Source organism: Spodoptera frugiperda, chromosome 23 (genome assembly GCF_023101765.2).
Source record: "Spodoptera frugiperda isolate SF20-4 chromosome 23, AGI-APGP_CSIRO_Sfru_2.0, whole genome shotgun sequence".
NCBI classification, from domain to species: domain Eukaryota; kingdom Metazoa; phylum Arthropoda; class Insecta; order Lepidoptera; family Noctuidae; genus Spodoptera; species Spodoptera frugiperda.
Window position 1 is genome coordinate 6,738,151 of NC_064234.1, and position 144,179 is coordinate 6,882,329.

Below are 144,179 nucleotides of genomic sequence, written 5' to 3' on the forward strand. Positions count from 1 at the left end.
ATGTGAAGGTCGAATATTGGCATTCAAGCCAATAACGTCGCTTGATTTTAGTCTAATTCCCAATATTTCACGGACACTGAGCTAGACTGATAACACTATCAAGGCACGTTTTTGTGATGACTTATCTGTGCAGATATTTCACAGAACCATGTGTTCTCATCAGTGTGAGCAACTAAGTAAATTAGCAGAACCTTATGTAACCCACGCTGTAATCTATTTACCAGACACCAGCTATACGGATGCAATTTCGGAGGTCATGGCGACGAGTGACGTGGCGCCGTTCATTTATTTTTAAAAACTATATAGTAGGTTAGAGTAAATTAGTTTAAAGGTAGTTGTGAACCTTATAACGTATGTGTTATAATTCATTTTCTATTGAAGTGACATGCAGTAATTAGGCCTTTAGACAATTTCTTACTAGAGTTATTTCGTAAGAAATAAGTCTGTCATGGTTTTTCAATGATAATATAATATCTATTAATAAAAAATATATTGTTTAAATAAGTCTTTATATTAATAAATACTTAGTATGTAACATAAAGTACTTCCATGTTTATTCCATGTCGGTCTAGCCTTACGAGGAATTGTACGTGGTGTTTTTCCCCGCAGTACTGTAATGGTTCACTGTGTAAGATAATATTAACATTATGAAAAACTTAAACAATGATCACAGTTATGTTACTTTGTAAGTATGTATATGTCTGTATTTGAGATAATATCAATCATTAGTACAGCTACAAATGTAGGCAGAAGTTAAAGAAAATTGAATAAATTGTCATGAATGCCAACCCTAACCTAGTCGGGATTGGACAAAGGTCAAAAGAAAGACTTAAAAAAAAAGATTTTCTTAAGAAAAGACTCACACTTTGACCTTAAATTAATCATTAAAAATATTCAATGCGTTTCTAATCTAGTTACAAGTTTTAACAAGGTTTGTTGCATACCTAATTTTTTTTTGGCTGTACATAACCTAATTTTTATTCAAAAATTTCATATTTGAATAAATCATACGATGAATTTCCTAATGAACTTGGAGTGGATGAAAATTTTTAGATAAGAAAACAAACACAAATATACATAAATGTTTAAATATGTTTAATGTAACTTTCTTTCTTTTCAAATTTGTCTTTCTTAACGAAAAAAGTGTTCTGATTTGCGACTGTTGTTTACAAAGCGTATTGTCATGTGGTGGGAAACGATTTTCTTAAAATAGAGTACAATGAGAGTGAAAACAAAAATAGACCGCAGAAACACGTCACACAAATTCTATTGTGTTCGATCGATACAGCTGTAGTTTATTTTAGATTTGCATTCTAGTTATTTTATCTGATAAACGAGATATCATTTGAATGTGCTTATAATCGCCAGAATATACCGTCAGACGTTCATGACATTTCAGATAAGTTACTGAGATAACTGTGCTTACATCGTAACAACAAAACCATACAAGGAAAAACCTTCGCTGGTTATTCGGTGATTTATGATGGGGTTAGAATGTTTTATTCGATGCAGTACATAATACCTATTTCTCGAGTGGATCTCATGATTGCAACGATCACGTTGCGGCGACATGGCGGTCGCACGCAGTTCGCCACGTGTCTAGGCGATAACCGTTTCTGCGTCGCAATCAATCCACTGCGTTTATACAAACCATGTCTTTGCCCTCTGTTATAAATGCTGAATTGCATCGCGAATATCAATTACAAGCGAAAACATTGTAGTGCATATTTCCACCGAATCAACAACAACAGCAAACTTAATAAGTATAAACAAAATGCACAAATAGCGTCACAGTGTGAATAAAATTCTGTTTGACGACATTCTTACTTTACTTACTCGGTTTTATTGTACAGATATAAACAAAATGTCTATAAAACACCAAGCACAACACGAGTAAGAGCGTTGGTTTCGTTATCCTTAAATAAAATACGTTTGTTTTCTCAACATGTTGAGCTCTTGAGATGTCAACGTGAAAGACGACATGGCTTACACTTTCAGGAAAATGTTTAATTTTTTACGGAGTGGTTGTACTACATAAATTATCTGTTGAAATATAATCTCGAATTCTTAATCGTTCTGTTTAAAAACTTAATTTTATCGTTTCTAATTCCGTCAGTTTTGCGTAAATGCGGTCGTTGCGCCCATGTTTGTTCCATTTTTTTACGTTTAGGTATAATTTGTTAAAACGAAAGAAAATAAAAAGTCGATGAGTAAAGTAAGGCAATAAATTGGAAAGATGTTAGGTATAAGCGTGAAATGCGGGTCAGCGACCGCGAAAAAACACCTCACCGAGTTTCGTATTGCGCTGAAACGTTACAAAATGTAGTTTTGATACTAGATTTCTAGAAATAAGGTCGAGAAATTATTTTAAAGGCTATTATTATTACAAACAGAAACTTGTAATGGTTTCATTAGTTTCTACTCGAATATACTTTGATAGTACGAAACATAGACCTATATTTATCTGGAGCACGGTGGCTTAGAACAACGGTGAATACCCCCAACAGGTATAGAGTTTGTCTGAGTTCGTAAATATCTGGAGGCAAGTAGAAGTAATTTAATATTATAAATATTGTTAGACAGACATAGTTCAGTATCTTTTATTTTCAGTGTAAAAAGTCAACGATAAAATAAACGACATTTTTTTAAATGTCACGAATTTTTCAGACACTCGCAGAAAGAAAATTTCAATGAAACGGCAGTTAAGAAGCGACGGAGTGCGAGCAGCGATGCGTGGCCGCGCGGCCCATTGGCCTGCTCCACATCTGTGATGATTGTATGTAGATTTTGTAAGTCATAAGTCAAGCCGCGAGAGTATGATGACAGCATCCATCCGTTTTCTCCGCCCATTGTACGCGACTGTGTCTCCGCGGAGCGCGGGCGCACGCGGACTTGCCGCGCCCTGCCACGCGCCGCACTCAGAGAAATTGAGGCGATATCACTTATAATACGACCACATGTACTTTCTGTCCTAGTGGCCAACAAAGATGGCTACTATAAACTTGTTTCCTGACTCTCTGTCGGTTATTTACTGCTTTATCTCAAATTAACCTTTTTTGGTTGTTCGTTTCCTGATAACATTACAACGCGGAAGGATGAATAGCGACGTTGTTGCAAGGATTTATGTCATTTGAATACGAACGGCTTTGAGTTGGACCTTATAGATCAAAATCTTATACGCTGTGGTAATAAATCTTGCGGTTTGTAATAAACGCTTTGTTCAGTGTTCCTATATAATAATAACAATAGGTTTGCTTATAGTGCTTCAAAATGTTCGTTACCTTAAACGTTCTTGATGGAAATCAGGGCATACATATTAAAAAGGAAGAGGTCCTTTCTCTTGATATCTGTTCGCCCACAACGTGAGACTCGGCCGTCTCTGGCTGCTCGTAGCTTAAGAAAGATTTCTCTCGCGTGCCCGTATTTGGATTCAGGTCATGTTCAACTCACCCAAACACATTCTAGTTTATATTTATGATACAACAAGAAACCTGTTAGAAAAATGTTGGAAAATGTGTTTGAGAAAACAATTTCCACGATTAATTAGTAACAAAACTTTGTGAGGTTGTTAACATTAAATGGTGGAAGGAATGTTGGTTATGTCGCCAATTAGGTCGTAACATTATCAGGTTGAACAGAAAGCTAATATTTTCTTTGTAATGTGTTTTTTTGTTCGTAGCAATTGTTGGCGTATGTACATTGTACATATAAGAGTGGTATATATTTTTTACTTTTACTACGAGAGCACGTGTACGGGCATGAAGTGCGCACGCAGGTTAGTTTTGTTATCAAATAAACGTTAGGTACTGCTTCAAGGTACGTACTTTCTACCGAAGAAAATTTATGTATGTAACCACGTAGTTATATACGTATGCACTTGGTTACTTAAAAATTAAATACATGCAGTGATATAAGGTCACTTATTCCTGAATTTTAATAAAAGGAAAATAAAAAAAATCATAATTTTTCTTTGTTTTTTAGGTAATGATATCACATTATATAATGTAAACATTACAGAAAATTACAAACGGGTATCAACTTATATTTATTTCAACAGCTGAAATTATTTTGTGCGTAAATTGTGGGCAATGTGTTACGAATAAGTCATATCCATATCGTGGTCTATTTTTACTTGTGGCTGGCAAACATGGTGTTTACACAGTACCTGACTTAGTTTTAGCATATTACTGGGCATGTATAACGTATATAGATGTATAAAATTAGCGCTTGACCTCGGGACGTGAGGCGTGGTTAATGTTAACCACTGCTTCCTGGTTAGCAACTCAATGATCGGGAAATCGTTAGAATGTCAAGTTGATATTTTTGCACGACCATGAACACACAAGGTCGCTACAATATTTTGCGGACGGTAACGATAACCGCGTAGAAAGTGATTCCGATCGACCGACGCTGTTTTGGCTTTATTCCAAACTATAATAGATCGTGAGCCGAAAAAATCTTTTGTCGACTCTACCATTGCTAAGGAGAGTATTTTCTCTCATGACTTTTAATGTTGCTGAACATTTATTTCCATCTGAATACCTGTTACTAGGTAAATCTCTCTGATATCGACGATACTTTCACAGTTCGCACGTGACCGTATTAACTATGAAAATGAAAGAATATATAGAAGCATTGCTTTTGTATCTAATGCTTACCTTAAGAATCTTATTCTTACAATATACCCTACATACATTGTAAGAACATATTCAGATAACCTGTCCACGTGGCCTGAACAACACTTTGATCTTAGGAATTTCCATTTGTATATCTCTATACATTATATACATGACTGCATTTACAAGAAAATCTTTTCAAGATTGTTCTGTGTAGAAAATAATTTAGTTCAGTCGTTCATATTGATGAGGATAATATATACGGTGTACTTATTAGACCATCCTGCGAGAGTTATTAATTTCGTAATATAACACCAAAGACCTAATATTACTGTCTATCCTAAGGAAAGACAAATACTGGCTTGTTTTGTTATTTTCTTAGGGCCAAGCGTCAAATCAACCATATACTATATCGTAATGAAGATGTAACTAGGGTGATTTTTTATTATATGTACCTAATTAGTAAAGCAGAGCCAACGAACATTTAATTTCTTTTTGTGTGAATGTTTTCATAAATCAGGATACGTTCCATGAAGTTAGAGTAGTAGAAGCGTGTAGTGGCGATGCGTACGCGGAAGTGTGCGGGCAGCATCGCGCGTCGCGGCGGCGGCGGCGAGTGCGCCCGCGACTCGCCACTATCGGTCGCTACCGGTATCTGGCCGCGTTATCTCGCGGGCACCTCCGTGGAGGTCACACGCTAACGTCATGCTGATAACGATTTGCGCGGTGACCTTGTCGCGCGCGCCGAATCTCAAGGTCGCTGCTATTTGTACAGTCAGATAGACGAGCGACCGCCCGCGCCCGCGCCGCTCCACCGTCGCCGCTCGACCATCTGCGTCACCCGGACTTGCCACTTTATTGACTATTATTTGCGGATTGCGGAGGCCACCCGGTTGACTCTTCGGTCTTCGACTACATTCGTTACTTTTGACATTTTCGTAATGTCTGTTTAACGCCATTAGGTAAAAAAGTGACTGCCTAAACAAACAGTCTGCTTCAATTAACTAATATTGATTAATGGACTTGCTCTTGACACTAATATTTTAATAGTCAATGTCGCTCCCACCTTGACCACTTTGTCGAATTATTTGCTCGAATTTTGAGACGATGTGGACTTTATTTATGTACTTAGGTATCTAATTATATGTGGCTCGTAATGTTGTGAGAGTTATTTTTATTGTTTATTGTTAATCACGGAAACATCGGCACACAGTTGTGGACCAGTAATAAATATTATTAATACAATACAGAAGGGTGACCTCACGACACGTCGCGGAAGCGTCCACTTGCAAATTAGTATTTACTCAAGGACAACACGGACATCAATGAGATCCAATTAACGATTGTTATTTGTGACACGTCACATAAGTAAACATGTATTATTATTTTTTGTTCTGTAACAGGAAATTGAAATTGTAATTACTTAATTGATAATTAGAATTATCACAAAATAAATATGGGTACTTACCTAAATCTAATACGTATGCGGTAATACCTAAGTGATCTCGAAGGTTTATTTAATTAGTAGTTTTGATAATTGCCACAAATTTGCATATCAAGGAGGAGACAGAAGGACTAGTACTGCGGCTACGTAGCAGTCGTAGCACTAGGCTTTATTAATTTAGTATGTGTATATAAGAGAAAAACTGAAATAATTAATCACCAAAAAGTTCATTAATATCCGGTTTTGTGCTACATATACATGCTTAAATTTCCCGCTGCACGGGCGAGCGGCCGGTCGCGAGCGCGATCACTCGCCGGAGCCCTGGCGCGGCCAATGTCAATGTCACTGACGAAATCACGCCACGTGCTGCGGCTTGTCAACAACACCGAAAAATAACTTTATTACATAATTAAGAAACATAATGGGCTGATAAATAAAGAAATACACGTTTGTCTGATATACGATTAAAAATGCGGAATATATCAATCTTTTTCGGTTACTTTATTATTATAAACGTTCCGAATACATCGTGGCAAATAACGTGTCCGACAGATCGGTATCCACATTACATATTTTTAGTTTTTAACCTTGTGTGAAAGCGCGCATGGATCTCGTGTGTGTAATTATTGCGTAATATTTAAATATATCTAGGAAAGATAAAGTATATTGGTTGATTCGCGTCGGTCGGTTGAAGTGAACTCGTCGCTCGAAGTTGCGGTGTAGCGCGGTTACGCAACTCGTGCGCTGCCGCGTGAAGTGTGAAGTTCAATGTCACAGGCGCACACTAGCACACCACTCGTGTATGATACACGAACTAGATATATACGTGAGGTGGTGTGTGTGCGGTAATATGTGAATAACAACAGCCAACCCGTTACTCGCCTCTATCAGCACTTCCCGGAATAATTCGCGAAAATACAATTTTCCTTAGCGCTGTATGCAACATTGATACCGATAAATATAGTTTTGTGCAAGGTCATGGTAAAGTCATGGCACTATTTTCGGAACGTTGTTCCTTGACAATTCGCTCTACATTCTTTACATTCCTTGAAAATACCAACATGCCTCTGGGAATTTCTGTATAATCTAAAAAATCATTGTGCACCTGTCGGGAAACACTTATGTTCGCACGAATATATTTATTCGTCTGTATTTCCTTATATAAACTTTTTATCTTGTAACTAACTGGATGAACTCGAACTCGACCTAGATCTGAAGTTGTAAAAAAGTAGATATAAACACAACGGAATGATAGACACAAAACAAAGGAAAAACAGAAGGAAAACAATCACCAAGTCACCCTATCGATAAAATAATCTGTTTTGGTTTAGGGTAGGTTAGTATAATTTTCAAATTGCTAAACTTATCAAGTTTGGTTAGATATTTGACGTAGATTGTGCATAATTAAATAATTTTGGTTTGTTACTCGTCGGCGTCACACTTTTTTATGGAATAAGCCGATAAACGAGCAGACAGATCACCTGATGGTAAGCAATCACCGCCACCCATGGACACCTGAAACACCAGAGGCGTACACATATGGGTTGCCGGCCTTTTGGGGGTTAGGAATTTAAAGGTTGTTGGGGAATCGGGGATTGGGAAAATTGGGGAGAGGGGAATTGAGCCTCCAGTAACCTCACTCGCACAACGAAACACACCACAAGTTTTGTTTCACATCGGTTTTCTGGGAGGCCGTGGTATCAGTCCCGTCGACCCGGTCCAAAGTCGTTGGTAATTTGTATTTAATTATCACCAGCTTCACACATATTATATTGGAGCGGTCTGGAACGGAATTTCCATTCGAAAATAATTCCTTCGCAAAACAATAAAAATTAGATTAACAGTTGTTTCATGTAGCTGTGTGATAAATTTCAGCATACTTATATCCAGGCTTCCTAATGATATTATTTATTCTCGTATTCAGATTACGTTGAATTTGCAATTAGTGAGCAAGATGTTTTGGGTCGGATCCTATCCCTACGGAAATTAAAAGTGATACATTTGTGTATATAATTTATATTAATGTACCTAAAAAGTATGACTTAGAATTAAAAAGTTCTTCTCGTATATCCAGGTTTCAAAACTTATATAAATATCGTGACGAAAAAAAGCAATACGTGATCTGGATCATGTCGACAACAATGGGTTCAACATACCACTCCTACTAACTAAATTAAATGGAAAGGAAATTCACAAATTATATTGCAGCATTTTTATACTATCTAACCATATAATGCCACAAAACTGATGCAAAATGTAATTAATTACAATGAATACACATTTTTCCTTTTTCTACACCGGTATTTCTTGTTACCATTATGAACGGTTACAATACTAGTAATGTTAATATTGGCCATGTTCAACTTCGAGGGCTTCTTAGGTCAATGATATTCTAACAAAACCAATAATAAGTTACTGAAGTAAGTCCTATTTCAACGGACAAAATCAAAATGAGGGCTAACGGTTTTGTGCCCACCTTGTAACGTAAGGTCCTGTTTGTTCAATTATAATAAAGAATTTACTTGTGTGCCATTGGGCAGTGAATTTTGGTCAGCTACAATGATTAGACAAATAGGACGTCATTATAAATCATCGCCACCTGGTAAGCACAAAAGCTTTGGCCCACACTTGAACTGACTACAAAGAATGAATTCCCCCGGGAATGAGCAAACCCGGATCTTCAGCGCACAAGGTCACGTGGTAGCTAATTATTTCCACCTAACAACAGAACAACAAGTCATCCAAACTCCCGAAGGTTACTGGCTCTATTCCCCAGAGAATACACAACGCCCAAAGGAAAAACTAAAAGGAAATATTGTAAAACGCAATAAACTATAATTATCAAAAGCTAACAAAATATTATTATTTTTGGAAAACCCCATATTTGATAAACATATTATTATGCCATCAAGGACGTAGGAAACTGAGGCGTTAAGTTTTCGATACCGATTTTCCGCTTTTAGGTCAACCATAATATAAACCACAATGGAAAAACAGACAATGTTTTGTATTACGCAGCAAGGAAAGTACATATTACCATGCTTGATACGCCCTTGTCGAACGAAATTTGGCAGAGCGTCGCAGAGGGCGGCACGAAGGGCACCCGCCCTAGATCAAGGGCGATGGGTCTCACTGACCTACATCCTCGCTAATACGCCCTTACAAGGTCACATCGCCCAACAGGCCTACATGCCTACTGAACCGATTTAATTTGACTACTTTCAACACAAAGAGCTCCACTAGTATAATGCAGACCTGCTTTATAAACCTATATATGATAAACAAAGTGCACTCAAGTTGATAACATTAATAATTTCTCTTTGATTTCTATTAATAAAGTGCATTTTAATAAGATTTAAGCGTTTAGTAAAGTTCCTTCTATCCAGACTAGGTGCGGGAAAATACGCGTAACAATGTTTATTTATGTGTTATATTAATATATGTATAAACTAGCGGACCCGACAGACGTTGTCCTGTCTACACGTCTTTAATTTGAAAATTTTAAACTTTTTTAAGCTAAAACATTCTGGACCATTTTGATGAAAATTATTATTCAAATGTTATGACAATATCTAACGTCATTAATATTTGACACTGCGATGGTAGCGCCGTCTGTCCGATCCAATGTAAAACATTCCAAAATCAACAACTATAAATTAAAAATTATTTAAAAAAACATTGTCCAGCGGACAAAATTGTGAATCTAAACCATTCTCAGATCCCCTTGAACACACACAAAAAATTTCATCATAATCGGTCCAGTCGTTTAAAAGGAGTTCAGTGACATACACACTTAACAAGAATTATATATATAAAGATTATATACATTCCTCTAATATAAAATGTGAATATTTTATTACACGCTAGAAATTAAAATGGAAAAAATTAACGTAAATACGTATAAATAGATAACTTTATTTACATTCCATCTCATAAGTTTTACTTTCCAGCCGGTGCAAACATTTCTCTGTCAGTAGTGGCCACGTGTAGATTTATTACAACCTGTTTAATGGAAACTATTCAGTGGATTCTGTTCACCGCGGCTTTACTTCGATACTGCATCCTTTATTGTTAACGTAGCAAGCAATGTAGAGTTCTCTTATAATTTAATGTGACGTTGAATGTTTACAAACAAACCATAAATCATCCATTTGACATGTGTTCTCAACAGTGTCGTGCCATCAACGTGGATGACTCTCTAAATATAGATGCTCCACTTACTTTATGTAGCTATTGTAATATTGTATTGTTGTTGCCAAACCACACGCCCATATTTTTGTTTATCAATTTCATTACAAATAAGGACTTTGTTGTGTTTAATTATAGATTTAATTTTTAAAAGTATTAATATCTTCTCGTCTATCTTCATTAGTAAGTTCTTAGTCTAATTATTTATTAAATAAAAAGAAAGTAATGCACTTAAAGAATCCTTTGAAGCAAAGATTTTCTTCAAAGTGTTCCGAATACGCTGAATTCCTTTATGCTTTTAAGTTAATAAGTTCAATCCTCTGAATCTTCGAAGAGGTAGGTAGAGACACACATTTCAATGTGACACCTTTTTTAATAATCATGTTATGAGAAGTTAATTATAAACAGGTGTGAGCCTTTTACATATATGTAGGTACTTTCTGGACACAAACACTTTAAAATTTTTGAAAAACTATAAAAAGGTCGAAAGGTACTGTTCGATCGGAGAAGTAAGCGGGTTGGTGGTCAAACGCACACTTATCAACGCTAAAAAAGGACAACGAGGCAACTCATATTATTATTTCCTTAAGAATAGAATAAGAATAATAAACCGCCTGTAAGAGAGACAACAAATCACAAGCTACAATTTTATTTGCGCAGCAAACTTGGTCAACATTACCTTTATTGGTCGACAAAAATCACGAAAGTTCTACTAAGTATACAATAACAATAGTTAATATTAGGAATGACGTCACCATCTCCGCGACATCACACACTATCAACTGCGTGCCAAATCACCTGTGACTAGGAAACGAGTCTTACTTTGATAACGTTACGTAGAAAACGAACGTATGATGCATGATGCACCGGTGACCGAATTCATTACGACATAATGTACGTCATTGTAGGGTGCCTTGTCTAATGTTATAATAATTTATTGCTGTTACAGACGTAAGTATATTTTTAAAATAACTATCTTGAGACGTAATAACTAGTTCTACTAATATCGATGTCGCCGCGTCTGCGCACGCTGCTCATGATGAAGAGTCCCTCTGTGACTCGAAACTAGTAGAGCTTTTCTCTATTAATGTACGTGAGTAAACCGTGATTTTTTTGTTAACTTAGCCATCAGCACATTTTTCAAGATGTTAAAACCATTTAATTAATTATTTCACTATTATCTTGACGTCTTCAGGGAGAATCTCCTGAAAACGATGACGTATGAAAGTATAAAAAAATATTCTTTACTATTTGTCTTTTAGTCGAATTTTTTTTGTAAATAATCCTACAAATCAACAAACAGGATTAGGTTGGGTTGCTTGCCTGCTGTCTATAAATAACCAAGATCATAAGTTTGGAATATTCACTTATGTCCAATTATGCTGTTAGTCTCACGTGAACCTATTATTGAATTAGGTTTGCAGCCATAATTCCCGACTTCGTCCTACTGAGAATAACAAAATCGTTAGATAATCTGGTAATATAACAGACTCATTACAGGAAACTCTACTGGAAAATTATGTTTAATTATATTATTATAAAAATGAGGCAGAAAAACGAGAAGAGGCCTTTGGTCAGCAATGGGCACTCATATGCCATCATCAACAGATGATAAATCTTTTAAAATATGGATCCTCCATAGTGTAGGATATTTATTAATCTCATTAAATCAATCCTGTTGATCACCAACAGCTTAATACGGGGCAACAATATAATTAATACCTACGGAGTTTAACAAAGCATTTAACAAGCGCATCGTAGACTAGATGCAAATGCAAAAATTGACATTCATTATATATTGACACGGACGACATATATACACACGTTTACATAACGTGTCACCTTCACATGTTTTGCATTTTTAAATGAAATTACTTGAGCGAGTCGCTGGCAATTGAATTGAATTTAAAATTATTTTTGCAAGTAAATAATCGTTCTGAGTTACAAGTACCTACTGTTTGTTACTGAATGCTGAAAACTTATATGAACAGAGAAAGTTTTATTACAAGAAAATAAACCAATAGCTCAGTATAAGGGATGCCATAGAAATTATAAAATGTTTACCTTTGACTACAAGCACTGAGATGATTATGTAAAAAAAGGCACAAGCTACCATAACGCACAACCAGCCAACAAATATACCATATTCAAAAAAATATAAAACAAGCATTTTCTTAATCGAACCCAAATTCTGACGTTTGCAACTATTAAACAGACGGGTCTGGTTCTGGTCGGGCGGCGAAGTGCAGTTTTAAGGATTATCTCTCATTAAAGTACTAACTACACAAATTAACTAAATATAAGTTACAACTTACCACAGCAACAGGAGTGTGTCGTCGGTGAACAAATCTAGTGTTTAGATTATTTTACGATGGAACGAAAACCACATCGTGACGATATTGGTGCTCGATGTTTAATCAATATGAACGCGATCTCTTAGGTATTGCGTAATGCCTAACATTTGGGTCGCGTAGGCAGTTTTTATTACAATATTATGTTTGCAGACAATGCTGGTCGGAGCGACCCCGCGGTGACCTTGTCGCAACCTTACCCCCAGTGTCCCCGCTCCCCGCGCCTCCCACCACGGCCCTCCCAGGACACCGTGTTAGCTAAGCAACCTTGGGACAATCAGGGAAGCTTCTTGAATAGATTTAATTTCAAATTCGCGGCTCAGTTTACATTTCGCACTTTGGTCGGAGTTAAGAAATTTTGCCAGAAATATCTCTTTCATTTTCACTCGGGTGTCGGGATTTATTCATAAATCCATGTTTTCATTCACGCTTTACTGACAAATTGTTTTATTTTATTGTTTTAAACATACAATATTTTTAATGGTAAGCAATTCCAATGACTATACGTATAACCAGACGTATAATGAACATATATTATATCCAATTTTTTGAACTGGTACTTATAACCATTGAACCAATAAACATATTTTAACGATTATAACAAAACCAAAATCACACTTGTAAATCATCGGGACATAAAAATATTATACATCAGTCTGTACATATTACACATTACACACATTAATACTCATAATACAGCACATGTAAGTCATAAATGACAGCGTCGCCTTCAGCTCGTCCTCAATTCATTGCCTCCATACGACCTAAATTCCCGACAGAATCATCTAAACATCAAGGCCGCGGGGGTCGGATAGGCTTTTAAGGACTCAGACAAAGGATCGATTATTTCATACGAGGTCACCTCGATATTAGTGGATTTGGTTCACTACAAGACAGCCGTGCTCGCTACTTCGACCTCATATGACACTATTGTCCTAAAAATCTATTTGTTGAAGCAAGATTATCGAAGGAAAATTTTCCGTTAAGTAGGCAAACTGGGTCCTTCTAGGTGCTTACTAGTTTGTATTGTATATTGTATATGAAACTATTCTCCCTAGTTTTTCTCACGTTTAGTGTGCAATAAAGTAAAGAAGAGTGCAATTAAGTTAAACTGGAAGAGCCCAGTTTTTATCATCATTGCGGTTAGCGAGGAGGTCGAGCCTGTAAGACAATAATCATTTCCTCGTGTAATTTTTCCAATCCCTATCGAACTGGAAATACTAGTTTATAATTGATTTTGTTCTACGCATCACATCTTGACAGAGAATTGTAGAAAAGTTACTATGAACAAATCTGAGCGAGAGTGACTACGCGTCTACGTACGCGCTACGAAGTGCTACGTACGAGTACAGTAAGTGCGTAGCCTAGAGCTACGTACGTAGGTTAATTTTCGAAAATATTTTTGTTTACTAATTTTTATCTAATAAAACCATGTATATTGTTTCAATAAATACTAAAATCTATCTCTTTCATAAAATACCTGCTTAATTAATACCTAAGTAATATGAAGTGTGACATTTGGTAGACATAGAGTTGTGTATACCACTCTTAACTTAGAAAAGTTAAGGTCAAGTAAAATAAGATGCCTTAAAAAAGAAAATGTCAGAAAAGGGCCGAGTTAAAATTACCAACAGCCTGCGGCCCTGTATGAAAAGATTGATGAATGAGGATGAGGTGCAAGAAGTATGACAAAATCGTGGCATTTGATATTCCATGGTCACTCTCATTTTTGGAAATAGTCAAACCAAAATAGTAAATTATGATTATTAAAAGACAGTACTTTTATATTTTTTGTACAATTTAATTTTAAGTGTAAGCTTTACTACGCATGAATATTTTTAAAATTACTTTGCTAATTTATTTTAATGACAACATTACATGATGTTATGGTGTTATTATTTCAAATTGAAAATATTTTTTTTTTCGCTCTAAAAATATCCGGAGACTCGTGTTCTCTACTTCCAGTCCTAAATTCTACATTCGTCGAGTGGTTTTTACAAGTTGGATAGCTGATCAACTTCATCTGATAAACAAATTGACTTACAACTAAGAATTCGATGGAACAAAAACAGCAATTGACAAAAGTGACCGGTTATACTATAAGTACCTTTTTAAAACCACGAGTCGTAAATTAAACCATGATTAATATTTTCTTCTATTACTGACAGATAATGCAGAACTGAAATAAAGACCCCCTACTGCAGAGTGTAAAGTTTTTCTGAATTTGTATCGATAACAGAATAATATAATGTTTAAGCTTATGCAACCATAGACGCAAACTCCAGTAATGAATAAAGTGAATTAATCTCGCCCACTCGCCCACATCCTGTACTGAAGCTTGCACGTGGCAGGTATCGCAATTTTCATTATAAAACTATCTGTTTGACATTTGCCCTTTGCTCACTCTCCAACCGCCCACCAGGAGTCTATAAATGGCATGAAGCTTATGTTCTCGAGAGTTATGATGGAACCCGCAGACCTTTAGAATACCTAACTAAATAAAATACATACATGGTAGGTACAGGGTGTCCGGTGGCAGAATTAGGATTTAAATTTCAAACTATTTTCGAACCGTTAGCGGAGGGGTGGTCGGGGTGGTCTCGTTCGATTCGTCATTCATGCGGATTCCTTAGCCACGATGTCGCAGTGGACAGGTGAAGAACGTGCATTCGCAATCGAAGCTAATTTTAAAGCAAACGATTTCTGTGCTATTGCTCGTCGAAGATTTTGTTCGCGGTACAATATCCGACGGTTACGTGATGCGTCAAGCGAAGATTTGATTCGATTGTGGGTGCGGAGGTTCAGAGCAACCAGTTCAGCAGCAAATAATCCGCGGCCGGGACCTAGTCGAAGGTCGAGGACTGATGACAACAGCACTTGTCGCAAACAGTTTTCGTGATAACCCGCGACAGTCCGTGCGTAAGAGAGCGGCTGCTCTAGGGCTCCCAAAAACGATTGTGCACGAAATATTGAAAAAGAACCTTAAACTTCATCCCTTTAAAATTCAAATTGTGCTAGCGCTTAAGCCTAATGATTACAATTTGCGCAAAAGTTTCTGCGAAACAATGTTGCAGCGATTTCGTACGGTGAACACAATCTTTCGAAGTAATGAAGCCCATTTTCATTTAAATGGAAGTGTAAATAAACGGAACTGTCATTTTTGGTCACCTATAGGACAGAACCCACGATTGAAACATCAACAGCCACTTCACAGTCCCAAAGTGACGGTTTGGTGTGCATTGTCAAGCAGAGGAATAATCGGTCCCTATTTTTTTGAAAATCGTCAAGGACAAGTCATTACTGTGACCACCGTTTCTTATCGGCGAATGCTTACCGATTTTTTCTGCCAAAATTAAGAGAACATCCTGCCTACAGTTCACAGACATGGTTCCATCAAGATGGCGCCACGCCTCACACTGCTAGAGAGACCATAGCGCTTCTTCGTGATTTGTTCCCTAACAAATTAATAAGTCGTTTTGCTGACATCCCCTGACCACCCAGGTCGCCGGATCTTACCCCCATGGACTTTTTTCTGTGGGGGTACCTCAAAAGTAAAGTTTATGAAACCGCCCCATCGACCATCTCAGCATTAAAAGAAAATATCGTTCGCGAGGTTAATGGTATCCCGACGTCCCTTCTCCAGCGAGTGGCGCGGAATACTGAAGCCAGATTCCAAGAGTGTGTCCGACGTGATGGTCAACATTTAGACAAAAAAAAATTAACAAATAAAATCCGCAATTCCCTTCTTTGTTATAGTCATTGAAATAAAAAAAAATATTCTGCCGTTTTTTTATTATTTAATTTTAAAATCCTAATTCTGCCACCGGACACCCTGTATATAGGCATTTCTCTGAATTTATTAATGAGACACATACATTTTAGCACCACTCTAGAAGGAATGAATCTTACTAATGTTAGCAATGCAATTGCTTGTGAGTTTGTGTGTATGTTTGTTATTCAATCACGTCAAAATCACTGAAGGAATCGGAATGAAATTTTCAATAGGGTTTATGGTCTAGAATAATAAAAAGTATCCCTTATACTTTTTATCCCATAATACTTATTTTAGACATACATTTTACTATTTATATTATTTACTTGAGATTTATTTTTTTATTAATAGGACCTTTTGTACAGAACCCTCCTGCAATTAAGATTATAGCTTGTATTGCATCTTAGAACGTAAACTGTAAGTGTATGTAGTACCCAGGGCTGTGAGTGATAATTCAGTCATATAGCCCTTTATACCTCCTACCTACAGTTACGTCACACAATCTGCGACCACCGCTAGCCAGCTTAACGTGACCCGAACCCCCTTTCACGAGGGTGGACCGAGATCAACAGTTGACATTTAGTTGTTACTTGTTATGTTTTGACATGTTCCTTGCCACTTACCTTTTGAAAAATCATTTCCCACATACGACGTAGGTATTGCGTACCTATATACATAACCAAAAAAAAACATTAAGTATTTATACAATTATTTCTCCGGAACGTGGATAAAGGTCACGTCCCACGCAAATCTAGGGAGTTATCGGGTGTGAGGGGAGAGGTGCGGGGCGGTCGGGCACGCGCGGGCACGCCGACCTTGCCCGGCTGTGACTCTGCGACCTTGGAGCCGACCGCCCGCGCCCCCCGCGCCCCTCGCGCCCCGCAGGGGGTGGCAGCCACCCGCGCGCCCACGCGCGCCCCTCGCCCCTATCTCCTGGCCGCCCACGCTCTACACCTCGTGCAAAATTTAATACCTACCTATATATCAGTGCAAGGGCTCATGTAACGAGCAAGGAAATAATATGTAATATTACAATTCCTAATTAAATTCTCAAAGTCGAACACTCAATCAACAAGTTCTTCGGTAAAAACACTGAATGTAAAAAATACATTTATTGTAATTCTGTACTTGCTTCAGAGTTTCCACCATGTATTATAGTTATTTACAGTAGATATGCGAGTGGCGCGGCAATATGGCCAAAAATCTAGACAGTATTAACAATATAATGAACGTAAATACATGTAAATATGTAAGTGTCCTGTTTCCGCGTGAATCGAGGCCCAGCCCGGGCTCGACCTTGTCGGCACAAGGTCGCGGGTAGCCTTATTCGGGGTTTCCGTATACCTACCGCCTGAAGGTCTCTGACATTGACTATTTACAGTACAACAAATACCTACTCTATGTATAACAATGTTCAAGGAACAACGAGCTCGTTTATTTGTGTCACTCAATGTAACAGTGATATAATGGTAACACATACAAACATTATTGCATTCCTAATTATAGCATTGGTAGAGGACGTAGAGCTTTGTGAAATATTCTACAAAGACACTTCCCTTTAGGTCTGATAACTGTTGTCTGAAATCACAAGTACATAATGTGTCATTGATTAATCATTTAAGTCTGTAACCGATAATAATTATAAATGTGTTTGTTGTAACTGATAGCTGAAGTAGTAAAATAATCAGACATTTTAAAAGAGTTTCCTAGAATTAAAACTGATTATATTCATCAGTTTTTGATCATCACAACAGGAACTGAAGGAATGCTGCCTAACACGTGGTTGTGAATGTAAATGCATAAATATTTTTAAATGTTTGAACGTACTTATGTTTAAATGTATACATGTTCTGTATAAAAGCAAAACTTAACTGACATTCTCATCTGCGCCTCTATAAATCATCCCAGTGCAAAATCGATACGCAGGTAGAAGCTTACATGGAAATTTCTGGTGCAATAATTTCCAGGAACAAGATGGCGGTAAAAGGATTATATAGATAGCTGTTGATGTGGAGCCTGCGATGCTGGGAGGTGCGGTTGGGGCGGCTGGGGTGTGAGGCAGGGCCGGGGTTACGCGTGGCAGCGCTCGGGCGGACGTTGCATCCTACCCGCGCGAGTCAAGTGCACGGCCGCGCACTGCGCCGGTGCACCCGCGCCAAATGTCATGCGCCTGGCGACCACCGACCGGTCAATAACATCGGTTACCTCGGATGTCCTGCTACATTTCATGTCGTAAAAGGAAATTGCGGACCCACCCGATGACATCCATCTCATAACTACGCACTTATCATTATACACAATAACTTTACGTAGGTACTAAGCAGTCGTATCACAACATATGAGTAATGTGAATAAATATGCTTATCAACTCACAAAAAGAGGCTAGGACGGTATGATTCTTTGTTATCAAAAATGAAAATCATTATCACTACTGAGGAAAGTCGTTCGTCTAGCCAAAGATTGAGGACGCCTTGATTATGATTTCTGGGCTACTTATATCTGGGTAAAACAAATATATTTATGCAAGTATACTTCAAAATTAATTTTCCCTTACGTAAATGTTGGTTCACGTAAATATATTTTTTTAATTCAAGGATTTAGTTTAGTAAATACGACTTTATACTAATTATATGAATTGAATATTATGTTTAATGGCTTACTCATGAAGATTAAGCCGTAATGACTAAAAAAATATATTGTGGGATTGAGGGTCGTCAGTTTCCCATACTAAAAAGTTTTCTGCCATCGCTATGGCTTGTGTTGATTTTACTCATTTAAAAACCTAGAAGTTTGTATGTAGTTTATGAAATACGAGTACATAGTTTACAGGTAAAGGTGACTTTTTATGCTATGTTGCAGTGATATTTACTATTTTATAGTAGAACGGAACTATATACTAGGCCATTTATAGTTCCGCGTGTTTGAAGGAAGTCAGCAAAAGCACGTTATCATCAACTTCATCTTGATTCTCGACTAACCTGAAGAACCGGAATGGTTTTGTGCGGAATATTTTCCCATTCGTTTATTTATATGAAAAGATTAATTTTGTACGATATTAATGTTTAGTGCCTTGAATATGCGGACGTTGTTCCGCAACCTTAACAGTGGAAGCGGTAGTCTAATACGGAAACGATCCGCATTGGGTCGACAACCGCCACATCCTCCTTTGTATAATTGGCATTTTGAGTAATGCACGCAAATGTGTATCAATGTTTCTGTTCAATTCAGCTCATCCTATATGCACACAGGGAAACCGCATGTGTGCTTTTTATACTTAGTTCAGCAGGGTTGACTCGGCTGGTTTAGCGAAGATTTTCCTAGTGTTTTGCCTATTTTTGATACAAACAAACTCTTTACGCTTAATGTTTCGAAGTTCCATTGAATCCTAGTATATATTTTCATGTTGATTGAAATGTTTATTATTTCTGTGTGTTTTGATAACTTTGTCTGGTAGCCCATTATAGAGCGTTATGTGTTTAATGTTTTCTGAGGTTCATATAATAATAATTGTTATTGTTGGCACTCTGAGTTAAAAAGTTGATAGCAAAGAGAAAGATTTGTAATTAGTACTGGGCCATGTACGAGTATAGAGTAAGTAAGTAAAGAGTTTCAAGAGAATGACTATATTTAATATCTAATCTTTGTGTATAGTGTTTCATCTAGGTTTTAAGTTTATGGCTTTTTAAATTGTGTGTCACAGAACTTTCTACTTCTTGCTGATTCTTTGCGTTGAAATGAAATACATAGGTAATTTTTACAAGATTCTTTTATTTTAGTTCGACAACCTGTCATTATATTAACAAACAAATGACTGAGCACGCTCACATACGCACATACATTACACACAACAAACACACCGCGACCGGCGCTGCATTGCATTTATAAATTACACTTATATAGTCTTAAATTATTTGTCAGTCTATTGCGTGTCCTCTCCTCGACCGGCGCCGGCCACGCACTCACGCTTCCTAATCAAATTATCACATATAATATATTAAAACGATCTGCGAACGATTACTATTAACTAGATTATTTAATTTAAAGTAGGTCGGGGTGGGGTGGCGGAGACAATTGGCTCCGCGGGCCGGTCTCACGCCTCCAACATCTGTGGCATGAAGGAGCGCGGCGGCGAGGGCGACTTCTTGGACAGGTTCAGCGGCGCATCGGCGTCCGATACATCGACTTGTAGAGCCATCACGGGCTGGGGAGCAGGCGACGCGCCGCGGTAGCATGTTAGCAGGCCACCGGTGCGCATCGGGCAGCTTTCTGCGACCGCCTCACCGCGTCGCATGTACTGCTGGATGATATCAGTGCGTTTCAGCTGCTCGGGGGTCATGCGTGGCCCCTCCATCAGGCTTTTGGCCAACACTGAATGTGTGGAGGACAGCGAGGCTCGCAGGGGACGAGGTGAGTGCGCTGGGTGCGCTGGGCTGGCTGGGTGCGGGTGCTGTGGGGGCTGCGCGGATGGCGCTGGCCGCACCACGCGGGCCTCAGCCTCTCCTGTGTCACGGCGCATCGCACGGAACTTCTTGTGTGGCTTGTACGCCTCGTCCATTAGCGACGTCGTGTGGTACAGCGGTGGAGCTTCCAACACACGTTTGAGCACAGGCATGTCGTCGGCAGATGGAGGCGGCCGCCTGTCATCTGAGTGTTCTTCTAGAGAAGATCTCGGGCTTGAGCAGCCGGATCCAGGGCCAACTATCCTTTCGTGCTTTTCATTTCCTGATTCAATACCAGAATCTGTTGGTGAATCTAATTTGCGGTAGCGAGGTGGCGGGCGAACTGCCGTTACGGTGAGACCGTTGTGAGCGAGATGTGCCACGCCGAGTGCCTCCTCGTCTACGGATCCTCGGGAGTCAAGTCGCCTGCGGCCAGCCAATGTGGCGGCCAGCAGAGGCGTACCGCAGTCGCCGATGGCTTCACCGGACTCACTGCTTGACACTGAGCCAATGGGGCTACGAGCCGACTCATCGGCAGTAGCGTCACCCCAAGACATCATACCTTCTTCATCTGTCATCATCTGCTGCCGCAGTAATTCCTTGTGTTCAGTTCGGAAAACTACTAGTTTTTCCGTGTGTAGTGTGCTAAGAGTGCGGAGATCAGGAAGGGTGTCCATTAATTCTCTAAGGAAGCCAGGTCGGTCTGGCCTGTTTTGGGCGATCACCGTTTGCAGGCATGCCTTGAGTCTCGCATGCATCCTTTCCACAAGTTCTACGTTACGTAGTCCGGGTCTGTCCGGAGTGATAAGCACTATAGCACAGAAGAGGCCGATTTCTGCGTCAGTTAAGTTCATTGAGTTCATACGCTCGGCAAATTTGAAAGTGGAATCCACGAGGAACCTTGCATTGGCGCCGTTTTGAATAGTGTCCCGCTTCATGACTTGACCATTTAGACAAATTATACTATCAAGTGGCGCATCGAACATACAGATAAGCCGCACAAATAACGCATCAAATAGTCCACTTTTGAGCAGCGTAAACTTGTCGTCCTGGGTGAGCAGCTGGAAGCCGGGAATCAGTCCAGCGAAGTCTATTACACCACGAATTACGTGTGCAAATCTCTGAGAGAATTCCTTCTCAGACTGTAGCTCTGGCGCCGGATTTAAGGGGCAGGCCTAAAACAATGGAAACATATGTTAGGTATTTCTTATGTTCAAATAATTTCAGCGTTTAAAAGGAATAGTTTTTTTTGTTATCATCGTGTTAAGAGATAGAGGTACTCACCATAGTGGGTAGCGAGTAGGTGGGACAATCGCGAGCGCGTGCACGCATTGTGGCAACGCGTTCCCGCGTGAACTCGCAGGTGTCTAGGTGAGCACGCACCACGCGCGCTAGTAACCGAGGGGCATCGTCTAGCTCTGCAGCCGCTGCCTGCTCGTTTGCTCGCGACGTTGAAGACTGTTGCATCGCTGCAAGGATGCGTGCTTTCTCCCGTTTGGGAACACGTCCGAATCGCACGGCTGTAACAAAGAAAACAAAGTTTAATTTATGCAAAAACCGTCAGTGACCTCAATAGCTCGAATTAAAAAGCGGGCTTGCAATGAACTGGTAACTAACAACGGGAATGTTGCGCAAGGTCGTGACTAAACATACGCTGGGCTGCAGCTGTCGTTAAGTGCGCGCGTGTGCGGGTGCATGGCGGGCCATGTGCACGCGCAGCTGACGCCGCGAGGGTAGAGTTCATCGGCCGTCGCATCGTGCGGCCCACCCTTGTCTGGCGCGGTAAGCTTTTGTAAAATCCGAGGGGAACCCTGAATGCGTCTCGGTTAAGTGAACTAGTTCGAATGACGAGTGACAAAGCGCGAAATGCGAGGTCACGCTAAAAAGTGTTACGACTTTCTCGCGCTAGGCACGCTTGAACCAAAATGTAGTATCCGCCAGGGGCGCGAGCGGCGCTTGCGGCATTCATGCGCGCACGTCGGTGAAAGTGTTTGCGTGCACACCGCACGGTTGAAAACGAAAGCGGAGAGCGCCCTCTCGCCATTTCTCCTGACTTTCGCTGCGCGATGTGGGCCGCACCAGATGCACGATCCCATTGTTCACGACCAACAACATTCATTTTGTTTTTATTCTATGTTGGCGTTTGTAGATGATATCGTTATATGTTGATGTCGTTATATGAAATCTATTTCATTCAGATCTAAAAGTTTCGGGACTATTTGCATAACGTCAGTAATGATTTATGTTAAATTTTGTTTTATTTTTCATTCATGTCGAATTATTTTTATTTTCCGCGGTAGAACATTAGATTTAATTTAAATCAACGCTGTAAGTTTTATTAAGTTATGTTAAATCTGAGTTTCATATGCTAAAGAAATTATTTACAAGATCAATTAGCATAATATAAAGTTCGACATTTATTTATTGCATGTAGAAAATATTTAATTTATAGTTGATAAATGATTATAAAATAATCACCCTAATTTAAATCACATATACTACAGTAAACGTAAAAGGCAACGTTAAAACTCAATCTTAAATGTTTGCTACGCAAAGCGTAGCACGCGTAGTCAAATGCTACGAGATTTTCTATAACTGCCAAATATGGAGAAATATTGTATTTATAAATAAACTAATACTTTCGATAAATTATTAGTTGCATGAACAATATCTGTATATAAAAGATACCTACGTGCATTGTGATATTTCACAACCCCGTTGAGGATCCCTTTGAGAATTGGTAAATCTTCTCCCATGTCGGAAACCATTATAGTTTTTCACTATTACTAGTTCACAGCCAATGGCCACTGATAACTTAGATGAATTGGTAACTTTACGTTAGTTTATGACTAATTTATATTTATGCACGAATATTTAGTGTCACATATCACTTGTAAATTATTATAATATTTAATAATTTGCACATTCACTGTAATCCAATGTGTAGCAGTTATAATCCAAAGTTGTAGTTCGGGGCACCGCGATGTAGTCAGCGGGGTATACTGGAGCAGCCACCGTGAGCAAGTATCGCGTTCTCGTACCGAACTGCGGAGCGACTTAATAACATAGCGATAGCAATGAGGGCTGACGACCGGTGCGCGGGCCGGACTCCCTCGCACTGCGCCGCGGCGCGCGCCGAGCCAACCTTGAACTTGACGAGAGGGGAGCGCGGCGCGCGGGAGGGGGGCGCCGTCAATAAACTCCGCGCAGGCCCCTGCCCCCGCGCCACCCGGCCCCTCTCTCCATCACTTGCGCCACCTACCGTTTGAGCCTTGCCGATTTGACGTGACATGGGAATATTACGGTCGCTTTCCAAATTCAAACTCTTGGCTAATAAAAGTCGAATTCATAGAACATATTGCGCACGTGTTTATTTTTTATTATATTGCACATCTTATGGTAATATTTTGTGACACACTTTAAAGTGACTTTTGCTGTTTTGGAATTAGAGTAGAAGTAACCATTACATCTTTTTGTATTGTAGTCAATTCCAGATCTGCCGAATAAGCATGACCTACGCCATAAAAACAATTTCTAACCACAATTTCTGTTGTCTTTTTGAAAAATCGGCACTGATATAGATTAAAGCCTAATAATTATTTCCGGTATTAATTACTTATTAATTGTACAAATAAAAGTAGTATTTAGGTAACAAGTAATATTTTTTCCTAAAGTAGTATTTCATTATAATTCGGTTAATTTAGTTCCTACACAAATCTCATTTTCGAAATAAAAACTAATCCACAATTTCAATGATTGTTAGTTCTTGCAAAAATATATTGGCGCTACTGTAGTTAACCTCACGCGCGCCATCTGTTATCGAGTAGCTGAACTGTTGTTACTAATGTACTACGCAAAGAAATTGAAAATCAACTTTTCTTATTTGTTTCTTATTAATTTGTAATTAAAATAATATTTTGCTGTATTCACAAGGAATATATATTTAATCGATTTGAAAATATTTGTATGATCTCCTGTTGGATTATTTTTTTATTGTTTGGTTGTTTATTTACTAGTATGGTATTTTGTTTACATGAAATATAGAACGTTACTATTTTCCTGTAAGATATAATGTGTTATCAATTATGTTACCAATGATAGTTACGTTGAATTGTTATGCGTTTGGTTATAACCTGTATGGGACAACTAAGTGAGGTCATCGAACTTCATAACGAAAGTGAAAATATAAATTTCACTCTCGCTCTTACGAAATGTGCCTTTCTCTGCTTTCACCGGCAAAGCAGGCGGCGCTCAGCGTCGCCGATGTGAGCGAGTGTCGCAACGAGTGGAGCGGGGCGGCAATGTATAGCGCGGGCGTCGACCCGCTTAGCGTGCGCTCACCCGCGCTTGCATAACCGACCTCCCACACTGCGAGTTGTGCCCCACGCCCCGCGTCCCCGCGCCGCTCGCGAAATAGGATCTGTCCGCAGAACAGCACGCGCGCGCTGCACGTCGCCGTGCTCGTGCGGCATACTTGGCGACTACAAGGCGTGCGCGCGCCCGACCTTCCCGTTGCCAATTTCGTATACATATTGCAACCCAGCGTATGTTGACCGATATGTCACAACCATGTCATCTGGTCATCATTCAAGATATTAATTTTTAAGTAATATGAATGAATAATTTGACATAAAATCTGTTTCTTAATTTTTAAGTTTGACAAATTGCGAATTTAGGACACAAAAATCAGCAAGTTTTGATGAAAATATTGCAATAGTTTTAAATATTCTAAAGAATTAAGTATATTATGAACTTTGAAGTTTAATGTTTTTAAACATTTATTGTTTGTTTATTGCAATATTTACATTCAAATAATAAAAACAAATATTTCAACTTACCATCTCTGCTCATGCCCACTGCGATGCATTTTTTCAATCGGCAATATTGACACCGATTTCTGTTGATCCTAAGTATGGAGCACTGTTGGTTTTTTGTACAGGGCCTGTATTGAATCTTCTGTTGGATGGACCGCCTGAAGAAGCCCTGGGAATCACAGCGGCAGTTAGAGTCTCGCTCGTTGTCGGAGCCGTCGTCACTGGAGCATCCCGAGTCACTGGACTCGCGGCGCCCTTCCAGCATGCTTACTAGCACCGAGTGCCGCTCGCGCAATTCAGCGCCCGCGCCACACGACATGTTACGCACCATTCACTACCACTGACTGCCCACTAACACCACCACTCTCTTCGCTAACAGTGACGCGATGTGTACGTGCAATAAAGCTTTCGCGCACTGCACCGACACGGATGGCGGTCGACAGCGGACTGTGCGGGCGCTGCGTGGCGCGGCGCACAGTTACCCGCGCGACCTACTTGCCGGCCGCCGACCCACCCGAGAAAGTGAGAGTGCCCCCGGCCCCCGCGCGCGCTCCTAACGGTCCACGTCGCTCTAGAATGCGTCGCCGCCGCTGCACCGGTGCGCCGGATATAGGCCGGGCGCATCCCGGTGGCGTCGCGGCGCGCGGCCGTTCACCCCGGGTCGTCGACCGCTCGATTGCACAACCGCGGAGTCTTCCCCGCATGCCCCTCGCGCCCGGGAGCCGGGCTGCAGCCCGATTAGGTCGACGACCGGCTCTACGCCCGGTGACGTCAAGTATGCGTCACGGCCTACCTCAATGCGCGCGCGCTTCCCTAGGGGCTGCACTGATCCAATTTAATTAATGGACCATTACACCACAATGCACTAGTGCATGTTATCATAACAGTTACGTCCCAATGTTAATGTATCAGACTCTATCATTGCTCATATTATAGGTTTATGTAAATGTTTATTATTTATTTTTACTACTATACCCGATATTGACAAATATTGTTTATTAATTAGTATCTGAAATATCTGTGTATTTTAAAGCATGGTTGCATTGTTATAATTGTGTAAAATGTACATATTGTATTACTTTAAGGGGCATTTTCAAACTTGAGATCAAATTTTTTCAGTATTAAGGCAATTTAAAAGTTACCTATGACTAGCTTCAATCTGTACTTAGGAATGTTTTTATAGCTATTTTATAATGTCTCGTAATAATGGTAGTACTAGCGAGCGCAGAGGCTGGTGCGGGCACGGAATTGGCATAAGCGGGCCGCGCGGTGTTCGGGTCGGTGGCCTAATTTCGCGCTGCCATCGATCCATTGTGCGCTGTGCGAGTGGCCCATAATTGGTCGCAGCGCGGGCAGTGACCGGCCGTGCGGTCATTGACCTCCTGCCGCGAAAACAAAACCTTCTCCACCCGATTCACTGAACCATACTTTGCGATTGCATACTCACGTTCATCTTAAACTTTGAAAAACTTGAGTCGGAACGATCTACCATGAAGTATTTTTAATTAAGTTTGTAAACAATACACGTATAGAGCGAAATAACCGAGAGCAGCAATCATCAATTATATTATTAGATCTTGTAACGAATTGTTTTCAGTTGTATTGTTATCTAAGTAGAACGTATTTCTTTTAAATTGAATAATCTTAGTGCCAACGACCGCTAAGTAATTAACACGGTGACTCCCTTTCGAGTCCTAAAAAATATTCGTTCAATATGTGTCCGGTACTCACTAAATTACATTGAACGCGTAAGTAGTCCGATTATTTTAGGTCATTTTGATAACGCAATGATTCAAATTTATTTGTCAGCGTTGCTATTTATTGAAACGTGTACGTTTATAAATGAATCGGTGTTGTAAATTGTGAATTACTTAACCTTTTTTGGTTGTAAAATCTCAGAATTATGTGCTGAATTTATGAGTTGATTGCTGTATATTGTGATAGAATTTTGGTTGGTGCTGATTTAATGCATTTATTTACTATAAGTGTAGAGTATTTTTTCATTTGTTGACAAGAGGATTCTCGTTTTTTACTATTTGGTGAGTCATAAAATGAGGGATTTAACCATGTATAGTTATAAATAGGTGTTGTATTGGTATGATTTGAGCTGCGCTTTGGATTTGGATTTAATGTGTGCAGTGGAAATTGTGTATTTTGCAACATACAGGCAATGACAAATTCTGCGACTTATGCGAGACGCCGTGGTGTTGCCGCGCACTGTGACGCCAGCTAACGGTGCAGCGGACAACGACTCCGTTAACACCAGCTTAAGCTCAAAACATGCTGACGCATTTCATCGCTATATTTCCGAGGAAGCGACCGCTGACCGCCTGCTAAAAGTCCGCTTTACGTGCCTGGCGGGTCGCAGATGTTTACTTGATAACATACGTGTGACTCACGTCATTGTGATTCATTTCCCGTTCACGTATCGCAGTTTTATTCTTAGTAACTAACGTAACTCTTATAAGTGGCTTGCTGTCCCAATTGCAACATGGCCATAGTAACTTCTAGATGTTAAAGATACTAAAATGTTGGCGAGTTGCAAAGCTGGTGATTCAACTACGGGTACTGTAAAAACTGTACAATAAATGCAGATACGTATTTTATGATCTAAAATCTGTATATTTTATGATCTAAAATCTGTATTAATAGTTTCAATTATACAATTTATTTGAACTAAATAGTTTGAGTAATTATTTGTGTATTTAATGTTTACTAATAACTAGAATGTAGCTCATAAACTAAATTGTTGGGTAATACCTATTTCAAATTGAAACATGAAAACAAGTTGTTATTGTAGCTATTGACCATGTTGATAATATAATATAAATAATACAATAGTTCGACGGTGTTGTTTAGCTACGATACGTATTTAAGTTCGGCTTAAGAATTAATTCTTCACTAGTTCCAATATTTGATGCTATATGAACAGGAAATCATAAACGTAAACGCAACAGTCACCGCGCGATGTTCTTAATAAATAATATGACTTGGGATCAACGAACTTATAAGCTGACAGTTCAAAAATAATGTAGGTCACGTTCACGTAGCGCGTACATTCGATGCCCGTAAAAGTTGTTTACGACGAGAAGAGGCGGCGCGAATGTACGCAGCTTCGGGCGCGCAATGCTAGCTTGCGAGGTCGACGGCCGCTCGCCCTACACCGCAGAATTGGTGCCGAAAAAATAAGCGACCCACAACGCACGGAAATTATGTCGGCCAACAACGAGAACAAAGAAGTCGGTGAGCTCTTCCGACGTAGCAACTCAACGCTCCAAATTTTACAATTTGTTTCATGACTCAATTTTATAAAAATAATCATTAATGGAATGTTGTATTTAATTGACATAATATGATTATTATACGTACAATAGTTTGATGTAATCGCACAAAAAAAAACGATTGTGTTACAATGTAGTTTTTTAAATTCCTCGTAAATAAACAAATGCATGTTATGGATACAGTGCAGCCACGGATCATCAATAATAAATAATTGATATTATGTTGATTTGAAAAAGTGAATAGTAACATTGAGTTCGTTGACTTTAGTGCGTACGGTCGTACACCCGCACCTCATATCGTTATAAAAATTACACGCTCACTCGTCGTCATTCATTCATTTAGTTTCCGTTCGTAGCCACAACACAAACTGGTGGCAGCACTGTTGCGCGCCGAGCGCCACGACATCTAGCGGCGAGTAGCCGAACCTTTTATATCAGTTGCGCAATCACGCCGCTAGCTAGCGCTTTTGGTGGAGATTGTGGAACTAAAAGTTTTACGTAAAACTGTTTATGTATTGCAAAAATACTTATGATGAATGACATGTTTTACTGACTTTATTGAAAATTGGGATACTACAAAAAATATTTTGAGAGTTATTTATTTAGGCATTGACCGCATTTTTTAAGATTTAAAAATATTTCAACATAAAGTCCTCATTAAATATCTATAAGTTATTAGATTTTTAGGGACTGTATAAATATGACCCTATGATAGTACATTTTGAAAGTGCGCTGCATGGTACTCAATTTCGTAGCCCTGAAGGACATGTTTTGTTCCGATCCTATCCCAACTGAACTAAACCAGTTTACTACACTTGCACTTCTATCATAATCTACTTTCTCGCTTTCACATTCATAAATAAAATCGACTTAAACTTCTAATATATAGAAAATCCTTCAGATTTATGGAAATTATATTCTTAACGAAGGCTGTACGATATGTTTGAGGAAGTGATTATGTTGCTCTTGAACGCTCACCGGTCACGTAATTAATTGTCTGCTTTCACTAACAATAACCTTTAGAGTTAGTACGTGATAATTACGTTTCTCTTAATTTCTCAATTTAATAACAATTTACAATTATTATGCGTGAGTGCGTGAGTTATTGATATTCTAATTTCCTTACTTTTTACGTCGAATGTCGATCGTACTATTTACTGGTACTATATTATAAGTATTAAAACAATAGTGAAACCTGCCGCAACATATGGTATGAAATGAATAGACAACAAAGTAAAAAATCATAATAGCTCGTCCACTTTAAAAGGATGTTTCTATGCGTCTCGAGTACTCCCTCAAGTGTTTACAATCAAGGGTCGTCAGCCAGTGGAAGGAATGGGGAGTCATGTGCTGCATACATAAAGTCTACAGCCTACAGTGCGGATGTACGACGGATATTACTTTATATTTACTGCTTTACATATTATGATTGACGTAAATTGGTATTACTTTAACCTTATTACTGATTGTACCACCAGTCGGCCACCTATTATTTATTAATACACATTATTTGACTTTTTATCTATAGTTTAAAGGCGACAGCCGGTTCCCGTGTGATTGTCCCGACGCGACGCAGGTATTGAAAATAAAATGTTTAGAATTGGGGCGCAGGGGTCTGACCGTCCGCGTCGCCCGACCGAGGCCAGCAGGTACGTACCCGTTGACCCAAAAACCATTCCTAATACAAGTTCACACGATACTTCTTTTTTTGATTAGTTCATAAACAATGTTCGGGCGCCGTGGAAGTGAATTACATTAACATTTAGTAAGTAAATAAGGTCATCTGGTTGGAGTTAGTGTAGTGAGTGTTCAGAGATTGTGTTCCGCGTGTCGCGACCTTGGTGCTGAATGCTGCTGCTAACTCGCACCTGCTGCAGAGACAACTCGAGCGGGGGGAGGGCGCTCTCCTCGCCGTGTCACCCGTACGTACTTCCTACTTCAGATGCCCAGACTACCCGCATACCACACTCAATTTACCATACTAATTTCATAATAACGGCGAGTTTCTGATATCTTCTGTTACTTTATTTATGACGTATTAGTGGTGGCAGTCAGTGTACACAATTAAATCGACAATGGTGCTAGTGAGCATGTTGACAACGACAACATAAATTGATATTCATTACAGTAAAAATAATTTTGAGATATTTACCTTGCAACCTTCACAGGAATGAACGCCATAATGAAATCCACTAGCTTTATCGCCGCATACGCGGCACAGCACCGTAGTACCGTCAAATTCTGCAACAAAACATAGAGAACTGTTATAGAGACCTGTATACGTAATGTGCGATAAATTTTATAGACGTTTCAAAGATTACAGCGTTAGTTAGCTCGTGCCAAACATCCTGAGTTGTGTTACAAGACGGGCGTGTGTAACAAACATCGCCGCGAGTGCACGTGACCTTGTGCTCTGTGCCACATTAGTACGTGTGTGAATAATGACTCGCTGACTGCTGGTCAACGGATATTTTGGTCAATATCTGTGTTGGAACACGTAATTTTCTTATTGTCTTATTCGTCATGATTGCTTATCTATTGATCAATCAACTGGCCTATAAAAGTCCAACTCCAATATCTCAAAATAATTTAGCGTAGGATCAAACAGAAGAAAATATGCACAGAATAGTTGCATTGTGTGGAGAGATGCAGCGCAGTGTTGATTTTATCAGTTGCAGTACACGTGAGGCGTGATCGCGTGATTACTAGCTTGGCTTTCGTTTCAACTCATAACATTACCTCACGATAACAGATTTTGCAAGCATTTTACTGCCTTCTGATTTGTGTGAAAAATTCATAATACTGTTTTAGAACAGTAAAAAACCAAACGCGTGTATGCTTTGTGTCGTCTTTAAGGCATTGAATAATACAATACCAAGTATAAAAACTGCATTGATTGTCTGAATACTCATACTACGAAGTATGATGTATCGTATTGCAATTTGCAACTCACAGTATTGCGTGCCTCAAGGTGACAGACACTTATAATAGACATTTTAGAAAGTCTCTACAGAGTCGATGACCCCATCTTCGTAATAAACAATGTTAACAAAAACAACTAACTTTAGATAGTGCCCACTTATCTAAACTATGTAATATTTAGTTAAATAGGTCAAACGTAACATGTTCCTACAACATCATTATCCAATAAGTTAATGGTATCAACAATTAATACAGAATTGTTATCGTCGTGTAAATATGAATCCGAGACTGCTTAACGATGTTAGTAATAATGGTTAATAGGTCACAGATAGACAGCCCTCGGCAACAACAGGTGTGCGGGAGCCGGGCGGAGCGGGCGCGGGCGCTCGGTAGCCCCGCAGCCCGACCAGGAACTGGTTCAGGCGGCGCCCCGGACTGCTCTCACTTTCCTCTTCCAGCCGTTTGTTTATTTGTTAAGGGAGCGAGCTCGCCTTTTGGAAGGAACTTTCTATTTCTGGCGCACACCACTCGACGCGGGTCGATGTTCGACGCCGTCGCTTTCTATAGTTGTTACTTTCTTTTTCTAGAGGCGGTATAGTCGCCCTCGCCGCAATAATTTCGGTCTCATCTCTCGTTACAGTGTCAGCAATGCATGGTGGCGACGGCGCCGCTGAGTGGGGAGCACAATAGAACAGGGAAAGCAACGTGAGACGTAACTGGTGCAGTTGCAACAGAGGCAGTAGCGTGCAGCCATTTCTCCTCGTATGATGCAACGCGCGCGTTTTTCTGGGTGGCGTGTGTGAGAGTCGGTCGTTCGTTACGTCAATTAAAAGGCGAGGAAAGTGTGCGAGAAAGTCTCTCGTCCACGTAACGCGAATGCCGGCCGAGCGTGCAAAATACTGACGCGGCGATCCGACCGCTGCGTGGATCTGTGTCACGGCGATGTTTGTTTGTAAATAATTACTGCTTGACGACGACCAAAATCACGTTTCATGCTTTATTTCCTCGTTATTTAACACGTTTGTTTTATCTTCGTAACAGTGGTTTCAATGTTATTGCTAGTTCATGTTTGAAAACGCATCCAAAGATATATGTCAATATAGTTGGCAATGTGGTATTACGTGCTGCAGCGACTAGTTTATCATAAATTATGTGCGAGTAATATTGTGCTACACGCATTCAGAGAAAAGTAAAAGTGGCGTGGTGAGGCAGTTGTTGTCTCCAGCCGCGTAGAACCTGCTCACGCGCACCTATTACTTGATATTACTAGGTTCTTACAGCATGAGAAAAGTGGAAAAAGTTTAGAATCATTAATTTAATCATTGAAAGGGTTGGCATTGAAGCCTGAGGCATGAGTAACGGTTGCTTCATTGTTATTAAGTTTGATTTTACATGGGAAAAAATCACAAAAGCGATCGATAAAGAGCGATAAGATCATTAGGAATCGATTGCAAATATTGGAGAGTTCCCCGCAGTCACTTGAGTTGCTACCCCACCGTTTATACTTAGAAAACTATTGACATTGTTGTACAGTGCGTATTGCACAAAGCAAATTTAATTGTTTTTCTCCAGCCCTTCCTGGTACAAATGTTCAACAATTCATCCATCAAATATTCGTTCTGCAAACGATTTGACGTTACATTAAAAATAATTCAGTATTTTGCTAGCTTTGTACCCTTTCATCGTTACAAAATATATCATTAATCAGAATTTGAGAAATCGTAATTAATCTAGCATGAAATACTATTGTGTCTTACTATTTTTACGAAAAAAAACGTGTACTTATTTTTTTTTAATATTTCTAACATTTTATTCTCAACAAAGAATAAAATACCTAACTAATTAAAATGTTGTTTTTTCATAACTAAATTATTATTTTATATTTTATCAAAACTTTCTTACATGTTGAATGTTGATGTTACATTTCATTTCAGATGGATGTTATGCGAAACTTGAACTTGAGTCAATATAGATACATACTTTAATCAAGTACTTAAATAAGTATCAACAATTAATTAACGTATGCGGTAACAACTTGTTGGCAATTATAGTATCAATATAATATAATAGTTAATGACATAAAACATATTGGAATATCAATAATCAACCTACTTCAATCAAAAGACCTAGTAAAGTAAAACTAAGCTGACACTAATCAATAACTGAATGAACGTGTTGATAAACAATAACAAAATTATTTACAACAAAGATTAACAAGTATTATAAGTATTACAACACAGTTACGACAGAACTATGTTATAATGTAAATAAACAAGCAAAATGTTTGTATCAAATGCACTACCTATATGCAACTCTGGCTCCCGTTCCTTGTGCACCGGACTCATCAAATTATGTTCAGCCGGCGTAGGCGCATCGTAGCGCCCGTAGCTGCTGTCAGGAGACATCACTAAAGTCATTTATATTGTTTGTACTTAAAACTAATTATTTGGTCCTCCCCCGCACTGCACTACACGTTAACCACATGGAGCCCGCTGGCTTGAGACATTAAAACGTCCTGCGCGCTGTAACACTGAATATAGGACAGGAGTGCATGGGCCGAGGCGCGCGGCCGGCACGTCGAGGGATGAAGGTCGCTCGTCCCGCGATATAGCCGCTGCACGCGCCGCGTGCGTCTCACTCGAGCTCGATCGACGAACTGAGCGAGTGCCGCGCGCGCTCCTGCTCGAAGCCGTGCGAGTCTCCCCTTAAGAGTGAAAGTCTGCAAAAAGATCAGCGCTTCGTGCGATACAATCGCTTCGACGACGAAGCGTACTCGGCTAAGCGAAATTCACCTCTATAGGTCGGCTAAGCCTGTAGTTCTACGCTTCGGAGCGAGGATCGGCGCGCTTCGAACTCCGGTCTCCGAGGTCATTGCCGCGCCAACGGAGGACCAATCACGAGCACGTTCAGACGTGCGCGGCGAGCGATTGGAGGGCTGACGGCTCCGCTCCCCGCGGCCCGCGCTCCAGCGCGAGTTCGAAGACCCGAACCTTGCGGCTCACCGCGGCCAAGGTCGCGCGAGAGCGGCACCGACAGAGAGACTAGCGAGCGTTCGAGTGGGACGTAGCCGCTGCCGGTTGCGTCACACTACGAAAATATTTTTGGTGATGGAACGCGAGTGAACTTGAACACGAAATCGAGCTAATGGATGTCGAGCGCGGTGTAGGTCGCCGCGTGACGGACTGACCCGCTGCCGCACCGCCCTGCTTGCCTGCTTCCCTTTGACCATACACTTCCGGGGTTTTATCGCTATCATTACAACAATGCTTTTGGGATGACCTGTTACAGTCTGATTGTTCTGTAACATGTACCTGACTACTTAGTACTTGCTTAGGAATATTATTAATACCTACGTATAAATATTAATTACGAGTGTCTGTACACTTTAGGCGTTAAAAAATAATTAATATTAATGTAAGAATAGTTTGGAATCAGTAGTTCGCACACTGCTTTATTGTTGCAAAATAATATTGAAATGGCCTCGAGTATGCATGTCGGAGGCACGTGACATGTCATCGAACAGAAATGTAAAATAAAAGCACTAACTTAAAGCTTGGGCGACAGAGTACTAACGTGAGGATGATTAATGAGAACTAGGTAGATACCTACATAATAACAAGGAACTTTGTGTAACTCTACATAATACGTATAACCCACCTTCTTGTAATTGATAAACAAGTTTCTTTTAACAATAGGTACATAAACACGACTTTATATAACACTGACGTTATAATTGTTGCGATAGTGGAATAAGCGTCCTTATGTGAAGGTTCATTAGGTGTTTATTCGGTTGCGCGAGTAGTTATTTACGCGAGATAAAACGAGTGGCGGTGGGCGTCGCGGCGGGTGAACGACCTGGAAATTTTGGCGCAGGCCGGTCAAGGCCAGTGGCACGCGGCGCGCAGGCGCTCCTCCACACAGCCTACTGACACTGGACTACTACACTCTTTCTCTCGAAATTTCTTCTAGCGAAATTTATGTCAATCCCAGTCGACGTCTATCGCTGTAACAAAATAAATCTAGATTCCGTTCGTTTTCAGTTTTATAAAACACAGTATGAGACTAAAAAATTGGCACACCGACATTCTACATATCGATATAAATACTTGTACAATGAATAGGTGGCTTGTTTTTTTTTATATTTATACTTTCATGTTCTAGGTTAAGTATTTCAGGAATCAAAACATTGTGTGATCTAAATATCACTATAACACAGGCACACTGTCCATTTTCATGTACTTGTGATAACGTTATATAAGAGAGAAAGAGAGATTAGATATTTATCTATTCGAGATGTTTTGTAACTTTTCCTTATAACTCTTAACATTACTAGTCTTGGTGTTAAATATAAATGTTCGTTATCTTATAGAAACCAGTCTGTATAGCTTTGAGAACATTGTCTATCAAACAGAGGGGTTCATATGTTTGCCATCAATATCAGCAAAAGGTGTTCATATTTTTTACATGTTTTAGTTTTGCTTGTAAACTTTCCCTTTTGCACATTGTACACCTTTGAAAGGGTTTCGCAAATATCCTCCTTCTTAATATTTAATTGTTAGATGGATAGTATAAAACGTAAATAGTATTACATTACATCTTCTGTCCAATCGTACACATTAAGATGCGCTTATAATATTCTTATTAAAGAACCAGGAAAGTAATATGAACAGGTATTAATTAGTATTTAAATCATTGTACATTATATTTATGAACAATAAGTTTGGGTCATCAAAGTTATTTGTTTTAATGACAAATCAACTTCTCTGTCCCCTGATCCCCTTAACACAAAAGGTAAATATTAAAAAAAACAGCGACATGTGTGTCGATTAAAACGTGAAAGTGAATAGGAACCCAGTTTTTTACTTCCTTCCGCTGCCCTCACTTTTAATATCGGGGTGCGAATATCAAATTTCGTAGCCGACTTTACAAAAAACTGTTCAACACGATAACAACTTTAACTTATTTAAAATATGGCTTATAGTCGTTTGTCACTTAATATGAAAAAAACTCGAAGCCGATATCGTCAGTCGGTAGCCACATGTATAGTTTTGTATTGTTCATTGTGACCGCAGTCGATGAGGCCTGATGATCGCGATTGATCGGCCATTTTTTAACGAAATAATAAAAAGTAGGCCGCATACCATATTGTTTGCTATTAAGGGTTTCTCTTTTTTTGTTTTTCCGGATTACTCTTTTATGATTGCAAATATTGTAAAAAATAACTTATTAAATAATAAAGGTGGTGTAAGTAAATACCGCATGAACATTAATGTTTTGCATGGCAATAACATCATACTCCATAAAACATGTATATGATTATGAGCTTACCTGTAGAAGACGTCGTTTAACAAAATAAAAGGCAACAATAACCGAGGGGCCAGCCGGTCGGCCTTCCCTCGCTGACCGAAGGACACAGGGACAAAAGCGAGCGTGCCTGCCCAGCCTCCTAACAAACGGGACTTAGCACCTTATTTACACCGCATCCATTATCCCACTCATAAATTAGTTTAACAACTTTTCAAAGAATGTGATCAGTGATCCTTTTGACAACTGACAACAGCTAGGGCAAACCGTGAAATATGATCCATCAACGTAAATGCATTTGAATAAGTCATGATAAGTTAAATTGTCAATTCACGCGTCTCAACTCGCAAGTGACACTTGCAAGATACAGGAATAAAGTGAACAATGATGTTTATATCTGAATACGGTATTTATCTGAATATTGTGTTATAATGGATGCTTAATTTATATTCCGTATTCCCATATTAAATTTTGAAAACAAAGTGGAAAAGTTGAGGCGCAGTATTATTATTGTAATCGGATGCTGGCGGCCTGGATTCGTTTAAAAGTTCTGCGAAGTCACGAGGAGCATCGTTGGCGATTCGGTCGAATCGGAGTGGTCCGAATGTTTGCAGCGAACAGTACGCGGTCAAGGCCTCGCTGAGACGGCGATTACACCCGATGCGCGACGGAAACACGATCCCACCGCCAGACTGATTGTTATTGTAAACCCACCAGTATTTGATTGCCGAGTGTGCTTCTTTATAAAAATGTTTTGATGATAATGTACTGGAGTACTACCTATGTTTTATTGTTACGTATTTAAGACTAGTAGTTCTATTTATGTCTGCTAATTACTTAATGAATTATAAATAGTGGTTATTATATATTCTTATCATGATAATTTCATAATAATAACGTTTTTTGACCATACATAAAAAATAATTGGAAGGATTTCTGGTGACAGTGTTAAGATAGTTGTTTGTTTAATGTAAGTTAATTAACAGATTATACATAAACATAACATCACAAATGTGAAAAATAACAGGATATATTTGCAGTTTAAAATTAATAAAATTTTCAGGCGAGAAATTTTCGGTTTCATGTCCGAAACAATAAAAATAGTTTATAAATTGAAATGATGGTAATAGCGGTGTTGATTGGCGAAGAGTTCCGAGCTGTGGCGAGTTTTTCCGAAGCAGTGCGAGGTCAGTATGAGTCAATTACCCCGGGCTGGCTGTGGCGTCGTCGTTGTCGACGACACTGCGCCCGCGCCGCTACCATCATCACCCCATCATTGTTCCATTATGTATGACCAAATAATACTTCATTATTGTATTCTTTATTACATGTGACTTCTTTATTTGCATTTGATTTAATACCAGTGATAATAAAAAAAAAATTAATGTATCATTGGAACAGGTATTTTCAAATATAAATTGTATTTATACTTTCCTATGCAAATAATGTATTTTTATCCTACGACTACATTCCTATTTGGTTTTGCAAAATATTATTAAGATTATAGTTGCTACTAAAGGTCAGAAGCTAATTGCGAACAGTTTATTACTTTATTTATAAGTATTCTATAGAAATATCAGTGCAATTGTGTGGCAGAGTATTATTACCACGAATAAGCAAGCATGACATACAGGCCGTGTGATCCGGACGCTCTCAATCGTGGGTGACCTCGGCTGATTCGGCAACCCGTGCCAAGGCCAAGGTCAATTTGTCGGGTGTGTTCAATTAATAGTTCAATGCGGCGACGCCTGAGCCCCACACAGCGCACTCCACACATACATCACTCTGTGGGGATTGTCAGCGACAATTAGTCCAGCACAGACTACAGGACATTACTGATACAGTGGAAACACAACATATACATTAGCTATATCCACAGTACAATGTTTAAGCTATTTATAGTTTTACATATTTTCGTCCTCTAAAGTTGAATATTAATACGTAAACGGCAACCCGTATGACGCAATCTCAGCGACCTTCGGAACATGGCAAAAAATATAATAAAACACGCAAATGAGAAGCTACAACGACCCCGGCGTGATTCAATACTTAGAGCTCATAAAAATAATGTGTGGTCTAGTCATCAATATTCTTACACCAATTGTATGGATATCCAGTATTTTTGTATTCTGCTGGTGTGACATTATAATTTGAACAATACCGACAGTTGTCTGTGTAGGTTGTCTAATAATGCGAACCTCCAAACATGTGAACGGCCCCGCCGAATAAACTAGGAGCACTTCCTCGTTCGAATATCGGAACATGTCAATGTCAAACTGTGCTGATTTAGCCGCAATGTCAACCTCAAGGTAACACCGACATCAATATGAGGAAAAACGGTTCACTAAAATCTAATTGTATTAAACGAATTCGCACTGTACTTATAAACATAATTAATAACAGTTAATATTACAATTAATTATTATGACTACGAGATCTTTTCAGAATATTAAATTAATGGTTTGTTGAATTTATTTAACCGCAAACATACTTATTTTTAGATTGAAACCGAAAGCCTACCCTTCCCTACGTTTACCTAGTCGTGTAAACACAGAAAAAGTAAACGAATCGGAGTCGTTAATACATACTGCTTGCATACATGGACTGTGACTGATGAAGGAGCCTTTCTCCTTTGGGTCACCTCACCTTGATATTTACATCAAGTCGAGACTTCCTGCTCTGTCTGAGGACATCTGAGTGTATTTACACATCCTACTAAACAACTCTCAATGATTACATTGCAGATTGCTACTTTAGTTCTAACGTGGTACCATGCACGTCATGAAATGGGACAAAGCATGTTTTCCATTGTAGCATGGCGAACGAAATGCGAACGCGCCAACTGGAGCATTTAAATCGGCAAGTGGTCCAAGACACTAGTGAAGCTTTGAGATTGTTTAATGTTCGATGTAGGAGAGGTATTGCGCAGTGGATGTTTGCGTAATCAGAGCATCGCGGCGTACCCCGCGCGGTGATGCACCTCGTTGTATAATATTAGTTAGTCGGTCTCACGTGCGCCCGCGCCGCTGTGCCGCTGCTCCAGTGCGAGCGCTGCAATGCATTGCACTACTCACCTACACTAACTGTGCGCAACTATGAGGAAGTGTATGCCGAACATTTCCTAGTGTTACATTTACTCGCTCTCATTAATGCCATATAGCGCCACTAGCGCCATCCACGCACACTGATCATTTTCAATGTATATTATAAACGAATGATACGGAATTATTACTGTTTTCTCGACAAAAGCTCTTTTTATATTCCAAGATTTGGGTTATGTAAGCATTGAGGACACATAATATAAGTTTCGTGTTAATAATTGATGAAAAAAGTCAACATGTTGTTCTGGATCACTCTGAATGTTCTACATATTCGATGACTTGAACTCGAACTAAATACGTGAAATTTACATTTTGATGAGTTCAAGTTAAATCATCGGCTACCAAAATGTAAACAGATTTTATTTTCAGGAAAATTCAGGTACCTAAATATGCATCAAGTTGAAATGTTCAACGTTGTTATCTTTTTGTTTTAAATTGAATGAAATTGAACATGTGACCACTGACGAATTGATCATGATTCATGAGAAAATTCCGAAATTGAACATTTGCAACGTAATATGAAAGCTGTATGAGGACGTGCCACGCGTCACGGAGCTCCGCGCTGGGGCCGGGGCTCCGGCCACTGCCGCCGCCGAGCCGGGGCTAAGACGCGAAATATTGCGCAGCATTAACTCCTGAAAACGTGTCCGAAGAAAGTTCACGGCCGCGCGTTGACGTTACCACCTGCCGCGCCCCGCGCCCGCGCCCGCACCCGCTCTGACGCTTCCGCCACCCGTCCAGCCTCCCACCGCTCTCTGCTTCGCGCCTACATTGATGCCAATGCCTACCCGATCCATGTTTATTGCTTCCTAGATAAATAACCTCCATTACTGTTACACTCAGGCTCATACGGAACACAATCGGACTGGTCTCTTTTTATAATGATTTAAAACGTGCAATAATTTAAACAAATTATGGTGCAACGTGTTATTATCGATATGAGTCGCTAAATCGAAATCGCTGACGTTTTATCAGTTCGGTATCGCGGTTCAAGGCCTCGTGTCGACCGATAGGCGAGGGTAATATTTATATGTATGAAGGGTGATCGATTCGCTTGTTGTGTTATACCTAGGCTGTCAGCAGGAGCTAGGTGGGCGGCGGGCAGGGGCCGGGGAGGTACCGTGGCCTTGGCTCGTTCGTTGGCCGCGGCTGGCGCGCGGCGCGTGTACCGGTCGCGATAATTTCGGCAGTTGCGCGCACGAGTCTACTGACCCCGTCGTCGTTGTTTGCGACGCAAATGATCCCCTTGACTTTATTTAAATCACCCACTCTGTCAACCGTTCAAATAGATAGTAAATAAATATTTAAATGGCACCAAAAGTCTCTAAATAATCAAATTACAGGTTAAAGTAGCCCATGTATAAACTTCAAATATCACCTTATGAATTAAAGAACCGATGAACCACTTAAAATAAAGTTAGGTACGATTATGCAAATTATTATTGAGCGGTAAAGGCAGAAAATTCTCACGGTTGCTCCCGGAAGACCGTTTTGTATAACCTGAAATACCTACTTGTGAAACCGTCAAGTGTCCAGAACAAATAACAACACTCACAAACTTAGTTTTATTGCTTTTAAATGTAGGGAAGTAATGCTATTGAAGTACCAACGTAGTTCGCGGAGAAAGTGCTGCCCATTACCTATAACCAACTTTCATTTTATAAGAGACCGGTTCCAATAACTTTTTTCTTTGTAGCCCCTCTCTCCGCGTGGTATACTAGCGCTAAGTGCATGTGTCTGCTCATACTGTGTATTGTTAGGGCTTGTGTTGTAGTGATGGTATTGGTGGGATATTACATTATTGAACCTTTAAGCCTTACATCAAATCAAACGAATGTGTCTTTTTTTGAGGGGGGAAAATCATCCAATGACTTTTCCCACCTTGAATGAGGAAAGAGGTAGTATCAGGCTCTTACTGACTAAAAACTACACCGTTCCTACTCCTTCTTTTCGAGCCCGGTAACCGCTAGACAGTCCGCAGCTGCGGGTAAACGATTATGTATAGATTTGAAACATGTGAACTTAAACTGGTGCCCTCCTCATTATGCAAGTACTGTAAGGTTCAGACGCAGTCCATTACAGCGATTAGCATCATTTACTACGGACCACTTTGCGTAGGATGCCATAACCATTATTGGAATTGCTATAATTACACCACAGCAGAGAATAATCTGCTGTCTATACATAATGCCTTCTAATTTAGTCTTTGGTAGCGGGATCCAAGTGTAATATCACGCACAGTGACCTCCTTGTCAACAAAAAATAACAATAAAGCAGTCATTCAACTTGGTGTAAGTATTATTATACGTACTTGGACGCGATGCAAAGTTTTCCATTATTTAACAAAAAGAATGACAATGGTTATTATTGGAGCAGTTTCGATTTTTCGGCAATCAATAATTTGCGTGGTTGGTATTGTGAACACACTTCCTCGTCTCCCAGCTGGCGGAGAAACGTGGCAGCGGCTTGCACCTTGTTATTAGTAAAAAGTGGATCCGTTCAAACATCGATATTTAAATATTTTGGGTCTTTTGTGGTGAATTTTTTTGAAGATGTTATATTATTATGGAGTACACTGGGTTCGCATGCCGTACACAAGCCTGCCGCGTGCCACTCGAGACACTCGACACATGTTTGTTGCTTGTGTTCTGGCAGAGTGACGTAATCGTATGAGTTAACAAATTTATTTAACTGCTAAGAATTGATTGTAAGTATAGGGCTTATGGGACGCATATAATAGTCGCCTGGAAGAGCACTAGGGAGGTGGGACTGGTGAAGTCGGCGACCGCGCGCGCGTGCACTCAACTCCACAAGTGCGTGTAACGGTGCACCACGTTCTTGGTGTGCCACTCCACTACCACTACCACATTACTAGGAGTCTAGGCGACGACCCTTCTAGAAAAACTGCTATTACGAATGCACTGTGCCATAAAAATAAACATGAAAACTATGAAGAAATATCATCTACTTACGAAACTTAAAAAATACTGTTGTCCAAAAGCACATAATTATGTTATTGATTGCATGAAAGTCTTCGACCACAATAACAGGAGACCAAAATGTTTATGACTCAGACAACTTTGTAAAGATTTACAAGCCAAATTACCCACTGATGACCATTTCGTTGAAATCTTTACGGAGCATTTAGTTTTTATACTATTATGTTTCTTACATTTCTATTGTCTTGTAGGTCTTTTCTCTCAAAAGAAAGATGGTTATTGTTTCGATGTCACTAGTATTTTGAATGGGCTGAGACAGATTTAGGTTAAGGGATATTATTACCAGTTGGACGTAATATCGTGACCCACATTGTCAATGGATCAAGGAGCAACGAGCAAATCTAATACCATCTGCTGAGTAAACAATAGATCAATAGAAATCTGCTAACCCTTACTCACAACTTCCTTTCAACTTCGATTTCAAAGGTTGAAAATTTTTACAATCCGCGTAAAAAATGCAAGCAGAATGGTGTTCTCCTATTGTCAAAAAAATCACGATGCGATTCGACCTACCCTTTCTTTTCATCTCGGATTTCACGAACAGGTAAGGTCCTAGTTTTTGCTGGGTTTACGTTATTGTGCAAGTTTCGCGATATTTAACTCTTCTCAGATGGTGAAAAAATTAAAAATGATTGTTTAATCGAAACCTTTTCGACGACAAAAAACGAAGATTGAATCTTTTACAAAAGTTTTTTAACTTCCTTTTGTCAGAGCGGCTCGTAACCGACGTTCCCAGATCGTCGATGTATTGTGTCGACGCTAAATGATATCGCGGCCGAGGGATGCCCTTACAAATATTCGTCTTAATGATAAAATATCAGCGGGATACCGTGCAATATTTTCACAATATTGTATTCTCATAATTTAGGTTTTATTTTGCGTTTCTTTAAAAAAGAGATATTTACACGTTTGATGTATCGCTTGTAATAATTTTGTCAAAATAGCGTTATTTTAATACTACATTTAGCCGTTATTTTTTAAAGTACGTCTGGTGCAAAAAATAAAGAAAAGTCACAGGGGACATAATTCAACAATGGTCCAGTCAAGTCCGAAGAAATTTCGTACCTTTTTAGTTACATTTCGGTTAAATTATTATATCGTTCACTGCGCACCATAATCAGAACAATAATAATTACTTTTGTGATGTATTGTGGTTATTTACGGTCAAAAGCTCGACGGGACCACTGGACAATTGCACAACCAATGGCATTGTAATTGTGGATGACTTATTCTAAAGAGAGAATTCTTTCCTCAACGTGCAGTGCGAATAGGCGTGGTGCTGGGGCGATGCGAATGTCCATAATATTATGTATGCGTATGGAGTCCAGTTGGCATTAGTAAGCACGATTGCACGACAATCGCGGCGTGATGACGGCAGCTCGCGAGCCGCGAGCCGCGAGCGGGCATAGGGCGAGCCCCGTTAGGACGGGGTGACTGACTCCACCACTGCAACCTGGTGCATTGTGCTCTAACGAGAACACACCATTATGTGCAATCATATCAAGCGAGCTAACTTTACCTCCTTACGGACCAACTTGAGGACGGTTTGTCGCCGAGTGACGATCGGTGCACTTACCTGTAACAAGGAAAAACAAATAGTTAGTCATCTTGCATTCTATTGCTAACTGACAAGTGTAGATCAAAACTCACAGTGACTTATAAAGATGGCCAGGAAAAACACAATGAATTAAACAGTGGTCGTTATTTTTACGGTCTGTGTCGAGGCAAACAACGAGGCCATTCACACTCTACATATCACTTTATATGCTAATATAGGTATTGTTTCTAAGTCAAAGTCGATTAAATGGTTCGCATATATTACTATTAAATAGAAATTTTAAGTGATAAATTTAGTATTTTCCTCGGTTGGCACAGGAAGCGGTAGGGTCAACGCACGAAATGATGTCGTTCACTGCCGAAGGTGGCTACTGAACCTGAAGCGGGCGTCCTTGAGTCCGCCTCCGAATTCGCCAATAACCAACACAGCCATGGTTACTTCACCTCTCGTCGTGCTGTAACGAGCACACACCGCCGCTATATAGCACAAGAATGTTCACCCACACCGACGCGAGCCCGAACGCACACTTTCGGCAACCAACACATGCAAACTCAAGTCAATGAACCGAAATGTGAAAAATAAATCGTAGGTATACGTACTTACGTACATATATGTAAAAATATCGAGTCACATCATTATCAACAATTGCTGGCAAAAATAATTAACTCACATATTACCAGACTTATATCAAAGTTAAGGCATATGACACAGTCCCCTCCGAGTCACGTTTTTAGCGTTACGCAAACATGTGGCTCTGATCTAATTTATTGCATGATGTCTATTCATGACAGCTCAACACATTAATTATCATGTACGTCGAAGGTTGTGATGTAGGGAGTCGTCATAAAATCTCTCTACATCACGTAAATAAACTATAAACAAGGAAGCAGAAATATCAATGTTTGTGCTAAGAATGTTCATTTCACAGAACACAGACCTTCGCAGTCTGACTCATATTTTTGCCAATTAGCACAAGAATCGCTACAAATATAACTCACATACAATACAATACGTTCCTAGTTTCCATTGAATTACGGTTCGACATTGAATTCTTACAATTTGTTTATTATTGTAACGTAATTATTCGGTTATACCATCAAAGATTTCATGGTTTCAAGTTACTTGTTAGTATTTTAGCCTTCAAAAATGTTTATATATAGACACAAATCATATATTTGAGCAGGCAAATCTCAACTCAAAAGCAGGAATGACTAATTTCCGGATAAATTTCTGCGATTAGTAATAGAACAGCCGGTGAGGAACCGAGCCGAGGTCGGCGGGTAATAATAAGATTTATATTTTGTATGCGAGGCCTCGGGCCACTGACCGCTGCCGAATCTCAAGGTCTGCGAGCATCGCGCGGTAAACAAGTGCCGACGTATATACCTCGCCACCGCCACCTATCTACACTCTATAGCACAACACGTACCATTTAGCCTGACTTATTTATCAATTTTACCTACTACACGTGATCTAATGACTGCGTTACCAATTCCAAATTCGACACATTTTTACTGATAAACAACTGTCTTTGAACTATAATCTTAGTATCCGCCTACATCGTACCTACTCTTACGTCAAACATGTTTATTGTTTTCCAGGAATGTACTTATGAAAGAGTCGAGAAATTAGTTTCAATAGTTTCCCTGAAAACACTGTAAAGACGCAATACATGGAAATTTTATATATCCTTGAATTCTAAAATAGACGTAGACTGCCAAAAGTTCAATATCGCTTGTAAATCCAGTTTAATCTTTATACATAAGGGACACGTAGTGAGTAATGTACACCGTACAAAATGTTATAAGTAAGTAGGTATATTGAATTATGTACATGTAGTTCAAACCATTAGTGATTGCTCGAAGCCCCTTTAAGAATAAAATCAGAATAGATTTTTACACTGTATAGGAAGTTGTTGTTGTATATGTAAAACGACCTCACATAAGTTTATTTAACGTACGTTGTTGTTCAACTGTACTATAAAATGATATCATACAGAATTTTCAGTAAACCTATACTGAAAATTCTGGTATGAAACCATACCATGACGTTATCCGTTGCTACGAGGTTGCTACGAAAGTGCTACGCCTCCGTAGCGGCGCGGAATGAAGTGGGGCGGGAGAGAGTGGTCACTGAGCCAGTAATATGAACGAGGCCCAGCCATTTTCGAGTCGAGGTCTCTGGGAAAAGCGACCACAGCTACAATTTGGGGAAATGGTCCATCGGTTACGGGGCCGTACACGCGGCCCACGACACCATTATCAAGCCCCTGTTTCACGAGTCGACAATATATTGCTTTGCTTTTTAAATAATCTAAGTATAACGTCGGCAATTGAATGATAATGATTCTGACTTCACGATTTCATGATTTTATCGTCTATTGTTCCAAAAAAATATATTAATAATGCAATATGAACTTTCTAACAAACAAGTACAACGTACGTGTAGAATTAAATTATTATTTTTATCAAGTTCAATGACATTTTATCATTTCTCCTTGAATTTATCGCTATTGTCTGCTGGCAAATAACTGACATGCCAAAAATGTTGTAGGTACATTTTGCATAAAATAAAATAAAGAAATCTGTTTCTCATCCCACTGGGAAATGTATTAATTGAATACCATTTTTGTTCTTCTTTGTCCTCATCCACCAGATTGTGCTTTAGAGTTGAGTACATATTTGTTCTTTCTCATCGTGGCATGTGAGTTCACGCGAGCATGACGTAATAGGTGTGTGTAATACATGCTAGTAGAAAATAAGAAGTGGCTACTGGCGGCGGTGGCGGCGTGCACATGTCGCAGTCAATGCCCGGGAACTTGATCTTCGGCTATTTGTTCCTGGTTCACGGGTACGTCACCTGCGAGCCGCGGTATCATGCGATCGAGTGTCATACAAATTAGCGCGATTTTCAGGCGATTGCACGACAAAGCGCCGACACTGTCGCATGATGTCGATGCCCTCTTTGAACTTTCCACTCGTTAAACTTGATTATCGACACACGATCAGCGTATTCTCAGCTTATACCGATTATTATGTAACAGGTGGCTAGAGTTTCTAAACGTTATAACATCGGATGCTATTATTTTAAACGAGTTCTTTAAATATAGTAAATATTTTAAGTGTTGTTGTGATTCAAATACCATTTTTCCAGCAACGTCTTACTCTATAAGACGTCGATACATTTCTGTTATTGGCTGTTATTACTTTTAATCCAGACAGATGTTTACACAGATTGCACATGATTTGATCCAAACATTTTCCCACTCCGAGTTCCCTGCATTGTCTTGTAAATTCAATTTGAAGTTATTTTCCTGTCACGTGCAGCTGCTCGTGCACCAAAGCTCGCCAGTATATAGTATTCATTTTCCTATGTGGACTGGCGTATGTAGCCAGCACATAGGTAACGTCCATATACCGGTTTACGTGTACCATAGTTACTCGTAGATAATGTCATTCGCATGCGTGTCGCGTAATCAGACAGGATTCGCACGGTGGCGAGTGCAAGCGATGCATCGCGGGGTGCAACGTGGGAGCGGGACGGAGCGAGTTCAATGGTATTTGATATAGTGCAATGGAGTTCTTTAACCCCTTAGCCTACCTGCGATTCTTGCGAATGAGGCAGTCCGGCCGTTGTCCCTGACTGCACCACTATCAAGCACGTATCTTTATAGGTCGCTGCTAGGCGCTGTACCGACAGCAGATTACTACTACTACTCGTGTACACATTTTGTTCTGTACAATCGCGTTGTTCATCGTATTGTATTTATTCACTACAAATTAATACGAAGTGATTATGGCAATCAGGTACATTTGATTTTAAATTACTGAATCAGTTCTAAAAATACGTTCATGTTGCTTTGTCGAAAGCTTCATCTCTAGATGTAATACACAAATTTCTTAGAATTATATAAAATATCTCATTAAAATTTTAGCGTTATAATAATACGAAAATATAATAAGAGCGCGGAATTTGCGGACTGCAGCGGGTAGTGATGTAACCAACTGAGCATGCCAATCACGTCGGTTAGGAGCTAGTCGCATGTCAACTATAATCTAGGATTTTAAAAATTCGCAGCAGGTGTGTAGGAGGGGATCGCGACGTGAGGGGAAGGGGGGAGGGGGACACTGGACTGGTTTCCGTTGTTTCGCAATAACGCGGGTTCAATGACGCCTCCGTACTTATAATTGCTGGCGTGTCATGAACGTGCACTCGACCCCTTCACTCGAGTTGTGTGCCGGCCCTGAAATCTCTCAACACACTAATGATCACGTAAACTGTTACGCTCTACATACGGTACGGGATAAAAAAGGAGTGAAGCGAACCAGTTCAGTCGATTGTACCAAACCAAGTGTAACCACTCAGCCAGGCACCGATACAACTAAATAGTAATTCATTGATAACGTTCTCGAAAAGACAATTGTTTGTTACATTGCTTCGCTACAATTTAGGACATCGGTGTATTTATTATTAGTTCCTACTGTATGTTTAACACAAATCAACAACTCGCTGTAGATATCGTTGTGTGTAAAATTAGATGTTTTTGGTTCACACACGTTAGGTAAAGTAAATGTTATTTAATTAATATTTAATTTTATTATATATGACACATGACGTCAATTACTTTGGAATTGTTCAGTGGTTTAAAATGAATATACTAAATGTTTCGATGGAACTCTCATACTGCCGAGTCGTTGAACATAAAGCGTGATAGGGAAGGGCACACAAACGCCCAAATAATGATATGCTTACACATACTGACCTACAAAGCCGATAACGAAGAAAGTAAACTGAATCGATAAATAATTCATATCCAGAATAAATAGTGATACTGTTTTGGTATTGACCTCTATATCTATGTTGCTTTACAAATCTAATTCATTTGACTGTTCGAATATATGAAATGCTTTAGTAAAATGTTCTATTCTCTCACCTCGTCCGATAGCTAAGACGCAGAACAAACAGTGAGTAAGTAAAATGTCTTCAAATAGTTAGTCGTGAAAGCTGTAAGTTGAGCGGGTGGCGGCGCCGCGGCGTTGACCTCGCGCCGCGAACGACGACCCACCACAGCTCGCGCTAACTACACACGATACAACCAATTTATACTTCAAATAGTCTAGCTAATAGTCGCACCTGATATAGAACATATTAATAACCGCGCAGGTCCAGAGCTCCGCAGACCGCCACAAAGTAATATCCATAACGAGGAGCAGTAAGTTGCATGTAATTACAATTACACACGCCGATACTATTTATATCTTGCTAATAATTAACATTTTTATTTTATTTGCATACTAAAACTACCGATGTTATTAACGAAGTTATAAGGTAAAAATCGCTAACGTATTCAGTGGATTCACGAAATGATGCATGTGGTAGTGCATAGCTACAGGCACGTTAATGGAGAGTTCAATATTATTAGTTGCAGTGTGGTGTGCAGCGCAATGTGTTTCGTAACATGCGCCCGTGGTCGATGACTCCGAACGTTCTAGTGCTCACATCTCTCCGCGTTACGTAACCGCGAGAAAGTTGACATCCGCTCGTGGAACGTTCCGGCCAACATTTTCAGCCCAGAGTCAACGCACCGCGATGCACCCCAATTAGCACCAGCCGGCGTTGACGCAACGTGCAACTCCCTCAAATAAACAGTAGCGCTGAAGTGCGCAAAACACATACACATGCTGTGACACGCGACATGTCTCCACTACTATCATTTGCGATTACACTCTAAGCTTTTAGCCATTGAAATGTGATATAATCAATTACTTTGATATTTATATTTATTAGATATTATTATCCATTTGTCATCAAGCCTGAAGAAAGTTTCTAGTCTACAAGAAATTATGTCCATAACAACGTTCAGTGAAAACTAAAAGAACTAAGAACATACATATTTCCTGTTATTTTAATTATGATTTTTAATTATGACAAAAGCGATATGATGTGTTGACATTGGTTGTAACATACTCCACTCCTGATATAATAAGCAATAATAATAATAGCTCGAGGCCACAATAAAATGTCATTGTCACAGCGTTATCAAAATCGAGGACATTTTTATATAATTCTGGGTCATTGTACCGAAGCGATGTTTTGTTCAGCTTATCGCAGCTATGCTATCGAGCTAGCAATGTATGTCACTGATAATACAGTGAAGCTTGTTCCTTTGTTTGTTTCAACCAAACTACTTCTACAACATTGATATGCTGTCGCTCGTATCACGAAAGGTAAAGGTTATTTAATTCTTTCTTTTCTTTTTCAAGGAAACAAAGACTTGTAAATTATACACTTTGAGACTAATTTCCCCACATATTATAATAATGAATTATTAATTCATTTACGAACAAATAGCTGGTCGGTCGTTGATTTCGTTACAGCGTAAGAGAATGCCTGTAACCGAAGTGTACGGGATTTATTTAGTCAACGTCTCTAACACATTTATATTTCAAAAGGTCCGTGTCAATGGACTTCTTAGTGAACTGTCATGAGTCAGTGCTTGACGTGTACCAGCACTGTGTAGCAGTGTAGCGGAATCTGCTGTGACAACGACGTTTATAAACTCGGACACAGAACTAAAAATAATTAATCGTGTCCAGTACTAGTTGGAGTGTCTTAGCGAGTAATGCATGAGTATTTAAATGGCAGTGTAAGAGTGACGACATGGCTACTCCGGTGAAACGGAACTGTGTTTGTGAATGACGGAAAACAGTCGAATGCAACATGCAGGCACGTCGGTACGAACACTCGTACATATGCAACTACGCTCGTCGCCAACGAATACCTTAACAAATACTGTAAGGTTGTATAAAATGTTTACCGTAGGCCAACTTTTTGCAATCAACCTCTAGTAAGAAAACAACTCATTGTTGCTAAATTACTAACACCGTTAATAGCAAATTGTATAGCTGACACATTGTTTTTATGAGTTATTTTTGTCATTAATTTTGTTGTCACCTACGCTATACTAGGAATGATACGCTTACAGGCTAAAGAAATAAGAGCTATTGTTGTTCAATAGGTCTTGATACGGCACATATACATTGGTGTATGGTATACATACATATTATAATTATTATACGGTGTTGGAGTGATGTATCGCGATCACGATAAAGCCACGGCGGCGTCGACGTCGAGGGTGACTGACCCACTCATGGTAGATATTTGTACAATTGTGTTTGTAGATTCGCTCCAAGGACGCCGTTTACGTCACCCGAAGTAATCGACTATCATGATAGAGATCATATCATACGAATTTCATCTTTATTATGTTGCAGCAGAGTTTCTTATGCAAATGCCTGGTGATAACTAGCGCTGGATAAAAATATGGATTTGTTAATTCGGAGAGTTGATATTCTAGAGGTCAATAGTACCGGATGAAATCAATAACCATTATTGCGCAGTTCTATAAATACGTATGATAGACCATGGATTAGCTTCAAAATGTTAACAATCTAGTTAGTTATATGGGGATAAACTTGTTATAGATATTGTAGATAAGATCGCGTGCAGTGCTCGTAGCTGAAGTGGAGTCACAGAGTGTCGTACGGCGCGGCGGGTGCGGCGGGCGCAACACCCGCGCGACAATGCGACGACCAGTCGGTCATTAACCCTTCGCACCCGCCGTCGCGGGCGTGCACCCTAACGCACAACCCTCTACCTCACTGTCATAACAAATTCTTCTTTCCTAGGCATCTAAGAGACTCGCCGTCTTTGATTTGAATTCATTACAAGAATGCTCCTCTTGCTGTATAGAGATGTGGGTGTAAAAATGCATTACGTTAGGCTTAAGTAATTAAAGCCTATGATATTACGTGTAAGTACATGCAAAGTCTGATAAAAAGCGTTGCGCAATACACCAGATATCGATAGCGTAACATAAATAGAAGATGCACGATGAACGTGGAACACCTGCATTCATCTTCACGTCACATGGGCTCCCTGTAACCGGATTAAGCCTGATAAATGGGTTAATACCCCGGCTTATTGGAATTATTATGTCTTCAGAAGTATATTGTAATAAAATTCACAGTTAGTTGAATGGACGGTCGAAATATGGCGGAATCGAAGGCTGATCATCAATTCAGGACATGTCATTGGAACCTATAGGCATGCCTGCACAGGATTATTCTAGACTAGACTCATACAGTTACCTAGCTAACGGCATTGCCGTTTCCGTGTTCACACAATCCTATCAACCATGTTGGTTATTAATAATATATTTTTCATTTGTACAAATTATATATAGATTTTAAATTAGCACAACTATACTTATTATAAAAAAAAAAACTTTGTATTGAATTTGTTATTAAGTATTATTTCATAATCAAGAACTTTTTCTGAGACTAAAAATAATGTTATTAAAATAAAACTCGTCTTTTGAGTACCTACATTATTAAAGTTTTTTTTTATTTTATTTTTTGCGAACCCCAACCTCTTTGATTATACCTATAGTTTCTCTAGTAGATACCTCTACAAAAATTATAAAAGAAAAGTAAAAATGAACCACTGAAAATATTTAAAAACGCGTGTAATATACATGTAACGAGCGAGTAATGTAAGGTATGGTGCACATAATATGTGTCGCAGCGCACGCTTTTAGTTTTCGCGCCACAGTTAGCCGATATAGGGGAGTCGTGCACGCATCGGTCGGGCAACGACCGCGGGAACTTGTAACTACATCCGGGGGCTCAGAATCGTATGGACGTAACTGCGCCTTCCAACGAACGCCGGTTACGACGTTCTCTACTCGCGCGCCGTCAACGAGCGCTTTGAACCCACACTCGACAAGGCACAGGCGTTCTTCGCAATACTGATAGACCTTCCGCATTATAACGTGCCTAATATAAATTGACAGCTCACTGCACCCATTACTGTCCCAGTTTGCAGTTTACAACACTATTTCTATAACCGAATACTGCCACGTCATCATTATGCAATGCGCTAATATTGACATCTTCTATTCGATAAATTGAATCACCTCCATTACGAAATTTTTGCCCTTGAATATTTTGTATTGTAAACAATATTACACATCAACAACTGGTGTTATTCTGGCTTCGACCGATCGAGTCCGGAAATGATTTGCACCGCTGTTCCGTTTTGTTTGTATTCGACTATTTTAATATAAATGTATTTAGGAAAGTAGGTTACAATTCGGAAATGTTTTTAAACGCAAATAATATGATGTTTATTTTCAGTTTGAAGTATTTAGGTTGCGGATAGGTAGAAGTAAGTTGTTGTTTTATAAGCTGCTATGTTATGTAATAAAATGAGATTATTAATGTCAAACTTGTAAGCTGTGAATGCCCTTTACCGGAAGACGTCATTGCTATGAACCACGAAGTTATGTTCGGAGAAAGGTCTGAGAAATTTCCCCGAGTTACGACATCGCGGCGAGTCAACCGCTGGAATTAGCGAACGGGCAATACGATGGAAATGGAAAATCGCGAAGTGCAGCGGGGAGTTGGGGCGGCGACGGCTCAGGGGGGGGGAGTCCGGGCATTCGCGTGCACTGGCCTATATGCAGTGCGACGACACCGGCGCCCGGGAGCGATGCACTCTCTAAGTACATACTCGTAGTGCCGCGTACTCGACGCACACTAAGGCACACACCTATTTTTTCTAGGTGCATTTGTGCAGGGCGCCGTCGAGTCTCTCTTTACATAAAAAGTTTACATGAAAGAGGAGACTTTCAAAGCTGAAGAAGATTGAAATGCTGGTACACGCAAAACAAACACGTACGTATTGTATATACTACTGAAGCAGTGTGCAGACTGTCTAGTCAAAGGGTTTTACATGACGAGGGAAGGATCCTTACGGAGTAAAATGATCCTTTGAGTTCTGAAATGATTTTCTTTGCTGCGTAGCTACTTAAAGCTACGTACCTACGATGTCATACTCCGTACTAGTCACATTGGAAACCATGTTTTGCACAGTTCGACAGTATGCAAGATTGCTAATTCTGTTTGAATGTCAAGGTAATGATTAGGTCAACTTTAAACGCCTTGAAACAAAGTAAGGTAATCCAAAATCAGCGTTTCACAGTCACCGGAAATCCCGCCAAGAATCGCCGTCGGTAAGTATGAAAAGCTTTACCTATACAAGTGACTCTGCACTTTACGCATGCAAGTGACGACAGATAACCGTAAAAGTGGAACGGATATTGGTGCATTACAATGGAATATGCATACGTGCAATGAAGCGGGGTGACCGTGCAGTGCCCGGCGCAGGGTGCGCTGACGTGCGCTGTTCCGGTCTGGATGCGGCTGACTCATGCACGCACCACCTAGTGCACGCACCGAGCTGCTCATTAGCTGGCTAAGTACTTACTGGCGCAGCTGGTCATGACATTTTCAATTTTAACGATAATGCCAAGTCAAATTGCTTCACTAAAAGATGGTGCGAATCACCAAAACGGCTGCGAGTGAGAACAAATGGTATCCTGTCTAAAACATCCTCTAGACCAATTCAACAGCAAATAGACGTTTATGACCATGACGCGCTAACTACACACATTCTAGGCCACTCGCTATATTTAACAAATCTCGGAAAGCTTCCTCAAACCTTGGAATTTAATACTGCCAATGTGTTTTAAAATCTTTTAGATACTTCACAGGCAGATGTCTAGGTCGCGTTCACGAATAATATTACAATCTATATTTAATTTAATAAAAATATGGTTTAGGTACATTACTGTTGAAAATTTTTAATTTTATGTCATATGTTGTGGAAAGTGTCATAGGTTATACATTTATAAACCATGTATTTTTATATAACTTAGTTTAAGACCTTATTGTGTAACTGTTTGTTTTCCCAAATAAAGAAAAATAAAATATACCTAATTATGAATATTTTTAATAAACTAGCTGTAGGTATTCCGAAATCATAATTAAGATTATAAAACATGTATAATTATCACGTACCGAAGTATAACGTTAAAGTTACATAACTCCGGATCATAATAAATAAAGATAACACGCATTTAAAGAGCAAAGTTCAATGACCGGTTGCCTTAATTTCAAGTTCAAAAGGTCACAAAAATATTTAATAATAAGTGTTAACAGCTCACCTGCAGTGTGTTGTTGCAGCTGTTTGTTATCACACAACTCCATGATGATACATTGGGAAATAGTTTAAAGTTTGAAATGAAATATTTCAACGAAGTTAGTGTATGTTGTTAGGTTATAACCGGCGCGAGATCCAACAACGGTTTGGCGCGAAAGCAGGCAGCGAACGTGGGGTGAACGCGTGGGTGAGTTACGCGCATGCGCCCCCGTGACGTCAATGGACGACCCCCTTTACACCCACACGACCATAATTTAAAGTTCACTATATTATTAAATTGTCAAATACGATTGTTAAAACAACACTTTCTAGAATTTAATTTAGTTTGAGATAATTGTTGTTGTCAATGACTGAATCTCGTATTTATCAGATAACAATTGCAGAGGTCGTTGACCTGGTATTGCAGGTTTTGATGTGACTATTATTAAGTATACATGTATATTTCAATAAGACAATTTATCGTGGAAAATTTATATCATTTTTGTGAGTGAGTTTAATAATGAGATTCCTAGAATTTGACTTCAGTTTAAAAGTGTTAGATTTATGAGCACTAATCCGATCTAAAACCACTTGAAGTAGGTAATTTACATGGCAGCAGGTAATGTTTGCGGACTGAGAGGAAACGAAGTAACGTGGGCGCGAGGGGTCGGCGCAGTTCACGGCCAAGCGGCGTACCACCCACTGCCACCCTGCCACCCTCCGCCTCGGTCCACGTTGCCTAACCAGAGCCTCGCTATTTTTAGGTCGAAGCTTATATTTGAGTTTAAAAGATAAACTTAGGAATGTAGTTTAAATTATGTAGGCAGCCTTCTCAAAACTCAGAGATACAATTGTTTTGTTAAATCGTTTATCAATTCGGATGTTTGTGTTTTTTTACAATAGCAAAATTATAAATCATATATTTGATTATCTAAGAATATTGCATAAATAAAATATTTAGTCAATTTCGATACTTTTAGTTGTATTCAGTGTAGACGTGATGGATATAAGCCAAAATTGCTGAAGAGAGTGCCTAAATATTTGAAACCATTTTAAACAGCACAATCTTTATTTTTATGTCAATCTTGAAAACATCAAAAAGATAAACGATATAGCAATTTTGTTAGTAGGACTGCTACGCGCTACGGCGATGTAGCCAAGATGTTTTCGTTCGCGCAAGAAGCTAGCGACATCTGTCTAAACTGTTTCAAACGATCTACTCGACGCTAGATGGCGTTGTAGACAATTTGTTTTCCTTGTTTTATTTTTGATTTTAGTCTTCAATATGAGTATAATACACGCTATATAAATGAATTATTATAAATAAAATATAATAACAAAATATTTTTATACTTTTAAAATGAACTTCTGAATTTCAACAATTTTTCTTCCAAGACTTGACTTTACCTACTCATTAGCACAATCTACGTATTGAGAAGCTTAAATAATCTGCAAAATAAATATTTGCAAAAAATACGCCAATTAAATAGTTACAACAAAGCAAGCTCTGGTCATTGGCATTGGACTGGCATTGTGTGCTTCTAACGGTTCTTTTTCATTTAATAGATTATTTCTACACAATTGTACATACACACTTACACAGCTGTATTTTTATACAACTAGCAGATTTGTCTATATTTAGATACTTAAACACGTTTTTGCATTTTTTACATAATTGAAAGGGACGTCCATTTAGCCAAACGGGCTCACTCCCGTAGCGTATTTTATGCAAATGAGCGGTTTCTAATTTTATATAGGTAAATGGATACAGTTCCACTTAAAAACATTGTATTAAAGTAATTTGTCTGGATAAACATCGAGGTCTCGGGCCGATTCTGATACAGTAGGGCACACAATTCGGATGGCCCGGAAAGTTCGGCGGGTAGGTAGGGCTGAGTTCATTGACCTCGCTCCCTAACCTACTCCGGCAGTATTTAGAGCACGTAGGCCGCACTCCCGCTCACCGTCGACACAGCCTGCCGCATCTAGGTCACCACTGACTCATGGTATGACCCACAATACTTAATCATCAGCGGCCAGAGTAAGCGTAACTATTGCTAACGCGCTTTAAACTGACCGTTCCATGTTCGCGAATTTGTTTTCTCAAATTACTCATTGCTCCCTATGAATTCAACAGCATTTTTTTTCACATAAACGATAACATACCGTTCAACTTAGATGCAACCTCTTCTAAGAAGTTATCTATCCGTAAGTACGTTTGTGGCAATGACCGTTTCAGATAAACCTTCACTTAATTCTCACGTAACAAAGTACAAATAGTTGTGTACTTTATCTTCATAGGTAATAGGGTTCATAATGTCTTTCTATTTCATGCCACTGGGCAAGTACCGGGAGGTTTTAAAACTAATGAAATTTAACGACAGTAAAGGTATCAGTAATATCCAATGTTAGAAGCAATAATGTTTTTCTAGGTCAAAATGTTGAACGACGAATTGAAAATAAAAATACACAGAAATTACGATGACGTGTAGCATTGATGTAAAGTCAATGAGTGGGAGATTCAAGGTGCGCTCATATTTTCAAGGCGAAATAATTCAATTGATAGATGGCACACATTCAAATAAAGGTCTCTAGTTTCAATAATATTATTGTACACGGTTGTATTCTTGTAAAATATCACCCTGTGTATCCAACGCCTAGTACCTACCTATATACATAAATAAATCGTGTACATGCGTAACTGTTGCTAGTTTATTGTAAACGCGCGTCAATTGTTATATAATAGTTACAAACTCTTGGCCAAGTCCTTCGTTCGCGGTAATTACAATGTGCTAAGAAGTGAAACAACTGATCGGAGGGTTGTCCCTAATTATTGCAAAATGAATATTACATAACAAAGACATACGGTACCTATTTGTTTATACTATACAATACGTGTGTATCATATTCTCTCTAGGACATGTCTATAGTATTTTACCTTGAGGTGATGACTCCGCCAAAATATTTTTTCTTGATTTTTAATGTGACTGAACTCTAGTTTTCGAAAAACTTGCTCAAAGAAGTGGGCTGTCAAAGTTAGTGCAGTAGATACCAGAAAATCATAAAACTGACTGTGTCACCTTCATTCTATGCCATATAATATAAAGAATAAAAAGTTACATCGAATAAAGTCATGACCCACTATTTAATATATAAAAAATCATTTAGTTAAAATTACGGACAACGTCGAAGTACATGAACGGGTCGCGTATAAAAAATGAGGTAATGAACACAATGTTCGGCACTCTTCTCCGAGTTTAGGTTCGGCGGCGGGTTAGCGGGTTACCAGATAAATGTAACGCGAATTATTAGAACATGGGCTTCTAGGAACATAGACACTCGCGACCTTTAGTACATGCATTACAGTTGCTACTTTGTTTAAAGTAGTTTACGCAGCAGAAGGTTACGATGCGACCTTCTAAAAATATCAAACCAAACGACAATGTCTGTCATCTACTTAAGCGCGAGGCTTGCCTTCAGTGTTTGGTATATATGTATAGTTGTATACGTTATGTAATATTCATCCTGCAGGCAGTAGGTTACAAAGCACCGTTTTTGGTTAGTCATTTCATAAAGCAGTTCTGTTGAAACGATGGGTATTTTCCGCTGAGTGTGCCTGGACGATAGGTCCGCGCGATATGACGCGAGCGCAGATCAAATTGGGGTCAGGGCGGCGCGGGCGTCGACCCGCAGCCTCTCGCGGCTGCCCCCCGCTGCACCCGCGCCCCACCTAGCCCCACCCTGCTTCGCAGCCTTCTACCACTACACCACCCCTACATATTCTCAACCCATTAACTAATTTTCCCTGCCACCTTTGTTTAAGTTTATCATAGAACGTATTAATTGTCTCACTTGGGTACATTTGCCTTGCTTTTTATATTTTTTATCTACTTAAAAATCTGTTTTTAATGCCCAATTAAAGAGCTAAAACCTAATAATATATCGATTATTTTAATAAAGGAGTTCATGTGCCATGTTGTTTCAGCATGTTCTTATTTGGTTAGCGCTTAGTTACACAGATGTTTAATGCAATGTGTATCAGGTTGCATGCAATACAATAATTATTTACGAACTGCCTATTAAACAGATTACCTAATTATTGAAGTACATGCACAAAGCTATTTATTTAATTGTTACGTGTTCGCTCGCACAACTGAATGAAGATGACGTATTAATTAATGATACGAAATGTTATGTATACGATATGCAAAGCTGCGGATACTAGGAACTTTCTTTATACATACATATATGTATTATAAAATATTGCTAATCGATATGAGTTAGAAAACGCGTTCCTATAAACATTCGGTGATTACTTTCAACAGTTAATTTAGCGTTAATTCTGATACGTTTTATTAAGAAACGATTTATTTCTATAATATTCTAATCACGTATCCACTACTAATTGATATATTAATTACTTAGATTTGATTTTGTATTTTTAGTAAGAATGATCAGGTCGTCAGGTGATTGCGAGACATTTGTTGTGTTTAATATTTGAAATGATACAATTAAGGTTACCTACATACTTAGTGTGACGTTACAGGTACGGATTTAGTGTGATTTAAACAGTTATTTGTGTGTGGGGAGCGCGGCGCGGGGCGGCGAGCGTGACCCAATTGCAGCCGGGTGAACGAACTCGAGGCCTTGATCGCAATACCGAGTCCGCGCCGCCCGCACACCCCGCGCCCCGCGCGCCGCCGCGCCGCGTGCTGCCTACGTCACACCGCACGCCACACGCAACACTTTGTTTCATTTATTTGTTTAAAATTCATGCCTCATAAAAATATTAGATTTTTACGGTCACTTGTATGTTTGTAACTACGTGTTACAAACTATGTAGACAATTAATATTGTTTTGATTTATTCAAATTACACATGCTATTGTTCAATGGAATTAACATTAATTGCGAATTTTAATTTTCCCGCCTAAAATAGAGTTGTCAAATGACGTTTCAAAACTGCAATGTATTTTAGACTTTATTTTGGCATTGTGTGTATTTTACAAAATTGTATATGTAAGTGTATGTCAGGTGTTATATAAACGTATACCCATGAAATGAATCGAAGTCTAGAAACTACTATGCCTCTAGCTTATTCTGTCTAGATTCGCACTCAGGAGTAAAAGAGATAGTCAAATGTAGCTAGCGGCTGCGCACGCGGAATAGAGCTTAACTTATGAAATACTGTTTGTCGCTATTCGCGGCTATAGAGATGTCATGAGTGAGAGCGGGACAACAGTATTTCAAGGCTTCGTGTAGATTATTATTAGAGTATCAGCGCTAGGTTATTCTAAGGCGACCTAGATAACGCGCGGGGCCGTTGACCGCGGGCCCTCCGACTGTATGCGCGGCCTCCAAAATAAAATGGCATTCTGCGATGGGCTCCACTTGCGAAACTCGACTCGACCATGATGTCGAGCGCAGATACTCACTCGCACTTCTTTGCGAATAATGCAATTACTATTGATTGACTAATACTATGTATTATTTGAACGTGAACCGCCTTTGCAAAATAATTACGTTAACGAGGTAATTAAATCTTGCATATAATGTTCCTAAGATTGTAGATTTTATTTTCTTTTTATTAAATAGGTCAGGGTCACTTTTATATAGTTTGTTATATGTAATGCAGTTCTATATTCATGCAAAAATCAATACATATAATGAATACGCAAACCAACGTATTTTTTTATAAAAAAAATCGAATTAATAAAATCCTGAAAACTAGTAAAGTCCGTCTCTGTAATATTATTGCGAGTAGGAGCGAGGATACGACGCGCCGTAGTGGGGGAGGGGGTGTGCGGTGATTAGCGACGTCGAATATAGCCGGGAAGGCCGAGGGCAACGAACTCCGCTTGACCTAGATCCGCGAGCCGCGCCGCGCGCCCCGCGCGTCTCGCGCGCTCGTCTCACACTTGCAGTAGGAAAGTGAAAAGGACATTCTTTTATCCTTTAAACTTATTGTTGTTTGATAAAACATAACACAAATACACCACCACATGCTAGTTGAAGACTAAAGAAATACTTAGGTATGTATGAATCACTGTTATCGTAACATAACAATACATAAGTTCTTAACATAATAATAGATATAATTAACTTGTGATTGGCAAAAAGCCACAAGTGGTCAGTCACATAAGCGTAAGGATCATCCAGACATTGACAGCATAGTAACTTGAGCACGTGTAGAGAGTGAGTTAGGTTGACAGGTGTCATGATCAGCTGATCAGCGCTCACCTGCGAGAACTCTGCCGAGCAGCACGTCGGCGTCGTCAGGGGGCGCGGGGGGTGGTGGTTCTGAGCCGGTACTGTCTTCCAGGTGTTGGCGATGGCACTCTGTCACAGTCATATCGGGTGCAGCGAGCGGGAGTGACGGGAGACGCATGAGCCGCGCAGATGGAGCGCGTGCGGCCGGCGGCGGCGTCAGCGCGAATGGCGCGCGCCGCTAGTTCGCTACGCCGCCCGCGGCTCGTAGCACCTCGTAGCTCTACGCGCCGCCCGCCCCTAACAACCCTTACTACTCCGCTACACCTGTGTCCCGACGCCGTCAAACAATCCTTGCTACCTTACTCCTTTGTTTTGTTTATGGCGATGCACGAGGACTTTCAAATTGCCATGTTTACGTCAAACCAAAACGAGAACGATTTCCATGTCCATTTCACTTTCAATATGTGATTGAATCTCATCATCATAACATCACGATTGTTATTCCTTAACTGTAGTAATGTATGTATGTATGTTAAAAACAAGTTATTAGTATATACTATCATTCTACAAATAATACGCATGACTAAGAATTAATTTATAGGAATTGTTTAGCAAATGATTACCAATAGTTTTAATGTCGACTGGAGTAAAGGATCTCGAGTTCGATTCTCATTGGTTGGGTAAAGCATTGTTGGTTTTATTTTTTTCGAAACAATCCTTAGTCTGGAAGCACACAGAGTGTGGAATTGAAATATGGTAATGGTAATAGGAACTAAATGGGACTATCATAACATAACTGGTAAAAAGTGCACCTCGATCTGCCTGCCCCTTCAGGAATAAAAAGGGTGTCGTAATTATTTTTAACACAGGTTTTTCACATTATCTCCTGCGTAGTTTAGAAACATACAATTTCACATACACACAACACCTACACAACGACAATTTTGGGCTCACATAAAGAGTTGCTCTGTGCGGGAATGGAACCCGCTACATGTTGCGCGTCAGTCGATTGCCCGCCACCCCGCAAACCGTGCAGACATTAAAAATATTCTTTACACTTCCTCAACAATAGTTTTGTTCATGACTATGATATTGGCTGCAGACCAAACTTTACGAAATTAGGAAGTTTTACCTGTGTAAACCTAGTAGCTTTAATCGTTTTCCTGTGAAAACGATTAAAAAATACTTATTTTTTTTTATATTGCCAAGTTTTTGAACACGTGCAGATCGGAAATGCCAACAACCCAGTGAACTGAAAACCTAAATCTAGAATTGGCGAATCATTCGCGAGTTGAGTGGCGAGTTTATAGGCCAAGGCGACCAATTATAGTCTAGGAGTCCGGTCTGACCGTGCATTATTGCCCACCGTAAATATTTTCGGGTTTTACGACTTCTAATAATGAACGCAATTTATGACTTACACCTTCAATCTTTTATCTATAAGTCATAAATAAGACCTCCATTCTTTAAATATTCTGAACGCTGAGTATGAAACATCATAAAAAATGATCATATTATTTATAATCTGTTCTCGGAAGAGTCTCCATAAATTATTAGTGTAACTGCATTTGCAATCGCGCCCAGTGTACCTAATACTTCTAGGATAGATTCTTGTCAGGGACAAGAATCTCACCCCCTTTACCCGAGATTTTATGTAACCGCGGGTAAAGTACAGAATACCTTTACCCCCCTGCCGTCTCCCTTACGCGGAATAATAATGTTTAGTATAAATATAACTAATACATATTAATTTTATTTATGTGTTATTTTATACAGGTTTCCCATGTTTCAATTCTAAGATCCCTTTAGTTCTAGTGAATTATATCGTTATCGTCTCCAAGAACCCATTTTGTTTTGTTTTAAGAGTTCCGCAGAAGTTAACGTGAAACCACAATAAAACTTTAATATTTCACACTATATTATGCTATGGACATCAAGAGTAGAGTCATAGTTACCTACTCCATAATTCCCTAGGGCGACGCAAATCCACGAAACCGAAACACTCTTGACCGATTTTCAGCTCACCTGAGGTAAAGCATTCGAAAAACAACCTTACCTACACAAGAATTAAGTAGGTTGTCACATAACGTCATTAGTTTTTCCCGAAGTTTCAGGCTGAGTTACAGTTCACCTAGTGTTCTCACGTCGTTACCAAGAATTAGGAGGCGAGCCAATTTAGATAGAACTGAAAACATTCGCGACTCTGAATTTTGTAAATACAATATTTCTTTCCGCGGCTTAAGAACCACACACTTTCAAAGTCTAGATCAGAACCGAACAATTTTAGGACTATTTTATTATTAGAACCGTCTGCATAAAATTTGAATATGCTTCTTCAATGTGCACGCTTTGCGAAACTACTACACAACTGTAAGTGTGCGTACGTACGCCTGCCTTTGTGTGTCAATCGGTCAAACTATTTTACAATCAAATTATATCTCGCTACACTTTAATACCACGCTTGTAATTAATCTACTTACTTACAATCAAGCTCGTAATCAAAGCTCAGCGAATACCGCATCAATTAATACATTTTTGCTGCAACAAATTTGAAACTTAATTCGCTAGACACAAGGGTGATAACTGCATGCAGAGTACAACAGCAGCAGTCATTGGTCCCTACATACACGTTTAAGTAAAATATGCAAACATCAGTGCAAGAGGTCAGAGTTCGGGTTAAGCTGAAGCCGGGCAGCATCAGGTCACGTTGACGTCAGCAGCGGTCATCCACCTCTGTACACACCCCTACCTCTCCCCTCTCTCCCTGCAACCCTCGCTCCACATTCATGCTGCACTGGTATCACCGATCTATGCTTTCAAATGACACCCATTTTAACAAAGAGTTTCCGACTTCATACAATATCATGCATCACTAATTTACTATCCGCAGTACACTCCGTTTTTACTGAATGTTCTATATGCACTAAAATTCGCGAACTTTCTAGACTAATAGAGATCTTGTTATGTACAAAAGCTTATGTGAATATATACATAACGAGAAATGAATGGAATACTATTTGAAGGTGGTAAGTAAACAGAAATCTTAACGTACCATTGTTACATAAATATTAGGCAGGACAACCACCCGAGTCTTCTAGCATGTTCGATAGTAACAGCCGGAGATAGTCAGAGAAAGGTTCCGAAATCTCTTAAAGAATATCTCTATGATATGAACTAATTAACATTGCTAAACATGAGTCACATACATAATGTCACTTGACAGATAAGTCGTTAACTCAATTAACAGCTCAAAACTGGATTTCTATTTCCCACGATATGGAATTCTTGCCGTCTCTACAGTAAACTAGCTAATTGCCCACAAACACTTTTTGAAAGTTACGGAAAAATAATGTTGTTAATTAATTAGAGGCGCAATAATGTGACGAAAAAGCTTCGGTGAGTAACGCGACCTCATATCACTGTGTTATCTCTGCAACATTGTTTTATATCGCCACATGACAAACACAGTACAAGGTAGCAAGGTACGCGCGAGTACTTGATGTGAGAGTGTATGTACATGATACAGGTATATTCTAGACCATGCTGCAGCTCCACAATTAACTGCAAACAGGCTTAGAACTGGACCCGCGGGGTTCTTGACCTCAGCGTGGAAAGTGGACCATAATGACAACACCACTTTCATTTTCGCACAACTCTCACCGACGCGAGTTGAGATCGAAAGTGTACTACTTTAGTGGCTGCGTGCGCGCATCTAACCCCCCGCCACCCGCCCCCTGCCCTCGATTCAACTTTCCTATGTTGGACGCGCTTTCTTCTGATAGCGCCGCCACTGCTGCGCGAGCGGCACTTGTGCAATTCGCTTTCTAATTGCATTGTGATTGCAGTGTGACTGATGACTGCTAAACATCATCTCACTGCCCCACTTTCCTAAGCGACTACATTGTCTATTATAATTGAGAGAAGCTATTAATCTATCTCGTTTAATACAAAATATTGTTTAGAAACTGGATGAGATTTGAGCATGCAATCAAACGCAAGCGTTTTTTTTTTAAATAAAGTTGGTATTTCAATGCGGATTCCCCACGGGAATTCAGGCGGTGTTCAGCGTAATTTTATTATGACACCACAAAAGTTATTCCCCGTTAAGGTTAATAGAACTATAGGCGATGCCCTACTTCTATTAAACCTATAAATGACGCCTCTACCGTATACAACAATAAAGCTTAGGTTCTCACTAAAATTTCGCCTTTAATCACTAAGCATTAAAGCCTACGATTGCATTTCGCAAAATAACATTATTAATATTTTTCCTATTAAAATAGTGTTAAATAACTTTGAACTTATATTAATAAACTGGTAAATGATGTGTCAGAGGTCGTTGACATGTAACCGCAGTTATAAAACAATTAAGGCAAGTGGGACAGGAATACGGATTTTCAATATTTCAATAAAAACATATGACGCAAATCGGATACGAGAATAAATGCTGACAGTACTCACACACTTCTATGCGATAGTTGTTTACACACGATATTTTTATATGTTACGGTCAACATAATTGTGTTTTTAGGGTAAAGATTGAATATTTGCTAAGCTAGCGAAAAAATATTTCATTGATGCACGATACACGATACCGATATCTGATTTTAGCGATACAGATACTTTACAGACACGGTTATCGGAGTAGTACAAGTGTTTTTATCCTAATTTTCTTGTTGTATTTTGTATTTTACAGTGTAATGTGTAAAGTGTTTATGTTTCAATAGGATCAATGTGTCCGTTAAACATACTACAACCATTCAAAAGTTGTATTTTAGCACCTAACAGACAAGACTAATCAATACATGTCATTATGAATTTAATAGTATTGATTTATTTCCACTATAAATGTATCAGCGACGGCTTGCAAATTATTTGAACAGAAATAATTTTAGCAGAACAGCAAAACGGAATGTGGTCCAATCGGCCTCGACAGCTTCGAGTAAAATTATGAATATGGAAATGTTACAATTTTCAACAAATAGGCTGTAATGTACGTGTCCCGGATTGCTGGCCTCATAACTAGGACAGTCATCGGTTGACTTGACACCATTCAGCTCCAATGGAGATTAATTCACCATGTTTCTAAAACGAACGTTAGCTTGATCCAGTAAGCTCAGAGAGGCATGAAGTATGTAGGTACCTAATGCGGCGACAATGCCAACTAGTAAGCCCTAGCTCGTGTACATACTCTATGTCGTGAAAAGAATACATGAAACTTCAATATTTACGTATTAGGTACATCACCATCGTCATCAGCCTGCTTGAGGGTTTATGACGCAGATTGTGTACGTATAATCGGACCTTTATAACATTAAATGTTATTTGAAGTACCATAAAGCAATAGTTTAAAGACAAGAATATTGTCATAAACTCTCTCTCCGTAAGCTGCCATAACATTCACGCTACACTGAGAATTTCAAAATACGAATACAAAAAGCAATAATGCTGTCCGAATCAAAAAACTCTCGAAACGCCAGTCTATATACAGAATAGTTGAAAATACACGTAAAAGTTTTGAAACAACAAATAGGGTCGCGTTAACGACTCGTGTGGTTTGACAGATTTCATTTAATTCTGTGACTTGGTCGTGCTTCCTGTCATACCATCGTGGCCTATATACGGTCGATGGCCGGCATTCAATGTAAATGAACTATTTTCTTGCATGTTTCACTCTTGCATACAATGTTTACGTGTCACAGGAAGTGGCTTTACAACTGAACTACATTCGGTTGGCTTTTGTCTCCGCTAACGGGACTGTGTTTATCATTCAGGGTCGCGCGACTCATTTAATTAGTCATAAAATAATACAGATGAAGGTCTTACTGGACTTTATTTATATTGTTTAGCTACTGCGTACATGTACATATACTTTTTTCTTAGTAGATAGACTTGTGTTGCTGTTCAACACACAGTCAGAGTGACTATTATTGTGTGTGTTATATATACGTAAAGAAAAACAATACTTCTAAACAATCGCGTATAAGTAGCTCCATCTAGTGAACAAAAAACAGCAACACTAAAATGACATTCTAAAAATAAGTAAATATATTTAAATTAATTTCGGACAGTAGCAACCCTATGCAAAGCAGGCTGGCTGACACAAAAAAAGAGAAAAAAACGTTCGCATTTATTCCATATTCAATTTCATTTCTCTTTTTCCAGCAATAAATACTCGTAGTAGTGACGCATCATTTTTGAATATTTACGTTACGTATTCATACGCCCCTAGGCAATGGATTCGATTGTGTCAGATAAAGCTAACCGTGTCGTACCAACGATCTAGGTTTTGAGCACGTAACTTTGTTGATCTGTATGAATGTTGGCAGAAATGTATGTATGTCAAAACGTAAAGAGGGCGACGCGCGACCCACTCTTTCTGTTTTTATAAACATTAGATCCTGAAGTGAGTACTCTTCGAAACTTCCCGATGTTTTGTGTCAAATATCCAGATAATAGAGAATCGAAATTGAAAAAAAAAACAAATATTTTTTCTGAAAACGTGCTAACCCTAGCACATTTCTTGACGATAAAATACAACAATTAGACGGAACACTTCAAACAATACAACAGTGTAATCACTTACATAATGTTTCAAATTAGGCCGCTAGTAAAGATTATATGAAACGTTATTTTAATACAGAACATATGAAAACCAAAAAGGTTTTATGTGGCTATAAAGCAAAACATCAATTTTGTTTATTATTCAGTCGTAACCAGTAGCCATGGTTTCACTTATTTATCGTGACGAATGGCAAACTATTTATAACTGGATGATCTAGAAGGCCACTTATGTATCCAAGTACATAAGACGCGCCGTCTGAAGTGAAGCGATAAGATTTATGACCAATTGTAAACAATCACGGCCATTCGATCCCATATCATAACCTTGCATGAAAAGGACTGAATACTGCGTGTGTGTGTGTATGGGCACAATTAACCTCATGAACTGAAAGTAGCGCCAGATGTATTGAACAAGTATCAGGGCAGTGGCTGGCCTCGGACCCAATCCACTCGCGTGTGTGTGAACCCGTTTTTTTTACAGGGAATACTATATTAACGAAACTAAACATTTCACTGGAAAATATGATTTCAGGTTTTCAATAAATAATCGAAGATCAGATTTAATTCTTTTCACCTTCATGTTTTACAAACAGATCTCAGTGGTGGTATTTTCTTTATTTGCCATGCTGAAAGCAAAAATATAAAGTTTGATACTCTAAAATCTAGGATTTCAATCTAAGTTTTTTTCATTACTTGAACACGTCTCGCATTGATTAGTAAATTACCGTAAAAACGCGCTTGTGGAACTTTATATCTTGTATGTGCGTATTCAACTGTTGATCAGTCGCGTTATTTTATTTTCCTGTTTTTCATCGCTGAACTCTACCTAACCAGAGAAATTTTCAGTAAAATCATCACTTGACTCAGACATTTTACTTCATCAAAATACATTTGTATGACGGTGAGTCAAGCACTTCTAATAGAGTACCTGCTTGTATTTGTCACCTGCGATGTGCAGTGCAATATGTGGACGTTTTCCTTTGCAACGAAAAGTAAGAGGTTCGGCCTGGCCGGGCGGCAGTGCGCAGCCTTGATCGCACTGAATTGGCAATATCCTGGAGCTACGAGAAGCCCGATTGGCGAAACCTTGCGACCTGCAAAAGTCGGTCGATGAACTCAGCAAGGCCGGCCCGTTGCCGCTTTCTTTGTTCGTGCTGTCGCAACCCGGGCTCCGGCCGCAGCCTCGGATCATTTTATTAAGCCTTCACTCATCTAAATTATAATCGCTCGTAAACACTGTCTACGAGAATCTCTGATGGACTCATTACAGCGTACCCTGCTGTTCTTACGACCGCTATATAAAACCTCAAAATGTTGTTTATAACTAAACCAAGGAAAAACGACCACATTTATTTTTGATGTTTCCTAATAACAGTAACCGCGGTTTAATTAGGTTATTCTATTCTTAAATCGGTCAGTACCTACTTATCGAAAGTTATTAATTTCAATTGTTTAGGTAATTTAGATCAGTATGACATGACGTCAATATAGATTTATCCGTTTACTTTAAATTATAACGAATTATATTATAACATTAGTTCATTTTTCCCGTGTAATATTAGTTATTTTAGCTAAACTAACTATTACAAGCTTCAGCTTTGCATCGTGCTAGTAAACAACATGATTATTAAAAAGTCCATTCCTCAGGCTGAAGGCTAGATTTCGGTATTAGATATCTAAATCAAATGAATTCTATTGATGTGAAACTGTTTTTAAATAACTTCTGAGAAATAGCTTTGTTTCCAGCAGTTGCTATTTATAATATTAACTGCAATGAATTGCAAACATCATTAACAAAATATAACTTTTATTTCTTCGTTATTAGAATCTAATTTATCTAAATACACCTCTTTTGTATCGGATAGAGGGGTTTTCATAACATAACATATCGAAATGGTTCCCTTGGCCACGTTATAAATATAACATAGTGAAATATTTCTGAATGCTTACGTAATCAGCACTTGATATGTAGGCAAGTACGTTATATTTACGTAAGATGGGGCCTATTCAATCACTAGTTACTACCGACTGCCGTCTGCCAGTTACATAAAGTACGCGTATTGCTCACGGCTCTTCGCGAACAACGATAAACGCTTTCATTGTTTCCACTGAACTACATTCTGAGGCTAAAGCTGATGATGTCACTTTAAGGAAAAACGAATGACCCGTTTCCCGATGGAACTGAAATATGAATAACCTTAATACAGCCTGCTTATTACCGCGGCTAGATAAGCTCTATTGCTGGTGCATACGTGACCTACGAATGTAGGAATTATTCTCTGCTAAGAACATTTTCCTTGATCAATCTTTGTAAGATTGAGGTCTGTTGATTACGGTATGATGATCATAATACACCTTTAGTGTGTATTCATAGTGTGAATCAAGTATAAACTCTTTTAATGCGAAAATATATTCTACCTAAATGTAACTCTAATTCCAGTTTTCATTAGAAATAATCTAAGCACTACCAGTGCACACAAAGCACAAAGTAGCTTTAGAAATCCTTGTGGTGTTGGTAGTTAGCAGCAGTGTGTAGAGCCTAGGTATGTCGTGTGATTGAGCACAAATAAAGGCCATGCATTTACATTTGCTGCCTGAGCGTTATTTCGCAGTTATCGTAATAGGTTCCATGGCCAAGTTGCAAAAAGCAGCGCGTGCGCAGGTAAGTCGTCGACAAGCCTTCAGTATTGGAGGAGCGGGAGGGCGCGGGGACGAGGAGGGCCACTTTCACCCGGCGAGGCTGCGCGGGCGTCGACCCCCGTTGCCCTACTCCGCTGACCTACTATGAACTAACCGAAACACTATTCACTTTCATTTCTGCCGAGACTATCATTAGGCTCGAGGATGAGTCTTACGCCGTCTCGTTGCTGTTGCAGCATTATTGCGAGAACTTATGTACATTTTTTGCGTTCGCTAATCTATCGATGGTGGGAGCGATGCGCTTGCGCTCCGGAGATAGTCGACGAGAGTAGAGAGCTGCGGTGACGGCGGCGGCTTGCGTAACACTTGTTATTGGCGAGAGTGAAAGTGGTGAGCCGCTGTCTCCATACTAATGAACGCGAAACGGGTGCGTTGGACTCACTCCGGAATATGCAGCACTGGGTTAAAGTGTCACACGGCGACTTTCCGACCGCTTACATAACTTATAACTTTTGCTTTTGAATAGGGAAATTACAAACAATACGCACGAACAGTCTCGTTTGTTTACTAATTCCTAATACATATTTTGGACGTGCCCTGTTTGTGACTTTACAACCTCATTCAAATTATCATAAACAGTAGTTATAATTAATAGCTAAATGTTTGAGGGGCCGTTACTTGATTGTATCTAAAGTAAAGCTACGTGCTTGGTAAAGCTTATTAGTGGAAATAATCTTTATTATTAATCTAATAACAGATTTATTGCCCATATTTCATGCCTAATGCTAAAATAGTCGTGATACTCGGTGATACAACATTTAATTTGAATGAGAATCCAGTATTTTGATTGAATAAATGAAGCATGACGTTTTCAACTTCAGGATTTAAATTCCGCGCCAATTTATTGTTCGGTAATTTCCGTGAGCGTTCGGGCGCACTCGGGCTGGCGTCTCTCGCAGCGCTCTGCAGCGACCTCGAGCAACACAGGCCAACGAACGCTGACTAGGCCGAATGTATTACAAAGTCCGAGTCGGCCGCGGCCGCTCCCTGCCACTCTGCCTTTGAGATCCAGCCTAGGCTCGCCTCTTACCGCACGTCGATACCTACAACCCATGTCAGTTACTCATTACATCAAGGTGAAACAAACAGACTGTACCTTGTGCTTTAATAACTTAGCTTTCAGTGACCTACTGGGCTGTTACTGGCGCCAATCAATTCAAATATAAGGTATTTTACAGAAATTTTACTCGGTTTGACCTGCCAAAAACGGTTCTCAAACTTTATTTAAGATGCCTAGATTAGATTGGCAACAACTATCTTACAAAGTTTCTAGAAATATTTCATAAAGTATTATGGATGAGTTCATCTCAATCACAAACAAGATAAGAACTACATAAAATGAACAAAAACAATGCATGTCACTATTGTTATGATTAGGATTGCTAGTGACAAATATGAAATAAGTCAACTTGAAGTAATGAATGTAACGGGAAGTTTTAAATGAAACAGGATAGGTAGGTACGTAACAAAACAAGATCCGCCGCTAGTGGCTTGTCACTTCACGCACAATTTGTTGCCGTTAATGGAAATGTTGTTGTTTTGCACAGGGTGGCAGTAACGCAGTAGTTAAACAGGTCACTACATAAATTATAATAAACTTGCAGTGCAACGACTTGCAGGGTTTTACTTTCAACGATGACGGGACATTGTCATGTGCCATAAGAAACAACCAACAAAAATCATAAAAAATAATGTCCGACCCTCATATAATCGTTTGGTAATCATGTTTCCGGTACGTAGTACTGTAATTAATCGACTCCGTACGTCAATATTTTGAATCAACTACGGTAAACGTGTTCGGAATGGCATTGCTTTGTGATTGTATTTCAGCTAACTTCATATAAAGGCTACATCTATGTTTCGAGCCGATGTTGTTGTATTGGCAAAAGGTATAACAAGGTACCATATTTACAAAGGTTGAGGCGGAATTCAATAGCAGCATGTGTATCACGCTGTGAAACAACATGCAGCAATAATCCACGGGCTGTTAAATTTGCCAGCGTTAGAATTTGCGCGCGCCGCACGTTCGCAAGATAAGTCAGTCAGGGTCGGCGCGGTGCCGACGGCCGGCCATGCACCCGCGGCTTGCGACACCGCCCCGCGCCCCGCGGCCCGAGAGCCCGCCGCCGCCCCGCGCCCCGCGCCCGCCCAGCGCCCGCCGAGCTCAGCCAACATAAACCATGGGGAAAACAACAACACCCACGCCACTATGCTGACGTGTCCTTACAAATTTATTATGAATGCATATTGCACTGCGCTACTTCTGAAATGCTACTGCAATTTATTACGAGCGCCCCGTCTCTACGTACCTACCTACTCCCAGTTAATTGCTTGGATTTACCGCTATTTACGAGTTACGTGATTGATTGATACCAATCCGAGCTGCATGTGTTTACAATCGATGCAGACGTAAAAAGTTTGAAAACAAACGATCAACGAACGTTAACTACTGAAAAAAGGAGAAACTACTTCGATAACTACAGCTGCTCGCAAGGAATTTATGTTGTTTACGTATTCCCTTACAACGGTTAAGCACTTAAAGTTCATGCACCTTCGGTCGTTTACACGAGTTTTTCATGTAAGAGTTTCCAAGTAATGAAGATACAACATAGCTTGGCTTGTTCCCATGCTAAACAAAAACATTGATGTTTCAATACTAGTCTTGTAAAACGCTACGAGTGGATTAACAACATATTTATGATAATTTCTCTTACAGCTTCGTCGGTCGTTTGATTTATCCACTTGTGGAGAAAGTGGTTATTGTAAATATTGTTGTTGCATAAGATCAACAAACGAGACTTGGTAGCTGGCGCCTTGTCGTCACTAATTAACGTAAGTGCAGTGGTATTTAGCTGAGAAATGAATAGGTAGCATTTGGAGCGGGTTATGATTAGAGGGTGGCAGCTGGCAGTGGAGTGGCTGTGGAGTGGCGGTGGCGGTGGTGTGGCGCAGGGTGCGACCTACATGCGGGTCGTCGGCCGCACTATATTTAGCGGCGGCTCCCGGCCCGCGCCTGCATCCTGCACTTATTTTCCATTGCAATCGTTATCGCGATTCATAAACGTCTCGTTTTAAGAATAATCCTCTTCACATTCCTATATTTACTTTCAAATGCTGTCGTGTCAATTTATCGTGTAAACATCAGTTTTACTTTGTTTATTAACTGTAGTAGATAATATTTTTACAAGGCTAGTAAATATAAACAATGGATATCTAACGTCTATCAGCGTTTTGTAATCACAAGTTGTGATTATGTTAATTTTACATTAACGATATGACCAGTTATTACCAACACGGCAAGAAACTAACAGGCAATAAACGTATTAAACCTGAGCATGACAATTCATTCTCAGATAAGACAAAAGAAATACATTAAAATTAAATGTGATGTCATGCGACTGGCCCGTTACTAAGCCACGGTTTACCTGTTAAGATAACTCTTTTATCGGGAGACAGTTGAAAGTAATCGCGGAGGAATGACCCGCCACTTACCTGTAACAAAAGAAATGTATCTGTCAGTAAAGCACATGTAGTGTTGTGATAGACGAGCTCGACAGGACAGACTGACGGCATTACGTCGACTAATTTGGGTCACGTTCTGAATATATGAAACTAAATAAAAACACGCGCCTATATGTTCTAAATGCGTAAATGTATCCCCGTTCTTGTCCTCTTTGCTCTTATAATATTATATTTCATTATCGAAACCGTATTTAAATCCTCATTCCATTTTCCTCATTCAACTTTTGCACAACGTACGAAGAACTTTGCAATTCACACTCCTGTAAATTAAACGCCACTTACCTAGAATATTTGAATTCCAGGAATAACCTGAACCTATTATTATCGTTCAGTAAAACACTTTGAGCTAGCTCGCTGCTGTTGTAGTCAGCGTATTTGCCTAATTGATCAAATACATGTAGTTCAATAAGTAATGCTGAGCAATTTTGTTTCTTATTCTATGAACGGTTAGGTTAAAAATCGTATAAAGCAAACTGGCGCTCAAGTCATTACGTTGTCATCGTCCTAATTTTGCAGTGTCCTCGTTTTTGAGGTCAGTCTCTATCGGGGCAACGAACTCGTGCCCTTATCGCGGAGGGAGTAGCGGGGCGCGCGGGGCGAACGGCTTCATGATTCTCGCTATGCAAAGTTATTCTATTCTACGATAGATGGCGCTGTTAATATTGTAGAATATTTTCATTCTATTTTTTAAACACCGTTGTTCAAATACTAGACAAGAGTATAAAAAATGGTTTTATCATAGTGGTACAAATTATTTTCTTATAATTAAAAAAACACGAATAGGAATGTAACTATTATTATGAAATCGACGTAACGTATTAATAGTTCAACTTGCAAATTATAACGTAACGTAACGAACGAGTCGTCTACGTAACGTAGATTAGGTGGGTGCATCCCTATCGGGCGATAGTACGTCGCCGCGTCGGTACGTCAGTCGATGCAAGCGGCTCGTAGTAGATCGTAGCGAGTGCTACGCACACAGCTACGTAGGCTACGTAGGCTACGTACTCGTAGGTACGGGCGCGGGTCGTTGGCCGGCAACCAGGGCAGCCTTGCTCTGTCCTCCGCGCCCTATTTCTGTCGCCACGGTACGTTCGCCCCGCGCTCCTCTCCTCTCCCTCACCTCCCCACAGAGATCCTCAACGCTGAAAATTACTTCAATTTACCTACAATTAATGTGTTTAAGAACCCCAGGAAACTGTTATATCAGATTTTCTATTTATAGTTCGCCTTTATATGTCATGTTATCATATAACTTAAGGTTATGTGATATGTTTAGTCACGTATACTATGCCGGATATCATCGTAACAACATCTTTTTGTTAAAAGTTAATCGCTGCATATTAAATTAATCCATTCTTATTTATTTTTAAATAAACTAATGCTTTGTGGCATTTATTCAGTTTCAGAGTTAGAAAAGTAGAAATAATTTTAATTTCAATGTGATTTTCGACTATTTATTGTGTTTATGCTGATTATTGTCAGTCATATGCGTTGCAAAGATACATTAGTGCATTTATGAATGCATACAAAAGTTAGTAAATACATTATGTATATGCAAGAGCCTACACATAGTTAGGCCTTATCTACCACATAGGATAATTGTTTCATTGTTTTTGAATAATTACTAGAAGTTAAGGCGACTACAGTGCGAAACACATTAACTTGTCATTTATCTCAATAAGTGTTATGAAAACGTACCCTCAATGTTCTTACGTGTGGCAACGTCTTCGTAACATAGTTTATTATTAAAGGCATTGTATAACACGTTCGATTGTAATCCAGTGTCGTCAGTGCATGACACTTATGTACGTATACATAACTACACGCACACAGACACACATACACGAGCGGTATTATAAATGAGCTATGTATATGTGTGACGTGGCGAGGCGAGCGGCGTGTGACGTGGGTTGCGTCAACTTTTACTCGCACTTTCTCGGGCTGCGCTTGCGCAACTCTTGTACAGCGCAATACTGGTTCAATCGCCCCGGCGCAGTGACAGCATTTCTCTTCCATTACCATTTACTTGCGTCTACACGGCGCTCGTCCGTTCCTTCACATCACTTTTAATTATATTACTGACGTTAAGCCAACCACTGACAATGACTTAATAGCTGAAGAATTTATGTAGCGACATTTAACAACCGTTTCAACTCGACAATATGACCTTAAACTTATTATTAACGAGGTCCCGACAAAACAAAGTGTAGACTCACTCAAATACTAAGCTCTCCGTGCCCCAGTCAATGTATAGTATTTTTTGCATTTATCATAGTAGAATTTTTCTGAAGTAAGCAATAGAAACAATTCAATGAAAAGTTAGTGGTAGGTAACGGGACGACGCAAGGGGGGAAGCGGTCGAGAGTAGGGGGGAGCACGCGGTACGTGCCCCAGTTTCGCGCGGGTGCATGAACTCTAACGAGGTAAGGCCACCGACCGAGGCGAGCGTCGATGTAAATACTACCTTTCGCTTATCGTTTTACGTTACGTTTTAGCTTAAACCGCGGGTTTCTCGATATATCGTAACGAAGCACCTATCTAATGATACCACATGGAGGAGTCGGGCGTGTGATGCTACATCCAGCTGCGCCGCGACCTTCGCAATTATCGCCCTCGCGAGATACCGCTGTACCACGCTCCAGCATTGTCCTGCAGCTACACACATCACACATACTCGTACAAACTCAATAACAAACGTATGAAAATCTTATTACAACTCTTTAAACAAAGTTGACTGGCTAACCTCGGCAAAATACATTTTTTATCAAAGATTTTCTTCTAGAAGTTTCAAGGTTTTACAAATTATGATTGACAGCTTAGACAATCTAATTTGTGCCTAAGATAAATACCTATTTGTTATTTCTATAGAGATGGATATAATGAACGTAGTGCAGCAACATGAATTTGAATAGCATTGACCGAATTTGCACTGCGTTGCTAATACATACCCACGGGTAGGTAGCCTTTAAATGCCTTCGTTATACCAATCACTATTGTTATTGAATTGTAATTACAGCTAAACTCTAATTAAATATTTATCATTAATATCATCATCATTACGTTTGATTGATAGTTATCGTTTGGCCGCCTTTTCAGGTATTGCAAATGTATAAAAAATTTAGTGTCGGGGATTTTTACAGTGAAATGATGGGGGAATGACGTAAGTGATATGAAGTAAGCGCGTCAATGTCATTTTATCTTGTCGCCTGCTAATGTGTGATTATGGTTATAGACAAATAGGCGAACGTAAAACAATTTGCATGAAATAATAACGGCGGAGTTGCGAACCGCCGGCCGGTGTGCGCTACGTATACATGTAGGTCAGCTCATCGGGAGACGCTGCACACGACGACATTTGCGCATCACAAATACTCGCTATCCTAAAATAGATCTCCACTAAATATTCCTACATCTGCTACCTATATTTTAATTTTGTGACGTATCAAACCATTAACTTCTTAAACAAGTTTATTACTTTACAAATAACTTCTAAACAGAATATGTACACATGTAGGTATCTATCCCACCCAAAACATAAATGTGAAAGGCTGCCAAGTTCGATAATATTGGAATGCTTCGCCTATAAAAGAAGTGAGATCTAAATAAGTACCAAGTTCCATACACAGACCTCAGTTAAAAATGATATAACTTGGCAAGTTTTGTACATAGAAAGTAAAACAAACTTGGCAAGTTTTCACACATTTTGTTATAAACCTACTAAACGCAATGAGTCAAGTATATAATTTTCTATTAAAACTTGCCAAGTTATATCATTTTTAACTGAGGTCTGTGTATGGAACTTGGTACTTATTTAGATCTCACTTCTTTTATAGGCGAAGCATTCCAATATTATCGAACTTGGCAGCCTTTCACATTTATGTTTTGGGTGGGATTTCATTTATTTTTGTAGGGTTTATTTTCATTTTTTCTTATTTTACTTTACTAAATACAAACCATCGTAACGAAATTTAGGTCGGTACGACCATTGGAAGATATAGATAATTTTTTGTTTTAGTTCCTTAGAGGTATGAATTTACACCTTCATTATTTTTAAAACCGACTCACACTTGGCCATTTTCAGATTTTTTCCTTTACCTTGACCTAAAGACCTACCTCCATGCCAAATTTCAAGTCAATACGACCATTGGAAGTGGTCTAGGTTTTTGATGAGTGAGTCAGTCAGTGAGTGTATAGTAAAAATAGCGATTTTCTGACGTCAATATCTCAAGACCTACAATAGGTACATTAATGAAATTTTGTATTTTAGATAAGTAAGTAGATCTCGACAGATACTAGAAATTTCATATGCGTACATAAAATATTTTTTGAGTTATAGGTGGGTCGAACTTGGCCCGAAATGGTTCGTGTAATATAACCCACGGCCGGTGTGTCGGTTTTTTGCTCGAACTTGGCGGACACACTGCCGTGTGTCTAGATAGCATTCCATACTTTAACGGTGCCAAATTGAACAAATAATAAACAGCCTGTAAGAGCTCACATCTTCAAAGCCAACCCGAAAATGAGAGGATCTTTCCTATCGTAACCTATTTACCCAAACGAAACTGACTTGTTCATAACTTACTGTCAGTTCGAATTCATTTCAAGCTCTTCCCAGTTCGTTACGTGTTCACTTTTATAGGTCATAATATTGTTATGGTGCTGTAAAGCCAGTGTATTTATACAGGACCGAGAGATTATGTGCGACAAAGGCAATCGAGTGACAGGCTCATGAATAATACAATTGTATTGGTATATAGGTCAAGCCGACGTCGGATACGTAAACAGCTGTAGTCGAAGCTTGGGGGGACGGTGTAGTAATCTTAGCTTAAGTTCTGCCTTAAAAACTAGGACAGGCCACCGATGAAGACGCAACCGTCACGGCGTGGGTGGACAACTAGTGTGAACACAAAGGTCTCTTCTAGATCCAATACTAAAACCGATTCCCAACTAAAAAACAATATTTTTTCATAGGAAAAATATTCAAAACAGCAACAGGTGGAAAAATGTTTTCATAAATATTAACAACACGAACAAAACAGTTCACAACAATGAATAGAAAACTACGGTTAGTAACTGATATCAGCGAGCGGTCATGTACGGGCGCGCAAACATTCTTCTCTAATAAACAATGTGCATATATTGTGAAGGATAATACATCACTACAATGCATGTGTGGAAAAGTAAACAACCTGTATTTAGGACAATAAACTTCATCAAGAACAACCGATAATTCTGGTCGATAGTTAAGCAATTATCTCATTATGTTTTCGGATACCATTTATCTTGAAATTAGCGTAATGATGCACGCATTTGCATTACCTACTGTAGCAAAAAACTATTTCTGATACACCTAGTTGCTGTTGATGTGGCGTGAAGGATACATGCAGTATATCCATAGAGCACACATAGATAAAGGACTCGAGCTGACTATGAGCCCGAATATGTAGAAATATAGTAAACATGCTTATCGTTAATGAAACATCGAGCTTGATAAAGAATACATGTATTCACAGAAGATCAGCATTGGAAATAAGAAGGCGAGTCTCACAATCAATATTTGTGCTAACTTATTAATGAGTGACCTATACGCGCGCTATATCAGTCAGTAGATATGTTAGAGTGCCTGGCCTAGTATAAAGCCACAGTAAAAACAATACAGTAGATCAAATTATTTAAACGATATTTATAAAGAAGCTTTTAAAAACACCTTTCACAGTAAGTGACTTAATGTAAGATAGATGTACAAGTAAAATTTGTGAATGTAAGTTTGGTATTTGTAATAGTTGGTAAATTAGATTGTTATACTGTTGTTGTTTATCTGTGGTACAGTCAGACCGTGTCACTGGAGGTTAGATGGTCACCTCGCCCCCCCCCGCGCCCGCCCCGCGCCGCCTCGGTCGCCTTGCAGGAGCAACAAACTCTGCAAGGTTGCGCTGCGACCGACTCCGCTATCGCTGGCTACAGTTACGATATCGCCCGCCCTTCTCCGACAAACTACTTTATTTTATTACATTGCTGTCATATCGATATTATGTTTGAAGGTCTTAAGTATTATTACACCTTTGTTTGTACGACCATACGACCAATTCCACATTTGTGATGTTAAAGGACCTCCTCCTCCTCCTCCTACTCGTCCAGCTCCATTCGCTTTATCTGTTTCGCTTAATGACTTGGTTTTACAAAACATATGGTTTTGTTTATATTTATTTCTTGCAGTGTACAATAATAATATACTTAATCATCAAAGCCGTTCAGATAACAACATATCTACCTAATAATTTTAAATAAATGCAAAACGTAATAGTGTTTATTAAACAAGCTTTATGCTTAATGCTCGTATTACATAAAATAATAAATATTTTTTATTTACACACAATCCGTGAGTTTTATTTATGACGCGTTTCCAATTTCCATCCTCCAGCGAAAGCAGCAAGTAGCGCCATCTGTGGGCGAGTAGCGAAACCAATTGTTGAGGTAGGTTCGCTTTCGTAGCCGCAGCGTAGCAATGCAAATTATTATGTTATACATTTTAATTAATAAAATACGTTGCATAACGTTTTATAAAATATAAATAATTTTATAATTAAATAATAACATATTAAGTAAAGTATTTATTTATACATGTAGAGTATTATTTATAAAGAAAACTCAGTGAATCTGTTACTTTCCCGCGTATTTACTTATAATGGCCGACGCACTCGTGCACGGTGCAATAAAGACAGATTGGCATCAGCATTGTAATATTCTATTAAAAGTCCATTAAGAAAAAGAGATCGTAGGAATTTACTGGGCGACCAAGGTACTACAACTACCTTTTATGCAACTGCATAGTTTGTGCAGCGAACTTAGATTGTGTGACCTTATAACAGTCTCCGTTAACTCAGACTCAAGAATTTTAGAACTGAAGGTTCTGGAATACTGATTCATAATTTATACCTATACTTCAGTAAGAAGTTTTCACTAAAAATAAAATACTCGTTTTGCGTTTTCGCTATTTAAAAATGAATCAATCGACAGATTAAAAAAAAAGACGCCCAAGTATGATTTTGAATTTAGAATAAGTTTTATTTTTGCGTCTATCTCATTTATATTCGTGACTCTTCATTTTTAAACATTTTTGTAGTCTGACTGTAGACTGTGGAAAGAAAGTGCCTAAGAAATTTCTAGAACGTTACACAACAGAGTTACCTTGGTCGGCGAAGCACGTGTAGCAAGCTTACCCGTTAACCGGTCACAGACTCGGAGTTACAACACGGGATGAAGCAACCATCATTTCCACATTAATTCCAACTGTTCTAAATGAGAATTATGTCAATGTTCTTGTGACGTCATCATAGCTATAGAGAAAAACGTTAACTATTTTCTCCGAAACACAAAATAAATGTTATTTCAGTTTCAAAAATATCTAGAGTCTACTTAATTATCGAAAGAATACATACCTAAATGTTTTGATCTCATTTGCAATTAACAAATAAACATTTTTATTTGATAAAAATAAAATGTTGACAACTAAAAATAAATATGTTGTATTGTATATGATTAAACAAAAATACCCATAACGTTGAATATGAGTCAGAACGTCATTTGTTGCGAAGGGAGCGACGACCGCGAGTGAGTGACGCATTTCTACGTGCCGCTCGCACACGCAACACATCGCGCCGCTGACGTAGCCAACCGCTTTATTTGTTTATAGGTACCGATCCGGATTTATAACCCACATAATTTAATATCAATCGCTATAAAGTGCGTCGCCCGATTGAGTGCAATATCTATGTTATTTGTCAAGCGTTTAGCGTGAAGGGTTATTGCAATATTTTACAGGTAATCCAACGTCTGGATTTTATCGTTTATGAATTTTGCTGTGTTTTGTATATTCGTATCGAAGAGATAAAAAATTTTGGATGTGTAGGTTGCTTGTAAATTAATATTATAATTTAGTGGCAGGATGATAATAATGTCATCACGATTTAATTGTAATAATAGAATACAATTATTTTATCTCCAAAATTAAATACATAGCGGTACATAACCAATTGCAAGTACAGCTGGAATGGAATACAAACACCTATCTACATACTAATTATTCGGAGAAACTGTAAATCCCAAGTTTTTATTTTTGATTTAATTATTTATTTGGAAATCCAATTATTGCTACATAATTAACATTAACTTAAAATTAGATATTAGTAATCTTATTACTAATGCACAACATTAGAAGGATATCTCAGCATGCATTAAATCAAGAACAATTTTATAAAAGATCATTTCGCATATTATAAGAATATTCTTAGAATAATAACATAATTCGAAACTTGCCACGTAGCGCCATCTTTGAAGATACACCTAAAACTTTAAGTTGGCTGCTACCTCCAAGTGGCGCCATCTAGTGGAATTTTCCGACACCACGTAGGCTGTATAAGGTTCACGTTTGAAAGAAGGACTTAGGAGCGCTACTAGATACCGCTTTTCACAACTAAATTTAAAGTGCTGTAAAAATCTTTTGGTTTACATAATTAAAATACTTCATCTGTATTAAAAATTAAGTAAACGAAACGAAACAAATATAATAACTTATTTACAAGCTAACTTGCAATTTTTTTACACAAGTATGTTATTTTGACCGGTTATCGTAACAGGTACCTACAATTTTTTTTTAGTGCTAATTATAAAATAATTGTTTCATACAAAAACCGATTACACATTAGGCCAGTTTACTTTAGTTAACAGTTTAAATTAGCTTTACACATGTCCTTAACAAAAACTAGTGTTATAGATAGGAACATAGGTATGCTAGGGTGCAAAGCGGACAAGGATGGTTTTAGACGTTAACACAGTCTAACCAACTACGGTCACGAGAGGACGCGCTAATAGGTGATCTGATTCAGTAGATTTTTAGATGTGTTGATAATTTGCACACATTGTGTGTCGAGTTCTAACTTAAATAACTACGTAATGTAACCTCCAGCCGACTTTCGGACTATCGTCCGGAACAAATACACGACTGACCTACAAACACTCGCGAACAAAGAAGATAATATTAGCCATCCTTTTTTAACAGCAGCATTTACGATATGGTGCGGAAGAGACGGAGCATCTTGTTACGATGACGAGCCTCCGTTCTCAATGTCAAGTTCACCGATTATTATTAGTGCTCAATGCCACAAAACACACGCAAGCATTATGGCGGATCGCCGGACGAATAAATTCTCTGTAGAGGTGATTTTTCTTTAAACTATGCTATAATTACGAACCACGACGTATCTAGACGCAAAAACTGTTCCACATAGCGGAGTTCATCGCAACTAATGAGTACCAAATCACACTCATTTGTATTAATTAAATAGTCGTCAGTTAAAATATGTTTTACGATTTCAGCGTTAGAGAAGAAAAATACTTTATTTTTCCATGTGAACTTGTCAGTTTTGATTTGATAAATTACTATGATTTACACCAGATTCACAAGAAATTGATATCGTGGAAACTTTGGTACTGAAGTATGATCAAACTAGTTTATTTCATTAAACTGTTAGGTAACTAAAGTATTATGTACGTACTATCTAGGTACCTGAATATTATTTTAGACTTCTCACTTTTGGTAAAATATGCAAGTTGAAAAACTATTGTAATGAAAAACTATATTGCCATAGGACATGGTTGACTGGAATAACTAATGAATATATCAAATATTATGTAGATATATACACCTACATTATACAGTATCATATTTTATCTTAAATTCCAAGAATGCTGTAATAACTAATAGTAATAATATTGTATCTACGTTTTCCGATTGACGTAGACATAACTAAGTATTTATATTTACACAAGTTTTTTACAACATTTTGTTTACACCTGTTTCGTTGGTACTACATTGGTCACTAATATCAGTCCTGAAATTGCGATTTCAGGTTCAATTATATTGTTTAATTTAATAGACATCTAAAAACAGAAAAGATTTATTCCTAGCCTACATGAGAAGAAAATGTATTTCAGGGCAGTAATCTAGACCAATAAATAAAATTGGAGTGTCTGTTTGTAATATTGAAATAACCGCTTTTATTATGAATACATACGATACATACACCATCATATATTTTTTTACAATTTATTTATGTTTGTGTGTCTCACTGTCTGTCTATTTGTTTGTTCTGGATTATCTATAAAATAGCTGGACCGATTTTGACGGGACTTTTACTAGCAGGAACTTATGTACTAAGGAGTAATTTAGGCTACTATTATTAGTCACAAAGTTCGTAATCCACGCGAGCTAAGCCGCGGGATTCAGCTAGTAGTAAATATAATCAGATATATGACAATAACATTGTAGTCTGGGTTTGAAATAACATTTAGAAGAACGGACAGATTTGCCTACTTATGTTGCTATAATACATAATATGTCTATGTAGATATTGTAGGTAAATAAAAACTTTTTGTTACTGTACAAACCACAAACAGAGGTTGACTGTGACCCTATCGACATTGTGTTTTTCCTACTGACCAAATATGTGTTTTATGGACAACATACACACATACCTATAACAATATACTATGCACATGCTAATTAAGAACGCAAATAGTATTTTTAAACAAAAGTGAATCAAATTAAACTGCTTAATACGAAGGACCAAGTTTCAGTTTCAACTAGTGCAAGATAATATGAAAATAAATGTTCCTTTTTCGGGAATTCGAAATGGGGTAAAATGATAGCAATTTTTATAATATTTTTACATGTTTATAGTATGATCACTTCTTAGTAAAGTTAGTTGCAATGTAACTTTTCACTATATACTGGGCACAATTTCAGATTCCGTGTACCTGCCTGACCCGGGAATCGAACCCGAGACCCATTGTCGCAGTCGCACTTGCGACCACTCGATCAACAAGGCTCTCCGTAAAGTTAATTACACCTCTATATATCCCACTTGCAAATAAAAGAGAACATGATGTAATATAAGACAACCGCGCCTTACGCGGAAGCAAAATGTTACTTAATATATTTATAATACCGTTACCTATATTTACAATAGCGTTTACGGCCAAATGGCAAGTTTCCAGCGAACTTCCGCCAAATCTCACTCTACGTATTATTCCCTGAAATGGACAGAAATTTCGGAGCCACAAATAACTTTGTTAACTTGTGACTCATCAATTTTATATGATTTGCTCAAGTGTCAGGAAGTAATGTTTGCTTAGATTAATTTTAAGTGAGGTTAGAGGTGGAATTTGGTTCCTGGAATCAATATTATAGAGATTTTCTTCACCAATATGCTAGGTAATAAAGTCTCCAGATCGATTTCAATCATCCTAGGTAATAGATAATATGTAACACGTGACGTCACGGCCTTCTATACCCAAAGTGATAGACTGAGTTACACATTATTCCATATAACAGTCACTTTTTACGTGTTAGGTTACGACTCATGTTATCGGGAGAGTCTATTACTATAAGTCTATATTTGATCCGACAGATAAACTAGGTATATCGTTTTGTTGAAGTGTACACTAGTTTATACGTTTTTTACATGGACCATTTAACAAATTAATAAATGAAATAATAATAACATCGGGCACAATTCCAGACTCTGTTCTATTACTAAGAAATACCACTAAATACCACTTGACCAACCGGGGAAGAAAACCCGAGACGATCCTTGCTTAACAATCGCATTTATAACCGCTCGACCAACGAGTAAGTGACTTTTTGGACAGCACAAAATAAATAAAAACAACTAAAGGTACACAATACATAATTAGCACGTGTGTCTTGTTTAATAATTTGTTCGACTCTTTGAAGCTGTAATGTCATAATGTCTGACCCAGTGTTTATGTGACCAGTCCATGTTTAGCTAACACACTACATTAGATATACATATATTGTCTACATATAAGTATATATAATATGCAGTCTCACATATACACTACATATGCATGTTTACTATGCACCTAATTGTGCACTTCAATTTAACATTTTGCTATTTAATGTAGATTTAAAATCGGCTTTAGATTACAATAAAAATTGGGTTGAATACATGATAAGTAGTGTCAGAAAAGGACAAAAGTAACTTATCATTTGTTCTTAAAGTCATTCCGGTCACATTGTTTTACCCAATTTAAAGTCATATGATTTTATTAGGTACTCTTTATTATGATTTTTATGCATTTAGGTTAAAGGAATCTTTTTAGTATCTATGTACTTAAGTACAATTATCTACCCTTTAGATTACTATGTCACCTATATATATTTATTATGTATCCATACCTAAAGAAATAAGGGGTTTATGAATTCAATTACAATTTGTATGCAATTTTTCCTAACACGAAATCATTACTCTATGTAAAAACCAACCCCACGACACATAGCCTACGTTCCTACATTCGTCTACATCGCCCACGTGGTCACTAATAACAAAAAAAAGCGCAATAATAGTTGTCTTTGTAAATCAATAGGTTAGTGTCTCGCGCCGCGATGTGACAGTGAACTAGCCAGAATTGGGGAAGTAATGGCATCGAATTAATTCCGGAGTGCAGTCGTTTCGGGGGTGCGTCGGTCTGGGGCCCGCCACGCATTCCCCTGCAGTATTGATCGGCCGTGACGTGACTCACGCCGCCCTTGCCCGACATTCAACCCACCCCAACCCACCATTGCATACACGATATCGCCACTCTACCTACCTACAAACATAAATGTTTTAACACATTGTTGTACCGTACGTATATTCATTTCGTTCGCCCATCGGGATTTTCCACCGGATTTCCCGGACGTAATGTTACTTTTTATTTCATTGCTTAATTGGACTATAAATCTAATCGTTCTAATTTTGTACAAATCTTTGCATTAGTAGTAACAAAGATAACTTCATGATTAATTTAAACCCACCCCAAAAACATTAACATGTTTTAGAACAATTAATAAAGTAACAGTCGCGTGGTACAAGGAAATGCAATATATCAATATTATAGTTGCTAGATATACGTAGAAACGGTGTGAGACACGCACACCATCGTCTACAAAGAGACTTCCAGCCCCCTTCTCATACATATCTTCGTGTATCTTAGCTATAAGCAATCTACCCTCGTGACCAGGCCACCCTACTAACTTTTATTTCGTTATTAGATCGAAGGGATACAACAAGGGCTCAACTTTATTCCTCGTCTTCGCGGATATTGTGTCGTAATAATACAGAATAAGAAAATTCGTTTAGAACTGTGTTCTGTATTATGAATAAAAATACAATTGTAATGCACATAACCTACATTAGTAATGGTGCCTTATAATTAAAATATTAATATATACATTAAGTAGTCCTGAATCCCAGTGGAAAATTCTTTGGAAAAACACGACCAGTCGTCATACTAATTGGTTACGCAACCAAATTGATACCAGGTGAAATAACCCTTAATACAATACATTATTATAAACGGTATGTATGTAATAGGCCTCTTAACCTATCAATATATTAAAATAGCCTCGAGTTTGTAAAAAAAAATGTATCAAATACTTAATTGTACTATACTAAGTACCAGATAATAAAGTAAAGGGCATTTTATTCCTATATAAGTAACAAAATAAGGTCAAAATGTCGTGATCATAAACAAATAACACGAACTCCTTGGGTCGTTACATCATCCATCGCCCACGAGCTTCCGTAACCTACCTACGCGTCGAGAGTTTACACAGAAAGCTTTCCAGAGGAAAAGGTTTTAGAATGGACTACTTTACATAGATAATTTTATAAATAACGTAGGTATGTGGATATAAATAACTAATGCACTTAGGGCTATAAATTACTTTCATGTGTTCAGTATGGCATAATGATAAAGGTAATGGATATTGGGATTACTTAAATAATAATTAGGCGATTAGTCAAGCAATGCACCGATGGTGTAGGCAGCAGTGCGGTTGGCACACACTTTCCGTTGCGCGAGGGTATGGCTGCGGCCGGCCGGATCGATGCCGCCCCACGTTCACGGTCAACGCCCTCCGCCCGCCCTACGCTTCCGCGTCACCGGCGCCACCGCGCGCCCTTCCCCATCCCCGCGACGCTCCCCAACACGCCACGCTAAATATAGCCACCTCGATCCTACACGACCCTTCAGGCCGCAGTTACGAAACGCAATTAGCCTCACTATTTCGAGAGAGACAGGCATTTCGTCTCCACTTGCAACACAACTTGGAATCTATAATTAGGTTAGTATGCACGCTTACACTGCACCCGGATTATTATTTGTTATTCCAGAACCCGTACTGTTGATTGTTGTACGCATGTCGAACACCGATTACTTAGGAACTCGTTTACCTCTCATTGTGTCGTTACTACGCGTTTTACTACGGCGTTTATTGGCATTTTTGTAAACAAGTCCAGAGAACAATTTTAAGACCTCATTGTGTTTGCATATTATTACTTTATTGCTAAGGCTCGGTCCGCACTGAAGTACCGTGTCGCAAGCCTAGTGGCAGGGCCGAGAAGGATATAACTAATCCGTACTTAATTATCAGATTAATAACACTTCTTGCTAAAGATTAAAAAACGTATTTAATTAGAGTGAATATTGTAAATCTCTTACTAACAGATTCATAACTTGACATGTCTGAAACAGAATAAAGTAACACGCAAACCATAGCAATACATTTTAAAACTAAAACAAACTAGCGACGTAACCAATTATAATTCCCTAACAATCCAGAACATTGCTAGTGTGGCGACAGCCTGCGCCCATATAAAGTTTACGCACTTTATAGGTTTATTACAAGCTCGATCTACGGTTATTTACAGGCATATAGTTCAATATCACAAAGGCCTGTTACAAGGAAACTGCCTATTGTTGTTAATTCATAGACGCGACTATTTGCGAACCCTCAATGACTTTGTTTAAGTTGGAATAGGACGCTGAGCCTCCTCAGAACCGGAGCGGACGCCCGTTACCTGACCACCGATAAAACTTTCATGGAACAAGCTTGTATACATATCATCAGGTTAGTAGAAGACACTCTATACTCTGTCCGCCCCACAATAGCCTCGTATTGTATTAGCTACAAAATGTGTCCTAGACTTAATAAATCGTACTTTCACAGAATTCCGATGTAAATTTATTCACAAACAATAAATAAAACAGTCGGGTAAAAATTTCTATAATAATAATGCGAGAAGAATATAATGAACACTGAAATACTTTCATTCACTCATTTATGAATAGTGTAAATTCATTATCTATTTTTTTACGTTTATCCTAAAACTCGCATGATACTATTTCATTATTAAAGGTACTATAAGTAAACCAACTTTATACTATAAGTAGTAGTAAAGCTTTACTTTGTTATTTATGGCTATATCCGGTGTAACTGAAATGTGTAGTGATAAGATCTAACTCTTTGCTTGTTAGCTTTATATACGAGCCTATTAAAACCCCTGACTATGCCTGTTAACATTTACATGAGCGTCGCTTTCAATGTAACTTTACAATTATGTATCCACCCTTTTAATGGGTACCTACGCATAGTACTGAATAAAGTTATGAGTTCCTGTTTGTTAATTATGAGCGTATTTTTTTTTTTCCTTTGACCGTCACTAGCCTGAAAAGAAAGCGAAGTGTATAATTTTCTAATAACTTATTTTGTTTAAGTATTCTACTAGGTATATAACCTAAAAATTTCTTTGTATTTCTGTATATCTTCGTTAGTAAAGCAAGCTGGTGGAGGTGGTATTTTCTTCGGCTTTGGAGGTGGACCCGCCAGTTTCAAGGCAGACTTCTTCTTAATATCTTTCTTTGCTGGTTTCTTTGCTTTTGGAGCCATTGTTACTTAACGAAATCTTATAAAACCAAATGTAGTAAATTCAAAAAATGCGTTACGAATTTTGCTTATGCTTAAAATATGAAGAATTGATTGGAGAAACGAATATTTTTAAATACTTTAGTAAAAATTGTGTCTTTAACTAACAGATAAATGTAATACCTGTCTGAGAAGAACATGAAGCACTGCCGTACCATCTTGAAGTGACAAACGTGATGTTACGTAATTAATCATTAAAATCATTTCCGTAAATAAAATTAAATTTACAATTTTGACCTACATAGGTAAGCCCAAAGTCATCAGTCTGAGGCCAATGCAGAACACTAGTAGCCATATTATTATATTCAAATCGCATCAACCCACTCAAAAACTGAAAAAATCTCTACAAGATGTAAAAATATCTCTACATTTCATTACGTCAAGTTTTCCAAAAATACGCATTAATTGTCTGTTTTGCCCTAATTATTCTAATTAGTTTAGCATGAAATCGACATAGTTACGCAACATAACTTTTGAGAATGAACAAACATTGACTGATGAATCCAAGATTTCGCCCCAAAGAGAAGCTCTCGTACATTCCAGCACCGCCACCCCGCATAGTATAACTACGTTATAGACAAATAATACAAAAACTGCGTCTGACGCGACGAGGGTCCTCAGACATGCTCTATACTTGTCTATGGATGTAGGTGTACATATTGCAGTGAGTGGGTGAGCACACTGCAGGCAAGCCAACTGAATCCCGGAAAACTACCGACCCAGTCTAGACATGGGGGCACTTCCCCTCGACATCCCGCCCCCCTCCCCCGCGCCCCGCAACACCCCGCCCCGCTATCCTGCCGCTTTCACCACCGACTTGCAGACATTATAAAAAGAGAACACACTGAAGCTTTTGAGTGACGTGGTGTGTGACATGCGAACAAAAAACTTGGGGAAATGGAGATGAAAAATTATAAAAGGTGTTTTCACGTAGCATTTGAAATGAGTGCTTTATGCTTCGGTATAATGTGCTCCACTGGAGCAAGTACCGCCTACTTTGTAACTCGCTGCGGTTTTATGTACGACGTTATTACATGTTCCTCAGCTTAGGTACAGTATCGAATTAGTTAGTGTGTTAGAAACTCATTTCCTTTACGACTCTTGTCTTTAAACTTTTCTAGTTAATTATTAATTATGTTAGTTCGAAACGTCTACAAATACTCCTATACTTACAATTTGCACATACTTTAATGACACACATATGGAAAACATACCTACTTACACACTTTATTACAATTACACTTAAATATAATTATGTAATCAGATATCCCTTACGATTATGACACTACAGAAACCGAACACCAGTATTTTAATTTCGATATAAACAAGAACAAAACTAAATCAGAATTAAATAAACATAAAGTGTTCCTTACACCCTAACTATCACCTTGAATTAGATAGACAGTACAATATGCATGATTGACTGTGCTGCAGTGGGTTAGTGAGAGTGAATTACATCCGAGAGGGGGGAGTAGAGGCCCGGTGCAGGCTGGGTGGGGGGAGGGGTGCTTGCAGACAGGGTGGCTCGGTGGTGTGAGGCCAGACGGGAGAAGCCCGACGCACCTCGTTTCCGCACCAAAGTGTAGTGTAACCGAACATACACAAATATACCCTTGCATGTACAGACTGCGACTTACTCGGGGTAATCATGGTTACAACACAGTCTGCAGCATTATAAGCTAACGGAACACGTTTTGACTTGATTGAAACGCTTTTCTTGATGAAATTCGATGAAAATGCACTGATTTAATATTAAAATATCTTGTTACTTGTCGTGTTTGATTAATATTTAATAAATTCTACATTGCTGCGTTATGCATGTAACTTATTATTAAAGATTTTTAGTTATTCAAAATTTGCAAAACATTAAAACAATATTAACTTGTTTATTCTAATTGTTATTTTCGTACCTATTATGTAATTGGATATGTTGTTTTGCTTTTAGCGCTTTTTAATGATACCTAATAATGTTTTTTTGTGTGTTTATGATATTTAATACTGGTCAAATTAATTATCAAACCTTCAAGTGTTTGACTTTTTATTATTTGTTACTTAAAAGATCCTATCGCCGTAATTTAGATATTATAATATAGAAATTTAATTTAATCAATTAGTGCCGAACCTCAAATTAAGGACACGTATCTAATTAGTCTGCGTTTAATAATTAGAGATTATCTTCCATTTACTTTGCAACCTTATCAAATTACATCAGTAGGTAGTTACAAGTATTTCCAGAGTCAAAAGCCTAATTTTTTAAGACCTTTATTGTCCTTTACAAATGATTTGTGGGTATGAAGTATTTTGATGGGGATAACTGTTAAACACTAATTCATAATTTTTACTTATGCACTAAAATTTACTGTAATATGGTTCTGTCACAATTGAGGATATTTACAAGGACCTATCAACTGAAGAAGATAATTTAATAATTCACGGTTGAATTAACACAGATTTGTTTATCCCAGAATAATAGATTATATCGAAGGGAAAAGCGAGGTTATTAACAAACAATTTCTTAGTAAACCTATCATACGGTTCAACAAGGGCCACCTAATTGGCCGCTCCAATAAACGGTCATCGTTAGAATGATTGATAGTTGATACACAATCACCGCTGTTCACAGGGTTGGCGAACCATGTTACATAACATATGTTTATGTGTAAATACCTCTATTAGCTACTAGCTTCTACAAGCGGCTTCGCCCGCGTTCCCGTGAGATAAAAAGTATCCTATCACCCAAGTCATCTCATACCCTGTCTGTATACCAAACTTCATCAAAATCGATTCAGAAGCTTCAGTGTGATTGACGGACAAATATCGAAACATTCAAACAAATATTAGTGTGATTATTAAAGACGGCCTCTTTAGTGCAAGGGATTTCGGGATAGATTTCCATTTCGAAATTCGTAGCGTAATATCAGTGACAAAAAGTAGGAGTTACATTTTAATATTTGTACTTCTGCCCACTAACGAATGAAAAACGAAATGTCATATCGTTTGTTACACGTGTAATGTTATTTATAAGAAACATATTATACATGTATTGAAACCTATTCTCTTAGAATAATCCTTTAATTAATTATAATGTAAACTCGGTAAGGGAAACGACCCTGCTCTTTCCCTATTCATTTTACCCACGAGTATCGCAAAATCAGTTTTCCTGTACCATTCCATGTAAGGAAGGAAATTCGTTCTTATTATATAAACATATTGAAAAACGATTTTTTAATATCCTTTAAATATTAAGTTTGTGCTTTATGTATGGATGACGTTGTAAGCTAACCAGATTAAAAAGGTGTTATGTAAAATCTACAATAACTTCATAAATGTCTATGATACATTTACATAAGTAGGCATTAATCTTTATCATATATTACCTTCACGTTTTAGATATTACCTAGGCATCGTAGAAATACATAAAAAAAACATAAACTAATATAATTTCTAAATATAACCCCAACAAACAAACTAATTGGATCGGAAAAAATATCAGTGAATAACTGTCATTAAGTATCTACGTCCTGAGTAAACAAGATGAGACGTTAGGAAAATGTTTGGGAATATATGTACATGATAAAACATGGATTAGTATCGCTAACAACTGTAATGTTCGTATAGCTATCTCTAATACAGCGGCATAATCGAGTTAGATACCGTGTCCCTGACCGACGGGCCTTGGCCGCGGACGACGACTCGGGGCGCCCGTGTTAGCCCTACCAATGTATTTCACTTCTCATTTAATTCACGAACTAACAATATAAGTAATAAAGTTCATAAATACGGTTGTTTTTTTTTAGAATAAGCCGGTAAACGAGAACGCGGGTCACCTGATGGTAAGCAATCGCCGCCGTCCGTAGACACTCGAAACACCAGAGGCATTACAAGTGCTTTTGGGAGTTAGGAATTTAAAGGTTGTTGGGAAATCGAGGATTGGGAAGATTGGGAAGGGGGGTAATTGGGCCCCCCGGTTTGGTTTTCTCCAACTAGTATTTCGTAAAAAGTCTTTAATAGATCTCCAAAATCCGCATCTGAATTACACAATTTTCAACTCTAACTTTTTACAACCAAGTTTGATTCAAAAATATCTTTTGAAATAGACTACCTAATTATTGGTATGTAAACGTCACGTGTTGTATGTAAACTTACGAAATACTCGTACGTTACAATATAGTAATAAACTTATCGTTACTTATCAGTATGGGTATGCAAAGCATCAACATCATGTCCAAAGTGAAATTTTTCCGATCAGATTCTAGTAGGAGTATCACCATTCGTGGAAAATCTAATCCTACGTGACTTTCAATCGACTTAGACACGTAGTAACGGCTAGATTCTGAGGATCTTTCTCTCGCCATTGATCGCTACCAACTCTGTAGAAAATTCTATCGCTCTCATGACTCACTGATTAAAATAAATTGATCTTAGCTTGATCTTGGCTGTTACGATGAATACCATTATGAAATCTATAGATAGTACCTAAAGTTTTGAATAAGACGATCATACTGCGTAGTAGAGTGTTCAAAATAACAATATGTTTAACTAATAATGAGACCTTATGAAAATTGCTGTCCACATTACATGGCTAATGTGATTCTGTAATTAAACTTGTGTATCCTATACACACAAGTTATATAATTCTCATAAATTGTAAAAAGCTTGAACAAAGCTACAGCTATCATGGGAAAATTTTAATAACTGACTAATTATCGATTTTAAAGTAAGAAAACTCTAGGATTCTGAGAGTAGTTTTCCCAGGGCGGGGAGCGTAGAGCGGGGTCAAGCGCCGGGCGCGCAGGGGCGGGTCGTCGGCCGCGGGGCCGGCGGGCCGCGGGTCGCACATCAGTATGCGCAAACGCAACACACTGCAAAAACTGACCGAGCCCGCGCCCGCGCACCACTGAATTGATGCTCCATCGCTCCATTATCATCTTTACTGCCACCTAACTACGTGCCTCTAATATTTAAACTGAATTATAAATGAAAATAAAAGTCACTGTGTGGCCATTTAAAACGAAACTCATTGCAGCGTTTAAAGTATATCAACGGCTAAAAACGTTTTTATTGTGAAACAAGATTTTCTTGCTTAATGTAACTGGCAATAAATAACCTCTATAAAGCAACCCTATTACGCTCAATTTTTCGTAAAAATATTGTTAAAGGTTTAGGTATACATTAAAACTCTTTTTCGTTAGTAGTTCCATGTTATAATAACCTATTACTACACACCTGAGAAAACCAAACTTACTACCAAACAATTTCTTAAATAATAATGTTTAATAGGTAGAAGTATTCATTCCATAGCATCTGTTACAAACACAACACCAGCATATCATTAATCACCATATACAATAAATAGAATTCAGTGGAAACAAGTAAACAAGTAGCGGTTTCAAATATAAAACATTTACTACGAAGCCATTTAGCTCAATTACTTTTGAATGAATGGCGTAGTTACCTGTACTGTTAATGGCCGACGTTTACATAGAAGTAGAAATGTGTGTAATTATAAAGTGAGGCGTGTTGACGTGGCTAAGGAACTGGGAGTAGGGACTGGTTTTCCGGATAAATAATTAGACACCTGTTGGTAATGCTACGTGTCTCTGTACCTAAGTACGTACCCGGTGGACTGCTAGCCGGTTATAGCCGGTTAGCTGCACATTTTCACTCGCACTTTCCACTCGGAGTCGATGCACCCCTAACATACTCAACTGCTTATTACAGCATTCACTGCACTCTAGTTTCCACTGATCAAGTCTTGGGTGAGAGTCAATATTATTTCTATAGAAAAAAATATTGAACATATGTCGCTCTAATATTAATTATAATTTTCCGTTCTGGAGAAATCTTAAGTACTTCAAATGACGAAATTCTTAAGAGATATTAAAAACAATTCTGACTTTTTCTTTTCGTTTAATAGCAAATATAGATAGTACAAGGCGTAAGTTTAATGTCATGACATATATTTGAATCTTCAATATAGAGTTAAGTTACTTTACTTAAGTTAAGTTACTCCAATATAAGCTAATGACTTCAGAAATACTTTATTTCTAATGCGTTCAATGCTTGTACGGACTATTTCAAATAAATTCATTTTCTTCGTGAGTCGAATCAATAATCGATATAAACCAGTCTTAAAAGTAAGGTGTCGGTCAGTGGCGTGCGATGACACCACTAGCACCCGATACCCTTCACTCAATGTATCGCAATCCTCCAGAATTCATACATACAGTTACTGAATCCTTAATTCCATACATTTGTATAAGAGTAAATTCGATAAAGTATTATTAGGCTTGGAATTTTGTATTTGTGCGTTGATATTATTCTTATTTTATATTTGAATCATATTGGATGGTAAAAAAGCGTTAGTAAAAATATCTAATACTGAAGAGCAATCATTTAAAAAAAAATCGCAATCAAGCAAAAAAAAAAGTATTGTATAGAAATAACGTAATAATATGTACTTGGATATTTTAAAAAAAGCTAGTGTCGATGAACACTCATACAATATTACTTTTCACGTTGACGCATTTGAGTCCCGTGCTACCTTAAATATGAATTTAGTTCAGTTCTGGTGAATCATTCTAGGCTCGACCGGGATTCCCAATATTGGTCCAAGACACGTCATGAATTTTCCCTCCACGAAAACAAGATGACACATCCCATTTCTCCGAAAGAAAAATTGTATTTTCTTAGAAACGGTATATAAAAGGGTCCTTTACATTTATTTATAGTACTTTATGTAAAGATAAAATTCACCCTTATTTATGTGACAAAGATATAGAGTAAGCTAATAATTTTCTCTTAGAAAATGAACTTTTCAATAGTTGATCTACGTTCGTAGCAATGTCGTAGCGGTTGCTACGAGTTCTCTGGAGCATTCATTGGCATCGTCGCGTTCACTCGCAGGTCAGTGGCACTGCTCGGCCAGTGCACCCGACTTGCTTAGATACTTCTAACATTGCAGTTTTTTTTCTATTGCTAACATTCCCAACCCGCTGTGTTCAAACCACTTTTATAACGCAATACTCTGTGCTAGCTACACTAACTAAACCAGGTACCTGGGTGAAGGTTGTTGACTTGCATTCTAACGATATTTTTAGTTAGACTTTAGAGCATGAAATGTTGAACTCGAGGTATGTCTAATTCCTTTATATCAAAATAGGGAACTTTAAAGCTCTATGACGAAAGCTTTAGCGATCACATATGGAGTAAATTATTGTTAGATTTTGTTGATTGGCTAAAATTACTTAGATTTTCTAACTTAGATTGCTATGTATCTACGTTAGAAAATCTAAGTAATTTTAGACTATAGAAGTAAAGGACTATATCAAATCAAAAGAGGTAGACAAATGGTATAGAATATTTTTGGTATGTGCATTATCATTAAATAACACAGTGGGATAATACAGCTAGCTTTATATCTGAGACTCAAACCCAGTATTTATTATTACAATAATTAATAAAGCCAAGGTGTGGCATGTATAAAAATTAATTAATAAAAGAAGTCCGATGAATGTTCTACAGAATTCATATGAATGGCAAACGCAAACAATAGAAGTGCACGCTGCACCGCACAGATCATAATATAATGAATCACTTTCGCGGCCGAGCTGCGCCGGCGCAGTGGAATCGCACAGAAAGTGCAACGCCCCGATGAACTTCGCGCTACTAAGTGGGCCGACCATAATAATGTTACACAAAAACTATATGCAATCATTTGCTAACTTCTTATATTTTTTGGCAAAATGAAAGTTAGATTTAGATTTGTATTAGTAGGTAGATGAGCGTATTGTTGTATTTGTATTACTTAGTTTTTATACAATGTAGACGCACTAAGGATGTTCTTATTCCAGCTCAACGTAATTAAAACGTGATCCAATGGTACAAAACAACCTAGTATGGGCGAGCCACATAAATTACATAGACATAGAGGCTACTTATTCATTGAGTTATGGATTTTCCATGGCGGCTTCTCACATTACAGGTAGGTCGTTAGCTACGGCAAGGCACGGGAGCGGTTGCTATCTAACTAAGCAAGTATGCTCTGAAATAGTCGGGACGGGATCTATTTCCCGGGCAGCTGCGTGCGTTCGTTGCCCCTGCGCAGGGCGTTAGAAGTGCAACGATCTTTGCAATTATCGCTGCGCCCGCGCAACTCTAAACTTGAACTGCGAGCAATGCGCCGAGCGTGCACCTCACCTTCACTGCTTAGAAAGCAACGCCTATTACGTCTAACGCTCACTACTACAAGTCTCGCGTAATAACCGACTTGGAAACAAGTAAAAGCGAGAGCATTCATTTCAATACTATATGTTGTTCTCGAAGAAATTTTGCTAAGTTTCCATATCAATCGTCATCCGGTGTGCGCAGGTGATGTCCGTACATTGTTGATTATAAATATTGTATCGCGATTTGTTCCCACGCTTTCCCATATCCAAACTCGTCCCAATAACAATAATTAAGTGTCTCAATGACAATAAAGAAAAATATTTGCATAAGAGAGTGTTATGATATGTCAATCAAATTGGGCTGTATACATCTGCAGGTTGAACATTACAATTCAGTGAGTGTTATTCAAAACATTTTGTCTGAATGAAAAACGTCTGTCTTGTCCACATACTATGTGCTATAATAGAGAGCATTTCGACGCTTATATCATCGATGGTAATAAGTAGGTACTATATTAATTAATATTTAAGGATAATATATTAGCCTATTGATGTATGTACTTTACCAGCTATTTACATTGGTGATTCTATAGAACATCCTCGAACTTTCATATGAAAGTGGGATAATGTTCTGTTAGATAATTAATTATTACAATCAAAATGTACCTAGATACCTACATAATTATGTTGCTATAAATATATTCGGCACATGTGTAGATGGGTAGATTCATAGCTAAATATACATTATGTATTTCAAACAAAATGCAGCATGCACGTATACATGTAAGCGAGGGAAAAGTGCATTCAGATCTCTTGTATCGTCGTGTTGCCCTGGTACTCGGTTGCACTGAGCTGCATTCTCGGTCGAGCGTCGCGCGGCGGTATTGTGAATATATTTTGTATTCAAATCAACACGCCACACATGATTTAGTGAGCTACCTACTTTTCACAGTCGCTTTTATAGACTACTTTGACTTTTCGATTTTATTTGGAAACTAAAAAAAGTATACGTAAATTAAATATAAGTATAAGCGATACAAATTTATAAATAAGTAGACACTCTCTCTATAAGTATTGACAAAACATTTAAGTATCCTAAGCCTCATACATAGATAATCTACCTATGTTCTGTATCACATGGAAATACAAAGCTGAATTGGCGTGTACATTATGTCTCCCATACTTGCATTAGTAGGAAATGTCACTAACATCATTGTGAACTGTTAAGTTTCACTACTATCTACTAGGGCTACTGAACGCATGAAGAGTTTGCACGTGCCAAGAAAATGGCGCAATGCATTCGCATGCAGTTCGAAAGAGGTATCACTGTCTACAAGTGGAAAAAGGATAGCAATAATATGTGCATGTGTGCAGCTACTGCCAATGCGATAATCATGTGTAAATTGCAAGTATACGTCTGTATGCGTTTCGATACGTTCACAGATTCGATTGGCTGAACTTTGTTGTAGTGCATGTGATTTGTTGGTTATTCAATGTCATAATCAGGTGAGTTTACATGCCTCATTGTAAACCGGTGGATGCCCATATAAATATAATACACAACACAAAAAGCTAACATTTATGCTTAGTTGTTTTTGAAACAAACAAAACTATTCGACAAGTGCAAACATATTGTGGTAGGTCATGAGCAGACAACGTAAATGTACAAGTGTAGATAACTTTCGATTGACCTTACCTCAAATCTATTGTGATGTAAAAGATATACGTAATCGATATTTACATAAACAAATAAATGTTATCACATAAAAAGTTGTTTTAAAAGAACCTGTAAGACGCATTTACTTTCGAGGAAAAGCGAATTTTAGTATGAAAGAATAATAAATAAAAAAATGTTTTATATTAAACATTTTTATATAAAGATCCATGTAGATCGTTCATGTATGAAATGCATTCGAATTGTGTACTTGTTGTAAGTGACTCGACGCAATTGACGTCGTTGTGACGCCGCCGATAGGGCAACGTGGACAAGTGATCGCCTCGCGAGTTATGCTCTCCTGGTGGCGAAGGTTCTCGTTCTATACAACCCTTTTCTGGTCCTAAAAGCATCTGAAAAGGACTTGTTTGACGACTGCTATTTACATATCATTTACACACATTTTAAGACGAAAATTCTTTACCGTACTCTTATAATTAAGCAGACAATTATTTACATTTTAAATCTGACTGTTCGACAGACTACGCGTGCACACTGCACATGCCTTTTTTGTTCTTGTATTAATTTCGTCGGTGATACAAAATATCCGAATGTAAATGGTGTTTTTATTTGTACAACTTTTATTTTTAGGAACTACGGACAATGTTGATATACTCTCGGGTGATATAAAAGGTACGAACCGGAGTTTAGCGATAGCGATATTGTGTTTAGGATAGGAGTGAATACTATAGTCGGTACAGATAAAGCTACAATTTGAAACAGTTTATAGAGAAAATAGAACTTTGCAGAGTATAGATATTAAAATTCGTTTGTAAAGAAAAAATAATCGTGATATTCTTATCTTAACATAATTTTGTTCGTAGCTCCCAGCAACGAAAAAAACTGTCTTGATATTTATAGTGTCAAAACGATTTATTTTATTATAGTTCATTAGACATAGGTCAATGAAACCAGTTGGAACACTTGGACGTGTTTAGATGACTACATATTGCCGCTACATTATTCTGTCATGCGCCGCAAGCATGAAAAGAGAATACGAAATTAATTTATCTCTGATTATTATATAAATTTTTGGCGCACATGCGAGCCTAAAAAGCGTAAGTACTAGCCTATATTAAATAAATAATGAGGATAACAAACAAATAATAATCTTTAATCGGTATTATAGGATTATTTTGTTTATCTCAAATCATTCTAAAATATCTTGGAAAAATTTGCGGAACGTTTAAAAGTATCGTTTTTTTTTTTCTAAGGATTATCTAAAAATGTTTTATCCGCTTGTATTACCGTTGTTCAATGGCCGCCTGAGTTTGAATATACGTGGCACGTTTAGGGAGCTCTTTATTTTTATCCGGCCGTTCATTCACCCAGTCCTCTCTAACAAACAAATGTAATTCCGTTACAGACACATCTTGTCTCGTCATTTATCCGGAATAAAACAAATTGGGGAAGCAAAACTATTTAGTTACGGGAAAAGAAGAAATTCTTTCATGTAACCTAATGTCGTATGACTCTTTGTTAAAGGGAGCGTTAATTAGTTCATTGTGTTTACGTAAATTAGTTCATTATGTTAGAGGAAATTAAATGCATTCATGTTTACTCGTAACATCACCATTAGGTACGTAGACAAACCTAAAATATGTTAACACTTTGTTTACATATGAATAAATAAAATAATCATAGGTATTAGAGTTGTATTCAGTACATCAATATACAGAAGTCCCTGGGAATCGCTCACCCTGCCAGCCACACAGCATCCTGTCCTTGAATGTGGCCAAGGACACTATGCCGTGCGGTAGGGGGGCGGGGGCCCGATACGAGGCTTTGTCTGTGAATAACCTTGTTACGAGTACTGCGTAATACTGAATTATTACCAATAAACACAAACCAGGGACATTACTAACATTACCTTTCATTTGTATTAATCAATACTCTTATCTACTAATACTTTCTTACATAAACTATGTTAAAACTCAAAAAATGACCTATATAACACGTCTTATTTTAGGACCACACTCTTAAGCTGAAATTATAATCATCGAGTTTAGTTCACGACCCTCAAACTCTTAATATAGCGCTCTCTGAAGTTAAAATAAACGTGGTGTTCAGAAATATATCGGCTAATAAACAGAGCAAGTAATGTGTTCTAATGTACGTAATATTTTACACAACGTTACGTATAATGTTGCACTTGAATGTTGTTGTATAGAACCTTGAGCGCGGATATTAAATTCAATTCCGGGTGCATCCCAGCATGGATCGATCGGCCGTGACCATGGCAACGCGGAGCGGAGTGCGTGGGTCAGGGGCGCCGCACCCGCCCGCTTCCATGTTCGCTCGTCTAACACACTTATGCTACAAGTAATTCCTCTACCCGACTACTGCGCCGCAATCAGATTTATTCCTTTAAATTGCAATTTCCTTCCTATTCAATATAAATCTTTAACTAAAGGTTTGTAAAAACCTTTTACTGAATAACTTGTTAGATACTCATAGCTCGTAGCGTTTCATAATCGACTAGAACACAAAAGATATTTTTGTTTACTGGAAGTGGGCGTACCAACAATAACTGACGAACATTGTTCCTTTTTTTCAGACATTTTGTTTTTCTGTCTGACTCTTTAGTAATGGGTTCAAACGAAACGATGCAGTCAAGACGATTTGTTCATCTGAATACTGCCAAGTTTTATAAAAGATTAGCATCTGCGCCAAATTGTTTTAAAGAAATAATGGAAACGAATGTCACCCATATCTTAAACAGTTTACTTTGTTCTATAACACACAAAAGTGTCATAGGATTCATGGCATCATATGATATTTATGATAGATATAGTAAGTATGTATTACTCTTTATTGTAACATTGGCAACCTGATTGCTTCTCATTTTACCGTAATAGAGGTGACGTGGATAGGTCATATGGATTACCTCCCTCACCTCTATGATGTCTTTCAGTTTCTCTTTGAGTTAATATTTGCTGTCCTTGTTAATGAATTAATTTTATAAGTAGATTTATTTCATTTAGGTAATCAAAGCAATCGTGACCTTATCGGAAGCGTTAGAAGCTTTAAATAATTATGTATTTATGAATTTATCATTTAATGTGAAAAAGTACTTCTACTGGTACTTCAAGCAATCTGTATTTAGACATATTGTGTTACTCGATACTTTATTTCATTCTATCGATAGAATTAAACATTGTTTATTAAGGATTTGTACCATTACCGTTGGATGGAAGTCAAGAATGTTAAGGTTTCCGTAATCAATCTTCGTTATAAAAATTGATTTATTAAGGAAGATGTAATTGTAATAGACATAATGTGTCGTAAATAAGCTTTTGAACTAAAACTATTATGTGAACAGACAAGGTTGGTTACACCCTTGGTCCAATGCCAAATGAGGACCTACTTCACAGTCATCTTGACAAACTAGTTGTTAGTTTTTTCAAATGCCCTATATAAATTTATATAACAACTAGTTCAACTATAGCTGTGAATAAAGTATCGTTTTAGAGCGCTGGCGCATAATGCACTTGATAAATATTTAAGACTCCTGCGCAATTACCTTATGACAATAATATTTTTATAGTTATAAAATAAATTAAAGCACGTGAGAATTGCAATGTTCCAAATATGAATGTAGATATCTTGGTACTTGATGTAATTTAATCTATCAACACGTTCTCGTTGCAAGTTCATGTGCGCTGGAACGTGACCATTTTCCAAATGTTATAATCTGTCAATATCGATTGTCAAGGATACTTTGTAGGGTATCTTAGATTGTGAAAAATATACGATTAATCATACTATTTATACCTACAGTCCTACTTATGTTTGTAATCTAATTGCCCTATGAATACTGAGTATGTTTTTCAGGATAATCGCACTTAACCTTGAAGAATTAGAGACGTAATTTCAATAAAAAATATGAATTAATCAACGAAGGTAGGTATGTGTAGATGTGTACCACTTTACCTACTGTGATTACGTTATGTTTTTATTACGTTAAGGCATAAGGCACCTCAAACAACGTTTGTAACATTGCTGATTTCTTATCAATGACCTTCATACAACTCTCGGACTTGCACAATCAAACAAATACAAAAGTATAATATTATATTTTCATTTTCTGTATTGTCTGCTCTATTCAACTTGTTTTATGAGTGAATAAAATGATTAAAGTAGAAAATTAGGTATGGTACATTATGTATGGTACGCAGTAGACTAATGTTTGTAATAAATAAAGCTAACATAAGCGGCTGCTTAATTAGTACTTAATTAAAAGAACCTCGAAATCCCAACGGAAAAAAGTAAGATTAATCATTTAAAGTTGACAGCAACCTAAATAAAAAAAGACATAACTGTCGGAAAACATTAGTAAATACTTGAAAAGTCCTTCAACAAATTCTGTACATTTTTGGTTATTGATTAGATTCTAATTCCGTTTGTAGGTCAAAGTCAGTACCTACATTGCGAGGCGAACACATTTTTCATGAAGTTACCTGTAATACCAATGTGTAAAGACTACACGACACTTTTCCTGAACATGTAATCGAAAATTGATGGAGCACGTGCTTCGAAAATATGTGTGGCCATGACCTCTGCTCGGTCAGAGCGGCGAGGGTGAAGCGGGCGCGGGACGGGTTCAAAGCGAAGGACAGCGCACGGCGCGGGACCACAAGGCCCAGGGGGGCAGACCACCAAACATTAATACACCTTTCACAATTCCAACAGTTTCCATAACAACTGTTAAAAGCCTTTCAGGAAAACGCCTCACTAAGCAATTAGTGGATTTACGAATGAGTTGTTATGAAACAATTTATAAGTGTTGCGAGTGACGCTCCGCGACCTCGGCCAAGGTTGCGAGCCAACACTTCCCTGTGTACCGAGTCGTTTATAGCGTACATACTTATGTAAATCTATACGGTATATGGTACGTGTAATAGCGCAGAGCAATCAAATCACATGGCCCGATTATTGTTTTCCGGGATAGGTATTTGTAATGGACTAGTACGACCTGTACTACACCTGGATTAGTTATTGCCATTCTATCTATGTTCTATGTTTAATTTCCGCTACTATATCCGGTAAATGGAAACCTGTTTATGTAAAGATTTTTATTTTTAATCACAATTATTTGGAATCACGTGCTTAAGCCGCACTATATGTAAAAGTTGTCCTTCAAGAAATATTGATCCAGCAGCAGGGTCGTTAAAAATTCCGCTATTGTTGGGTATTGCTCCAATATTATAATAAAGTATGATAAATAATGAGATATATATACACACATATCTATACAACAACAATCAGCAGGAAGTAATTTGCTCACTCAGAAGGTTATGGCGATATGATAACACATAATTTGCGCTATAGTTGAATCTTTGCGCACACATTTTCCTACGCATTTACCTACATGATACTAAGTATACTTCAGCTAAGGCAAGATAATATATTTTTAATCATGTTTACAATAAAAACTATGGGAAAATTCAAATCAGTATGATTAAGAATTTATTAAGAAGGTTCTCGAAAAATCATACAACTTTTCAACCGATTTCAGGAAAACAGAACTGTAAATATTATATCATTGAAAACTTTTGCAAATTTCATTCGAATTGGGAAATATACTATGGGAGTCCTTAAAAATTCATTAATTGGGAGGCAGATCCTTGACCGAATTTATTTTTAAACGTAACTTCTATAGTCCATTAATATAATGTAAGACGGATCAAATTCATTTGTTTCTCTGCCATATTTTGTCCAATAAGTATTGTTTATTTACTTTGTTTTGTGTTTGATACTATATCTCCAGGCAATATATCACTGCAGGAGCACGAAGCGTATCGCGTGACTCATCTGACGGATTGCTGTCAAACCGTTTAGCGCGTCCAAGAGGGTTCGCAAATCAAGTAGGGTGCAGGGGTCGCGCGCACCTGCTGCGCCCGCGACGCTGACATTGCCAGATAAGATACGGCTATTATTTTGTCACTGCTATCGGTCCAATGTCACAGTGACCTTAATGACACCAAATGACGCGCCGCACACGTTCATCGCTGCGACCTTGCGATATTTATCTAATCTTATTCGCGAAAATATTGTTAGCACGATTATTTTCCATATATGTCACTGTTTATGTAGAACTTACATACTAGAACAAAGGAGCTGTTCAAGTTCAAGCGCAATATCTTAACATCAGTAGGTTATTGTATGTTCCGGACATATGAAGCTGTTGAACATCCTGTTCTATAAAAAAGACTTTAATATCCTGACATTAAAATAATAATTTAGTATCTGATTGAAATATTTTAAAGTTTTACTTCTTTAAATATCAACTTAATTTTACATGTCTGACGATCCTTTTATCTGACGATGATATTGTCAAAGTTAACTTCCACCAACATTAATTACTTTCTGAAGTTAAAATATATTGACCTACTCGTTGAATACATGGCCTCTATGCGAGGGTGGAGATCACAAGACTTAGGATCGGATCTTTATAAAACGTGAGAAAGCAATGCAGAGGAACATATTTTTAGATGACGGATCACTACGGGAGTGGCACGTGCATTTTCCAACAGAAAACGTGAGCACGTTTATTCCTATGAAGTTGATCAGCAGAACTGTACAATATGGTAACAAGAAATTAAATATACTACAAATTAGAAAAACATTTCTCCTCATTATAATCTATTTAAAATTTAGAACGAATAAATTGGTCCACCTGAATTTGAAAACTGATGCATAAATAATCTCGTCTAAAGCATTTTCACAAAAAAATATATTTGCTTCCGTTAGTTTAACGTTGTCATTTGAAAAAATAACATAATGAAGTCGGTTTAAAAACAATGAATCCTTGGTTCTGTTTGTTTAGATAGCAGTAAGTTATAATTAATCAATGCAATATATGTGTGCCGTGTATTTAATAAGTGAGACCTTCATGTCGTGTCGTCATCACCCGGAAATTGCTGTGTGGCAGTAGTACGCTGTTACAATTTTCCGAAGTAGGAAGTATGAATTCACAGCGGCCAAGGCGATGTTGAATTATTATACGCAATCATTTTGTTAGATAGGTATTACCTGATATTACGAAGGTTACCGCAAATGTTACCTAAATACCACTGGATCTTCTATTTGCAACAAAAACAACACATCTGCAGATTGTTTGAAATTAATTACAAATTTATATAAAAAATGCAATACGTGTCAATTAATGTCGTATCTTTTTTGTTTTTGGCTAGAAAATACGAGTTTAGTAAATGTACTATTAATTCTCTTGTTTTATTGTTTTCTTGACAATATTTGTTTACTTTAAAGATTGAACTTTGTTGCATTTGTTCACATTTGATCCTTGACCAAATGTCAAGGATAGTCAAGGATACCTACTAGTCTTATGACTGGTGAAAATTACGTATTAATAAATAATTTCAACTGTAGTATAAATAAATATAGAACAAAAAGTACGGTTATAAGCAAGTCTCGAAAGATAAACTGTGCAGGTACCTATTACAACTACCGTACTTTATTTATAGAATTGGCATTTTTGTTGTATAACGTATTGCATTGTAGATGCAACAAAGGAGTGCAAATTGATGGCGGAAAATTGAGTCCATTCTGTTGCAGTACTTTAAAGGATTAGTCTACAATGGTCTTAGGCATTTAGAGATGTCTCTTTTTTTCTTTTATTTAACTAAGTATCTTTACAATATGACATTTTGGAAACAGTGAAACTAACTCAGTTATTTAAATCAAAAGCAGAAAATTTTATCAATTTTATTTAGATGACTGTTTATCGACTGTTCACCACGTTAAATATTTTGGAAGTAAGCAATTTTTCACATCATGTTTGAAACATTTTTTGAGACATTAGAATTTTCCACTGCGCAGATGAAAATTTTAAATATTACGAACAAACATAAGATATTACATAGGACTGCTTTCATTTGCTTTTTGGGTCACGTTCAAGATGACAAACAGATTATTAGCATTAAAAAGTTGAAGAAAAACATGTAAGTTATTTAAATTTAGTCTACTATCTAACTATTTTTATACGAGTAGCCTATGTAAATAGTTCTACTTATTCAACGTAATATTTTCTTGTCTATTTTAAAAATAAACAGCGCTACGTGTTGCTATTCAATTTATTTATTTTTTATTTATGATAAAAAGGCCTCTAGCACACCTTTCGATCCCTGTAATTATACGAGTAAAAAGAGATGCACAAATTAAATATTACAGTTAAACCCATTTTTCGTTCAATATTTTAGGATTATGAGTGAGACCCCATATAAAAGTGCAAATCATATTTAGGTAGGTACCTACAAAACAGGTATTTCAAAACCATTTTCCGAGTCAGCTAGTGATAATACCAAAAAAATTGAAACTTTTTTTTGGTCTGGAAAATGTTAAGATCCTTTGAGTTCGCCCAAATGAACCCAACTTGGCAGTTACACCTGCAACGTTACAGCGTATCACAAACATACAACCTTTTTTTTGCATTGCCATTCTCAGTAACGCAGCAATAGCAACGTGCAAATTATGAGCGAAGATAATATCAAAATGCACTTCAACAATCCTTCGTACGTAGGAACTGTGTAACTGACCTTCACAACGCATATCGTTTAGAGATTCAGTGACAAAAAGGTCATTCGAATAATGATTTTGTTGTAATTGATGTATTATGTTATATATAGATAGAGATCTGGCGACAAATGTGACTCACAATCAATAATGATCCATACAGCTGATCAAGGTCTTCAGATTAAGTTTATTCCCTTCTTTATGATACTTTGACTGCGTTTTATGAATGACTGCAATTGACGAGCTATGCAAGAGGTCTCGGGCTTGAGTCCTGCATGAGGCAACGGGAATTGGGAACTTTTTCTGGTAATATTGGGAAAATTCGCTTTAAGAGGATGGTGTCTGGAATTATGTCTAGGTATTATGGCAAAATATTACATAGGACTCGTAAGAAGACTATTATCTATTGTACATCCTGACTTACCTACAGGAGTTGCAGTGATTTGGGAGGTTGTGAAAAAGGACTCTTAACAAGAGGAAGAAAGTAGCTTACCTTTGGGGATTAAAACGGGGTAATTTTATCTGTATCTTACATAGAGAGAAGCTAAATGGTAACTAGCATTTATCAAATATAACTCCATCTTTTTGTCAGTTATGTTATCAACCTCTTCATAAGAGATTACAAGTATTATCAAAAGTCAGTAAAATATCAGACTGCATGGCTTTTGCAATTGAAAATCCCACCACTACTTAATACGCTCGATTTGCGATGAAATCCGAAACCTTATGCGTGATAATCGTACTTACTACGATCGAACTGTGATTTGATTATTTTTAGACAGTATTCATATTACTCATTTTATTTTTTTCTTTTAAATATTGCCCCTCACTAGGATTCTCTCCTGCATCGTGGGTACGTTTACAAACGTATAAGTTCACGTACACATCACACGCAACAACAATATGTGCATCACACAAAGATTTGCTACTTGCGGGAATCGAGCCCGCTACACGTTGCGCGGCAGCCGGCTGCCCAGCTCCCGCACCAACCGTGCAGTCAAATATTGATCAATTTGCAACAATTAAGATTTATCAGATATGTAAATGAAAATATATCAGGTCTCTTAATATTGAAAATACTTCAGACAGCGAATTAATACAATTTCAATTTGTAACATTTATTTGTAGATATGTAATTTGTGCTACAAATTGTATTTAATATGTTAGATATCGATATCAAATAATTATATTGCGTTCGTAATCAAATCACGCTGATATTGCTCCTAGAGGATAAGCAGAGGTGCGATATTTTCCTTCATTTTTGCGAGTATGATTTTAGCTTCAGTTCAATGTCATGGAAACCGTCTACGCAGTATTTTGGAACGCAAAAAGACGTTTCATTACCAGACCTTATCAAACTGATGACCACGTGCTCAAGACTCGTACTTGCAACTACTACAGCAATGAAGCTATTAATGGTTGTATAAAACAGTAAAGACTTAAAATTAATACCAAGCCTATTTTTAAATCGCTTTTAAAAGATGCATCGTGGTTTAATGTTTCAAGGCCCCTCTAACAGGCATTTCTCCTTTCAATGCCAGAATGTGAAGGGCAAGAAAATCTTTAAAAGCCCATTCGTAGTAAGTTTACTGTAGTAACCAAATTGTATATTCCTTAATACTGCTCTGTAGATTAGTGCTTATGTTCTCTATTTAATACATAATGCAATTATAAGTAGGTACAAAAAGTAGTATGTTTTTTTATTTATTCAGTTTTAGGCTTATTCAAAAGAAATCTTGTGAATTTCACGCAGACGAAGCGAATGTCGACAGTCGGTAAATAATCAATGAAGTAACCTGGTGCAACAAATGGTACCAGATCGTGTTTTTAATTTTGCAGATTATATACATTGAAACATAATTATCTATGTGCATCAAGCATATATTTACATATACCTACGTAGATATGTATGTATATTGAACATAAGTAAATATGAAACATTTTATATGTATCTTGTATCTTCCGCTACTGACTTGTTTTCAACTATCCAAGGTCAAAGGTGAATGAAAATTCTTTAATTCTATAAAATATATAATTCCGTAAACAAGACAATCAAATTAACTTTAGCAATATTTATAGATTTAATCATAAGTTTTTGTATGAATTTTAATATTTCTTAATTATTTATCTTGTGAACAAAATAATATTTACTTTGTATACGAGTATGCTTGCTACGAAACTGTTACACAAGTTTCAGTCAAAATAAAATTAAAGTGTCACGCGAATTTACACTATATTTGCTTGAATATGTATGAGTATGTATACAATATATTACTTACGTATGTATCGCTGTTCGCTACTAGTTATTTTGGTTTATCAAAAAGATCCTGTTCACTACTGGTATTAGCATTTAAAGCGACGTAGTTCTTCCATCGTGGGTGTTTAGATTAACTTGTCAACAGTTCTTAGTAATTATAGGATCACTTACCTAAATCTGGAATGGAACTTGACGGTTCTTCGAAGGACGGCGGCTTGTGGAGACGCGGTGGTGGCGGCGGAGGTGGTGGTGGTGGCGGGCGCATGCACTGGATCACCGAGTGTGTGGGAGCCATGCTGGGCGCCGCCAGCAGCACGGGCGCGCGGAACTCCTTGCCTGGCGGAGCCGGCAGCTCCAGCCTCCTAGCGCCAGGAAGCATCTCCGATTCGTAAATTACGTCCATCGGTTCGCGTTTAGGAGACAACTTTGGAAAACACTGCATCGTTCCTTAAATACTGATAAGTCACTACGTCTAAAATTGTCTTTTATAGTCTCGGAAAATCTACCGGCTACTATAAAACTATCAATTTCTTCACTTAAATATCAAAAGTAAATAAACATGCAATACGGAAATCTTCTTATAGTTGGGACATTTCAGCGCATTGTTTACGTGGATCGTAAGCGAGTTGAAGGGCAAGTGTAGCGGCCGGGCGCCGTAGTTCGAGCGCGGTTTCGTGCGTGCGCGACGCGCCGCTCGACTCGCGAGACTCGTTCGCTCGCCGCGGCCAACTTTCTCTCACTGGCGTGGCGGGCGGTCGCAGCCGGACGAAAGTGAATCTGCAGCGTGCGCCCCTCGCCCTCTCCCGCCCTCAGGTGTCCCTGCACCGCCCGCCCAGCGCCGCCGCCGCCGACACTGCCGCTGCAACGCCCATCCGACATCAACTTTAACCTTAACTCTGACCTTTACGGGAGTGCACTGCACTCACACTACACCTTACTCAAATTCGCAATAATTCATCGTAAATATTAACGCAAATACCAACTTATACCCTAACAAAGCGATTTAATAATTAACTAAGCAAATAACAAATTGTGATGATTTAAAAGTGTGCTTGTCACGTTGACACTGAACGCCAAATATAAATCAGAGACCGTGGCGTGGTATGATTCAAGTTTTTGTAACATACGAATTAATTAAGGTGCATGTGCCCTTGAACTTGACGATGGTGACGCAAGTAACAACGAGGCTAACATTCAATTATTTAACTTGCAATCGTATATAAGACCTGTCTGGTTAATTTATTTGTTTTGTATTTTAGTTTATTAGAGAGTAAACTGAGCTGCGATTGATTAACGGAAGTATTGAATAAATGTAGGTTGTCATCATAATATTAATACTGAATGTTGTTGGCCTCCATGCATTCAATTAATTGTATTAAAAGCAACAATCAAGTGTTCTAAAAATACTGTAGCTATTAATATTACCAATCATTAAGAAACGCTCACTTTTCTTAGATCGAAAACCTGATCATGGTTTTTTCATTATTAAGCACAATTATATTATTGTTGAAGCGAATTTAATTAGTATGTATATTCGTATAATATCTGTATCATTAATAAGTAAAATTATATTACCAGTGTAATATAAATTCATACATAAGGAAACCAGACTATATATCCTTCCATTGTGACAATTGATTTAAAATATGACTGCAACGGGTGACTAAATGACTACTACTATGATAGACATTTAAAATACCAAACCTAAATATCTAATATGATTCTTGTCATTATTAACATTACTTATAATTAAAAACTAATCACAACAATACCCGTATAAGGTTCTATTTCATTTGTCTGTCACCACCATTCGTCCTCGACATTCCCTCGCAATTTTGTCACATAGTACTCAAGTCCCAAGTTGCAAGCGGTATCTAAAATTAACCCGGTCAGTGTTAAAGCCTAGAGATAAGACGTAATTGCTATTATCATTTCCGCAAAGGCAAGGAGTGATACAGAGTGCTCGATCGATGCTCACTGGACGAACGAGCACGCTCGCTGATAACTAGTGATAACCATCTAATAGATAACACACCAACTGGACACGAGTATGAAGCTGTTTATGTGCCTTATAGAACTGTTTTTTATCGCTGATATAAGATAATACACGATTGTTTTATCTCCTTCGTGACGTGCAAGATAGGAGATTTGTGAAGCTGATACAGCATGATGCTCCGTTGATTGTACCGCGAGTGCCATCAGTATGCATCTTTAATAGCTTTCTAAGAATATTTTATCGGTAGCTCTCGTTATCTCCGTAGGTAACGCACTCAGATCTACCGTCAAGGCCAATTTTATTAATGTATCTTTTCGCATTTTCCGGCATTTTCTTTATGTTTCTGAGAAATTTTCCGTTTTTCTTCTAATTTTGGGTGTAGGGGACTACACAAGTACACATGGCAGACTCTCACCGAAGAAGTTATTTTTAAAAATAAGAAAAAGAGGTTTTTCTTCGAAATCAGTCTGTAGTGTTTTTATTTAATGTTAATTTCCATTACTTTGTTTTTAAATATAAAAAAATATATAGCCACTTATCGTAGGTTTTATCATTATTTTAGTACTACGAACACTTAAATGTTATTGTTATTACTCGATGTTCTATTTTCCATAGATTTTATCTTTCTTTGCCTACCAAGGTGGCATTGTTTTTATCAGTATTCTTATCGTGGCTTTATTTAAATCGGCCCCCTGGACTTGAACTCATGAATTATATTAATTCAAACATGTTACGACTGAATTACGTTATATTTTTATAGAACTAAACTAAATTTTATGTTCAATAAGTAATTCTACTATAGTTTTTAAATAATAAATAAATAAGTAGTAGTAGCGGTAGGGGTAGGCAGAGGTGACATTATTTACTTATCTCAATTTATGTTATAAGTCCCATGTAATAGGGAGTGAGTTTATTGCCATATACGGGACACATTTCCAAACTTCTGTTACTACTGAGAGTGATAAACCTAACAAATCTTTGTCCAACGCAGGATTCGGATCTGAGACCCCCATTTGGCCCGACCACTCGGTCAACGAGGTTTAATACACTAGTATTCAGATTCCGATCAATATTTTTTTTTAAGATTTTAGGAGAGTATTGTTGTAACTATGTATTTATGAACATCAAACATTCATCACTGGAAGCCTAAATAAAGTCACGTGTGATGTGTATGTGTCTACAAGTAATAGTGTAAGAAAGTAAGCACCAAAGTTGATTGTTATAATTATGGCGATGCAAAACATTAAATAGCGGCGTCTAGACAATTCGTAGGTATTAGGTACTCTGTGTGGGTTGACTCCAACTCAACGACACCACCTAACCTATAGCAAACCTATCTATGTCTACGTCGTTTCAGCCCCTTCATTTTAATAAAGGGGTGAACAGAAGTGTATGTACTTAGATGTGGTAGGTCCATTCGCATTTCACTTGTGGTGTTACAATCACGTATGAAGGTCAAATTAAGGTCCATGGAAACATAAAAATATAAATAAAATTATTATCAACTTTTTCCCATTGGGAATAAAACGTAGAATCACTATATAAATGATACATATAACTAATTATACTTTTTGTATTAAAAAGCCTTTGTTGTTGTCATTTTTCTTTTAATTTTCTTATAAATGTTCTTAATAAGATTTCAAAGAAAAGCTCACGTAGTTGTAAGACCCAGAATCGAAATTAATCCATGTGAACTGGGACAGACATTCGTTACACAAAGAAAACAAGGTGCATGTAGAAACGTTTCAATTTTCTCCAATTTAACAGAGCATTTTGAAACATAAACATGAGAGGGCGGGGGTGGCCGAGGGTGTAGTGGCATTAGGCGTGCGGGGTGGTGCTGGGGGGTGGGGGGCGCGGTGCAGTCGCAGGGTGCGCCGAGGTCACTGCCACCGCCGCTCACGGCCGGATTCAGTTCGCGACTATTTTGGCGACAGTCTCACTGAACTCTAGCCGCCGTCATGCATCGAAACATTGACACTCGATTGTTAAATATATGAAATACCTGCTCTTTCGCCCTTCATTACTTCATATCTAATTACTTTCAGCTCGTTAGGATTCTAAAATTAATTAGATTTAATTACGTTATGTTAAAAAAAGTAATACATTTCAGTAAAAAAAAATCTCTACCCCTATATAAGATTACCTATAAGTATTACATTTACAAAATTATCAAGTTCCGACGTGGAATACTTATGCATATCTACCATTTTTATGACTTACACAAAATTGATAATAATATTTAATACACCTATGACCTTAATTAGATTTCATTATATCTGTTTACGTAGACGGTAGATTACTTTCGCAGTCATGAGCACGTACGAATATTATAATGAACTTGAACGATTCCATCGACATAAAGAATTCGACAAACAGTAATAAAATTGTTTTATTTAAGTGTTCATGGATGTTGCAAATGCTTCTTGTTATGGAGTAAATTTTATATATCGTATGGACAGACAGTCAGGTTACTTTGTTTTATCGATAGCTTTTTATGGCTTAGTGTGTTCGGGAGTGAAAGTTGGATGGCATGGAAGGGCACCAGGACACGGCGATGGGGTGCAGACTAGGGTGGCAGACACGGCACCGACGCATGCGCGTGCAAGGACACGGCACTCCCGCCATGGCCTGCGCTCACACCGATCACAGACAACAAAGCATCATGTTTTATTCCGCTAAAAATAAAATTCTTTGCCATTTGCCATAGTTTTAAATATCAAACTAATTATTATGTTTACGATCTTTACATTTTTAGAAACTAGTCCAAATATACAATTAAAAGATTGGTGATAATAATAGGAAGTCTCGTCTCATCAAAATTAACATTGACATTTCAGTGGTATTGGTTTGTACGTCAAAAATTAAACAAATGAAGTTTTTGATTATGTTTGATTAGGGATTGAAATTGCCTTGCTTTTTATGGAATCTTTAAAAAAGGTTAGTGTCATTACGACACTTTTAGCACGGTAGTTGTATACTGACTACTTTTAAATCTGGATACAAATGAGAGAGCGAATATGTACCTACCATTAATCAGGTGACATTTAAACATTATAAAAAATCAGATTTAAGAATATCATTTGAACTTGAGACGAGATGTTTACTTTATTTGTTTCCGCTAAACCGATAAAAAAAAGAATAAGAAATCTTGCAAAATCACCGAAAGTTCTAGAACAGTTCAAAGCTCGTTTTATATTTTAAGATAAAGAGACATACATATTTAGATTTATGTCAAACCTTACGATATCAAGAAATAACTGAAAAAATACTTATTACGTAGATTACAAAAGGAATTATCTTATCTTCACGCTATTATGTGCTAAACGCGAAGCAATATCAAGGCTAGATGCACTACCTGGGACCACGTGTAACCTACTCTTTACGATAACAGTGTTACAAGCGGAAATTATATATAGCCTATAGGTATTTTTTTATCTGTGCTTCTGATTTTTTAAGGTCAGGGTAGTTTTACGCAGAATGATAATGTACTTAGTGGCAGCCAATCATCGATAAGCTAATAAGTTAATTTTTATTTGTATACCTGGTAATTTTGTGACGCATTTACTATTGGACATTATTAAGAGCCATTAAATTGGTTAAATAATAGGCATATCTATTCGTATGTTTAAAGTTACTGAATTAGTAATACCTTTTTATAGGTCATTCGTACGAGTAATAATTGAACTGAAATTAGAATTGTATATTACTACTAATTGTAAGTACCTCATTTGCTATGAAATAGCATAATTTAAGTACATACATTTATTTAACACAAATTTATTGTTTTTCTTTCCTATGTATTGTGGATTACTTCAATAATAACGTAACCAATTATTTACACCCATTGAAAATTACACATGAATCACTGGAATGAGGTGACTTTACTACAGTTTTCCTATTTTACAGCGAGTTCTTTATCAAATTTAAATCGAATATCATATTTCTAATATACGTTATAAATAATCCTTCTAAAATTTAAGTTTTTTAATATTTTTAAATAATAACGTCTAAAATTATTATCCTTTGCGGAAAATATGCATAGAGTCGGTGTAAATGCGTCCTGCAGTGGTAGCCGCCGGCGTCGCGTCGAGGTCTCCCGATCAATATGCAACGTCGGGACTCAGGACATGTATTTCTTCCACCAGACATAACAGGTCCATTGCACTAATTTACCCAACCCCACGCCATCGCATTTTCATGTCTATGTCTATTATTTCAGAGACTGAACTAAATATTGTTTTTTTTTTAGACTCTAGTTGGCGAATAAAACGTGGCTCAATTTTGTATTGTTGTTTGGAGATTTTGTTAAGATGTTCTTGATGGGTTATTGTCTTGTTATCCGCATGATTTTGGTCTATAATTAATGTTATTGTAAACCAAGCAACCCGTCTTTACAGTCGGAATTCTGAACTTCGAAATATTATTTATTGTTTATTTTGATTTTGAAATGAATGATAGAGTTACATGATCTGGGGAAGAACCTGAAACAGAGCATGTGGCAATTTCGCGACTAGCGAATAATGTGCGTAGGTCTTACACACTTTAACTTTGATAAATAAATAATATAGTAACTGTTGTTATTTATAATGCCAAAAGACACTCAAAGATTCGTAACGACATTTTAAAACGCAATGAACACCACCGTTGTTGCGTTCAGATATTTTTAGTTATTCTGTTCGTATTTAAAATATTTAAAGCTTGGAACCTTGAACAAGTGCAGGCAGCAGTGGAATGCCCTCGCGAGGGTACCTCAATGTCGGGCTCTGGGTGCCAGTCGACGCCCTCAGATTCTCAACCCCCGGCCATCGCTCTCAACCCTGCATCGTGCACCACTACCTTAAACTAAAATACGAGTACTATAATCACGTTGTAAATAAACATTGTCCTATTATTTCGTAAAGTGCCGTATCTCACGCACCAATCTCAATAAATAGGCTGTATGCCTAAATTTATAATAGCAAGAAGGGTTAACCGTGATGTTATCGAAAATTATAGAATTAAAACAAAGAAAACTGTCAGGTGTAATGAAATTATTTTAAATACAGTAATTTCAGAGTAAACAACACGGACATACATATGCATTAGGTTGAATTATTGAGTATGGGCAGGTATTTTAGGTCAGGTTACTATCATTAAACAATGAAAATATTTACTATTTATGCGAATGATTGCAACTACGACTGAAAAAATCTATCAGAATCAGTTTGTATAATGATATCTTATTCTTAGTCCTTAAACATTTCAAAACGACTAAAGGGTTTGGGATATATAACAAAGGTAAATTATAGTCATAATATAACACAGCAAACCTGCTGGCAGAACCTAATGATGGAATATAAACAAGTAGCAGAATGCCTTAGAAATTGTAAATACAAACATCTACTTACTTCTTCCACGATAAAAACGTGCTATAATAATATTTGTACATGAAGAGTTCATAAAATTTTGGGAATCGGCTGTGGGTAGTGTTTGGGAGGTGGCTGTGGGTAGCGAGGGGTGGTATTCAGCACACGCCGAGGCCGAAGTCTTCGCTGTCGTTGACACGGGCCGAGGACACGCTCTCCAAGGTCGCTTGGCCTTCAATAATCCATTTACAAAACTTTTGTCACCGCCAGAAGTGAATGCAACCGCACACAAAATTGTATAAACCAACATTGGGGCTGCTTTAGAAAAGTTTGAAAACATATTGGGACATGGGGTGACATATTTCGAGTTATGCAAAAGATTTATCAATATTGAACTTAGTAGCCAACAACAAACCATGTCTTAACTATTGCCATTTTATACCTTTATTGGTTTTACTATAGGTACATGCTATATTTAAGGATACTACACTCATATATGTAGAGAGTGTTTAATAAAGGTAAAAATAGAAAGACAACGTAGTACCTTTCTAACTCAAGTCCAAGTACTCTTCTTTTGACGTCCAATAAAAATAAATAATTAATATTCATACACATGGTTTGACTATTACAATATGTAAAACACATGCTTTGACTATTACTCTAGTACATTAAAAAGGTTTTGTGTAATTAAACTTAGTAAAACTGCTTCCTTCCACAAATATTCGAAAAGTTAAGGTGTTAAATCCGCAACATTAGAGTTCTTTGAAATTGTTGGCGCTAAGAGACGCTTTTCTAGAGTATAATATTAATGTTTGCCACATTAACTTTCTACTAAATGAAAGTTTATTACGCCAAAACCACAATAAAAGTTTTACAGCCATGATAAACTTGTGGTACCTTTACATAGGTACTGCAGCTCCTGTAAAGGCACTTGATCTCTTTGGATTTTCGAAATATTTTCCAATTTCTAACTAGTTTGAAGGACGTCTCCATTCAAACGGAGCATTGAACGTTGAAGTTTGTAACGCAGGCCATTGAACGGTCTCATAGTGGATATTTTGTTACCTTTAAGGCTTTGTGTTTTAATCTTTATTAATAATCTATATTAGACGCAGACAGTGACGTATTTCGGTATGATGAGATGGTGAACTTGCATACAGAGATTGCATGACCATTGGCAGGGTAACGGATAAAAGATTCCGCAATTGATTACGGTTATTTATAAAGGAAAAATATGAATTATTAAAAATGTGGATTTTCTCATAGAATAAATATTAATTTACGATTTCCCAGAGGAAAAAGATTTTACCGAATCTAAAGTAAAAAGTAAAATTAATAACTGCTATAATATGTTTTATTCCATTGGGTTATGACCCTATTATATTATATTAGCTGATGACTACTAACATGGCACATGAAATAAAAACAATAAAAAATAAATCAGAACAAAAAGCGCGCACTAACGATGCGCACATAAGCACTAACTAGTCTAACTGGTACATCTAAGAACAATCAATACAACTGTATTTAAATAAAGTGCTCGTATATAACAATGCTCAATAAACAATGAACGAGACATTGTGAAGGTCCTTACACTGCAGGTTCAAGGCTTGTCGGCCATTACTTATTGCTATCGTTATCACGCGGCCTCGACTCCTGCGCGCTGCGACTGACCACTCTGCCTAGCTCGTGATACCTACAAATATAACTGCCAGTGCTAACTACAATACTTGTACACTTTCTTACTTTGTATGGCCCTGTACGCAATATAGTTAGCACAAGCCCACCTTACGAATACAACTGTACTGTAATATAAAATACCCAATAATCAATTTATACCATAGAAAACATTCGCTAAATAATGTTCTTGTTCAATGATTAGCGATAACAGTAACATGACAACAAATAACGATTTTAATTAATAACTTAATATCTCTAACGAGATTAACTTGTGTCTAATGAAAATAAAGTCCGTCGACCTCCATGAAAACATGTTTACTTTCTTATTTCAGGTCAATAGCAAATTCTAGAAAAGAGGGGGCTGCAGTAGTCTGGTGGCCCCCACAATAAGGGTGGAAGGAGGGTTACGGTGCATCGTACGAAAGGGCAACTGCAGATAACGCAGGCAGGGCCCAGACAGTCAACGTCCCAATGCATTCCCGAGCCCGCGCCCCGCCCCGCGCCGCGCACTCCAGCGGGAACCCGTATCCGGCGCGCCTAGTGTTGGGTAAATAGCCGGCTACTTTGAGTTATTATCGATAATAATCCATTAATAGCCATTAATAGCCTAGCAATGGATGATAACCCTGCTATTAATGTATAGTTAAAAAATAAATGCTTTTTTTTGTTTTATTGTAAAATCTGTGGGTGTAAACATAAATTGGGTGCGTGTACGAAGTGTGATTCAACATATTGTTATTGTTTTTATTTATTTTCACTATTTGTATATGAAAAAGTGTTAATAATAAAATAAATAGGTACACATTTTTCGGGAAATTCAGAGATCCAATACTATAAAAAAGTTTGTACTATTGACACATCGCTTTGTGATTTAACCATCTACCTAATTAATTACTTGACTTAATAAAGCGAGCTAAATAGGTAGGTGTATTTTTACCTATAAAATAATTTTAACCGATACGGAAAAATGTAAGGTACATTAAGTAAGTTAGTTATTAGCTATTTTGAGTCGATAGTAGGTAACATGCATGCGCACTTCCGACGTTTGGCTCCTAAGTTGGAACGGACGGGGGCTGCACTTAAGCGGCTCCTGCCCAACCTCGGGGGGCCAAATGCCTCCTGCCGGAGGTTGTATGCGGGGGTCGTGCGGTCCATGGCCCTCTACGGAGCCCCTGTGTGGGCGCCGAACCTGATGCGGCGCCCAGCTCGGGCGCTGCTCACGTCCCAGAGGGTCATGGCCATCCGGGTGATTCGCGGATATCGCACGATCTCCGGAGAGGCGGCGAACCTCCTTGCCGGACTATTGCCGTGGGATTTGGAGGCGAAGGTGCTTGCGCGCGTTTTCTGTTTGCGCGCCGACGCGCGTCGCCGGGGCGAAACTCCGCTGCCGCGCCAAATTAGTGCGTGGCGGGACGAGCTCCGGCGCGATCTCATGGCGGAATGGCAGCAACGACTGTCGCAACCGAGGGCTGGGCTCGCTGTCATTGCAGCGATAAGTCTCCTCTTTGAGGAGTGGCTTGAGAGGCACCACGGCGTCCTCACCTACCGCCTGACGCAGGTGCTTACCGGACATGGGAGTTTCGGTAGGTTCCTGTTTCTGAAGTGGGCGGGAGGAAACGCCCGGGTGTCATCACTGCGAGGACCGCCCGGAGGACACGGTGGAGCATACGGTGGCGGTTTGCCCTGCGTGGGCTGAGCACCGCCGTGTCCTCAGGGATGTGGTCGGTGACGGTGACCTCAAGCGTCCGGCATTGGTTCAGACCATGGTGCGGAGTGAGGGGGACTGGGATGCCGTCTCCTCCTTCGTCGGCGAGCAAGGGTAGCTCGCCGCCCGACCAGAACCAGACCCGTGCGTGCGGCGCATCGCGTTCCGCGCGCGTCTCAAAGAGCCATCAGACCACCACAGATGGGGCCCAGTAGGGGTGATGCCTGATCCGGAGTTACGGACTACCTAGCGGGTTTACCGGAGCTCCGGTTCGAAATGCAGGAGTAGGAACGGGGTGGTTTTTTGTCAGTAAGAGTCTTAAACTCCCTCTCGCCTCACCTAAGGCGAGAGAAGTCATTGGATGATTTCCCCCCGGCCAAGTGCGAGTCGGACTCGCCCATGAAGGGTTCCGTAGCAGCAAGTAGATGACAAAATATCAAAGTTATAAAATAACTTGGTTTTGCATAGTGTTTGTATGAACGACAAAGTTATATTTGCGGTTTTTGAAAATGTTTTATTTCTTAAAAACTAATAATGATATCTCGTTCAAACCAATTTTCGTTGGTAGTTTCCATTGAAATCTACAGCATATATTTTTTTTTAGATTCCTCACTCTCTTATTTTAAAAGTCATTTTTCCACTTTGGAGGTGTCTAACTTTCAAACGATTGATTTTGACTAAAAACGGTTTTAGGAACCTTAATGTCTTTTTTAAAGACCTATCCATAGACACCCATCACGGATATGTTAGGTGAAAAAAATTTTTTTTTAATCAGTTCCATGTATGGGGTGGTGAAATTATTAAATTTAAAAATTAAAGGTTAAATTTAAAAATTATTTTTTATTCAAAATTCGAATAGCGGTTATCCAAATACATCAACCTACAAAGTTTCAACTATGTAGGCCCAACAGTTTCGGAAATAAATGGCTGTGACATACGGACAGACAGACAGACATGACGAATCTATAAGGGTTCCGTTTTTTGCCATTTGGCTACGGAACCCTAAAAAAAAGTAACATGCATCCCCGCACCCACACACCGCAGGAAAAATAACGTAGGTATATATCACACAACTGGAATTTGGAAAACTGACTGTCAGGTATACGGAAAGTGATTTCCACATGGATTCGGAACCTTTCTATCCAACATCAGAAATCGATGAAATATCATGTGACTGTAATGAACCTGGGGGCCTACTCCGGTTCTCGAATTTGAAGTTTCGTTTAAGGCGCTGTGCATAGTCAAAATAGGATTGATTCAACAGATTTTTTTGCCCAATGTTTACATGTTAGAGCAACAAAAAAAATATATGTTAATCTTGATCATTTTTATGAATGGACCACCTTCTTCAAAACACGATTTCTATAAATTTTCTCGATAAAAAAAAATCATAAACTATTTAAGGCGCGGTGAATAGACAACTTTTATGTATTTGAGGGGGTGAAGCAGGTGAAGTGGGTCTCGTGTACTGAGGGGTGCACCGTGCAAATGTCATTGATACGCGTATTCCATTTTATTTAGGAGCGTAATTTCGCTACTATAGTTTCATGGACGAGTGGCCCAGTGCGTTGCTGTCTAGATTCGCGTTCCGTGATCCTTAAGATCGAATCTCATTACTCGTATTAGTTTTTGTTTTTTTATTTTTTCAATATTATGTTGTATACATTTTTATTTTATTTTTATTTTTATTTTTTTATTAGTTTTTTTATGACCAAAACCGAAATCGAACAATAATTTACACAAACTTACTACTACTATAGTTTTTGCGCTAGTGACAGTTGCCTGTATGACGTTGACGTCTCTCAGTACCACATGATTAGGGATGGACATTAGAAAGGTCTTTTTTTATCGCTATCGATACTCGCAGCATACATTGAATTCTCTTTAATTTTGTTATTAAAGTGTGTTATTTAGTTGTGCAGTGTATCTGCGTGTATATAATGTCAATATACAGATACAGATGATCCTGACTCAGATAATAATATGAGTTTGGACGAATAATAAGTAAATAATTTTGGTTTTAAGCAAGGAGCGTGTGTGACGTGTCGAAGATCTGACACGTTTGGCTCTCCAGTGCCCCGAACAGTCGCTACAGTCGAAGACAAGTTTTTACATTCAATATTCTATACTTAGGGCCTATGCACACCACGTTTTATAAACGTGCGTTTTGGAAACGCGCGTCGCCGGACGTTTTTCTCCTACAGTGCAGTTTGTTGTCGTTTGTATCGATACAAACGCGTGGCACCAGCGCGTGTGTATCGATAACACGCACGTTTGCATCGCTTCCGCATCGCTACACACGCGTGTCTGTATCGCTACACACGCGCGTCAGGTGTGCAAAGGTCTACAGGCCGCGTCTAACTATCGCGTCTGTAGCGATACAGACGCGATACGCACGCAAGTATCGCGTCAGTATCGCTAAAAACGCGCGTCGACGGCGCGTTTAAAGTAGGCACTAATCTTTTAAAAACTAAAAAACGGACAGGAGGATATATAAATAAAACACCAATTATGTATAAAATATGTATTATTCATCTTCAATAATTAGGAGAATGTCATCTAAGAATTGTGTAGGGGGCGGGGTACGTATATTTTCTTGGTATCTTTCCCAACTGAGATACCATATTATACAGGCTGAGATGCACGCCACTGACGAATAACTGATAAAATCGCCTCATCTTCCAAGACTCTTCTGCCAATAGAGTTACTGCGACCAGTCGCAATCGTACAATCTACACAGCGATCCATGTCGTCAATATCCGATTGATAGGCTTAAACAGTTGTCCAAAATAGAGAGTAAGGTAATTTAGAGATGCAAGATCCGTCAAAAGTCCTTTATAAAGCCGAGGTCGTGGGGTTTAACAATAAAACATGGAAAATACGGGCGCATTTAGAACGAAACACAACAAACAAGTGTCATCTGTCAATCGATGACTGACTGATATCAGACAGAAGTGTTGTAAGAAGTTTAAATCACAGAGTACTTATACGCATAAATGATTAAATAATCATTAATGTTTTATAACTTAATTTAAGTTTTCTCGCTTCCCAGATAGAAACAAGGTACCATATTTTGTGATTTCCTTTAGAAAAATATGACGGTTTTTTTAATATACATTTCAACTAGTTAACTGCTGGGCCCAAAAGTCCCCTTCTCCTTTCAAGAATGGTACGGAACGTTACTGAATGTGTCATCTGCACCATGCTACGCGGTAATAGTATATGAAAAAATTAATTGTATTTACATAACTTTAAATCCATTTCGTACAAAAAAATATACTGACAACCCAACTTAGAAAAAGCTAATTACAAAATAAAATATTACAAACAGCAAAAAGATATGTTAGTGAATGATTATTTTCTGAGCGGCGATTGACACAAACTGACATAGGTCCACCAAGCAGCGCGCCTCAGCGGTCACTGCCGGTCCGCGTAGGAATGAAAGAGAAACGAATAGATGTCATGATCGGACGACGTTTTGTTCGATTCGTTCTGAGTTATTTATCATGAATTATATTAATTCTTACAAATATCTCATTTCAATCGACAAATAAATAAGGCAGATCCCTTTATTATTTTAAATTACGTCACTGTTATTAATTTTATTAAGATATGTTCATAAATAATATAGTTACAATGGCTAGAATTTCAATTTAAATGGTTAGTTTATGATTTTTTTATCGAGAAAATTTATAGAAATCGTGTTTTGAAGAAGGTGGTCCATTCATAAAAATGATCAAGATTAACATATATTTTTTTTGTTGCTCTAACATGTAAACATTGGGCAAAAAAATCTGTTGAATCAATCCTATTTTGACTATGCACAGCGCCTTAAATTGAAATTCTAGCCATTGTAACTATATTATTTATGAACATATCATTGGTTGACTGATAGAATTACTTGAAATAACGTTTTATTTTTAATTTCATATCAAAACCTATTATTTATTTTCATTTCATTCGTTCATTTTGGTTCCCGAAAGTTCGCAATAAATAGAATTGTAGTACGAAATCTGCGAAGTTGCGGACGAAACTTCGCTTTTCGTTGAATTAGAGTAGGCCTGCAACTACAGGCCTACTTTTAAATTGCACATTTATTTACTACTACATTACTATAAAGAAAGATGATGAAAATGAAGTCTAATCTGACAGTCCTAAGCCTGAAAACCATGAAGGGAAATTTTCAATCACTAAAATAACATTAATAGCAGGGTTATCAGCCAAAATTGGCTATTAATGGCTATTAACTGCTTTTAATCGATTATTAGCCAAATGATATTAACCGGATTATTATCATTGCCCATCACTAGGCGCGCCACGCACCACGCTTTTTGCAGCGCTCCCATCGCGGCATTGGCGGGCTCTCGCCACTCTCCTCAGTTCGTTGAGCTAATGAAAACGATTACTTGCTGCATACTTGAGACAATGAAACACTCACCCCGTATTCATTTTTTTGTCATTTGTGCAATTTATTAAGTAGATGTACTACGTAGCTACGAACTCTCTTCGAAGATCAAAGCACGCTCAATTTGATCGAATGTTTGTTCACGAGATTTTATTTTATTTATGAGGCAAATATTGGTATCTTTTATATTTATTATAGCAATCTACTATTTTATTGTGTCAACAATACATACACAGATACATTAAAGACGAACATACAGATTGTAATTATATCTTTCTTCAAAAATTGTATATCATCAGGTATTCAACCCGACATTTCACTTACTTTTACTTACATATATAAAAGGCATTTTTATGGAAGGTTTTATTCCCAAATAAATCCTCTGAGATTCAGATTTTCAGGAATACATTTCGAAACGTAACCCAGGAAATCTGAATTTTATGTAATACTCCTAGTTAAGTTATAAATGGTAAGCCTTATTGCCTACAATATATGAAGTACAAATATAATGTTAGGTATTTTGCCGTCTCACCGTACATTATACAGAAATATTGGTAACTCATGGATGAATCCAAATGGGTTTTCCGTCACTCCATCTGTGAGGATTAAAAAAAACACTATTAGCCGAACAACGAGTTAGTGAACTGAAACTGCTACGTACTTGGCAGAACTCCCAAATTTCAGCCAACATTAAAAGAAGACATGTGCATTGTAATACCCATAATTTAATTATTCTCCTCACATGTCTTGACAGTAAAATTAAATCAAATGCATTTTATATCCAAAAAATCTGGCACGAATTATAAGCGAAAACTGTGAGTCTTCACACATCACTTCGCTTGCTTTCATCGATGATATCTTGCTGGTATTTTTTGGAAATAGTTGAGGAGGAGTTTGGATACGTGCCAGATCCCTGTATACGTGACACCTAGAACTCTGTACTGATAAATACTGTACGTCTCATATTTTCCTAGACCGCGTGTTAAAGTTACACGAAATACATCGTTTACAGTTTACAGACTTTAAGACACCCTGGTTTCAAACACAATCCTTTTAATCGTAATGCGGGGGAAGTAGAGAGAACCAGATCACGAGACAGATCAAATCAAATCAGCTACGGGAAACCCTATATCAGACTGCGCCAGACAGTCCTAAAACAGGGAGAGGTGGCGAGAGATCGCGAGGAAATCAGCGAACGTAACCACGACCACTCTGCCAAGAGCGAAACAACTGGGAAAAAGAAGATCAGAACACCATGCTCATTACGACCAATCGTGTTACAAACATTTGAATGGAGAGTATTCCGCCTGGACTATATTAACCCTAATGGTTGTTATGGAGTACATCATATGACCAGTCGCACAACCACGGTGCCTTAAATTTTACAATGAAATATGACCCTTAATAATTTTTATATCATAAGCTAAATTCATATTACTTTTTATTATATTTTAAGATAGGGTCTACCAGCGGCTTCGCCTGCGTTACTGGAACTGAGTTCAAAAGACAATATGTTATAATTTATCTTAGCGCCAAATACTCAAATTCGTTCAGTAATCTTTGCGCGAAAGAGTAACAAGCATTCTTACATACTACTAATATACTTTCGCATTTATCATAAGTATAACCTGAGAATCAACTTTTAAATTATGCTCGTGGTAAGTTGGATTTTATATTTATTTTATTTTGTTAGTAGTTAGAATTATTGAACAATGTGATTGAAGAGTATGACTATATGTAAGTGTGTCCTAAAGTCCAAAGTTATTATGCACGAATTAATATGGACATAATTATTACATTGCCTACAACTAAACATGTGTTTGTCCACACATAATTTATATAACTCATATTTAATAATGTAACCTCGAACATCCAGTGGTTGCAACTGCGTCTGCTCGCTACTGCTGCGTGAAGTGTTCGTTACCCTGGTTGGACAAAAATCAATTTGAGGTTTAAAATTTTCAGTAATAGTCAAACATGCATAGTCTGAAATTGAATATGAGGCTGTGCATAACTGCTCATAGCTTTAAGAAATAAAAGAATTTTGCTTTTCATCTTTATTTATTTACAGGACATTTTCTTTACAGAAAATGTAATATGTGATTGTATGTACCTTCCTTTGTATACCTCGAAAATATTCCACGACTTTTCTCCCAATCTAACGAAACGTAAACATCAATTTCTATTTGTCAACACCCGATAGTAGGTACCAAATGAGAATTCACATAAAATCTTGATTGAATTCTAGCTATTTTAGTTTCCATTCCAAACCAAAACTGGCTTTGCCGTCTGGTGGCTACGATCTATAGCAATTACGTGACCTGACGATATCAGCCTTGAACTTTGTGAGCACTGCCAAGGTCGCAGGGACGGTTAAAAACAACAAAGGTTTAATTGTCACGCAGTTAGCAATTGTAAACCATTGATGTAAATGAGTTCATTTTATGAATATGTTACGTAAACGCGATTAATTACATCTTTTATTGTCTATTAAGTACGTATACATATGCTGCTATTGTCAATGAAGCAATTTATGTTAATGTTGAATTAGTGAAAGTTTTAAGGTATTACATAACTCAATACACAAGAAACCTGTCAAATATAATGAATTCATGAGCAAATCTAAAGAGTCTGTAAACAAGACCATCCATCTATTTTTAGAAATGGGTGTTAGGTGTTATGCGTTAAATACTTAACTAACACTAAGATACTTTTCATACTCAAACTAGCTGATGGGAATAACAAATTTCCCATCAGCTAGTTAATAAAAAATGGTTTCTAAGAAAAATCTTTTCTACCATATTACACCTCGTTATAACCTTAAAAAATCGTACCATCTCCATTGAGAAACCCCAAAATTTTAAAACTTGCAAAAATCAATCCTCTCTTAAAGAAAATCATCTCCTGGTGATCAATCAATGCAAAGCCATACATTTTACTTCTAAATAGGTAGTAAGCTTCAATATTTACACCACAAGGCCACTAGTGTAATTAAACTTACATAGCTCATGAATTCATGATCAATATTAGATAACACTAATTACAAATATTTTTGCGAATCTGTACAAATATACTAAAGAAAAAGTATATTATTGCTTTAGTTTGCATTGAATAAGTTGAAACTACTGGATCGATACGATTTCTTTAATTTTTTAAAAGATTACTTTTCTGGGAGTAACCGTCTACATTATATTGCAATATCTCTATAAAATCGGGAGGTACAGGAGATAAATATTCTTAATTCCATGCGGATTAAATCGCAAGCAGAAAGATGGTAGGTACATAGATAGAAATAATTATAGTCTAAGCATCGAAATACTATGATATCCGATTCGATTTCCGATTATTACATTTATTCGTTTATGTTATTATGTTATAAGCCGGTTAATGAGCTGACAGACCACCTAATGGTAAGCAACCGTCGCCGCCCATGGCAACCCGAAACACCAGAGGAATTACAAGTGCAAAAGGCAGGCATGCCTTTTGGGGGTTAGGAATTAAGGTTTGTTAGGGAATTGGGAAGATTGGGAAGGGGGATAATTGATACATTCTATTTCACAAAAACCATTTTATAAATTAATGTAGGTAATTATAAACAAAGACGTTAATTTTAACCTATGTGATTCAACATTTCTTGTAATTGCCAAGCGAAGGTAAGAAAATAGACTATAAAGTAAAGTAAAACGATAGATTAACAAAAAGCTTTCATAACTTTCAGAAAGTTCTTATCAAGTTTGCTCTGTAATGGCACAGCTTACAATATTTATGGAGAAGCGACCCACGCTCGTCTTTCTCTCATATTTTCGACTTTAGACCCCAGAATAGCGTTTTATAGTACGCTTTGGGGTTGTTATTATTGCCAACGTATCTTTTCGGTTTATGGTGGCGCTGTTTGCGATGGAGAATGTCAGGAGTGGTGTCAAATTGAGTACATTTCGATTTAGTTCCCTATTACGGCCACTGGCAAGATAGTTTGTTGGGACGGGGGAACGCGCGGAGGCTGCGCGGCGCGTGTCAAGGCCGCGTCCTCGACCGTGACCGCCCCCCCCCCCCCCCCGCCGCCCGCGCCCCCGCTTCACACCCGCGCGTACCATTAAACTCGCGGCCGCACAAGTATTTCTACGCAATTAATTACACATTTTATTGATCCATTGATCATTGGAATTGCATGTGGGATTAAAGTGTAAAAAATGTATTTATCGACAAGTTATGTAAAAACTTACTAATATGTTATTTGAACCGAAATATTTGATAGTTTAGACATTTATTTAAATTTTATTAAAAATCCTTTGTAATTATAAACAGAGCCAAGGATTTCTGCACGGTAGTCACCATAACGACGACATATTGTATCGAAGGATCAATGTAGTTGTAGAATATAAGCTACTTGATGATTATTTTAAGCCGTTTTTACATAGGTACGTTTTAAAACTGTTCAGTTCCCAAAATAGAATGGCTAAACAGTATTTAATTCTATAATCAAAATGTTAGCGAAAATACATAAAAGACCATAAAACAATTGAATGAGAGTAAATATCTAAACCAAAATTACTTCTAATATTACGTATTACATAAGAGAGATTTCCTTCTAGGAAATTACGCAACGAAATCCTTCATAGACCTTGTGGCCGGTCTATTCAGAATCGTAAATTGTGTGTATAAAAGGAGTTATTTAAATAATCTACACATGAAAAGAGAACTATTTCTATCACGCTTCTACACATAACCACGTTATGACGCTGCTAAATTTTGTGACGGATTTCTTATATGTTCGCACTTAAATGGAATACCATTACGTAACAATAAGTACCTGTATACATAATTACGCCTTTTATGCAATAATTACCTTTTTTGTGTTCTCGTAATAAGTAGATCTGACAATTATCAACTTGCGACGTCTTCAACGACAGTAATACACATACATACCTACATATGTACGTACGTAAGTACATACCTATATCTGCAAAGTGGTAGGAAGCGAAGAGCTGAAGATAGAGCTCAATGGCGCATGGCGTGCTATTGGAGAAGCCTATATTCAACAAAGAGATGATGATGATGATGATGATGAGGGCTTTTACAAATGAAAGAATACCTAAAACATTTGCAAATTGATTATTTTATCTCAGATTATGTCCTTGTGTTATGCCGAATGGAGTCGTTATTTACAAATCCTTTTTTATCCTGAAAAACAAAAAAAATATAGATTAATGTAGTGGATGTGATATTTTTATTTCTCCATACGATATTACGATATAAATTACATAAGTTGGATTGCCCCACATCTGAGAACAAAAAGAGATATAATGCACAGCCGATACACATGTGACACAATTTAATGTCCATCCTAAAACGTGACTGTCAGTAAGTTATCTTTGCGGTCTACTCTTAACAGCTATAAAAAAAACATTTTGTAATATTTACTCTTATAATGAAAACACACGTGAGGAGAAACGTGTGTGATAACATTTTGATAATATCAAAAATGTATTTAATCTATTGCAGAAAATATTAGTCTCGTGTCCTTTAATTACTATCGCTAATAACTCACTCGTAACACGTGATTTTAACAATATTAATAAATATATTATGTTTAAAACCGTGTACGCATTTTGTTCATAGATATTCCGTTTGGCTAACTGCGTCACATGTTTACCACTGTTTTTCGGCATATCGCGAATTCGCGACTATGAATTAGATTTAAATCTGAATTGTAGCAATATTGTTAAAGTAACGTAATTTGTTACTTGTTTGTAATTCTATTGAAGATTGCGTTTCACGGATTTGAGGCCAAGGACAAGGTTAGCCCATAGGTAATAGAACTAGCCTTGGTAGTTTAATCAATACCATAATCAAGCTCTATTTGTAGATCCCATCACAAAGTCAACAAGGAAGTTTAAACTACATATTTATAGCTTTTTAATTTCAGATAAAAGACAATTTAGATAGTAAATAGAAGATGTAGCCAAACTACCCAACATCACTGGGAAATGAAACTTCTAACTAACTTTAGGGTAGATCATAGTAAACCCGACAAATAGTTAGTACTTTATCAAATAGGTATTGGTAACGCTAACACAAGTCTATAAAGTAAACGCCTACGCAAGGCAATACACGTGCCGCTTTAGGGTCATAACGCGGTGAAGGTCGCGGGTCCCGGACCAGGCCTCTGAAAATAAGCGGCTCGGCCGACGACCCCGAGGAAATCTTCCAGGGCACCTGACCTTGACCTTTACACGCGCACGCGCTGTCACCGTCACATAGTGCCCTGACCCTGTTACGAAAGAATCATCTTATGTACTACGCACCAACTATGTTGTGCGTATATTAGGTACTTTCAGTAGGGTGCGAAGTCGGCCTTTGTTCAATACTTCCTGTTTGTTCCAAAATGTTTTGGTTGATATCGTTAACCTAATGGTGTTCGTAACCACAATATTCGAACTCCCCTACTTCTTGTTGTTAGGTATTTTTGTAAGTTTGCCTATCTTCAACAAAGCTGAAAATAATCTGATCGCGTTCCTCGAAACACGCACATATAGGTACACGTCTCTGCCTAAGAGTACGTCAATGTGAATCTGAAAGCTTTGATACGCAATAAACTTGTCCGCTCGTATAGTGATCGCAAGCTGACTGTTTACAAGGACACTTTTTAATGCGTACTAAAATGGAGTCTGTTGTGGCATAACTCAGTCCGAACCCAAGTCCTCAGTAATGGTGATCAGCTAAGCACCAAAAATAACAGACATTTTTAGGTTCATTGAGTAACATACAATAAAATTGTTTTTAGAATCCTCGCATTAGAACATTCCCAAATTAGAATTGTGGAATATAATTCCTTAAAAGTCTAAAAGCGTAAAATATCTTCAGAATACTTCCTTTTTAATAAACTCCACAATTCCCGCAAGGAGGATCAAGAGCGTCGCGTCGTCTGATTCGCCAGCAACCGTTGAATGCAAGTGTTGCATGGTATCTCGGCAGGGTAGAATCAGGGTTCATGATGATGATAATTCTTATTATTATCAAGCTGTGCACAATTAGCTGTGATCTAACATATAATTCATTAGAAGGCAACGTGTTCTCAATGTGACCTCAGATAATTCGGGGAATTTAACCCAAGTTATGATTTGCTAAAATTATTTATCTCAATTAACCCCGGTCGTATGCGGAACTGATACTCAAATGTGCTTTGACAAATTCTAATTATGAGTCGGTGTTATCTGTGTGAGAAGATCAAGGCTTCGATATGATGATAAAAAATAAAGGTCGTTTGCAATGAAGGTCGAAATAATTTGCTGTAACGTCAGTGTAGTGGTCACACATGATGGTTTCATTCCTAGGTCACAATTTCAAGATATTGGGATTTATTTACCTATACTCTTCTGGGTATAGAATATTCAAGTGTATCTAAAATATATAGTCGGAACTTCATTAATATTTAATTGAACAGGGTTTAGGGTTCCATTCCCCATTCCCCTGCCGAGTAAAGTAACATTAACGAAATCATTTTTTTTAATGTTCAGTAACGAACTGTGTATGCCAACAATCTTTACCTTTTCTGGACCCTTTCAATAGACCAATGACGGGCGAGAATGCAATCGAGCTCACTTCGAATGTTTCGAATTGACAATTACAGAATACCCTAGCTGATTCTAGAAATCACACAGATTAAAAAAAGAATTTTCACGCAACTGTTCTTATTCTATTTTTAGGTAGGTTCAATATTTCCTCATCTTCATTTAAACCATACTATATTTAAACTAATCCCCATTTGGGCGTGCCTGTGAGAATTAGCAGCAAGATAAACGGCTGTTTAACTAAGTATGTTATCTAATCTAAAATTCTGTAAACTCATTAAACTAACTCAATAAAGTTGAGGGTCCAGTGGACATTAGGAGACAGAAGATAGCAGGTTACAATGATAGGTTCGTATTATCTCCTTTAATTTAGACCTAAATCATCTTTAAATGAAAACAATAAAATTAATAAATTCTATTAATAAAACACTTCAATTAAATAAGACTGCATCGATGGTCAAGTCGTAAATGTGAATGCCGAGCTAAGAATCTCAGATTCGATTCCTGGTTCAGGTAAACTATTCAGGATCTTTTGGTTTTATGAAAATTACTTAATAGCGTGGAGAATTGTGCCCGGTTTATATGACAATTTGTCCCAATATGCACAATACAAATCTAATGCAATTAAAAGTCAAACAATTGATAGAATTACGAAATCCATAAGATTGCCAAAAGATGTATGCAACTCGGGAGTCGAACCCAATCAAAATTCTCTGCTCAACGATTGTATCTGCAACGATTGAATCGGGTTAATTCAACACTAACAAAATTATTTAAATTTTACACAAAATTGTACTTACAAAACAATAAAAAATTATAATAATACCGCGTACAATTAATAAACAATAATCGATAATTATTATAATACTGGTTACGACATCTGTTTGATACTGAGTGTTACAGCAGTAACAACAAATGCCGTAATAACAAAGTTGCCGGCCTCGCGACGATAGATGGCGTTTGAGTAAGTTGTATCAAACTGATGATGAGCGTTTTCAGGATTTTATGTACACGCATAACTGTAATTCTGTTTTCAATCTCGTGTACAGGAAAATAAAAGAGTATGTGAAAATACCTTAAAACTATTTCTGATATTAGATAACAACTAGCTTCTTGCCAGTTCCGTGGAATAAAAAATATCCTACTTATATGTTGTTCCAGACTTCATTTCGATCCAAATTTTATTCCGATCTAGCCCTATTCCAAATTTCATTCCGATCCTTTCAGCCATTTTGAGTTTGTGTGTATGTTTGTTAATCGTGACTGTTTAACAAACATACACACAAACTCACAAATATTCGCATTTATAATACATATTACTAAGACATAACTGACCAAAAAATTTGTTAGGAAAGGAGAACATGCAACAACAACACATCTGATCAATTAGTGGCACTCGTATACGGATACAGGGGATTTCTAAGGGCGTTGCTAGCGTTCTTTGGTGATGGTTTGGGAGCGGTATTGGTACTCTAGTGGATTTTCGGGTCGAAACAAGGAGCGTATGGCTCTCCACAAGCCACTTGGGTTAAATTATTGTACATGGGCGTCCATAGAAACTAAAAAAAATTACTTGGACCAAGACAGTAATTTATACTACCTATACCTAAGCGAGTAGGTTCCGGGTCACATGACAATGACATGTGTATAATTTAAATATTGTTTTGTTGACCTAGAAATGAAAGATTATAAAAGTATTTACGTAGCCGTAGATTACCTTTATAAGTACCTGCTATCAAAAACATGATGAATGTTGCAGGGTTAGATAACCTCATTATACAATCTAAGCATCAAGATAGAAATAAGAAATGATAATCTTACACTGTTTCCATGCACAAATAACATTATCGATTTGACTCCTATAAAAGTAAAAAGAAGTTGTAAATAAAATTAAAGATATTTAAAATTTATAAGTATACCTAGTCATATTAAAATTCTATTCATCTATACATATAATAAAATCGTAGAAAAGTGCTGTCTGTACATCTATACATATAATAAAATCGTAGAAAAGTGCTGTCTGTACATCTATATCTATATCTATACATATAATAAAATCGTAGAAAAGTGCTGTCTGTACATTGAAAATAAAAATAAAAAAAATAGCAGGGGTTATTGTTATGTCGATGTCGAACCCAAAAATGGAATTAACTTTTTTTTTGTCTGTTTGTCTGTTTGTCTGTTTGTCTGTTCGTCTGTGCGCGCTAATCTCAGAAACGGCTGATCCGAGTTGGATGCGGTTTTCACGAATATGTTGTGGGATGCTTAAATTTACATTTAGTGTTTGTTTCATGTCAATCGGTTCATAAATAAAAAAGTTATGTCAAATTAAAGAATCACGTCGAACATTCTATGCTTATACCATTAATCTCCGCAACTATTTGACGGATTTGGTTGAAATTTGGTACAGATATAGTTTGGAACCTTAGAAAGGACAAAGGATAGCTTTTATTTCAAAAATCAAAAAATAAAAATAAGAAATAAATTTATTCCGGACATACAGCTCACGGTTTCTGTATTCGCGGCATATTTACGGAACGCATACCCCGCGAATAAAGAGCTTCTACTGTATAAATAAATAATCCAAGTTGTCTTTATCCTCGATAGATGGCGTTGGGATCGAAATAGATCGCGCTATGGTTTCGTTACATTCATTTGGTTGGGTATCGGCCGGGCGCTTCGGTACTATCGTAGAAAAAGTGTATATCAGTCGTATGATTATTTGTCTGTAGTGGTCCTGCTGTTTCGTATATTCTAAATTGGTTTCGTTGTATTTGTCAATAAATAAGTTTATTTGTTGGGTTTTCCTGGTTTTCTGGTTAAACTATTTAACGTAGGTTTAGTTTGATATCGATTATTAGTAGTTACTGTAGTTAGTTTTTTTAATAAAATTGTAAGTCTAATTTATAAATTAAAAATTTTTTTAGCTAACATATCCGTGATGGGTGTCTATGGATAGGTCTTTAAAAAGACATTAAGGTTCCTAAAACCATTTTTAGTCAAAATCAATCGTTTGAAAGTTAGACGCCTCCAAAGTGGAAAAATGAGTGTCCCCCTCCCTCTAACTTTTAAAATAAGAGAGTGAGAAATCTTAAAAATATATATGCTGTAGATATCAATGGAAACTACCAACGAAAATTAGTTTGAACGAGATATCGTTATTAGTTTTTAAGAAATAAATATTTTCAAAAACCGCAAATATAACTTTGTCGTTCATACAAACACTATGCAAAACCAAGTTATTTTATAACTTTGATATTATGTCATCTACTTGCTGCTACGGAACCCTTCATGGGCGAGTCCGACTCGCACTTGGCCGGTTTTGAAGAGATCCCGCGAGATCGGGAACTATGTGGTTAAAACCAAAAATTTGCCGGAAGTCACTATTCCACGCGAACGAAGTCGCGGGCAAAAGCTAGTGAGTAATACAAAAGTAAGAACTTTATGTTAGCAAGCAATCCAATTAAAATAAATGGTTTGACTAAAAACAATTTTGTTGTTAAAATCTTTAATGTTGATTTATATCTATGTATATCTCAATCTAACGTCATTCAGAAGCCCCACACAGACATGTTGCCTAACAAAGTAAGATCGCCGTAAAAATATAAATATCCTACTAACTGCCATTGAAAATTGAAATACTGCACACTTCAGTCTACTCTATAGTAAAATGTGATAAAAGTAAAAAATATCATAAATATAAAAAAAGAAAATATTGTGTGTGTATTGTAAGTGTAGTATAGTTGTATCTATTATCTACTAGCTAACCAAAGATTCTAAAATACTTAAGTATTCACATACTTATGATCAAAAAATAAAATACATCTCGCCAATAGGAAAACTCGAGGAAATATCCGTTACTCTATGAACATAAAAACCTTAATTTCGAACGCAGTGTGCGGCACTGCTACGCCGTAGTACATCTCGTAGTACTTTCAAATTTAAAATGCGGAAAAGCATCTGTACCATGGCTTATACTAATATCGCGTTACCTTGGTAGCATAGTAAGATTTTATTTGAATTCTCTAGGATTAATAAGACGGTTGTATTTTTCAGCAAACAAATATAAGAATGTATACAATTCACCTGGGACGATTTTATGACGACTATTGAGCAATAGGGGCTTCATTCCCTTAACAATAGAAAAGTATTACCTACTGGGATTTGAAAAACCAATTAAGTTTAAGGAGCTGTGTATTGAATTATAGACACAATCTATATATTAATACGTGATGCAAAAACTTTGGACCTCTTTTTACGATAATTGCGCGGACGTAGGAGCATAAAATTTGGTACACTTATAGTTTATGTGTAGGAGAAGTGTATAGCGCTAATATTTTTCAAAAATAATGCTTATAAAGTACATTGAATCAATAAATAAAACATTACACACACATGCATAGTATCTGATCGTATTTGACAAAACGTCAAAATCGATAGACATTGCGATGATATTCTCACGTCTCATATGAAAAGAGTTTTATAAAAGAGTTTGAATTAAATAAAAATTATCCTTCAACGTACGTTAAGTGGTATTGTAAATTAAATCATATATGGTCGAATTTCGGCCACTAGGCGACCACTAGTCTATATATTAATACGTGATGCAAAAACTTTCGGAACATTTTTACGAAAATTGCGCGGACGTAGGAGCATAAAATTTGGTACACTTATAGTTTATGTGTAGGAGAAGTGAAAAATGCTAATATTTTTCAAAAATAATGCTTATAAAGTACATTAAATCAATAAATAAAACATTACACACACTACCATGCATAGCATTGTATTTGACAAAATGTCAAAATTGACAGACATTGCGATGATATTCTCACGTCTCATATGAAAAGAGGTTTCTCATTGAAGGAGGTTTGGTTATTCATGATCCGCCGGAATATATTAATTTGAATTTCACAAAACTAATAGCAATTTGTTAAATAAAAATTATCCTTGAACGTATGGAAAGTGGTATTGTAAATTAAATCGTATATGGTCGAATTTCGACCACTAGGCGACCACTAGTTCAAATTAATTCCATATTTTTACGTTTAACGTAACAAAGACAATACTTTATTAAAAACTAGAAAATTATTTTTATCGTTCCTTTTCACAAAGTACCAATTAATTACTGTGAGACATTGACAATTGAGAGCAAGAAAAAGAAAAGTTACAGTTAATATTAGAACTTTACTTAGACATTTTTCTCTCGAGATATTATATATCTACGTCATTGTTATTTTTCCATCAAAGCCAGTACTATGTGCAGAGGTAGTTAGGTAGGTATCGGTGGCACAGACCGTGGGCGGCGAGCACAGGCGGTGCTGCAGGGGAAGCGAACGTTAACCCTTTCTGCAGTTCATTCGCCGTCTGGCCTCACCCCTAAAAACCTCCCAACCTCCCTAGCCGCCGACCCGACTGCACGCTTGCCATACTGCAAGCCAACACTTTTTACCTACTACCTATCGCTAAATGTACGAATTTAAACTACGCCCCGATATAACAGCACTAGAGCAGGGCAACTCATACCTGCTGCTTTGGTATGCTAAACCTATTTTCTATTAATGTTTTGAAATAAAATTGATAATTTAAATTAATTAATAATTTAGTAATTATTATTATCAAGATACCTAATTAGAAGTATTGAAGGAAATATTCTTAGATATATATATTCGCAAGATGCAGGCGTAGTTGTCGGCAATATAAGTAGTACCTACATTCATGCACTTCTACAGTATGACAATGCGATAACGTCCGCAGAAAGTAGGAAGGTTTGTTTTTCATCGCGTGATATGTACGTTCTTCATTAATTATGAAATTATGATTAAGGGTGTTTTTCTACCAAAAACGTGCTATGCTACGTTGCTGTGGATCCGTTTAGCTTCCACCAATCATATTCGTTGGTATACATAGCATAGCATTGGTAGAAACGGATTCAGACAAACTATGTTTTTATATGAAAAATGCGTGATATGGATGCGTAATATGAATGCGTACTATGGATGCATGCTATGGATGTGTGCTGTGGATGGCTTCCCTACTATTTATATCAGTGGAAACGGTCACATAGTTTTACAGCCTAGCTATTACATCTTCGTAGCATAGCCACATAGCACATCTCTGAGAAAACCACATAGAAAATCACCCTAACGTTGGAGAAACTAAAATATTTTACAGAGAAATAAGGATAGGATTGATAATAAATTTATTCAATTTCCCTGACGTTACTGCATAGAATTGTTTTGTAGCCTACCTATATGAAGAGCGAGTCAATAAAATACCAAATAAAAAATGTAGGGTGCATTTGATTTAAAGTTGCAAATACTCAATGCATTATTATTATGTTCACTTAAAAGGTAGTACAAGGCAAAATTGTTATGTAAAAAAATTCAAACTTTTATCAACAGTTATTCGTGATTTAAAAAATATTGTAAGTATACCTACTTATATTATGAAACTATATGGTCAATTTGTACAGGAATATTAATCACGTGGTTTTATTAGTAAATTCATGTACCTAAACTATCAGACTAGACCAATCCAACAAGTGCAGTCATTGTAGCAAAAGTAATCATAGAATATGAACTCTCGTCTGAGCTCAAGCTCCGACTGGCTATCGATTTATTACAATATACTGTGTTACAACATTTAAAAAAAAAATTCGTTTACGTATAAGTGATTGCACTCACGTAATAAATTAATTTAAGATATCATTTTACACCCTTTATTAGGATAAAAAATATAAAATGTCTATTAAAAATGTAAGTAATTTGAAACCGTGTAAATAATTAAACATACGTGTTTTATCTACATATTTGGATACAACCAAAAGTGTGGAAAGATATTCAAAAAATCAAGTTATCATCTTGCATCGTAGTTTTATTATGATCTGGTACACGAAAGTTTTTAACCAAACATTAATATTGTAAAATGTATAACGCCTATTAGAAGAAAAAATATATCTACCTACAGTCTAGTAAAAAGATTACGGAATACCTAAGCTAAATAAGGCATTGTTTAATTGTATTTATTAGGTTTTATTATTAGGTCTCAATACAACATTACCTACTTAAAATATAATGTCAGTACCTAAAATAAAGCTCTATCTCAAATCAAACTACATTTAGTACCTAATTACATACTAGATCTAGATACTACTTAGTTATAGACATTTCGACATTATTATTCTAGACATTATTATTTATGACATCTGTGTTAATACTGCAAATGTGGTGCATGTCTATAATTGGCATAAGCACTTTGATCTTGTGTCTTCATCTTGTCTTTCTTTAATGTTGGTGTTTATTCTGTTGACGTGCCTTATAATAATAAATAAATAAAATAAATAAATTTCGATGCTACGTCCATCTGAAGAAAATGTGTTATCTTTAATTTACCTCGATCTTATACTCGGCATACATATAAATCCATCTTTGATTTTATGTCTCGATCCCTCTACGCAAACAAAAAAGTACACTGTAAAGATGATAACATGCTATAAAATCATGCCAAATGCCAATGTCTGTTAAAAAAAGTAATGAACTGACCACTAACTTATTTGTCGAGAAGTAGTTAAAATATAATTATTTTATTTATGTTCTTGACTTAACCAGTTGCCGCCATATTTTATAAGTTCTGCCAGTCTTTTTTTTTTAATTTTCCTCTCTCAACTCAACATGGCTTTCTTGAGAGGAAAAACTAAAATAACGTTCATTAAGAAATTTTCTAAAAACACATTCAAAGTGATAGTTACTTTATTTCAAATTGGTCTAGTATGTGTACGCAAAAATTTATGGGAGATATAATGGAATAATTTTCGTTGTACCTAGCTGGTATAATTTTGCTCCGTGTTATAATTTTGCTCCGTGAACCACAAACCACATGCAAGAATATTGCGACGCCATTTTTGTTGTTATTGTACGATAAAGCTCCATAGATCTAGGTATTCTAGAGTTTAGTGAAACTTTATAGTCTTTGTAACGCAAAGCTATTTCCTAAAAATATTGATTTTGTTTTGAATTTGGCGCCCACAAGAAATATGCTGTCAAAAGTTCGGTATGTATTGACAAATGACATTGACAACAGCCAATCATTGTCTTTGGTCAAGAAAAAGCTTACGCTAACGCCTCTACCGGTAGCGGCATAAACTAAAAGAAAATTACTAAGTACTGCTTGGCAAAAAAAGTTTGATGCGGTGACAGCTGGAACTAAAAATCATTGACTTTGGTTATTACTACTTCACTAGTACAACATTCTGAGTCAACATCTCGTTACCTCAGTGTTTTTCACAGATTTCACAAAATAACTTGTCTTATTTTTTTTTTATGTTGATAGGTATGTGTTGGGTCACCAAGCAATTTTAATCATTGAAAATTAAGCAATGTTAAATATTTTTTTCCTAAGTTTTACAAGGTACATTATAATATTGTCTCTGTACAGGATAGTTCAAAGAAAGCCATATCGTAATGTGGTAAAAAACAAAAGCTTAAACATTAAAAACTACATAGCTAGTATTTTTCAATTTACGGCCACTTAAAATCTTATTCTCCTTGCAAATTTTACCTGCACAAAGAATTAATAATAATTATGTAGTATTATGAACTATAATCCGACTAATATGTTTCAAAAATAAATTCTATTGCATAAATATCAAATCAATGTACTAAATGCTCTATTCAGAGATAAGCGATAAACGAAAAACTCGTAATTTTCTTGACTTTTTATAATATGTGCAATAGTATCTATTTTAAAAAATAGTGCGTTGAATTAAATATGCTCAATATGAAAATATTTTTTAGAACTAAGCCGTCTGCAACCAACAATTATTGAACACCAATAAAATTATTAATATAAAATCGACTAAAGTGTAATCGATTACTCTAGAATATCTATGGTCAAATTAATTTTTATCTGTGGGCTGCACTAGTTGCAACGCAGCACGATACGAAGCAGGTTAAAAAAAAGTGTCTGTCAAACGAACCTGTCTAGAGCAAATTTGTGTGATTTTTGTAGTCTTGCTGTATGTTTGTACTCAAAATTATATAAATTATGCCGAAGAATAAAGGAAAAGGAGGTAAAAACAGAAGGAGAGGAAAGAACGAAAATGAAACAGAGAAACGTGAGCTGGTCTTCAAGGAAGATGGACAGGAGTACGCCCAAGTCACAAAGATGCTCGGTAATGGCCGCTTGGAGGCCATGTGCTTTGATGGCATAAAACGTCTTTGTCATATCCGAGGGAAGTTACGAAAAAAAGTTTGGATAAACCAAGGTGACATTATACTAATAGGGTTGCGAGATTACCAAGACGCGAAGGCTGATGTTATCTTGAAGTATACTCCAGATGAAGCTAGGAATCTGAAGACGTATGGAGAGTTCCCAGAAACAGTTCGAATCAATGAGACAGTGGTCTATTCTGTGGATGGTCTGGATGAGGACATTGAATTTGGAGATGAGGTCAGTTCAGAAGATGAAGCTGATGCGGTAGATGCTATATAAAAATTAGCACTATTATGTATACAGTAAGTCTATGTAAATTTGTTTTGCTGTTATGAATAAACATGACTTTGTGATTTTATACATTTAGTTCCCAAAATTATTTCATATACATACCTACATTGTGAATAATGTCTAAATCCTTTAGACACTCAGTATTTCTCCATACCATGTAAGTTTTTGTAATACATTAGCATTGTAATATCTAAATTAATATATTCTCATTACAATAATTCTGTTAATTGTCACCAAATGAAATAATAGTTAAATTATTGTGCAACATTCCTTGAATTGATCCCATTCGTCGAGTCACAGATGAGAAATACAAATAAGGAATGTACATACCTATCTATTAAATAATTATATCAACAACACTTCACTTCTATTATTTTATGCTTTCCTGGGTAATATAGTGTCACACTTCTTTCACAATAGTAAAATACATTCAAATATATGATTTATAAATATGATTATTTGTAATGTTACAAAAATTGGCACTGCAAGCAACTTTAGTGCCAGAAGATGAGCCATACTATTGTATATTATATTCAATCTAAACTTGACTCTATTTACTATGCAACTCAGTCTCGATATGTTTAGCGTTACTTAAAACATTCTCGTATTCTGTAATTCATAAAGATCTTGTTTTATGAAA

General features: G+C 37.6%; 2 protein-coding genes across 7 annotated transcripts; one reads left to right on the forward strand and one right to left on the reverse strand.

The window, feature by feature from the left end:
* Nucleotides 1-20,119: 20,119 nt before the first annotated feature.
* Nucleotides 20,120-112,069, reverse strand: LOC118267232 (ecdysone-inducible protein E75). Of its 6 annotated transcripts, none has more exons than XM_035581095.2 (5): nt 111,505-112,069; nt 31,058-31,146; nt 25,649-25,793; nt 22,095-22,330; nt 20,120-21,985 (listed from the first exon to the last, which is right to left on the reverse strand). In XM_035581095.2, exons 1-5 carry the CDS (start codon nt 111,773-111,775, stop codon nt 20,462-20,464), a joined length of 2,265 nt encoding a protein of 754 aa, XP_035436988.1. In that variant the 5' UTR covers nt 111,776-112,069; the 3' UTR covers nt 20,120-20,461. The 6 variants fall into 6 exon arrangements, with proteins under 6 accessions (XP_035436988.1, XP_035436989.1, XP_050559257.1 ...); XM_035581096.2 differs by lacking the exon at nt 111,505-112,069 and adding an exon at nt 62,072-62,260; XM_050703300.1 differs by lacking the exon at nt 111,505-112,069 and adding an exon at nt 55,858-55,915.
* Nucleotides 112,070-142,951: 30,882 nt separating this feature from the next.
* Nucleotides 142,952-143,898, forward strand: LOC118267011 (eukaryotic translation initiation factor 1A, X-chromosomal). The gene has a single exon (XM_035580727.2). It carries the CDS (start codon nt 143,081-143,083, stop codon nt 143,525-143,527), a length of 447 nt encoding a protein of 148 aa, XP_035436620.1. The 5' UTR covers nt 142,952-143,080; the 3' UTR covers nt 143,528-143,898.
* Nucleotides 143,899-144,179: the final 281 nt, after the last annotated feature.

What these genes read in the sequence shown, in the direction of transcription:
- LOC118267232 (XM_035581095.2), bottom strand. Translation starts at nt 111,775, where the DNA reads ATGCAGTGTTTTCCAAAGTTGTCTCCTAAACGCGAACCGATGGACGTA. An exon ending in AAGTTCCATTCCAGATTTAG is followed by an intron (nt 31,147 to 111,504) that starts GTAAGTGATCCT and finishes GTTTTGTTGCAG; the next exon opens with AATTTGACGGTACTACGGTG. An exon ending in AGTGGGCATGAGCAGAGATG is followed by an intron (nt 22,331 to 25,648) that starts GTAAGTTGAAAT and finishes TCTTTGTTACAG; the next exon opens with CCGTGCGATTCGGACGTGTT.
- LOC118267011 (XM_035580727.2), top strand. Translation starts at nt 143,081, where the DNA reads ATGCCGAAGAATAAAGGAAAAGGAGGTAAAAACAGAAGGAGAGGAAAG.